At 43.1% G+C, this 144,179-nt stretch overlaps 3 protein-coding genes and 1 long non-coding RNA gene across 6 annotated transcripts in view; 3 read left to right on the plus strand and 1 right to left on the minus strand.

Annotated features, from left to right (window-relative positions):
* The first annotated feature begins 34,031 nt into the window (after nt 1-34,031).
* Nucleotides 34,032-57,739, plus strand: AP3M2 (adaptor related protein complex 3 subunit mu 2). Its single transcript, XM_049631496.1, has 9 exons — nt 34,032-34,135; nt 35,822-36,164; nt 39,722-39,893; nt 44,164-44,301; nt 51,430-51,515; nt 51,771-51,904; nt 53,697-53,904; nt 54,179-54,323; nt 55,466-57,739. The coding sequence occupies exons 2-9, from the start codon at nt 35,892-35,894 to the stop codon at nt 55,564-55,566; spliced, it is 1,257 nt and encodes a 418-aa protein (XP_049487453.1). The 5' UTR covers nt 34,032-34,135; nt 35,822-35,891; the 3' UTR covers nt 55,567-57,739.
* Nucleotides 57,740-61,994: 4,255 nt separating this feature from the next.
* On the minus strand, nt 61,995-85,870 carry PLAT (plasminogen activator, tissue type). Its single transcript, XM_049631495.1, has 14 exons — nt 85,733-85,870; nt 74,596-74,693; nt 73,700-73,742; nt 71,798-71,935; nt 71,108-71,218; nt 70,573-70,747; nt 69,819-69,910; nt 68,171-68,345; nt 67,548-67,633; nt 65,752-65,947; nt 65,504-65,640; nt 65,198-65,338; nt 63,939-64,105; nt 61,995-62,369 (listed from the first exon to the last, which is right to left on the minus strand). Exons 2-14 carry the CDS (start codon nt 74,665-74,667, stop codon nt 62,211-62,213), a joined length of 1,692 nt encoding a protein of 563 aa, XP_049487452.1. The 5' UTR covers nt 74,668-74,693; nt 85,733-85,870; the 3' UTR covers nt 61,995-62,210.
* On the plus strand, nt 67,052-69,190 carry LOC125923305 (uncharacterized). The gene is made up of 3 exons (XR_007457987.1): nt 67,052-67,505; nt 67,687-67,788; nt 68,713-69,190. It is a non-coding gene; the product is annotated as an uncharacterized LOC125923305 (long non-coding RNA).
* Nucleotides 85,871-132,767: 46,897 nt separating the features above from the next.
* Nucleotides 132,768-144,179, plus strand: part of IKBKB (inhibitor of nuclear factor kappa B kinase subunit beta) — an 81,355-nt gene continuing 69,943 nt past the window's right edge. For all 3 annotated transcript variants that reach the window (XM_049631497.1, XM_049631498.1, XM_049631499.1), the window contains exons 1-2: nt 132,768-132,946; nt 133,628-133,750. In XM_049631497.1, the coding sequence (XP_049487454.1) occupies nt 133,646-133,750 (105 nt within the window). In that variant the 5' untranslated portion in view covers nt 132,768-132,946; nt 133,628-133,645. The remainder of the gene's footprint in view (nt 132,947-133,627; nt 133,751-144,179) is intronic.

Below are 144,179 nucleotides of genomic sequence, written 5' to 3' on the forward strand. Positions count from 1 at the left end.
AAACAACATATGTTCGGAAACATGTATGGTTCTGAAAGGTTAAGTGAACTGGAATTATTGAATGATAAAAATATGTAAGGCAATAACTTTTCTCCCACCCAAACAACAAAGCAAATAAGAGAATACTGTAAGAAGAATGCACATCTCTTGACCAAAATCACAGACATTTGCGATTTTGACATAATACTTCTTTGACTCTAACTAGAAGTGTTTCCATGATATTGTTTGTGTAGTTAAAAGGTACCACAAGTCCAAAGGCCCCACCCTCAAAACAATGAAAATTACAATTAACTTTAACGTTCCATAAAAGGTGGAATTTGTTCCTCCTTCCAGAAGGGTGTGGTGGAGTTGTGCACAGTTTTACTTTTTTAAATTTACATCCAAGTTAGTTAGCATATAGTGCAACAATGATTTCAGGAGAAGATTCCTTAATGCCCCTTACCCATTTAGCCCATTCCCCCTCCCACAACCCCTCCAGCAACTCTCTGTTTGTTCTCCATATTTAGGAGTCTCTTATGTTTTGTCTCCCTCCCTGTTTTTATATTATTTTGCACACAGTTTCTTAATTAATGTGTCCTTGTGCTTGTGTTTTTAGGGCTATTTATGATGTCCTATCATTTGGGTCTGTAAACTCCATTTTGCAAAATTCCACACGGGGAAAGAAGCAGAGGTTGTAACTATTGTGGAGAGAAAAAGGTGAGTGTACAGATTTAAACAGGAAAAAAAAAGTAGTGGAAGGTTAGTGATTGGAATCAACAGATGAGAAAAGCAATGAAATCACCTTTCCTAGAAACTGTTGAAAAACAAAAAATGTTTATTTGTAAAAGCTAATGAGTTTATTAAAAATGAGTTAATGAATGCTAACCTAGGCACTAGGGATATGGTAATAAAACAAGTAGCTGCCCTCGGGGAGCTCTCAGCTCCCCAGTAAGTCAGACACACACACTAAGAACTCTAATACCATGGGTAGGGTCTCTAGCAGAGGCCTGGGGCATAGGACTGGGGAGGAAGGAACATCCAACTGCCTGGAGAAGTCAGTAAGTCCTAAGACCTCACCACACCTGGACAAGGACTGGGAAAATGAGGCAGGATCCACCAGCAATGTGGAAGGCAAAGTAGCTATATGCAAAGGCAGAAGGGCCTGTGAGAGCTTTGGGAGGGCTCCATGGTTCAGAGTGGCTGCCTCATGGGATGGGTGATGGAGAACGGGGATAAAAAGGCTGTGCAGGGAGTTGGAGTCATCTCAGCCTTCGGTGCAATGTTGAGAAATTTGTACTTATGGATGTGTATACATGCACTGCGAAAAAGCTAGAAGAATATATACCTGTAACATGGAACCCTAGTAAATGTCAAACCGGATTGCTGTTTTCAGAACTAGTAGGCGTGACCCCTAAGATCACAGACGCTCAAGACAACCTGCCTGGGCTCAAGTCCCAGCTTTGAGGCTTCCTAGCTGTGAGCCCTCAGGCAAGTTACTTAACCTTTCTATGCCTCAATTTTTTCATCTGTAAAATGAAAGTACCACACGTAATACTGATCTTAGAGAGTTGTGGAGTAAAGGAACTAGTATGGAGAAAGCTTAGAATAGTGCCTGGCACAGTGTAGGTGTTTGCTGTTACATACTGGGGACGTTTTGTGTTGTTTCTTCCCCTGAGAGAGGAAGAGGTTTTGTAGTTATTGGGGTTTCTCCTCCTGTTTGTTTTTATGGGAGGAGCTTAGAGAATGAAGGAAATGAGGGAATGGTGTGGTGTCTGTCTCTTCTTGCTAGACTTTGAGACTCTGAACACAAGCAATGCGCTTCAGAACCCAGTGAGCAGTCACCCCAGGGGATGGGGGAAGAGTATTCTTTCTGCTCTGGGTCAGCGCACAAGGGCAGTGCGGGACTGTCCAGTGGAAGGATTGGGGGAGAGTGTTCTCATGGTGGACACCTGAAGAAGAAGCCCCCTCCTTAAGGGCTGGAATGCTTCAGAATCTCCATGAGGAGGAAGATCACATGCTGACCTGTTTCTGAGCCCATCTGAGACACATCTCGGACTCCTCAGAAATAACTGAGGGAGACTTCAGGGAAGGGCTGAGATTGATACTCTACTGTCGTGAGATGGAATCTAAAAGTCATTGTAATTTTGACATTCATGTTAAAGTGGTCTAAAGGGTTTCCAGAGACATTCATATTATATGACAAAATATTTGCAGTTGCTATCTTTGGATGATGTTCCACCTTTTCTTTGTGCTTATCTATATTCCCTAGGTGTGTTTTTAAAATATTTTATTTTGAAGTAATCTCTACACCAAATATGGGGCTCGAACTCACAACCCCAAGATCAAGAGTTGCATGCTCTACTGTTATTCCCTAGGCTTTTTTCCCTTCTAGTTTTTATAACAACCATACAACCAGGAAAAATTTCTTGATTAAACATTTTTTTGGCTGAAAAGAAAAGTTTAGATTTCACTGTAGATACCCAGTGGGGTTTCATTGAAGGATTTCAGGAGAGTGAATTGATCAATGGTGAGAGGATTGTGGATAATGAATTAGAGAGGGGTGTGAATGGAGACCAAGAGATCCGTTAAGGCAATATTTGCAACAGCAGGAGATAAAGGACTGATGCTTGGTGGCAGGAGTAGAGAATAAAGACGGAGAAACATTTAGGAGTTAGTTAGCCTGCTAGGGTCATGTGATGTGGGGACAGTAGACCAAAGAAAAGGCAGGAACAAACCCTGCGTAACATTTTCTCTGGCCTTCTGGTAGCCCTCCCCTTCTACCCCTCTGTTGCCTTCTGGATTGCAAATATGATTGACTCTCACTGATAGACCTGCAAATTCCATCATTTGACACCAAATGTCCTACTGAACTGCACCCATTTGTGAGCAAGGTCACAGATGAGTTTGCTACGACTCTCCCCATTCTGCTGGCAGATAATTCCTCTGTGTGACAGAAAATTAGGCTCTGTAAGAACCCAACAAATGATCTCCCCCATTTTAATCTTGTTTCCATGCTGCCTACTTGGATTTCCATCATGATGGTTGGGGATCTCATGAAATTCATAATCTTCATATGAAACTCATATGAAACTTCATATGAAACTCATAATCTTCATAAAGGATGAATACCTTCAGATGTGAATCAGGTCATGTTCCTTAGCACCTGATGGTACACAAGGTAGGGAGATGGGTGGATCTGCAAGCACATGCAGGCCAGATATGCTGTGGGCTCAGTAGAAGATGTTGCATAGTGACACACAGCGAGGTTCAAGGGACTCTGCAAAACAACTCAACCTGCGCAACCATGTTCCAAGAGGTGTGGTTCCTCCTCCATAGAAAGCCAACATTCACAGATAGGGATGCATTTTGCAACTCCACTGAGTGGTGCATGGTGACTGTGGCCACATGCCTTTCTATCCACTAATTGCCACCTCCATGGTTTACCTTCAGCCTTGTCAAACTACCACCTGCAAGGCCATTTTGAAGACCCCGAACTGCCCCTCAGGTGCATTTATTTCAGCCCTTAAGTAGCACCTTACTCCATGTGATCTTTCACCAAATCCCACATGTAATTATGGAAACAAGTGGCCATAAATAGCTTTAATTAATGGAAAGTACTTTATGACACAAATACCTGATGTTAAGTGGCTAGATTTGAACATTAGCCCCAGGTTGAAAAAAGTTCATTGATTCTTTTTCTAAATGAGTATGTGAAACCTTGAGCTGCTTTCACTTCTTTGTTCAAACCTCCAGGTGTTTCCAGGATTCCAGTGTGTGTGTTACTTTTGGAAGCTGCTGGGAATTCTTTTTATTCTACCAAAAGTCTTCTCCCCTCCCATATTCTAGCAAGGTTTGACAGTGAACTTTTTGGCTCCTACCTTTAGGAATCTCCCCCAATCCAGACCTGCTTATAATAACTTTAATTTGCTCATTCTGAGCCCTGTTACCCCTTAATTCCTGGGGCACAGATCTCTTTATGAGAACCAAGGGCACAAACCTTACAAGTTCTTCTTGAAGAGAAACTCTACAACATGGGTCTGTCTGCTTATGTACCTTACCTGCCAGGGCTGCCATCTTACTGATAAATGTCCTGGGACATCTGTTTATGTTATTATAAAGCTATGTCAGGCTTTGCTTTCTGCTACTGGTGCTCCCCAATCTCTTAGACCTGCTTTAGGGAGCCTGGGCTTGTAGAGAGGCTGGCTGCTGAAGACTTTCAATCTGGTGAAGCTTCATTACATGATGAATGGAACACTGGATTACCAGACCATATTTAGGGAACAGTATCCAAATGCATGTCTATAACCAGTCCATTCAGACAGTTCCAGAGCCACCGATCCAGTCTCCCCTTTACCTGAAAAGCTTAAAATATCTGTGTTTCACCATCCTGGGTTCTGTGCTGGGATACGTGTGGATTGGACATGAAATCAAGGGTGCTAAGCAAGATCGGTAGGGGGACTCAAGATCGTCTCATGCTTCCCAGAGCTCACCAAATGTTAGGGGATTATGCGTGTGCCTGTAAACTGCTCCGCATGAAGCCTTTTACTTAAGCCCAAAGCAGGAATCTGTTTATTTTCTTTTTGTCACAGACCCTAAAACTCCGTCCTCTTCCTTTTTTTCAGAAGCTGCCACTTCTGCTGTATTTTAAGGGCATTTCCCCCCATCCTCTCCACCTCCTTAAGCCTGCTTACCAGTGGGCCACAATGTCACTTACTCTTACCTTCAAAGCTGCTCTCCACAAATGAGCACATAAGACTTTGGGGCTTAGTTTCTATTTACTGTAGAGGAAACATGGAGATGCCAAGAAAGTTGGAAATTTGCTTATTAGTGACTCCTCATCTAGCACACCTGAGAACTTTGGGGATGGCTAAGGGCTCACCTCACTGCTTTTCTCTCTAAGGTTGGGACCTGTTATCTTACTACTCTCTTCCATTTGACAGCCTCTTTTGGAAGCCTCCCATAGTGCATTTTAGAAACCCCTTTTCCAACCCCAAAATGTAAGCTGAACATATTGCTTTGCCCACATGGGGAATTTTCATCTCTAGTATTTTCTCATATCAAATATTATCAACATTTTGTGCAATGCCCTCCCTTCCTAAGGGCCCGCCTCCAGTTATCAGAAGAAAGGATGGCCACTTCTATCATTTTCACTATTCTCACTGGAAGTAGGCAGAATAATGGCCCCCCAAAGATGTTTATGTCTGTGATGGTTAGTTTTATGTATTGACTTAGCTAGCCTATAGTACCTAGTTGTTTAATCAAACACTGAACTAGGTTTTACTGTAAGGGTATTTGGCAGATGTGGTTATTATCTACAATCAATTGATTTGATGTAAAGGAGATTACCCTCCATAATGTGGGTGAGCTTCATCCAATCAACTGAAGGCCTTAAGAATAAAAACTGAGGTTTGCCAGGGAAGAAATTCTATAAAAACAGCTATTCAAATCACCAAGTTCAAGGAGTGGCAAGCTCAAATCTGATCCAGAAGACTCAAACCCTGATGCCTAAGGTTCTTGGACAGAAAGGCTATAGCTATCCTCAGCCTCAGAGTCACAGTTCATTCATTCATTTATAAAAGATGTAATAAATGCCTACAATGATGCAGGGCCAAGACAAAGCCCTGGGCAGTAGCTCCAATTGAGGACAGTCCATAATAATGCAGGAATCTACTAGAACTTGAGGGATAACAGTGTAGAGTCTTGGTAACTAGAGACTAGCAAGAGCAGTCAAATAGGCTGAAGTTCAAGGCTGGGTGGGCTTCACCCCCAGGAGGCTACCTGGACCAGAGGCTGGTGCTGCAGATGGGTTGCTTATAGAAAAGTTCTGAGAAACTTGCAATTTCCTCCCCTCCCCCATCCACAGCTCCCAGCCCACTGTACCACAGGTTTAGACACCCAACCACCATCCACTGATGCAAAGAACACTCTGAACATGATTGCTTTGGAAGGCTTGAGACCTATTCTAGAAATCTGTGGTTGAGTAACAAACCCCAAATTTATGGTGTGAAATAACAACCATTTTATCATGCTTGTAGATTGTGTAGGCCAGGTATTTGGACAAGATGTGTCTTGTCTCCACCATGGTGCTCCACCATGTCTGGGACCTCAGTGGGAGGATTTAAATGATTGGTAGCGACTTACACGGCTAAAGGCTAGAATCATTCACTTACATGTCTGGTGCCTGTGCTGGGAATACTCAAAGGCTGGGCTTAGCTGGTACTGTCAACTGGAGCCTCTCCATGTCACTTGGGCTTATCACAGCATGAGGGCTTAGTTCCAAAAGTGAGTATGCTGAGAGGTGCAAATCTGGAGAGCCAGGAGTCTAGAAAGCCAGAAGCTGCTTGGCCTTTGCTGACCTTGCTACCAAAGTCAAGTGGTTTCACTCTACCTCATTCTACTAGCCACAAGTGAGTCAAGGAAGTCAGCCCAGATTCACGGGTAGGGGAATTAGACTCTACTTCTCTCAATGGGATAGTGACACATTATTACATTGCAGAAAAGCATACAGGCCCTCAAGCAAATAAAGTACCTCTACAAAAAATCCACAACTAACTTTATACTTAAGGATGAAAGAATTAATATTTCCCCTACAGGAACAGGAATAAGACAACAATCTCCCCTCTCACCACTTCTATTCAGTATTGTACTGGAAGTTGACAATTAGGCAATAAAATGAAATAAAACATGTGCAGTTTGGAAAGAAAGAAGTAAAACTATCTCTACTTTCAGATGAAATGATCTTGAATATAAAAAATCCTAAAGAATCCCTTAAAAAATGATTAGAACTAATAAAGAGTTCAACAAGTTTGCTAGATACAAAATGAGTATATTCAAAAATCAATTGTACTTCTATACACTTGCAATGAACAATTTGAAAAAAAATACTTAGAAATATATTTAGCAAAAGAAGTGTGAAACTTAACATTCTGAAAACAATAAAACATTGTTGAAAGAAATCAAAGACCTAAATAAATGGAAAAAAATCCATGCTTATGGGTCATAAGACTGAATATTTTTTAAACAGCAATACTTCCCAAATTGATCTACAGATCCCATGTAATCTCTCTAAAAATTTCAGCTGACTTCTCTGCAGAAATTGACAAACTAACCCTAAAATTCATATGGAATTGCAAGGGACCCAGATAGCCAAGATAATCTTGAAAAGGAAGAACAAAGTTGGAAGACTCATGCTTCCTGAGACTCATGCTTAACTTAATATAAAGGTACAGTAATCAAGACAGTGTGGTACTGGCATAAGAATAAACTTTCAATGGAATAAAGTTGAGAGTCTAGAAATAAACCCATACATTTTTGGTCAATTGACTTTTGTCAAGGGTATCAAGACAATCCAATGTGGGAAAAATAGAAGTCTTTACAACAAATGATACTAGGAAAACAAAATATCTAAGTGTAAAAAAATAAAGTTGGACCCATACATCACACCATATATAAAAATTAATTCAAAATGGGTCAAAACCTAAATGTCAGAGTTAAAATTAAACACTCTTAGAAGCAAATATAGGCATAAATCTTCATGGCCTTGTATTAGGCAATGATTTCTTAAATACAACCTCAAAAGAAACACAGAACAACAGAACCTCAAAAGAAGCACAAACAACAAAAGAAAAAATAAATTAGACTTCATCAAAATGAAAAACTATTTTGCTGCAAAGGACACCATTAAGAAAGTGAAAAGACAAGTGACTGAATAGGACAAAATATTTGCAAATCACATATCTGAAATGGGATTTGTATCTAGAATATATAAAGAGCACTTACAACACAATAATAAACAAACAACCAATTAAAAATGGGCAAAGGATCTGAATAGACATTTCTCCATAGAAATACACAAATAATCAATATGGGGGTGCCTGGGTGGCTCAGTTGGTTGAGCATCCGACTCTTGGTTTCAGCTCAGGCCCTGATCCCAGGGTCATGGGATTGAGCCCTGGTCAGGCTCCATACCGAGTATGGGGCCTGCTTGGGATTCTCTCTGTCTCTCTCTCCCCCTCCCTCCCTCCTCTGCTCCTCTCCCCTGCTTGCTCATGCACTCTCTCTCTCTCTTAAATAAATTTAAAAAAAAATAACCAATATGAATGTTCAGAATCATTAGTTATCAGAGAAATACAAATCAAAACCTAATAAGATACCACTTTGCACCTAGTTGGATGACTATAATAGAAAACACAGGTAATAAAAAGTGTTGATGAGGATGTGAAGAAACTGGAACCCTTATACAGTGCTGGTGGGAATGTAAATGGTACATCTGCTTTGGAAAACAGTCTGGCATTTCCTCAAAAGGTTAAATATATAGTAACCATATGACTCAGCAATTCTACTCTTTGGTATATACCCAAGAAAATGAAAAGGTTGTTTACACAAAAACTTATACAAGAATGTTTACAGCAGCATTATTCATAATAGCAAAAACATGGAAACAACTAAAATGCCCATCAACTGATGAATGGATGAGTAAAATGTAGTACATTCATACAATGGAATATTATTTGGCCATAAAAAGAGATGAAGTTCTAATACTTGCCACAACATGGATGAACCTTGAAAATATCATGCAGAAAGTCTCCTGGGTGGTTCAGTTGGTTAAGCGTTGGACTTCACTTCAGGTCATGATCTCACAGTTCTTGAGTTCAAGCCCCACGTTGGGTGAGTTTGAGCCCCGCTTCAGGTGAGCACGAGTCCTGCATTGGGTGAGCCCTGCTTCTCTCTTTCTCCCTTTCTCCCTCTCTCTCTCTCTACCCCTAAAAGATTCTCTCTCTCTCCCTCTCTCTCTGCCCCTCACTCACTTTGCACCTTCTTTCTCTCAAAGAAAGAAAGAAAGAAAGAAAGAAAGAAAGAAAGAAAAAATATCATGCAGAGTGAAAGAAGCCAGTCATTAAAAAAAAAACACATATTGTGATTCCACTTATATGAAATGTCGAGTAGGCAAATATATAGAGACAGAAATTAGATTAGAGGTTGCTTAGGGGTGGGTGGTGGGGAGAGATGATTCCTGGATAAGAGGGGTTTTGGAGGGAGGGTGTAATAAATGTTCTAGAATTGATTGTGCTGATGGTTGCACAATTCTGAATATATTAAAACTACTGTACAGTTTAAATAGGTGGATTATATAATATTGAATTACATCTCAATAAATGGGCGTTATTATGATAGTCCTCTTTAGAAAAGAATCAACACAAGGCTTGAGCAAAGCTGAGCTGGTGAGTAGTGGGTGACCACATCTATGTGGCATATGGAAGTTTGGAGAAGGACTGACAGACTACCATTACCCTGGCCCTCCAAAAACTGGCCTTTTGAGTCATTCCAGAGTGTCTCCAGATGACCATGGCTGGCCCAGGAGTGGTTTGTGGCAATGGCCAACAAACCAAATGCATACCAGAGGAAGCCATTTCCATGGAAGACTGGGAATGATCCTTGTCTTAGCCACACGGATTCTCATTCCTGGTCTTAGAAATTGGTTTCGTTAGCTCCATTTGCTCTACCTGCTATTCCTGCTATTCCTTTTTTTTTTTTTTTTTTTTTTTTGGAGGGGAGGGAAGGAAAACTAAGTCCTGCAGAATTCAACTGATCTATATGCAGTATTTCTAATTGCTAAAGTCCTGTTTTAAGCTTAGTTCTCTCCCTAGAGGGCCCCCCTCACACCCCACCCCTTCTACCCCAACCCTCACATAATTTTATAGTCTTTGAGCATCTGAAAAATGTCTGCAGCTCCAAAACCATGCTTTTGGCCCTGGAAGCACCTAAAGGCCTCAAGCAGAAAAAGTGCTGAGGCTAGGACCAGCCATTTAAGTCTGTCATATCCTATCCTGGACTAGCGCCTTAGCTGGGAACTATGAATTCTGCCACCTATTGATAATTATTTCTACCTCTATCCTCCTAGCTTCGTGTGCTTCCAGGGACCTTTCAAACTTCAGGAATTCACCTTAACCAATTCACTGGTGTCCAAATTTACTTGTTACCTACCTGCCTCCTCCTAAACACTCACTTCCTGATTGTTTGTTGACTCTTCTGATGGAGGCCAACAGACTGTGTGCATCTGACCCTTCTGGGCTCTGCAGTTTGGCCCCAAAGGTAATTGACGTGGCCCTAGAACTTTTGGCTCCAGCCTAAGCTGGTCAGATACGGTTGTCACTTTTAGGCATCCACAGACAATCTTGTATATGGTGGAGCCTACTTCTTTAAGACCTACCCCCTACCTGATGGGGATATGACAGCTAAACATAAATAAGACTTTGGTTTCTTAAAAGCCTGGTGTCTATAGTATTTCTAATTGCCTGATCTTAGTCCATGTCTACACTTTATCATATCTTTGCCTTCTCTGTGACTGACACCAAATTTGCCCATTCATTTCTCTGTATCTGTGTCTCCAGTCTCTAGTCTCATAGCTAGTGCTTGGCTCACTGTTTATCACCTTCTGGCTCAACAGGTCTTACTGACCAAAGGGATGACTTTCTGCTTGCCCAGGGCCATTTTCCTGCCAATAGACCCTATGTGCAGACCAAGTGAGCCCAGGTCATGTCTTTTCCTGGCCTCTGGACACTAGATACTCTTGTTTCTGGAGGGTTAGATGGCCCATTAACTCTTGACCAACAGACCCTGGCACACTTTCACTTCATAGCTACCCTGTGAGAGGAAACTGAGAATTTGATGGAGAAAGTGAGAAACAATTGGGAAAACAATATCCTTCACAGGTCTGCAAGAATGAATATTTAGCAGGACAACTTGAGAATATATTGGCAGAGTGAACCACCTTAGAGCCATAAAAAGCCCTCTCTTTTTCAAAAGGTGGCTGTAATAACCAGAAATGCTGGTCCTGCCCTAATAGAGCCAGCCAAGAAGTGGACACCCCTCTCCATAGTGGGGCCAGCATGGCGGGGGTTAGAAGAGATGAGCTTGGTGTTTCTTAACTTAGGCTTGGAGTTTCTTAACTGAGCAGGGTTTCTTACTCAAACTGCTACAAAAAAAAAAAAAATTAAACCAATGAGTTCAGTCCAAGACAAATTCTTGACAGAGAGCCAGAAGTTGAGGCACACAGCTCTAAAAAGGCCTAATGCATGATGCATTAGGAAACTGCATGCATGATGAAAGTGCTTAGACCCCAAAGAGGGCACTCTGATGAAGGCTGGTAGTGAATGAGCACCCACACGCATCTGCCCACAAGCTCCTATGGTTCCCAGGCTGAGGCTTTGTCTTGGTTGGCTAAAGATGTACTTGGCTCTCCCCAGCCATGGCTCTCTGAATCCCATACTGTTCACAGCATTGCTTGTGAGCTATCCAAACAGACTCGGACGTTCCAAGTCATTTCCCACCCCAGGAGATATGGCCAAACCTCAAAGAATCCACATCTCTCTACTGCCACCCACACTCTGCCCCCCCCCCCAAATATGACTGCCTGTGAGGTCGACCATCAAGTTTGGAAAGAGTGCTGTGATGATGCTCTAGCACTACCCTCAGAGTAGATGGGCTCAGCAGTTTCTCACAGCAGATCATGAAAAGCTGCCACTCATACCTCCATGCTGAATTCCCTTGTGCTGAACTGTAGTAACTTTAACTTCTGCTTCCCAACCATCTCCCTTCCCCCACTGCTAGTTATAGAGCTCTTATTTCTTATGGGGATTTCATACTGTATGTTTCAAGTGGGGTTAGCCCTTCACCAACTCCCACCACAGAATTGGGAAGATGAACCAGGTCTGGACAATTCTATCACACTATCCCCTGGCCATTTTGATTGGCTCCAGAATAAGCATGTGACCAAAACTAGGCCAACCAGCAGAAGACTGGAGACTTTTGCTGGTGCTATCAGGGAAGAGATGCTTTCTTTTCCATGGAATCTCCAGCTAAAGGATTAAATAAGCATAATATTGCCTTTAGCCATCTTTGCCTCCACAAATGAGTGTGGTCATGATGGAAACCAACACTAAAGAAAGCAAAAGCAGCAGTTAAAGCAAGAGACAGAGTCTTGAGGACATGTTTAAGTCCTTACATGAGTCATGTCTCAAGAGAGATTGCCTCTGCGTTTTTTAATTATATAAGCCAATGGTATCCCTTTCCACCTTAGTTAGTTTTGCTGGTTTGACCACTGCCCCTAAAAGAGTCCTCACTACTGCATACTCTTCCTCTGACTGTAGATTCTGTCCCCAGTTTTCTTCATTCTACACTCCCAGCTGTTCCAGCAACAGATCAGGATTGAGAGGGTGGGTCAGCTAGGGATAAGAAATACTTAATCCTTAAATATTTAAAGGGTTTATTTACAAAGGAATTAATTTCCTAAATGTGGGTAGAGTATAGGGGACCCACATGAGAAACTAAACAGGAATCTGGAGCATGTAGCCTGAAGGGATGGGAGGATGAAGAGTTTGCCTGTAATCTGAAGAAAAGTCATGTAGATTTAGCTGCCTTGAGAGCACCAGTGACTTTCTGTTAAAGGACAGCCAGCCCAAGGCGCCATGACAGGGAATGAGGGAAACAAATACTCTAGCCTCATTCTCCTCCCTGCTTCTGTTTTTTTGATGATGTTCCCTACTGACTCTACCCAAACCAGAAGAAGGAGGGACAAGACTAAATTACACAGGTCAGCCTCCCAGAGGAGAAAGCAGGGATGGAGAGTGGATCTGTAGGGCCAAACAGAAGATACACAGTACAGAGGAGTTATTCCCCACATCAAAGGGCCCCCAGATGACCTAATGAGTAGTTCATGGCTATGAACAGGAAGCCAGATTCACATGAGAGGGGATCATTTCAATGGAGAACTGGGAATGACCTAATCTTGACCAGAACATGGATTCTTGAGCCCATTCTCAACATCTGAACCAATCAACTCAGTTTGGTCTACATCCCATTTATCTTCTCAATCTTCCTTTGGCTCTTCCCCTACATAGGCTGCCACAACCCCACCCTGCATACCACATATCCCTCTCCCTTCCCACAGACAAGAGATACTGAACCAGTATATACATTACAAGTTGCCAGGTCCCTAATATCAAGTAGACTGGAAGAGGCACAGTCTCAGAGCACACTTTGGGGCTCAGAGCCCCACTAAACATGCCCCCACCTGTATGACTGACTTTTACTGGGAGAACCAGGAGAATCCTACTCTACCTAGGCTGTAGAGTGGGTTGGGAGAAGTTGGTATCTAGAGGACAGCCCAGTAAAACAACTATGGAGGGCAATACTTCCTGCATAACACTCCACTGAGTTAGCCAAGGTTTTGTTGGGCTTCCTTCTCTGTTCACATTCTTCCTCTGCCTGATCCCACTTCCTCCACTTCTGTTCATAGGTGTTGATCCCTAATGAACATCTTTGTCTTAGTGTCTGTTTCTAGAGAATCCAACCTGGGACAACAGCAATTAGAGAAGTTTCCATAAGCTCTTAATATCAAACCTACATACTTATTTCCATCTGTGCACTGTACTTTTTCTCCTATTGCTATAAGTGAACTGCACACTTGATTACTATGGATAATCTTCATTTGTATACTAAGTTCTGACCCAGCTCACCTGCTACTCACCCAGCTTGCCCCATCCAGTGACTGTTCTTCTCTGTAAATTTTTCCTTTTCTATTGGATCCTTTCCATCAACATGTAAACCTACTGCTACTTCACTCATTTATAAAGACAAATCAATGCCTCCTTGATTCCACTACCTCCTCCAGCTATTGCCTCATTTCTCTTCCTCTCTTTACAATAAAAAAGTTAAATGTGTTGCCCTGATTTCTCACCTTCCATTCCTTCTTGAAACCCATCACTCCACTGAAACTTCTCTGAACTTGGTCTCCCGTAACCTCCACATTGTTAAATCTAATGAAAAATTCTCTGTCTCTGTCTTACTCAACTTATCAGCACTGTTAGATACAGTTTACTGCCTTCAGGATCACACTTGTCTGGCTTTCCTCTCTGGCCACTTCTCAGTCTGCTTTACTGGTTCTTCCTCATCTTCCTCACTTCTATGTTGGCATGGCTTCAGGTGTCTTTTCTATGTACTCTCACTCTTTAGATAACTTCTTCCAGTCTTGGGCCTTTAAACACTATCTATATGCTCAAAGCTCACAGTGTTTTCCCTCTAGCCCTGACTCTCTGAATCCTCAGAACTGAGTATCAAGCTACCAACTTCCTCTGTTTCCACCCTACCTGGTCTGACATCAATTGAGTGTATTGTAATACAATTCAATTCTGATGCTAACCACCAGTGTCTCCAGGTCACCACACTTCTGGCTATAATTGGGGGATTCGTATAATCCCCATAGGTTCAATAATTCACTAGAATGACTCACAGAATCCACTGAAAGTGCTATGCTTACAATTGTTTTATTCTAAAGGATACACATAGGGTATGATCTTGGGAAGAGTGCAGAGTTTCTATGTCCTCTCCTTACACAGTCAGGGCACATCACCCTCTGGGCACATCACTGTGTTCACCAACAAGGAAACTCCTCCAAGCCTTAGTGTCCAGAGTTTTCATTAGGGATTTATTATGAAAGCATGATTGATTAAATCACATTGGCCAGTAGACTAAAATCAATCTCCAGTCTACCTCTCCTTCCTTCAAGTCAGGCTGGCTCAAAGTTCCAACCCTCTAATTACAAGATTGTTTTTTCTGGTGATCAGTCCCTATCCTGAAGTTACCTAGGAGCACACCAGGAACCACCTCATTAGCATAACAAGACACTCCTATCACTTAGAAAATTCTCAGGATATTTGAAGCTGCATGTCAGGAACCTGGGACAAACACTAGATCTATTCTTTCTTTTCTTGAGAGAGAGAGAGAGAGAGGGCATAAGTGAGTGAGAGGCAGAGAGAAAGGGCAGAGAGAGAGGAAGCGGGGAGGGAGAGAGAAGCAGGGCTCACCCGATGCAGGGTTCATGCTCACCTCAAGCGGGACTCCAACTCACCAACCTCACCAACCTCACCAACAGTGAGATCATGACCTGAGCCGAAGTCAGATATTTAACCCACTGAGCCACCCAGGCACCCAAGACTAGAGATGTTCTTTATTATATCACACTACCCAACAGCTCTACTTGGAGACATCTTAGATTTAAACACCTCAAACTGTCTAAAGAGACCTCTTGGTATTTCAACCCAAACCTGCTTCTCTAGACTCTTCATGTTAGTAAAGAGTTGTAATCTCATTCTTTCCCGGTACTTGGGCCAATAACTTTAATGTCATTCTTGACTCCTCTTTCTCTCACACCTCATAACCAATCTGTTGGCAAATCTCGTTGCCCCACCTTCAATTTTATGAAGAATCTACTTCCACTATCTCTCCCGAGGCTACCCAGGTCATTTCTCACCTTACTTATTGCAGTGGATTTTTTTCCTGGTATTCTTGCTTTATCCCTTGCCTCTTTCCAGTCTCCTTGTCCTTCTGCCACTCCCAAGTGATAAGAGAGGAGGAAACAAGTGACCAGTTCTCACACATGGAGGTTGAAGGGAGAGAGTAGAAAGGCAAAAAGACACTCACCCTGTATTGGAGAAAATAATGTATACAGAAAGTAATCCAAGAACATGGAAGATGAAAAGAAATGCAAATATCATGATAACAATGAAAAGAGGGAGGATGGGGGGAGAGATAATAGCTCCTTTTTTTTTTTGAGATTTTTTTTTTATAGCTTTATTGAGATCTACTTCACATATAAAATTCACTCATATAAAGTATACAGTTCAATGGATATTAATATATTCACAAAGTTGTGCAAGCATCAGCACAATCTAATATTAAATCTTTTTCACCACCCCAAAAAGAAACTCTATACACATTAGCTGTCACTCCTCATTCCCACTCTCCTTTACCCCAAATCCCAGGCTAATCTACTTTCTGTCTGTATGATTTACCTTACCTATTCTGGATACTTCACATAAATTGAATTATATAATATGTGATTTTTGTCACTGGGTTCTTCTTTGACTTAACATATGCTTTCAGGGTTCATCCTGTTGTAGCATCTATCATTACTTATCTTTTTATGTCACTGTGTGTGTATACTACATTTTGTGTATCTGTTCATCAGTCGATGGGACATTTGAGTTATTCTCACTTTATGGCAATTATGAACAATGCTGCTATGAACATTCATTTACGACTTTTTGTGTGAACATAAGTTTCCAATTCTCTCAGGTATATAACTAGGAGTAAAATGGCTGGGTCACAGGATAATTCTATTTTTAACTTATTGAGGAAGCACCCAATTGTTTCCCACAGCAGTCGTATCATTTTACATTACCACCATCAATATATGAAACTTCTCATTTCTCCACATTTGTCGCAACTCTTGTTATTTTTTGGATATCTGTTTGCTTGTTCTTTATAGCCTCCCTAGTGAGTATGAAATGGTATCTCATTGTGGTTTTGATTGGCATTCCCCTGTTGACTAAAGATCTTGAACATCTTCTCAACTGTTTCTTGGCCATTTGTATATTTTCTTTGGAGAAATGTCTATTCAAATCCTTTGCATATTTTAAAATTGGTTATCTTTTTCTTACTGAATTGTGAGTGCTCTTTATATATTCTAGATACTAGACCCTCATCTGATATAAGATTTGAAATATTTTCTCTCATTTTGTCAGTTGTCTTTTCACTTTCTTGCTAGTGTCTGTTTAATTTGGATGAAGTCCAATTTATCTATTTTTTTTTCTTTGATTGTTTGTACTTTAGGTGTCATACCTAAGAAACTTTGTATAATCCAAGGTCATGCAGATTTACACCTGTTTCCTTCTAAGAGTTTGATGGTTTTAGCTCTTATATTAAGGTCTTTGATCTATTTTGAATTAATTAAACATTTTTTAATTGTAGTAAAATATACATAACATGAAATTTACCGTCTGAACCGTTCTTAAGTGTACAGTTCAATAGTGTTATGTATATTCACATTGTTGTGTTATCAGTCTCCAAAACTTTTTCCTCTTGCAAAACTGAAACTCTGTACCCATTAAGCAATAGCTCTTCATTTCCCCCCTAGCCCCTGGCAATTGCCATTCAACTTTCTGCCTCTATGAATGTGACTACTCTAGATACCTGCTTAAGTGGAATCATATCATACTTGTCTTTCTGTGACTGATTTATTTCTCTTAGCATAATGTCATCCAGGTTTACGCATGTTGTCACATATGTCAGAAAATCCTTCCTTTTTAAGGCTGAATAATAGTCCATTATATGTATATATTACATTTTGTTTATCCATTTATCTGTTTGTGGACACTTAGATTGCTTCCACCATTTTGCTGTTGTGTGAGTAGCACTGCTATGATCATGGGTGTGCAAATATCTCTTTAAGTTCCTGATTCCAATTATTTTTTTCTTTTTTAAGTTTATTTATTTATTTTGAGAGACAGAGAGAGAGACACAAGTGGGGATGGGGCAGAGAGTGAGGGAGAGTGAGAATCCCAAGTAGGCTCCACATTGTCAGGGCAGAGCCCAATGCAGGGCTCGAACCCACAAACCACAAGATCATGACCCGAGCTGAAAACAAGAGTCAGATGCTTAACTGATTGAGCCACCCAGGTGCCCCTCCAATTCTTTTTAATATATACCAAGAGGTGAAATTCCTGATCATATTTCTATATTTTTAATTTTTTAATGAATTACTATACTGATTTCCATAGAGGCCACACCATTTTACATTACCAACAATTGTCCAAAAGTGTTCAAATTTCCCTATATCCTTACCAACACTTGTTATTTTATGTTGTTGTTGTTGCTGTTTTTAAATGTTCATTTATTTTTGATACAGGGAAAATGTGAGTGGGGAATGGGCAGAGAGAGAGAGAGAGAGAGAGAGAGAGAGAGAATCTAAAGAAGACTCTGTGCTGATAGCAGCAAGCCCAATGTGGGGCTCAAACCTCGAGATCATGACCTGAGGTTAAGCTGGACACTCAACTGACTGAGCCACCCAGGCACCCCTGTTATTTTTTACACTAGCCAGCTTAAGGGATGTGAGGGGGTACCTCACTGTAGTTTCAATTTGCATTTCCCAAATGACTCGTAACATTTAGCATCTTTCATGTACTTGTTGGCCATCTGTATCTCATCTTTGGAGAAATGTCTATTCATGTCTTTTGCCCATTTTGAAATTAAGTCTTTTGTTGTTGTTGAATCACAGAAGTTTTTTTATTTTATTTTATTTTTTTTTAATTTTTTTTTTTTTTTTATTTTTAGGACAGAGAGAGACAGAGCATGAACGGGGGAGGGACAGAGAGAGAGGGAGACACAGAATCGGAAGCAGGCTCCAGGCTCCGAGCCATCAGCCCAGAGCCTGACGCGGGGCTCGAACTCACGGACCGCGAGATCGTGACCTGGCTGAAGTCGGACGCTTCACCGACTGCGCCACCCAGGCGCCCCCAGAAGTTTTTTATATATCTGGATATTAATGCTTTATCACTGATATGCTGAGTAATATATTGTGATGACATTTCTTTTCTCATACAGCATTCTGTTTTTCCTGAAGTTAATTACTTTTCATGTGTTTGTTTACTTGTACTCAAATTATTCTTCTTTCACTCTCCAATAGAACTATGTAGTGCTTCTCCTTTATTTCCCCCTGGTCAAATGCACCAGATAACCTATCACCTCTCTTCTTTCAACTCCACCTTCTTCTTTTTCTTTTCTTCTTCTTCTCCTTTTCCTCCATATTCTCTTTCTCCTTCTTCTTCTTTAAATCCATGTAGGTTTTAGGTATTTCTTCTTCCTACTGTGGGTAGTTTTCATTCTTTGACCTAGGTACTCACTGAGTCTTTTCAGTTTAGATACTCAGGCCCTTCAGTATGGGGAAGTTTACTAGATTAAAAAAAAAAAAAGTTTCCTTCTTTCCATTTCCTCTATGCTCTATAGCATTCCTTTTAGTAAGATATTAAACTTTTTGCATTAGTCTACTGTTTTTCTTATATCTTTCCTCTGTTTTCTCTACTGTCTTTTTTCTATACTTTCTGGGAGATTTCCAGACTTACTCTCCTGAATGTTTTTTTGAATTTTCAAGTTAAGATAGCCATATATCAAATTTCTAGGAGTTCTTTCTTGGTCTTTGTTCTCTATTGCTCCTTCCTCATATTGTTCTGTTCTCATTTCCATAGATCCCTCTTATCTCTCTGAAGATATTAATAATAGTTTTTGTTATCCTCTTATTCTCATGGAAAAATGTTTAATTATTTTTCCATTTTTTCTATGATAATGGGCCATTCAGATTTTCCACCTTTTCTTGGGTCACTTTTTGTCATTTACATTCTACCAGGAAATTTTACATTTCATCTAAAGCTTCAAATATGTTGTCACATAATTCATAATTTTATGAAGAACACTTGTTTTTGTTTTTGTTTTTTTTTAAGTAGAATCCACGCAGGGTGCCTGGGTGGCTCAGTCGGTTGAGCACCCGTCTTCAGCTCTGGTCATGATCTCACGGTTCCTGAGTTCAAGCCCCATGAAGGGCTCTGTGCTGACAGCTCAGAGCCTGGAGCCTGCTTAGGATTCTGTGCCTCCCTCTCTCTCTCTGCCCCTCCCCCACTTATGCTCTGTCTCTCTATCTCAATCTCTCTCTCTCAAAAATAAATAACCATTAAAAAAATTTTTTTTTAATAAATAAAGTAGGCCCCATGCTAAGGGCTTGAACTAATGACCCTGAAATCAAGACCTGAGCTGAGATCAAAAGTCAGATGCTTACCCAACTGAGCTGTCCAGGCACCCCTATGAAGAAAACTTTTTTAAAAAATATCTTCTAGGGGCACTTCGGTGGCTCAGTTGGTTGGGCTTCCGACTTTGGCTCCGGTCATGATCTCACAGTTCCTGGGTTTGAGCCTCGCATCAAGCCCCACATCCGGCTCCATGTTGACAGTGTGAAGGCTGCTTTCAATTAGATTCTCTCTTTCCCTCTCTCTCTGCCCCTCCCCTCCTTTCCCTTTCTTTCTCTCTCTCAAAAATAAACATAAAATAAAATAAAATAAAATAAAATAAAATAAAATAAAGTAAAATAAAATAAATCTTTTCTATATCCATGATTATCTCTTACTTCTTTTCCATTTTTACTTTCTCTTTTCTTGATCAGTTTTCAACTTCATTAATTTCTATAATTACTGTTCTTTTCATTTTCTCTTCATATTTTTTTTTCCTTTTTTCTAATTTGGTAAAATAAGTACTTAACCTCTTATGCACTTAATCAAGGGAGTGAGGGATTGGAGTTAGGGTGCTATATTTGTATTTTAATATACAAAAATATTAGATAGTAAGCTAAGAAAACTCATCAAGTTTAATTGACTATAAAATGTTCACTAGTTGTACACTTCATAGTTCAGATTCTTTTCTATTTATTCATAGTATGCTGAAAGGGCTAAGGACAGATTGAATATTAGTTGGTGGGTAGTTTGGCATCTGTGGGAACAGATGCCCATGGGTGCTTAAAAAGGAAGAAGAAAACTTTGAGACTTTGACATCTACACTGGGTTGAGGCCCTTTAGGAACTTCTGGAAGATGGAAGCCTACAAAGAGGGCAATCTGGGAGTGAGAAACAAGTAATAGCAATTTAAAATTGAATACAAAGGGGAAAAAAAGAACATTCCATTCACACACACAATTTGTGTTATCATCTTGGGGCACCTGGATGGCTCAGTTGGTTGAGCTTCCAACTTCGGCTCAGGTCATGATCTCGCAGTATGTGAGTTGGAGCCCTGTGTCGGGCTCTGTGCTGACAGCTCAGAGCCTGGAGACTGTTTCGGATTCTGTGTCTCCCTCTCTCTCTGACGCTCCCCCATTCATGCTCTGTCTCTCTCTGTCTCAAAAATAAATAAACGTTAAAAAAAATTTAAAAAAATGTGTGTTATCATCTCTAAAATGTAAGAATACTGGGAATTAGGGGCTCCTGAGCGGCTCAGTTGGCCACTCAGCGTCTGACTTCAGCGTCTGACTTCAGCTTAGGTCATGATCCCACAGTTCGTGGGTTCGAGCCCTGCATCGGGCTCTGTGATGACAGCTCAGAGCCTGGAGCCTGCTTCAGATTCTGTCTCCCTCTCTCTCTGCCCCTCCTCTGCCTCCACTCTGCCTCTCACTCTGTCTCAAATATAAACATTTAAAAAAAAATTTTTTTTAAAGAATACTGGGAATTATTTTATTAGGAAATTCCAAATATTTTCCCCAAAGTGTTTTCAAGCTTAAGAAAACCATTGAAATTATTTAGACTCTGAATCTCATTCTGTGTTATTATTCATGGTATCCTTATGATCTTAGGGTGTTTTTTGTTTTTGTTTTATGGAGTGGGAAATATGATTTTAAATGAAAAGTTCTAGTATTTTCCCAAATATTGGTCTTGCTTTGTTCTTCAGAAATGTTGAGAAAATGGAGCTTTCAGGTCAGAAAATTATCTGAAAATTTATTAGAAAATATTTCAAACATAACAGAAAATTTGAAGGAAATGTACAGTGAACACCCATATATCCAGAGCCTAGATTCTATAGTCAGAATTTAATTCTTATCAGCTGGAATTAGTGTTTGCCTGCCTCTAAGTGATATTGAGTAGAGTGAGCTCTACCATAATTACATAGGAAGTATTCTGTTCCTACTGGTAAGTCCAGTGCTTCATAAGAGTTCTGTACTATGGCCAATTTCATGAGTGCTTTAAACAAGCCAACACAAGTCAGCTGTTAGCTGGGTGGAGGAGCTTCTAGAGAGTTCTTCCCAGCTTAAAGAAACAAAATTTCAAACTCAAAAAGTTCTCTGGCTTGCTGCCTAAATACACCTACAGCTTTTGGCTCTTATAAGCAGGTGTTGTCCATAGGCATAAACCTAGGACTTTCTGGTTGTGCAACAAGGGAGAAACTGCCACTGCTCTGAGCTAGAAGGTGACAGGCACAGCGATGGAAAGGAAGGGGTAACTGGGATTCATAGCCCTGCAAATCAATTTTCTTCAAAGTTCTACTTTAAGATCAGTGGCAACTGTCCCCATGAATGGCAGAGTGCTCTTTTCCTTCCTATGTGCTTTCTCCTAGAAATTCACACAACCTCTCCCTGTTTTTCAGAGTCACTAAAGCTTTTATTTTTTAATTTTTTTTATTTTAAGAGAAAGAGAAAGAGAGCATGCATGAGCAGGGGAGGGACAGAGAAAGAGAGGGAGAGAGGGACTCTCAAGCAGCCTCTGCGCTGTCAGCGTAGAGCCTGATGAGGGGCTTGATGTCACAAATTGTGAGATTATGACCTGAGCTGAAATCAAGAGTTGGATGTTTAACCCACTGAGCCACCCGGGTGCCCCAACAATTTTTATTTTTATGTGTAGAAAATTCATCAATGTCTTCGGGGTTCAGTAGTCCAGTTCACTAATTATAAATCATTTTGTAGTTAGGAATATCACCCTAATGCAATGCCATTAATTTAATTTGGGAGCCCTGTGGTTAATTTGATATAATAATAGATGGATTATACAGTGGAATCCTCCAACATCAGATGGCCCTCAATGTATGTTTCCATATGCGACTGGCCACTGTGACTACCTTTACATATCTGTGAGTTAATGGCATTTGCTTGTACATATATACTTTTAAAATTAATATTTATTAAAGCATTTTTAAAAAGGCTTTAGATGCCCTATGGAGAGTTCCAAATCTCATTCGTGTTCAAGCAAATACAATTTTTGAACTCTTAAAAGTTTTTTAAAGAGGTAATAAATACGTGGTATATAGGATAAAATTCATAAAGTACAAAAGACAATATGGTTTTCTGAAGAGAGTTTTCTTCACCTCCCCATTACATACTCTAGTCCCACAGTCGGCCCACTAAGACGCAACCGCTCAGAGAGACGCAAACACACCAGTCTATGTGCCTATGCGCGTACACAGGCTGCTCACACTGTTCTGCACCTTGTTTGATTACTTAGACTATACCAGAAAATTCCCGTATCTCCACATACAGAGTTGCCTTGTATTTTTTTAAAAAAACTTTTTGATGTTTATTTAATTTGGAGAGAGACACAGCACGTGCAGAGGAGGGGCTGAGAGGGAGACTCAGAATCCGAAGCAGGTTCCAGGTTCGGGGCTGTCAACACAGCCTGACGCAGCGCTGGAACTCGCAGGGCTCCAACTCGTGAACTGCGAGATCAAGACCCCAGCCAAAGTCGGTGGCATAACCCACTGAGCCACCCAGGAGCCCCTTTGCCTTGTATTTTTTAATGACAGCTTAATATTTCATCAGAGGGACGTGCCCCACATTATTTAACCGGCCCCCAGCGACGCACTTTCAGGTTGTTTCAAACTGTTTGCTCGTATGGGGAAACTGCAATGCTGCCCTGTAACTTCATCTTGACACGGTGATCTGGTTTTTCTCCCAGCACGACGGGAAAGCTACTCCGTGGGGCTTTCCCGCGCCGCCCTGGCCCCACCCCCGGTCAGGCGTTCGCGGAGTCGCCCGTTCGTCCCCCGCGCCATCGGTCAGCCTCGCGCGCGGCGGGAGCCGGGGGCGTGACGAACCGAGCGCCAGAGCGGCGGCAAGCGCGCGAGTCCCACGCTGGTCCCTGGCGCATGCCTGCGTGGGAGGCGGCGAGCCCGGGCGCAAGCGGCGGCTTGCTCCCCTCGTCGAGCCGCGGTGGCGTCGCCATCTGTGGTATGCGGTCCTGGCGCGCAACTCCCGGGGACGCTCTCCGGCTCCCGTCCGCAGCCCTCCCCGGAACGCGGGGAGGTGTTCAAAGGTGTCTCTTAGAAACAGGCGCAACCCGGGCAGCCCCGCTCCAGAACAATGGGTCCTTTCAGCCACCCCCTTTAGATGGAGGGCTCGTCGCCATGACAACCACCCCATTATTGAAAGTCGGAGCCGGTCCCCGTCTCAGACGCTCCCCTCGCCGGCTCCCCTCCCCCTCCGGCCCCGCCGTATGGTGTGTGTGGCACTGGCAGCTGTTGTCAGAAGAAGGCACCTCTTTGTCTCCAGGGGATGAAAGACATTTGGTTTTCATCGCCCCCCTTTCTCTCCCCCCGACAACTTTTCTCCGCGCGCTGCACCCCGTCCCCAGAAGGCGCCCCTGGACGCTAGAGCCCAGCCCCGAGACGCCACCCTTAGCTCTGGGGTCTGTTTCCTCCCGGATTCCCTCCTGCCGGAGCATTTCTGCCTTTACCTCCAACTCTTTGAGTCCCTAGAAGTCTCACTCTCGAGTATTCCAAGCAGGGGGACTAGCTTTAGAAATCCCGGGTTTCTTTTTGCAACTCTGCTCTGGGAGTTCCCCGGCCAGCCCCTGCGCCCCTCAGACCCAATAGCACCCCCTTCTGTAACGAGGAGCTTATTACCGAGTCTGCCCCGTTGTTGGCGCAAACGCTCTGCCACGCTCGTTTAGAAATTCGGCCCGTTCGCTAGAATAAAGACTAGTTGGTTCATTAGACTGAGGCTTCGGTCTGAGGGATGTCGGACTCAGACAGCTAGGCACCTTCTGGCTGAGGACAAGGGGACACAAATATGTAAACAATAACCTGTATTTTTCTCAAGCATCTAATTGAAATGTATCATTAAAATGTATACTTTTTGAGTTTTGCATTGCTTTTAATGAATACCTGAATACGATTTACTTTATTTTGTCTGGGGAGGAGATTTGCAAAAATTAAACTAAAAAATGAGAAAAAGTCTGGCTGGCCATGTGTCTGGGATTTTGGGTTCAAGGAATAGTGCCCCTGAACGTATAATCTGCACCAGGGATCCTTGGAACAGATGGTGTTTTCCAGACCTATCTGGAAATTAAAGAGGTTACGTTTAGTGAGAGAAAAAGCAGGATCAAGAAGGAGGAAGGAAAGCAGTGGAGAGAAAAATGCAGAAGCTTATGGTGGGGAGAAAGAGAGGAAAACTGGGTATAATGGACTATTTTGGAGATAAAGGTAAGCTTAGGTTTCTGTATGGGTCAGAAAAATAAACAGTAGTCATAAAATCTTATCCTCAAGAGTGTAGATACTAGAGGAAGAAACTTGAAGATAACTATTTCAGAATCCATTGAGTCTTTCCAGTATTACTTTTTCGAATAAATTAAAGTTTTAAAAGGGTTTTTAAAAAACTTTGGGAATGTTAAAAGTGTAACAAGTGAAAGGGAAGGAAGTTCAGCAGGTGACTGACAAGAGGTACTTTTTTCTGGTCTTTGCTTTGAATTACCAACAATTACTTTTGGTAAACAGGAAGCAGCCAAGTCTGGCACACAGGAAACAAGTATGTGCAAAGTGAAGGTTTGTTTTTTTTTCCTCTGAGAATAATTTTTATCTAAATAACTACCTAGAAAATAATAAGTATGTTACTCTGAAAACTTTTCTTTATAATCCAAGCTTCTTTCTTTCCCAATGTTACTGAACACATTTTGGAGGAGATTGTCAATTTTCGTATGAGATTTGATTAATATTTCCCCAGTGATTTTCACCTGAGAGTCACAACAGAGTATCACAATTTGAAACGCTAATGATTTAACTTGACTTTTTTTTAAGTGTTTAAGATTGTTTTTAACAAATAAAACCAACTTTCCCTCTCTGAAAAGAATACCGCTGTATCTGTAGCCTGACTTATACCAGTAAAAACATCGTTTTATTTTATTACAGTTACACATGAAAATATAAAGAGGTACGCTCTATAGAGCTCAGGGGTCACCATGGGGGTAAAGACTGAAACCAAGTAGACAGAACTTCAGGATTCTGATCCCTATATCATTCTGCTTTATCTGTTTTCTATATAAGCTTTCATTTGTCTAAAATATTTCACTGCTAGAAAAGAAAGAAAGAAAGAAAGAAAGAGAAAGAAAGAAAGATCATTGTTAACAGAAATTTAGAGTTGGGAAAGATCTCAGAGATAGTTTGATCCAATCCTCTCATTTCACAGATAACATTTTGATCCAAAGAATTTAGCTAACCTGCCCCAGATCACATGGTCAGTTTGTGGCTATTTAGGACCCTGAGACCAGTTGCCATCCTACAGCCCTTTCAGACCAGAGCTGACCACATTACCCTTTTCCTGGCCATCACTTACCAGACATTCTTGTTCTATGGACATGTTTTTATTGTTTTTTCTTAATTTATCTTGTGGAAATTACATAAAAGTTATCTTGTGGAACTTCTCTGTTTTCCAGGCAGTCTTCCCCAAGTCTTTCAATTCTAGACTTTATTTAAAACATCCAAGCTAGGGGCACCTGGGTGTCTCACTCAGTTGGGCGTCTGACTCTGGATTTCGGCTCAGGTCACAATTTCACCGTTTGAGCCCTGCGTCAGGCTCTGCACTGTTGGTGCGGTGCCTACTTGGGATTTCTTTCTCTCTTCCTCTCTCTCTGCCCCTCCCCTGCTCTCTCTTTCTCAAAATAAATAAACTTGATAAAATAAAATATCCAATCTATTCATGGACTGCTCTATTCACTCCCACTGGCTGTGGACAGCCTGTTAGTTGTCTATCCAGTTTTCCATTCTCCTGTCTTCCTTATTAACAGAGTCCTGTTTGGGAGGTGGGGGTAGTATTGTGCCCAGCTAAAAATATTCCCAGGACCTCTTTTAGCTCAATATTCAACAACAGAGCAAAAGTGGGACCTCATGAAAAGCTCATCAAAGAGAACTGACTCCCCTTTGGCTCATGTTCATTTGCTTTTTGTCTTTCCTCCTTTTTTGTGTGTGTGGAATACAGCTTGAGGCCTGTAGCCACGACGGCAATGTTGTGAGCACGAAGGTGCAAGTTCCACCCTAGGAAAGGTGGAATGCCAACCTAAGAGAAGCCTGAATCCTTGAAGCGAAGCTGTGTTCCAGCCCTGGGTTTCTTGCCTCTCGACTTCTCATAATGTGACAAAAATAAACCCCTATCTTGTTGGAGCCAGTATTATTTAAGTTTAGGTTTTCTGTTACATGCCCCTGAATGTAATCCCTGATGGCTCCAATTTAGGATAAGAACAGAGTAGGCTAGTAATTCAGTTTTATTGAATGAGCTTTTTTTTTTTTTTTAACACTTACTAGTTGCTTACATAATAGTCTGTATATACACCATCACAGGACATATAACACAATGATAATTCATTCCCCTAGTCATATAATGAAACAATTTCTTCCTCCACTGCCTAAAGGTAAAGAAAAGGGGCTAGCTATATGAAGACCAGGGGGAAAACCTTTCAAGCAGAGAGAACAACATATTCCAGGGCCTAGAAATGGGGAGTGGGGAGGGTGGGTTGGAGGAGGGACAAGAGACTCCATTGGAGAGAGGGGAGGAGATAGATAGATGTGCCTTAGTCTGTTCAAGCTGCTGCAACACAAGTACATAGACTGGGTGGCTTAAACAACAAACTGTTATTTCTTTTTTTTTTTTTAATTTTTTTAATGTTTATTTTTGAGAGAGACAGAGACAGAGTGTGAGTGGGGGAGGGGCAGAGAGAAAGGGAGACAGAATCTGAAGCAGCCTCCAGGCTCTGAGCAAGCTGTCAGCATAGAACCTGACACAGGGCTTGAACTCACAAACTGCGAAATCATGAACTGACCTGAAGTCGGATGCTTAACCAACTGAGCCACTCAGGCGCCCCACAAACTGTTATTTCTCACAATTCTGGAGGTGGAGAAGTGCAGGGTCAAGGCACCAGCAGATTTGGTGTCTGGTGAGGACCTGCTTCATGTTTCATAGACAGCCATCTTTTCTCTGTGTCCCTACATGGTGGTAAGTGCAAGGTTCTTCCTTGAGGTCTCCTATAAGAGACGGATTCATGAGCACTAATGAGGACTTCACTCTCATGAACTAATCACACCCCACGGGCCCCACTTCCAAATACCATCCTATTGGACTTTAGGATTTAACATATGAATTTTGAGGGGACACAGTCTATAGCAAGGTGGTAAAGGCATTTAAATTTATGCTCTTTTAAACTCACTTTTGCTGCTGTACAGAAAATGAATTGAAAGGGGTTAGAGTGCAATGGGGAGACCAGTCTGTAGGTGTTTCAGGAGGCAAGAGGCGATGGTGGCCTGCATGGGGGTTGTGACAGTGGAGTTGAAGAGAGGATGGATTCCTGATATACTTTGGCGATGGAAACATCAGGGTTTGTTTCTAGATTAGATGTGGGCACAAGGGTAATGGAGGACCTCAGGATGATTCGTGGGTATTGGTCTGAGTAGTTGAATGGATGATGATGTTGTTTACCAAGATGGGGAAAACTGGAGGTGGCGCAGGGCTGGAAGAAGGAACAGATCTGGGAAGAAAATTCAAGAGTTCCTTTTTGCCCCGTTAAGATGTCTGTGAGGCACGTAAGTGGAGATGCCAAGTGGGTAATTGGATATGTAGATCTGGAGGTTTATGAAGAGGTTGAGGTTGGAGATATTAAATCAAAATTCAATAATGAAAAGAGTACTTACACTCATGAGGTAATCTATGCAAGGAGTGTAGAGAGAGAATGAAGGAACATCTAGCAAGAAGACACAGAATAGTGCTGTGCCCTAGGTGGACCTGTTATAAAGTCCAGGGATATCCACAGTTGGGTATTTCTGGGGATAGCGTCTAGGGAAGGAGCCATTTGATTCCATGACTACTTTCCTCAGGAGACTAGAACCAGGAGGCCAGCCTGAGGCTGCAGTGAGAGGGACGCTGCTGTCTTCTTGTCAGGCAGGGTTTGGATTTCAGGAACTTGAGCTGGCTTTGCTGGGGTTCCTGAGTAGGAGGGTTAGAGAGCACTTCTGCCACCTGGAAGCAGGTGTGCATCCCAGCATATCCTGATCACATCACCTCTTGTGATCTACATTGTCGGGTGTATGTTCCTCTTTCTGTTCATTTCCCCTTTATGATCCCCAAGTCTTTAGATAAGCTTTGTATAAGCATCCACCCTGGTCCTTGCTCTGCTGTGGGAAATTAAAAACTAGTGTGTCTGTATTGGTGTTGAAGAGTTAAAGGAATACTAATCTCCCAAGTCCAGCATGGTGGGGAGTAGCAGGAGGTCCCTAAGAGGAAGATGGGTCTCTTGTTGGAGGGTAGGGATGTTAGGTTTAGGCTCTCCTCTCTGGAAGGACAGGCTCCTTCCATGACCAGCCTTGAAGGAGCTGCTTTTGAGTTTTTAAAGACACCAGGTCCTTTCTTTAGAGTCTTTTTCTCCACATTAGATTGTAAACTTGAAGGAATGCTTTAATTGTCTTTGTACCCTCAGTGTCCAGGCGGCAGTAGGCACTCCATAAATATTAGTTTAATAGATGAATGAATGTATATTAGGCATTGAGATATGCACACTGTGGTTCTCAACTGATTTACAATCCAGTTGTGGTGATCAGATTGCATACCCAAAGGTGTGGCACAGTGTCAAAAGCACTGTAGGTTATATGAAGGAGCTGTGAAATGCTACTTAATCACAGAAGAGGGAGAAATTACTTCCAATGTGGGGGCATCCAGCTTAGGACAGATTTTGTGGAGGAGAAAACATATGGCTGGGCCTTGAGGGCTGGAAAGAATTTCCACAAATAGGGTGAGTAAGAGACAAATACATGCCAAGTAGAGGGATCAGTGAAAATACAGACATTGAGGGAAGGCATTCTGTTTCTTCAGTGCATGGCCAGGAATGAGGTCTGAGACAAGAGAGGCCTTGCTCAGCGAGATGACATTTTTAGGGCTCAGTAGTGGGGCCCCAAAACCCCTCTCTGGCTTTGATCTGAGACAAGAGAGGCTTTGCTCACTGAGATGTGTCAAAGCCAGAGAGGGGTTTTGGGGCCCCACTACTGAGCCCTTAAAAATGTCTTCTCAGTGAGCAAAGCCTCTCTTGTCTCAGACCAAAATATTAGTAATAATATTATTAGCTAAGAGCTGAGATTGCCTTCTCACAGTAGACAAACAACTCAGTAGTGAGAGCTGTTAAACACTGTGATAGTGCGTCAGTGGCAGGTTTAGAAAATCTTTTCCCAGAGATTTTTATGCATAAAATAGACTTGCTATTTGTCAATGGTTTCCTGTGGTCCCTCTTAATATCATGACATGGTACTATATGAGCTCCCCAATCTATGATGTTTGATTAAACTAAAAAAAATACTTGGGTGTTGACTTTGGACATGACCCTTGGCATGGCTATGGATGCATTCATGCCCCCTGTCCCTCCAGTCAATGTGGCTCTCTTCCAATGATCCCCATCTCAACAAATGACACTTGCATCCATACGGCTACCCAAATCAGAAATCTGTGAATGATCCTTGATGCCCCATTCCTCCTTACTACTCAATTTCTAATTAACCCCCCATCATTCTACCTCAAAAACACCTCTAGAATTTGTCCAGTGCCCTCCAGTCCCCCATGCTGGCTGAAGTCACTAGCATCTGTCACGTGGATTGCTGCAGTAGCCTAAATGATCTCCCTACCCTCAAGCTGGGCCTTCTCTAACCCATCCCACATCCCTTGTCTCTCTGAAATGTCCATGTGAAAGCACTTCCCTTTCCTGCTTAACATTTCTTCACTGCGGCCCCAGGCTTATGAGAGAGGCCAAAGGTGTGCAGTCTGGGCCAGACTGCTTAGATCTTCCTGTGTGCTTGAACTCCAGCTTGGCTACTTACCTATTTACTTGACCTCTGGCAGATTACTTATGCACCCACTGCAGTTTTCTCATCTATAAAAAGGGGATCATGACAATAATTCATTTTAGAGTAGTTGGGAAGACTAAATGAATCTGGATCTTCCTCTCCTATGTGAACCCTTAAATTCAGAGTGCCCCCGGACTCTGATCCTCTTCTCCATACTCATTTCCTTAGTCATCTCAACTGGACTCTTAGCTTTAATATCCATATCCTGATAACTCCCAATGGTACATCTCTAGCTCAGACCTCTCTCCTGAACCCTAGATTCATATATATCCAGCAGCTTCTCAACATCACCACTTGATGGCTAATAGATACATTAAACTTACTATGTCCAAGGCTGAACTCTGAATTTTTTTCATTCAAACCTTCTGTGCCCAAAGTCTGTTTAAAAATTTTTAATGTTTTGGGGCGCCTGGGTGGCCCAGTCAGTTGGGCGTCTGACTTCGGTTCAGGTCATGATCTCACGGTTTGTGGGTTCGAGCCCCGCATCGGGTTCTGTGCTGACAGCTCAGAGCCTGGAGCCTGCTTCGGATTCTGTGTCTCCTTCTCTCTCTGCCCCTCCCCAACTTGTGCTCTGTCTCTCAAAAAAATAAATAAATGGAAAAAAAATTTAAAAAAAAATTTTAATGTTTTATTTATCTATTTATTATTTTTAAACGTTTATTTATTCTTGAGAGAGACAGAGACAGAGCATGAGTGGGGCAGAGAGACAGGGAGACACAGAATCTGAAGCAGGCTCCAGGCTCTGAGCTGTCAGCATAGAGCCTGATGCAGGACTCTCGAACCAATGAACCGTGAGATCATGACCTGAGCCGAAGTCCGATGCTTAATCGATGCTTAATCGACTGAGCCACCCGGGAGCCCCTCCCCCTCCTTTTAATCTCAGTTGATGGAACCGTCCTTCCAGATACTCAGGCTCAGTAGCTCCTCACTTTTCTCTTGTTCTCACTTCTCACATCCCATCCATCTGGAAATCCAGCTGGCTCCTTCAAGCTGCAGGCAGAAACTGACTCCTTACAATGTCCGTGGCTGCACCCTGGCCCAAGCCCCCCACCGTCTCTTACCTGGATTACTACAGTGGCCTCCTGACTGGTCTCCTTCCACTCTGTCTGTCCACAGTCTCTTCTCCACCCAGCAGATTGGAAAATCAGACCCGGTCACTCCTTTCTCAAACCTTCCATTGGCTTCTCATTCCACAACTACTACACGCCAAAATCTTTATAAGATCCTATGTAGTGAAGTCTTCACCCTCCACTTTGTAACCTCATCTCCTACTTTACTCCTTGTTCATTCTACTCCAGCTACAGTGCCATCCTTACTTTTCCTGGGACTCCTCCAGGATGCTCTGGTCGTAAGGATTTGGCACTGCCTATTCTCTTTACTGGAGTGCTCTTCCCCCAGATATCCCTACGGCTAACTCATCTCCTCCTTTAAGTCTTTGCTCAAATGTCTCTTCTCAATGAGATGTACTCTCACTACCCTTTTAAAAACCTTAACTTTTCCTGAAGTCCTAAGGCACTCCTGATCTCCCTTCTATTTTTTTCCATTATACTTACCACCCTCTGACATACAATACACTTTACTTATTATGTTTATTGATTATTATTTGTCTTCTCCTACTAGAATGTAAGCTCCACTGGAGCAAGGATCTTTGTTTTATATTCACTGGTGTTATGTATCCAAACACTGGAACGGTGCTAGTACATAGTAGAGCCCACTAGATATCTATAGAATGAATGGGTAGTGCATGGCACACAGTTCTGGACATATATATATATATATATATATACGTATTTATAATTACATTAAATATTATTATATATTATTTTATAAACAAAACATGCAGACAATTATTAAGCTCACAACCACTTGGCTCTCTGTATCTTCCTAATCTCATCTCCCTTCACTCTTTGTCCAATTCTAGTTCAGCTGTACTTAGTTCTCTCATCTCTAGAGCTTTCCACATGTAATCTTCTCTCTGTCCATCCACCCTTTTATTTGAGGAATATATGTTCATCTTTCAGGTGTCAGTTTGGAAGGACTTCCCTGATTCTAGGTCAGCCCCCTCCGCCAACAATCCTCTTCCTGCCACCATGTGCTCCTTGCCCATCACTCTGCTTTGTAATTACTTGCTTCTCACTTGTCTTCTCAGCTAGTCTCTGTGACAACAGACACTATGCCTGTGATGGTAGTCATTGCAGCATCCCCAGCACCCAGCACAGGGTTTGATACGTGGGAGGCTCTCAGTAAACATTACTGCAATGAATGAGAAAGGCCCACAGCAGTGATTGCATTTCTGCATCTTTGACACACTTGCTTAGTAACCATATGCAATAGCTTCTTGTGCTGCTTCTTAGGTAATAACCATCGCTAACACTTTTCTAACTCAGTCCTCACAACTCTGCAAAGTAGGCACTACTAGTGCCCTTATTTGAGAAGGTAGGAACTTGAAATTTACAGAAGTAAAGGTACTTTCTCAACGTAACAGAGCTGGCAAGTATTGGATCAGGATTAAAACCCAGGCAGTCTGTCACCAGAACTCATGTGATGCCACATCATCCAGCCATTTTGATTTTGGATTTTCTCTTTTACTTAAAAAATTAGTCAACTATCTCTCCTTAGCAAGTATGTAAGAGAACAATCCCTACCACCTTCAATATACATTTATCATGGTCTTCTTTACGGAGGAGCTGCCACTCATGCTTCCTTTCACCAAAGTGAAAACTAAAGCCCAAGCAGGGTGGCAGCCTTGTGGTCTAGATCAACATTATTACCATTAACACCAGTTGCTGTTTTATTGAACACATACTATGTGCCAGGCACCTTGCCATATGTCATCTCATTTGATAACTAATTTTTAGTTTAACTGAAGGTGAAGCCTTGTTTTCTGACTTCTACTTCATGGCTCTCTGGATCACAATGATTTAAATCACTTAAAATGTATTATCAAAGTCATTGGAACTCCAATGCAATTTACAGAGAGACCTGCCCAACTCTCTCATTTTCAGATCTGGGAAATGAGATTCTGAAAGGTTAAGTGCCTTGTCCAATGTTAAGTTGTCTAGCTGGGGCTGGAAGAGGCCTCCTGTATCCAGGTCCAGAGCTCTTGATGCTATATACAGCCAATCATCTTTACCCAATGTACATAAATGAAAAGACATCGTGGCTCTTTTTAAATAGTTGTTACTACCCATGGCTTATTATTCATGATGCTATTTCACAACTCATGCCCTGGAAGTCACACTTTTTAGCATCCCCCTCGAGGTGCCTTCCACGTTTACGAAGGTGGCAGCAGCAGCTGCCCCTTTGTGACTGGTTGACTAAGGTCCAGGCGGCCCTCAGACCGATCTCGACAGCCAATCAGGGCTCGGAGCCACAGAGCTGCACCAACCGGAGGTTGCCGAAGCCTCAACACGGGCCAACTGGGAGCTCGAAGCCAAGAAGAATGTGACCCGCGGACAGCGATCAATCAGAGGGGAGGAGCGGTTCACTGACGTCCAATCAGCGGCTCTTAGGTCCCGGTCGTGGGCGCTGCTGCCGTGAGGACCGTCGGCCAGCCAATCAGCAGATGAGCGGCCGTCGGCGCGAGTGTGGGGGGCGGTCGGGGGTGGGGCTTGCCCGAGCGTCGGAACTGTGGGCGCTGCGAAGAGAGAGGCTGGGTGAGAAGGGCTGAAGACCCGGGTGGGGTTAGGGGCAGCGCGGGCACGCACCGGGCCGGGGCGGGGGCTGGAGGCTGGGGCACACGAGGGTGCGGGCGGGGGCACGCAGGGGTCCCAGCGGGGCGCGGGTGGCAGGGTCAGAGTTAGGAGATGCGGCGGGATTGACTCTCAGAGCTACGGGATATGGCGGGGAGAGAGGTGAGGGACCAACTACCGGGCTGGGGAGGTGGCCCGCTCCGACCAGGTGGCTGAAGGAGGAGGGGACACTGTTGCCATGGCAACGCACGTGTGCTGTCTGGCGACCTTTTTCACCGCCTGAATGTGCGCACACCTTAAATCCGCCTCCTGATCACCCCCACCCTAAAGGGCCTCCATCATCCTTTGCTCGCAGGCAGCTGGGCTGAGACCAAAAATAACCCTGTTTAGCAGCCGCCTCTCCTCCTCCCCAGCCTGGTTACTCCCCTCCTCCCCTCCCTCCTGCTGTCTCGTCCCCGGGCAGAGGGATTAAGCTCGCCCTGGGGCCCTTGGTACAACAGGCCATTGCGGTTTGACCACCTGGTCCAGTTCGCAGCCAGCTTGAGGAATGGCCACAGCTGGGGTACAGCCGGCTGTCTCTTCCTGGGGACTGCACCGTAGAGATGCTGCCGCCTGAGCGACCTGGGGTATCCCTCAGATTTCTTTAAGGCATCCAGTGCAGAGCCTTGTGCATAACAAGTACTCTAAGAATGCGGTCTGACTCCATGAATAAAGACCACAATGATAGCTTTCCACCTATGGACCAGCGCTGTCCAATAGATCTATAAAGCGAACCAGATACGTAATTTTACCTTTTCTGCTAACCACGTTTTTAAAAAAGATTAGGTTAATTTTAATATATTTTACTTAACCTGACATATCAGAATATCAATATTAACTGAATATTAATTCACGAATCAATATTGAATTATTGGTATCTAAAATTCCTTTTTAAATACAAGACCTTCAAAATCTGGTGGGAACTTATACTTACCTCACATCTCAGTTCAGACCAGGTACATTTCAAGTGCTCACTGGCTGCATTTAGCTGATGGCTGCCATATAAGACTGTGCAACCATAAGCATTTCTCATTTCATGTGGCTGAATACATAAAACTCAATATTCTTTGAAACTCTCTTCTGTGCAGGGAGCACTGCAATGAGGCAACAAAAAACATGAGGCATGGTCTTTTTTTTTAATGTTTATTTTTGAGACAGAGACCGACAGAGAATAAGCATGGGAAGGACAGAGAGAGAGGGAGGCACAGAATCCGAAGCAGGCTCCAGGCTCTGAGCTGTCAGCACAGAGCCTGATCCGGGGCTCCAACCGATAGACCAGGAGATCATGACCTGAACCAAAGTTGAATGCTCAACCGACTGAGCCTCTCAGGCGCCCCATGGCATGGTCTTCTTTGTCAAGGAGCTTCCAGACCAGTTGATATATCAGACATCCAAAAATTAAATTGAGTTTTAAGTGGTAGTAATTAAGGCAATAGTAAAGATAACCAGGCAGTATATAATTGGCAAACAAGATGGCTGATGAATTATCCTTAGGAATTGTAGGGAGCAATACTTTAGGCTCTTAAAGAAGAGGAAGACATGAGTCTACTCGTGAAAGATAGGTAGGTGTTTTGGTTGAGTGGAACTGACCATAGCTTCTTTTATTTTTAGGGTTGAAAATTGGCAGTCCTGAGGCTTTCAGACTGAAAAAGACTTCTCTCTCTCACTGACAGTCTCCATCATGATTCATAGCCTTTTCTTGATCAACTCCTCTGGAGATATTTTCCTGGAAAAACATTGGAAAAGTGTGGTCAGCCGTTCTGTCTGTGATTACTTTTTTGAGGCACAAGAGAGAGCTACCGAGGCAGAAAATGTACCTCCAGTTATTCCGACTCCTCACCACTATCTCTTAAGTGTTTACCGTCACAAGATCTTTTTTGTGGCTGTGATCCAGACAGAGGTCCCACCGCTGTTTGTCATTGAGTTCCTTCACCGAGTAGTGGACACGTTTCAGGTGCGTGAATGTGAGAAGGCTCATGCGTGTAAATTATAAAGTGTCTGTATAGTTCTGTTTCCATTGTATTCAGCTTCAATTAAGGAACTTTTTAAAAAATCAAAACTGACTTTGCTCACTTCCTCTCCCATCTGATAAGATCCTTGTTTCTGTTTATGGAACTGGCTGCACCTGAAATGGTACATTGAATACTTCTGAACCTGTTGCATGAGGAAGCCACTCTACTTGGTATGATTATATACAGTCATTTTAGTTCTGGAGATTGGAATCGCCCCACTTTTTATTCATAAATCAGAGGAATTTAGTTTGGGTTTTTTTTTTTCTTTTTTTTAGTGGACTTGATGCTAGCCATTGTTAAGTACATTGCTATGAGTTGCATCAAAAAGTAATGAGTGTGTAAAGACACGTATATTTTCAAGTGTTAGAAAAAACTAAGTAATGCTTGTTTCACTCTCTTTGGCAAGAGTAATTTGTGAAGCCAAACTTCATCTTGGGTTTGGAGTGCTTATCCAAAGCGTCTGAGTACTAGTGATGAGCTTTCATTGCAAACTAAGATTGGAAAATCTTCTGTTCCTGTAAGAATTTAAGTGACACATTTTACAAGACACAGTTTTCACTTTGAGTTTTTCTTTCAGGAGTAGATTTGAAGATCTTGGGGAGCAGGGTACAGGGGAAGTGAAAGTAAGTTATATCAAGATGTCAGCACTATTATTAGCTCAGGATTTTAGGCTTCCCAGACCCTGGATTCAAATATGGGATCCTCCCTCTAAAAGAATTGCTCAAATTCTACCTCTTATGGTCACTTGCCTTTTATTTTATTTTATTTTATTTTATTTTATTTTATTTTATTTTATTTTTGTAATGTTTATTTATTTTTAAGAGAGAGACAGAGCATGAGTGGGGGAGGGGCAGAGAGAGAGAGAGGGAGACGCAGAATCTGAAGCAGGCTCCAGGCTCTGAGCTGTCAGCACAGCCAACGTGGGGCTCACACTCACAAACCATGAGATCATGACCTGAGCTGAAGTCGGACACTTCACTGACTGAACTACTCAGGCTCCCCGGTCATTTGCCTCTTATTATTGTCGTCATACAATAAGTGAGAAGCAAGGGCCCTTTGGTTTAATTTCTGTGTCATGTGTGGTCTGGAATTGGTCATATGAATACAGAAATTGTGGAATAAGAGAAGAAGAAGAGAATGATGACTCAGATATTATGGTGAAATTAAAAAATAAGTCAAAGAGTCCTTTCATTTCCAGTCATATCTGTATCACATGTCTGGAAAATGAAAATATATTTTATAATTTTTTTCCCACAAATACTTTCTGGTAGTACTATTCTGGGTTTCCAGTTCTCATGTGGCATACCAGTTCTTTCCCACAGTGAAAACCTGAGAATTATAAACCCCAGTATGTGGAGTAACTAAAAGTAGAAGAACCCAGTAGTTATGACCTTAAACTACTCTAATTGAGCCTTATTATGATTTCCACATATGATATTTTACCCCATTCTAAGATTAACAGTCCCACTGGTGAAACCCAGCATTTGCTTCATCCCTCCATAGCAATATTTTGTAATCTGTTACGAGACAGGAAGTGAGAAAAGTTGTTTAATCTCGTTGAAAACACAGAGGACTTTGGGATAACAGTAAAGTTCCTAGTTTGGAAGTCTGGGACTTCAGAGCTTGTCATTTTTGAAGGATTTGTTAAAAGTAAATGGACATACCCTGATTTTAATGTCTTTTCTCTCTGGCTGCATTATTTGTTTAGTACTAGAATATGATGGAAGAGTTCCAGTGCTAGAATTGCACATAATTTTGCTATAGCAATTTGTCACACTTACAAGTCTTCTTTCCAACTGCTTAGTTCACGTTATGTCTGATTGATAAAATCTGGTGAGGTGTTTTATTTATTTTTCAAAATAAAAACACTCTTGGGAGGAAATGTGTTACCTCCCCCCCTTCTTTTTAAACATTTTTTTTTAACGTTTATTTTTGAGACAGAGAGACAGAGCATGAACAGGGGAGGGTCAGAGAGAGGGAGACACAGAATCTGAAACAGGCTCCAGGCTGTGAGCTGTCAGCACAGAGCCCGATGCAGGGCTTGAACTCACAGACCGCAAAATCATGACCTGAGCCGAAGTCAGCTGGTTAACCGACTGAGCCACCCAGGTGTCCCCTCCCCCCCTTCTTAAATCCTCATTTTTAAAGAAGTCTTGTTTTAGAAACACATTCCTGACTCTTAAGTGTTCTTAGATATTGCAATGTCTCTGACAATTGTTATTATCTGATGTAATTTTAATTTAGATCACGTGTACAGTCCAGTTTTGGATGTCATGATTTTAGGAGCATGTTGGAAAACTAGAGCATATCCAAAGAAATAGCAAGATGGTGAAATGATCTAGAAACCATACCATAGCGTGAATAGTGGAAGGATCAAACAGGGTTTGGCTGGAAAAAAAAAAAAAAAATGAAGTGAAAGTTAGCTGTCTTCAAATAGCTGTGGGGCTGTTATGTAAATTTGTTCTGTAAGGCAGATCTAGAAAGCAAATTTCTGTTTAGCAAAAGAAAGAACTTTTGAATAATCAGAGCTTTCCATGAATAGAATGGGCTTTCTCAAAAGGCAAATGGATGAATTCAAGAAGGATTGTATGACCATCTCAGAGGTCCTGTAAAAGATGCGACCGACGTTCCTAGAAGGGCCTCTAGAAGGGCCTCGCTAAATGACTACTAGCATTTCTTTTTCGTCATCATGCATCACGTTTTACAAAGTGTTTTATAATTTACAAAGCATTTCCACATGTATTATCATTTAATCAATCATGCTTAGTTCTTATAACCTCCTTGTGTGTCCAGTGGTATTATCCTGATTATACTAGTAAAGAAATCAAGACCTGTATCAGTTAGCATGACTTACTCTGGTAAGTGACAATAAGGTTACCACCCAGGTCTTCTGATTTGGAATCCAGTGCTTTTTCCACAACCCAGATAATTTAGTATCTAAGTTTAGCCTGTGTTAGTAAAAAGACAAAGCCTTCTTAGAATCATCCTAACATCTTAGAGACTTTCTGGTGTGCTAGTTCATCTCCCTCATTTCATTTTATTTCCTTCTCATTCTTATTTGCTGTATCAGTGTTAAGAGATAGCACAACAGAAAGCATTAAGAAGATTTTTAGGTCCAATCTGGGTCATATCAAGTATTATTATTTTGCATAGTTCTTTCAAATTCTTGTTCCTAAGCACATGTAATAGTTTAGGTTCAGTTTTGTATTCGTCATGTTTTGTCTAGTTGAAGAAACTAACCCCAAAAGGTTAAATGACTTTCTCTTAATTTATAAAAGAAGTTAGTGATGATACTAGTACTATAAGCCAGTCCACTGTTCTATCTACCAAACCGGGTTGCTTAAGAGAACTAAGGTTATGCTTCATTCCTTCATTGCAGAAGAATATTCCAGAAACACTGAGTAAACACATGGACAGGACTAGGTCCTTATTTTTTAGGAAGATTCTTTTTGTTACAATCTCTGAATGCTATATATTCTACATATTGTATTTTCATCAGGATTATTTTGGAGTCTGTTCAGAGCCAGTGATCAAAGACAATGTGGTTGTGGTTTATGAGGTACTGGAAGAGATGCTTGACAATGGGTTTCCATTGGCTACCGAGTCAAACATCCTCAAAGAACTGATAAAGCCTCCCACTATCCTTCGAACGGTTGTCAACACCATAACAGGTATGGAGAAAGAGGAAACCAAGCTGCTGCCATCCTGGGTGTGGCTTTCTCTGGTGTGGTGCACTGTTTTGAGTGCTTGTCTTTGGGCTCTCAGATGTCCAGGTGCTTTAATTTTGTTCGTTATAGTCTTTGATTATGACCTGAAATACGTTTTTGTTATGTAGAAAATGTCTTGATTTCAGTGACAATAAAGTATGCTTCTTTAAAAAGCATTTCTTTCTGATTACAGAAGAAGCACATGATTATTAAAGAAATGTCAGAGATACAGAAAAGCACAAAGACCTTGAAAATAACTTAATCACACCATAATTTTGACATATTTTCTGTTTCTTCTAGACAGATGAATAACGAATAGATGCATAGATTTTTTAAAAACAACTCTTGTCTATTTTTTAAAACTTTCATCAATATTTTGTGAACATTATCCCATTATGATACATTTTCTTTTACATAATTTTTAGTGACTTTATAATTTTCTACCATATGAAATAGACCCTAAGTGATTTGTTCAATCCATATTTATGATGGTTCTGATTTTTTGTTCTTTTAAATAACGGGAATTAACTCTCTTATACCTAAATCTTTGTGTACATCTTCTTTGATTTATTTTCAGTAATAGAAATGGAAGTGCTAAATCAAAGGGCATGCACATTTTAAGGACTTTAATGCATTGTGCCAAATTGTCTTCTAGAAAATTTATAGTTTCAGTAGCTGTTTCTGTGCATCCTAGCCAATCCTATTATTAATTTTTTCAAAACTTTGGCATTTAATAGTTTAGTCATGTCTTATTTACACACTCATTTTTTTTAAGTTTATTTATATATTTTGAGAGAGGGAGAGAAAGAGAATCCCAAGCAGTCTCCACACTGTCAACACAGAACCCTGTATGGGGCTTGAACTTGTAAACCATGAGATCATGACCTGAGCCGAAACCAAGAGTCAGACCCTTAACTGACTGAGCCACCCAGGCACCCTACACACTCATTTTTTATTACTAAGGAAGTTAAAACCCATTCGAGTATTTATTGACTGTTTTTCTTCTATAGTGAATTATCTACTTGTGTCCTTTGCCCAGCTTTTCTTTTATTGAAATGTTTTTTTATACTAACATAAATTTTTTTAATGTTTATTCATTTTTGAGAAAGAGACAGAGCATGAGTAGGGGAGGGGCAGAGAGAGAGAGGGAGACACAGAATCTGAAGCAGGCTCCAGACTCCAAACTGGCAGCACAGAGCCCAATGTAGGGCTCGAACTCATGAACTGCGAGAGGATGACCCTGAGCCGAAGTCAGACGCTCAACCAACTGAGCCACCCAGGCACCCCTCATACTAGTTTAAGAGAAGTCCTTTCATTTAAGCACATTAAACCATCATGTATATTTCCAGTATACATGATCATTTGTAGTTCTGTATATTTTTTGAATCCTATGTCACAGATATTTTGTCACAATCTGCCTTTTAACATTGTCTATGGTGTTTTTGTTTAGCTACATTTAAAATTTTCTGACTTAGTCATATTAGTCATTCTGCTTCATTCAGGTTTTACATTGTGGGTCTTGCTTCATATATAAACAAGGGTTTGCATGACATTTGACAAACTGATTGAAAAAAATATATATATATTTTATGTTTTTATTTTTTGAGAGAGAGAGCATGGGTGCATGTGCCTGCATGCAAGCTGGGGAGGGGCAGAGGGAGAGAATCTCAAGCAGGCTCCATGCTCAACGCTGAGCCAGGATGTAGACATGGAGCCCGATCTCACAACTGTGAGATTGTGACCTGATCTGAAATCAAGAGCTGGTTGCTTAACTGACTGAGCCACCCAGGCGCTCCCCACCCTGAAAAAAAATACTTTTTTTAAGTATAAATATGCAAGAATACCGGGACAATTTTGAAAAAGTACTGCAAAGGTGGATTTTCCTTGTCAACAAATATCAAGCTATATTAAGTTCATATAGGACAGGAGACAGAAACTCATACATAGATAGATCAGCTATTAAAGGGCAAGACAGTTTTGAAAATAAATATTTTTTAAAAAGAGTAAGAGAGGGGCACCTGGTTGGCTCAGTCAGTTAGCATCTGACTCTTAGTTTTGGCTCAGGTTATGATCTCCTGGTTCATGGGTTCAAGCCCAGTGTAGCGCTCCTGCTGATGGTGTGGGCCTACTTTGGATTTTCTCTCCCTTCTCTCTCTTGCCCCTTCCCAGCTTGTGCAGTCACTGCACTTACGCACTCACTCTCTCCCTCTGTCTCTCAAAAGAAAAGCAAGAGAGAAAATGTGTTCTATCAAATACAAGATATAAAGTTTTGATAATTTTAAAAACATAGGTATTGGCCCAGTAATAGACAGATAGGTGACTAAGATAAGGTAGAATGGTCAGAAACAGACCCTTTCTTTTGTAGGAATTTGGTATAGATAGATGTCATATATATCAAATCAATGAATCAGGGGCCAATTGTTAAATAAACTATATTAGGACAGTCGGCTTTGATATAGAACAAAATGAAGTCCTTCCCTACTCATTCTGTACAGTAAATTCCAGCAAAGAGTTAAACACAAACCTTATAATTGTTAGAAGAAAACATAGGGGAATGTCTTTTTGATCTCAGAGAAGGGAAGGTCTTTTTTAAAAAGTGTATTTTCTTCTGGTTCTTTTATGGTTTTACTTTTGGATTTAGTTCTTTAGTCTATTATCTTGGTATACAATATGAAGTAAGGCTCTGTTTATTTCTCCAAAATTTCTACCAGTTTTCCTAGCACCATAACTTATCCTTTTCCCCTGTTTTAAAATGATATTTTTATCTTGTACTAAGTCATTATGGATTCTTGGTCTGTTTTTAGGCTTTCCTGCCTTATCATACTGCTTTAATTATTATTAATTTTTTTTTTATGTTTATTTTGAAAGAGAGACAGAGCATGAGCAGGGGAGGGGCGGAAAGAGAGGGAGACACAGAATCCAAAGCAGCTCCAGGCTCTGAGCTGTCAGCACAGAGCCCGACACGGGACTCATCTCATGAACGGTGGACCTGAGCTGAAGTCAGCTGCTTAACTGACTGAGCCACCTAGGCGCCCTATACTGCTTTAATTATTATAGCCTAATGACATGTTTTAACATATGGTGCCTCTTTTTAAGAAAACACATTTGTTGGGTTTTTCAATATTCTGGATTCATTTAACTCTTAAACTCTTTGTTAGTGCCTGGATCATTTATAAATACTATGGAGTCATTTTTCTGAACTTCTCTTAAATCTAGAAAAAGATACCTGAGCTGAAAGTACCTTTTGAAAAGCTGAAATGTTGTGTAAATATGCTGAATATATGCGTGTGTTTAATGTTTCTTTCTTTAGATTAAAAGGTCCAGGTTACAAAAGAAGGAAATAGATTTTTAATTAGTTATAATATTTCAGAATTTCAGTATAGAACTTTTGAATTAAAAAAATATTTTTGAGGGGCGCCTGGGTGGCGCAGTCGGTTAAGCGTCCGACTTCAGCCAGGTCACGATCTCGCGGTCCGTGAGTTCGAGCCCCGCGTCAGGCTCTGGGCTGATGGCTCGGAGCCTGGAGCCTGTTTCCGATTCTGTGTCTCCCTCTCTCTCTGCCCCTCCCCTGTTCATGCTCTGTCTCTCTCTGTCCCAAAAAAAAAAAAAAACAAAAAAAAAAAAACAAACGTTGAAAAAAAAAATATTTTTGATGCTTGTGGGAGGAAAAAACAAGGAATTGATTTGCAACTCTTAGGGAAAGATCTAATTTGTATTATTTTCCTAACATTCAGTGTACATTAGTTGTAGTAAAATGTGTACATTTTAATACCTAGCATAAATGTACCTAAGAACACCTAGCATAAATGTACCTAAGAACGTACCTTAAACTAGACTACTGTTTTTACCCATGAAAATTTTATATTTATGTAGATTACCATCCCTACTGAAAGCCAATACATTATTTAAGCTACAAGCTATTGTGAAATTTGAGAGACCAACTTCAGGTTTCTTTCAAAACCAAAATATGATATCTGTTTCTCAAGTAACTTTTTTAACCTTTATTCTGGTCGAGGAAGCAGACCAGATGGCAACAACTTTTTAAAATAGACTAGGTTACCCATATATAAGTTGGGAAACTCTTATCTTTTTTTTTTTTTTTTTTTTAATTCTTCAATTGAGTGCATGAAGAGTGGGAGCATAGAAACTCCTAGGGAAGTGTTCTATGATTATTAGATAACTGGTTACATCTAACCACAATGGAATTAAATTACAGTAATATTCATTATCTTAGGAAGCACCAATGTGGGTGACCAGCTTCCTACTGGGCAGCTGTCAGTGGTGCCCTGGCGACGGACTGGGGTGAAATACACTAACAACGAGGCCTATTTTGATGTGATCGAAGAGATTGATGCCATCATTGATAAATCAGGTAGGTGTTTTTAATCTGTTTTCAGAACTGGAAAGTATAAAGATGGGGTGCCTGGGTAGCTCAGTCAGTTAAGTGTCTGACTTCAGCTCAGGTCATGATCTCATGGTTTGTGAGTTCGAGCCCTATGTCAGGCTCTGTGCCGACAGCTCAGAGCCTGGAGCCTGCTTGATTCTGTGTCTCCCTTTCTCTCTGCCCCTACCCCGCTTGCTCGCTCTTTCTCTCTCTCTGTCTCTCAAAAATAAACGTTAAAAAAATGTTTTGAAAGTGGAAATAGTCTCCTTCATATAATGCTTGCTAGTATCAGAATTATCCCCCATTCAAGATCATTCATTTTAACTTAGCACCTACTTTGTGTCAGGCACTGTGCTGGGTACTAGGAATAGACTTAAATATTATAATGCAGATGACACAATCATATATATAGAAACCCCTAAATACTCGACAAAAACTCTTAGAACTAGTAAACAAATTCTGTAAAGTTGCAGGGTACATAATCAACATATAAAACATTTCTAAATATAATGAACTATTCTAAAAAAAAATTAAGAAAACAGTCCCGTTTACAATAGCAACAAAAAGAACAAAATAGTTAGGAATAAACTTAACCAAACTTGTACTCTGAAAATTATAAAACATTGATGAAGAAAATTAAAGAAGACACAAATAAGTGGAAAGACATCCTGTGTTCATGGATTGGTAGAATTAATATTATTAAAATGTTCATACTACCCAAAGTGATCTACAGATTCAGTTAATCACTGTCAAAATCTCAATAGCATCCTTTACAGAAATAGAAAAACAGTCATAAAATTCATATGGAACCACAAAAGATTCCAAATAGCCAAAGCAATCTTGAGCAAGAAGAACAAAGCTGGAGACTTCATACTTCATGATTTCAAAATATATTACAAAACTGTGTAATTGAAATAGTGTTATACTGACATAAAAGTAGACACATAGACCAGTGAAACAGAATAGAGTGCTCAGAAATAAATGGGGCGTCTGGGTGGCTCAGTTGGTTAAGCGTCCACTCTTGATTTTGGCTCAGGTCATGATTTCATGGTTCATAAGATTGAGCCCGCATCAGGCTCCACACTGAGCATGGAGCCTGGGATGCTCGCTCTCCCTCTCTCTGTCTGCCCATCCCCCACTCGTGCTCTCTCTCAAAATAAATAAACATTCAAAAAATATCTTTTAGGGGCTCCTGTTGGCTCAGTTGGTTGAACGCCCAACTTCAGCTCAGGTCATGATCTCACAGTTCATGAGGTTGAGCCCTGCGTTGTGCTCTGTGCTGACAGCTCAGAGCCTGGAGCCTGCTTCGGATTCTGTGTGTGTCTCTCTCTCTGCCCCTCCCGCATTCATGCTCTATCTCTCTCAAAATATACATAAACATTAAAAAAATATTTTTTTAATTAAAAAAACAGAAAGAATTGGTTAGTCCTTGTGAGGGGCAGTCTTTAAAAAATATCTTCTAAAAAACTGATTTTTAAACATTTACAGTCAACTGATCTTCAACAGGAGAGCCAAGATTGTACCATGGGGAAAGGATAGTCTTTTCATTAAATGACGCAGGGAAAACTGAATATCCATATGTGGAAGAATAAAATTGGACCCTTACCTCACACCAAAAAAAAAAAAAAAAAAAAAAAAAAAAAAAAAAATCAACTCAAAATGGATTAAAGACTTAAATGTGAGATGTGAAATCATAAAACTACTAGAAGAAAACATAGGGAAAAAACTTCTTTTTTGGGGGGTGGGGTAGGGGAAAACTTCTTGACACTTGTATGGGCAATGATTTTTTTTGGATTTGACACCAAACGCAAAGGCAACAAAAAGCAAAAATAGACAAAAACTAAAAAGTTTCTGCACAACAAAAACAGTCAACAGAGTGAAAAAACAACCTGTTAGAGAAAATATTTGGAAACCATATATCAGATTAGGGGTTAGAACCAAAATATACAAAGAACACACAAAACTCAATAGCAAAAAAAAAACAGATAACTTGATTAAAAAGTGGGCAAAGGATCTGACTAGACATTTATCAAACAAAGACATACAGATGGCCAATAGATGTATAAAAAGGTGCTCAACGTCACTAATTATTAGGGAAATCAAAACTACAATGAGATATCACCTCACAGTAGTTATAATGGCTAGTATCAAAATGGCAGACAATAAGTGTTAGTAGTGTTGTGGGGAAAAGAAAACCCTAGTACACTGTTGGTGGGAATGTATATTGGTACATTCATGGAAAACCATCAAAAAAATAAAAAATAGAACTACTTCGTGATCCAGTTTTCCCACTTCTGGGTGTATCCAAAGGAAATGAAAGAATTAGCTCGAAGAGGTATCTGCACTCCCATGTTCATTGCAGCATTATTCACAATAGCCAACCTAAATGTCTTTTGATGGATGAATGGATAAGGAAAATGTGAGATAGACATGCACACAGGCATGTTATTCAGTCACAAGAAAAGAAGGAAATTCTGCCATTTGCAACATGGATAAACCTGGAGGACAGTATGCTAAATGAAATAAGCCAGAGAGAGAAAGACAAACACTGCATAGTCTCACTTATCTGTATAATCTAAAATAGTCAAATTCATGGAAGCAGAGGGTAGAATGGTGTTACTAAGGGCTAGTGGGTGGGGGAAGTGGGGAGATATTTGGTCAAAGGGTACAGAGTTTCAGTTATGCAAGATGAGTAAATTCTGGAAATGTACAGCACAGTGACTATAGTTAATACTGCATTTTATACTTTTTCTCAGCTTTATTGAGGTATTATGGACAAATAAAATTGTAAGGTATTTAAAATGTATATTGTAGTGATTTGCTGTATGTATTCATTTCAAAGGATTCCCCCATCTAGTTAAATTAACACATCCATCACCTCATCATAATATGTATTGTATACTTGAAATTTGCTAATTAATATGTTAATTAACTTGTTTGTGGTGATCATTTCGCAATGTATATATATCAAAATATCAAGTTGTATACCTTGATTATATACAGTTTTTGTTAATTATACCTCAATAAGGCTGAAAATGGCAATTCAAAATAATATGATGCAGACCAATGCTTGTTGGTGTTACAGATCTTATCCTTTTAAATAAAAAAATTGTTCTTTAATGGTGTTCTAGATCTTGTCCTCTTAAGTAAAAAAAGTAGCAAACGAATCTCTTTTAGATTTCCTTTTGAATGTATTTGACTCCCAAATCTGATGGCAGAACTGACATTGTAATCACTAAAATTCAGGGAGCCTTCTTTTCTATCTATTCTGAATTACAGCAATATGTCCTAGAGCTTAGAAATTTGTAGAAAGTTCTTTTCACATTAGTGAACTCATTCATTCAACAAATGCTTATCGAAAACCTGTTGTGTTGTAGCACAGTGCTGACTAATGGATATTTGATCATGAACAAGATACAGTGAAGGAATATTCCAGGTCACACAGTCCCCTTCTCATTGAGAATCTTTGCTGATAATAGTGTAATAATAATAATGACAGTGGTGTGTAATGGGAGGTATCGCTACTGTGAGGATGTCATACATGAGAATTATGTGGAGAAAGAAAAGGCTAAGGATTCCTGGAAATGAGCAAGGGAAGAAGAAATGAATTGCAAATGAAAAGACAACAAATACATATTTGAAGATGAGATATAGAAATTCTCAAAAAGGAAAGGAAACCCAGTAATTAAGTTATTGAATAGCGACCTATAATATCCCCTTCCCACACATATAGGAAAACAACAATTCTTTGTTAATAATGAATAAAGATATGTCATTTACAGGGACGATTGGTAGTCTGTCAAAATAGAGGGGGTCTACATCTTTCCCATGACAAGCCTTTGGAGATTCTTGTTATGTAAATGTGGGTGGTGGCCACTGGCTTTTGGTTCAATAATGATTTCAACATTTTTTGACTAATAATTTCTAAATTCTGCAGCAAAGTCTTTTCAAAACCTTAATCCTGAATTGTGTTCAATACACAAAGTTCTGGACCTCTTTATGACCTGACTTTATTGTAGCTATTGTTATTGACAGTGATTGTGATTGTGATGTTATTTTGTTGTTGACAATGGTGAGGTTCTACAAACAAAGGAGACAAAAGAGGCCAGAAAGAAAGAAAGTGAGAGTTTATGGCTGCAGAAGCTTATTTAGAGTCTAGTGAGGAAGAGGGAGGTAAAAAGGCAGAATATAAGCGATGTATCCCACCCATCCAGAGCAAAGTGTAAAGAGAGCTGATAGTGTTTATGCTTTATCAGTAGAATGAATGGAAGTTACTAAGACCTTCAGGGATTTGGGAACAAAGTAGGTGCAACACTTTAAGGTGAGTAAAATATTTTTGGGAAATAAAGTAGTTCAGCATGAATGCATTGAGAGGCATTAAAAAAAAAAAAGTAATGAGGCTTTAAAACTAAGTAGGCAGCAACTTTTCATATTAGCCCAGAACTGGAAATAACCCAAATGTCCACCAGTAACAGGACACAAATTTCAATATGGTCCCATAAGAGAGTACTGTGTAGTAATGAAAAAGAATGAATAATCCATATATCCAGCACATGAATGAATCTTACATTGTTGAGTAAAAAAGATAGATGCATAAGATTATATACAGTTATATACATTTATATGAAGTTTGAAAACAGGTACAACTTCATCAAAGGTAACAGAAGTCAGAACTAGCATGGGGATGCAAGAAGAGCATGCTGGGATGCTAAGAAGTTTCTGTGTCTAAAGTTATTTACTGTGGAGGAGGAAAAGGCAGTGTTACTGCACAGGGCCCTAGATCCCCAACCTCCCATCATCTCTTCCCCTGTATGCATCTGTCCATATGGCTAACTTTTGACATGTATATTTTTTTAGTTGTTTTTTTTTTTTAACGTTTATTTATTATTGAGAGACAGACACAGAGCATGAGCAGGGGAGGGGTCAAGAGATGGAGAGACACAGAATCTGAAGCAGGCTCCAGACTCTGAGCTGTCGGGGCTCGAACCACAAAGCGCAAGATCATGACCTGAGCCAAAGGCGGATGCTTAACCAACTGAGCCACTCAGGCGCCCCTTGACACGTATATTTTTACAACCTGTAAATTCTGAATCAGCCTGTCTTGTTTAGACTGTATACATTCTTATATCTGACATTCTTGTAACTACTGTGTGATCAGTAAGATTCCTAGAAGAAATTCTGCTTTAAAAAAAAAAAAGATTGCCAGGTGGAGAGGGGTGACATATATTCTACATTAATGGGTGGTCAGTCTGTAGGATCTTTAAAACAAGTATATTGTTAACAAATATATTATAACAAAGGTGAATAAAGGCATAACTAAAAACGGGAAAAAAAAGGTTCTGTATCTTGATGTGGGTGGTATTTGCATGGGGTGTATACATATTTAAAAATTACTGAGTCATACATTTAAGATTTTTGCATTTAAGTAGAAGTTTTCCCACAAAAAAAAAGTACACAACAACTAGGTAGATAGTTAGCATGCCTTGCATGCCATTTTAAGGAGAACCATTGGGAGTGATTGAAGAGGTTTTTTGTTTTGTTTTTTTTTAAGGTTTGTGTATTTATTTATTTTGAGAGAGAGAGAACGAGCAGGGGAGGGGCAGAGAGAGAGAGAAAGAGAGAATCCCAAGCAGGCTCCACACTGTCAGCACAGAGCCCAATGTGGGGCTCGAACCCACGAACTGTGAGATCATGACCTGAGCTGAAATCAAGAGTCATGATTTCGACTGAGTCACCCAGGTGCCCCGCAATTGAAGAGTTTTAAGTTGGGGAGTGACTTGATTCAGATTTGTAGTTGAAAACTATCAGTCTAGTTGCAGTGTGAAGAGTGGCTTCAACTGAAGACAGGGAAACCAGGAGGCTGCCAGCTGAAGTCCAGGCACAAAATATAGATTCCATAATGGTGGTCAGGAAGGAAAGGAATGAATAGATGTAAGAGACAGAAGTCAGAAAAGAGAGGAATTGATAATTGATTGGATATGAGCACTGAAGAAATATAATTAGTCAAGGATGCATGTATGTTTCTGACTTAAGCAGCAGGTTAGATGGTACCATCATAAAGAAAATAGGGGACACCTGGGTGGCTCAGTCTGTTGAGTGTCTGACTTCAGCTCAGGTCATGATTTCGCGGTTTGTAAGTTCAAGCCCCACATCAGGTTCTGTGGTGACAGCTCAGAGCCTGGAGCCTGCTTCAGAGTCTGTGTCTCCCTCTCTCTGCCCCTCCCCCACTTGTGCTCTGTCTCTCTCTCTCTCAAAGATAAATAAGCATTAAAAAAAATTTTTTTAAAAAGAAGGAAAATAGGAGAGCAGATGGAGGAATGGAGCTGATGTGCTCACCTTTTGATGTATAGAGTCTGAAGTGCCTCCATGACATGCAGGTAAAGCTGTCTAGTTTGGCAGGAGTGAGACTGTGAACCTGAAAAAAGAGTAGGCTATATTTGGCCATTAATGACAATCAAAGCCTTGGGAAGTAGGTGAAGTAACTCAAGGAGACCATGTTGAGTGAAAGAAAAGAGATGTTCAGAATTGTGAAAACACATCAGCATTCAAAAGATGTGCAAAGAAAGAGAAGCCTACAGAAAGCACAGAGGAAGAGGAGCTAGAAAAACAGAAAACTAGGCGAGGTTAGAAGAAAGGAGTGTTTTACAAAGGAAGAAGTGGTCAAAAATGGCATGTTGCAGACAGGTCCTGTGGGATAAAGACCAAAAGTGCCCACTTGATTGAGCAGCAGAGCTCATTGGGGACCTTAGGGAGAGCAGGTTCTGCTATGACGTTTTCTGAACCATTGGTTATGATGACACCCTTTTTGATTCTGGGGCTAGAATGAAAACTTCTTTAAGCTAATTGTCTCTTTAATCTTTTATCCCCATTGCTTCATCCTAGTGTCTCATACTTGATATGCAGCTGATAAATGTTTGGAAGGATGGATCAATGGATTAGGTAGATGAACTGGATAGATGGACAGAAGGAAAGAAGAAAGGGAGGGAGGGAGAAGAAAAAAGTTGGGAAGGAAAAGAGAAAGTTAAAGAAGGTGGTAGGGAGGAAGTAAGTTCGTTGGGAAGGACGGAGAAGCGTCGAATAGCTTCTTACTTTCTCTTTGTTTTGTTCCTATCTCAGGTTCCACAATTACTGCTGAGATCCAGGGGGTGATTGATGCCTGTGTCAAGCTGACTGGAATGCCAGACCTTACGCTTTCCTTCATGGTAAAATCCTGAACCACAGGTTCACATCTTGGGATGGCAAATTAACTGTTTCTGGAAAGACAGTGGTGAGAATGGAATGGAACAATAAGAAATAAGGACAACTACAAAGTTTATATCAGGCTTGAATTTTCTATAAGTAGCTACAGAATTTCTGTGTGCATGTGTTTAAATAAAAACAACATCTGAATGACTTTCCTGAAAGAAATGTGGGTGTTTAATTCCTACTTCTTGCTTTTCCTTGCCCGGTAACTACAGAATCCCAGGTTGTTGGATGATGTCAGCTTCCATCCTTGTGTCCGTTTCAAGCGCTGGGAATCTGAGCGTATCCTCTCCTTCATTCCTCCTGATGGAAACTTCCGCCTGCTCTCTTACCATGTCAGTGCACAGAAGTAAGCAGCCCTTATAATTAAGAACAGAATCTGTGTATATGTGTATATGTGGAAATAGTATCCGTAGTGATTAAGGACTCAGGTTATGGAGTTACCTGGGTTCAAATTCCAGCTTCTGTACTTAACTAATCGGGTAACCTCAGGTGAGTTGCTTAACCTTTCTGTGTCTGTTTTCTTATCCCCTAAGTGGAAAATGAAAAAAGTACCTTGTTTGAGGATTAAATAAAGCAATCTAAATAGTGCTTAAGAGGAAGTTAGTGCTCATAGTTTGCTGCTGCTATTTTTGTTGATGTTATTATATGCCTAAACAAGAACTTTTTTTCTCAAATTGGAATCTGAGTACACCTGTATTCAATCCCCCTAACCCAAAAGAGCGTTAAATTATACTATGAGAAACTATAAAAGGCAGTCATTTTTGGTCTTGAACATTCTCTTTAATATCTTGTCTAAGGACTTTTATTTTTATTTTTTTATTTTTTTAAATGTTTTATTATTTTTTTGAGAGAGAGCATACAAGCAGGGGAGGGGTGGGACAGAGGATCTGAAGCAGGCTCAGTGCTGACAAGCTGACAGCAGAGAGCCCGATGCGGGGCTTGAACTCAGAAACCATGAGATCATGACCTGTGCTAAAGTTGGATGCTCAACTGACTGAGCCACCCAGGTGCCCCTGTCTTGTCTAAGGACTTTTAGAAGGTGTGTAGTAGAAGATATACACACTGAAAAGAGCTATGACACCTCAGAGCCACCAATACTTTCCTATGTGATTTGGAATAAATAACTTAGGAAAATATCTGCGTGCTTGAGAGCAAAGACTCTGGACTCAGTCTGCCTGCACTTAAATCCCATCTTTAGTACTTATGATACATGACCTTGGGCAAATTACTTAATCTTAGTGAAGTATAAGGACATCATTATTTATCTAGAAAAACAGGACAATAGCAGTACCTACTTCATACTTATTAAACAAGGTAATGGAACTAAAACACTTAGCATAGTATTGGCACACAGGAGTGTTTAATAGATGTTAAAAACTGTTATTGCTTTGGTATTAATCTGTGATTTCTGTTTCCTGTTCTGTCCTATTGTGACAACCTACCATACCTCATAGGGTTTTTGTGAGGATCAGAGAAAGTCAGGTAAAGACACTCCTGAGATACTATCAAAGGTCCATGAGGTATGCATGTTACTCTCCCAAGTACAGATAATTATTGGTCACATGTTGTAAAGTAAAACACAGAAATATGGTGACTCCTAATTTTGATCTGTAATGCCTTTCTCATAGTAGGCTTAGTATACTCTTTGATTTTTGTTATCTTATTCAGTCATTGGAAGACTTAGTTTATTTACTGGACAGCGTCTTAGCTTTACAAAAAGAAAAAAAAATTAAAGATTACTGTTTTTTTTTTCCTGTGTTTATTTTTTAATATAAGGAGTAAAGAAGTAGGTAATAATACTTAAAAGTCCTTAGACAAGATATTAAAGAGAATGTTCAAGACCAAAAATGACTGCCTTTTATGGTTTCTCATAGGATAATTTAACACTCTTTTGGGTTAGGGGGATTGAATACAGGTGTACTCAGATTCCAATTTGAGAAAAAAAGTTCTTGTTTAGACATATAACAACAACAAAAATAGCAGCCGCAAACTTAATGAGCACTAACTTTCTCTTAAGCGCTAGATTGCTTTATTTAATCCTCAATGAGGCAAAAAAAGCACTTAGGATAAAATGAGAAAATGTTGCCATTGTTTCCAGTATAGTAATGAAATTGGTTTTTCATCTCTCCCTTTTCCAGTCTGGTGGCAATTCCAGTGTATGTCAAACATAACATCAGTTTCCGGGATAGTAGTTCACTTGGACGCTTTGAAATAACGGTGGGACCGAAGCAGACTATGGGGAAGACCATAGAGGGAGTGATTGTCACCAGCCAGATGCCCAAAGGGGTCCTGAATATGAGCCTCACTCCATCTCAGGGGACACATACATTTGACCCAGTTACCAAGGTAGGAGGAGAATAAGCAGGAAGTTTTGAATTGCTGATGTTAAATAGAAGTCATTATGCAGGAGCTCTCCAATAGACTTTCCAGCTTGTTGAAAGGGGAGCTTGATCAGAGGGACATCGTTTTTTCCTTGAGATAATTTATGGTGACAAATAGTTTTCTCTATTGAAAGCCAGTTTAGAGGCTGCTTGTAATACTGTGAACAGATACCCTGAGGTTAGAGATCAGCCACCTCAAATGACGGCTTCCACTGTAACTTCTTTCTTTTTCTTTGAAGATGCTGTCTTGGGATGTAGGAAAGATAAATCCCCAAAAGCTACCAAGTTTGAAGGGGACCATGAGTCTTCAGGCTGGAGCTTCCAAACCAGATGAGAACCCCACAATTAACCTGCAATTTAAGATCCAGCAGCTGGCCATTTCTGGTAAGTGATTCTTGGCTTCAGTGGCTTGATGAGAACAGAAGTGGCTTTCTCCACTAGGACGCAGACATCAGAAAGCCTTCTGCTGACTCCCTGTTTACAGAGTTTGGTTTCATTACCTGATAGGTAATCTGGAGTAAAATCTTCCTAGCATTTCTGGGGGAAATCTATAATCCTTACTTTCTGAAGTTGGATTAAGGGACCTGACCAAAAATGTCTAAGATGCAGTTGAGAAGGAAACAGTATAGGTGGACAGGGCGTTCCCCAGCAGGTTTTGAGTCATCCTAGGGTTGTCAGTTTGGGGTTCAAAGGGTTTTAGCATGGGAAGGCTTCTGCATTCTCAGCTGCTCACTGAAAAGAATAATTTCCCCTCCATCCCCCCAGTTTCAGAAGACTTTCGTATTTGCTTTTATGAACATGTGGAACCCAAGTCAGCCCACTGTAGTCTACACCTGTCTTAGGATGATGATGATAGTAATAGTTACCATGTACTGGGCATTTACTATGTGCCAGGCAGTGTTTTAAGCCTTTGTCATCTGTTTTATTATTTAATCCTTAGAACAGCCATGTAAGTAAGATAGATAGGAGATGACTTCAGCTTTATATGAAGTTCCTATTTTTCTTTACCAACAAAACTTATCTAATTTAAGTGATTAGCATTCACTTAAATTAGAAACTCATCATAAATGTTAGAGACCTATACAGTATAAAATATGTTCTGCTTAATGCAGTGAGAATACTTATAGGAAACACTCATTTATTAATGCATTTATTGAGTTATGCTTTATTTCATTATTAATTTCATTAATTCATGTATTCTGTCCAATAGCTGGACAAAAACATAGAGTGGTCTTATTTTTTCCTTATCCTCCTTTCATCTGCATATAACTTTCTGCCCTTCCCACTTTAGAAACAGGTCTTCTAATAGGATAGCTTCTTGTTGGAGCAATTTTTTATTATCAGTGTGTGGGCCAAGAGTGACAAATCTGTGAGCCTCAGAAAAGTGAAATAAATAAGGGAAAATTATTATTATTTTTCTGGTTCACTGTTATAGCTATCTCTATCCCACTGATCTCTGAATTGAAATGAATTTAGACAGATACGCTACATGCTTCTTTTGAATAGTGCTTATGTTTTCCTTCCAGGACTCAAGGTGAATCGTCTGGATATGTATGGGGAAAAGTACAAACCCTTTAAGGGCATAAAATACATGACCAAAGCTGGAAAATTCCAAGTTCGAACCTGAAGGGAGAGTTTTGCAAAAAGAACATTCACTAATGCTTTTTTGTTTCTTACTTGTCTAAAAGTAAAAAGTAATCAGCCTGTCTCCTAGGTCAGTATCCCCTTTTGGACCCACCCACTCCCTTTTTTCCTTAGCCTGCAGTGCCGTGGAGCTAATCAAGGGAGAGAAGGGTTGCCAGGGAGAACCGGACCGAAGTCAAACACAATCAGCATCAACTCAGTTCTGAGAGAAGAGCTGTGTGACAGAGGGTAGAGATACCTAATGCCATATTGAACTATTTTGAACATGGTTACCATAGAAAAGGACTAGCATTTGTTACTTGCTTGGCTTTACTTCTCTAAAGTCAATGAACGACTTCTGTTTGTTGTTTAAGGTGGAGAGAAAGATAAGAAAGAAGGAAAGAAAGCTTGGAATAAAATGAATGCTAGTCAAGGGAAGGCCAGCAAAGGGTCTGACCTTTGAGGGAGAAGAAAGGAAGTGGTAGTAAAGACGTGTGAGCACACGTGCTCAGACGAGAGCGGGGGGTGGGAGGTGGGGAAGAGCAGTCAAGCCCCACCGGCAGGACGGTTGGAAAGAATAGAGTTGAGTTGGTTTCTTTCTGATCCCTCTACTTTGATATAAATATAAAAAAATTACTAGTACTTCTAGAAGTGAACTGGAAACTTCTTAAATTCGGGTCCGCTAATGACATGGAAGACTCCATTAGAATCAGATTTTCCTTTGAAGACTGCCACTATCTGACCAGTTTTCAGATACTAACGACTGTTAGCCTTTAGCACCTGGCCTGTCGTCTGCAGTGAGAAAGTGACCTGCCCTCTTCCTGGTGGCGGTTGCCTGAAATGCCCCTTTCCCTAACCCAGAAGAATTATCATATCACAGAATTCACCAGCCTTTTTCCTGTTCCACAAGGACAGTTTCAGAAAAGCCAATCCCATAATCCCCAGGGCAGCCAGATTCTGTGTGTCACAGTATTGAAGTGTAGGTGGCCAACTCATTCCTCGTGAAGTACATCACAGCTGTAACCCAGTGGTGACTCCCTATTTACTCTTGTCAGTGCTAGACTGGTGCTGGAGTCTAAGCCTTGCTGTCTGAAACTTTTCCAGCAGTAACCCTAAGTAAAAAAAGAAAGCTTACCGTCAAGGGGTATGGTTCATCCTGGAAGCTGCTCAGTAAAGTTGATTTCCCTGGAGTCTTCTGCACTGGACTGTAATAGATTTATCAACAGTATATATACCTACCTAACCATCTTTGTTTCAAGGCAGAAAGAAATTCCCTAAACCTTTGAATAAAACTGATGTTGAAGGAAGATGGGCCATGCTGATCATGTGTAACCCAGTTTAAGGAACATGGCAACTGAGGGAGTACCTCAGACTTTCCCAGTGGGTAATTTTTACTCTAGTTCGATATATATATTAACCACTTAAATATTTATATAAAAGATAGGTTTTTAAATTCTTACTGCTATAGCTTAAGGAGTGATACTGTGCTCTGCTTCATGCGTGGGGAAAAATGAAGACCTATACTCTTCAAACCATATAATTTTTCTCTAAAGTCCTGTTTCTAAATATTTAAGTAATTTTGTTTTGCTAGTTTTATCTCCCTACTTCCTGGACTTGTTTTTGCTGCAGAGTAATGTTGCTTTGTGGTTTTCCTCTGGGATAAATCATGTTGTATGCAAACAGATGTGTTCATAGTCCATCACTCCAGAATTTTCCTGAACTACTATGTCCTATATACACCCCTGGCAAGGTAGGGGAAACATCTCTGCCTCTGTGATCCCAGAATACTTGGAATTACTTCTCCTGAGGACTCTGAAGGATTTTAAGGTTTCCTAGATCATAGGAAACAACCAGTCTTGGTTCCTGGATATTTTTAGCTTTATAAATCCAGCTGCTAAATTTCCTCGTGGACAGCTCACCCTAATTTCAAGGGAAGAACTTGAGGAGAAGTAGAGTATGTAGGGTATGGGACCTGCGGGCCTTGGCATATGAAGTAACATGTCACCTGTGTAGCAGACCTCTGGAGCCCAGTGGAGAACATTACTGCTACCATCCAGCAGTGTGTTAACATTAACTAGTGCAGGGTGTTGTGATCGAGCTGTTCAATTCCAAAATATGTGTCTTATGTGGAAGTATCTCCTATGCTTAAGTCTTAATAAAGTTCAGTTTTACCTGTCCTCTATGTCCTAAGTGTTTTGTTATCAGGACTAACAGTGGTGCTATGCCTGGTAGGCCTCAGTAGAAGCACTAAGAAATAAATCAATTTAGGGAGGATCTTACGATTTTTGTCTCTTCAACCAGCAGGCCTAAAGCCATATGTTATAGTGTGATTTTCTAGTTACCTCTGGAAATAGGAGATGTTGATATAATGTCATTTTTAAGGTTGTAAAAGCAAAGGTTGAGATCATGTTTTCCCCAGTGTGGAAAAGACAAAACCATTCAAGCTGCTGATGGCTATTCTAGTGCTTTCTCTGCTCTCTTGACCTTATGTTGGTCAGTTCAGGCATGAAACAGGGCTTCAAGGTCCTAAGCATCTTTTTTTTTTTTTTTTTACATTTTAGAGAGTGAGTTCGGGAGAGTGGTAGAGGGGGGAGAGAATCTTAAGCAGGCTCCACACTGAAAGCAGAGCCTGATGTAGGGCTCAGTCTCACCACAGTAGGGGAACTCATGACCTGAGCTGAAATCAAGAGTCAGATGCTCACCTGGCCAGCCATCTAGGCACCCCAGGTCCTAGACATCTTAATTGTGATAGGGATTTCTTGGAAGATAAGTCATTGGCAGTCTTTGTAAAGTATGGATACTGGTTGTTATCCCATATCTGTACTGATACCCTTTTGTAAATCCCTCCTGGCCATGAAGAGGACTTATTTCTGTTCGCAAACCACAGTGGTTGGTGTTTATTAATACTCCATCCCATCTGTCTTAGTCGTTGATATGTCTTTTGCCCTTGGTCTGGCAGTCCTGTTTGCACCATGGTGAATTTTGTAAAACTTGTACTTTCCTCTGTGGCCAGTAGGTGGCGACGCCATGCCAGGATGGGATTAATTTTTTTAATTGTTAGAATTTTAAAAGGGGAATTGAATTTGAAACTCTTAAACCTCCCCCCAAGATACCAAGTACTGGATTGTGTGAGTTTTTGGCTTTTGAAGTTAGACGTGGAACCAGAAGTTTACGACACTCTGCGATCACCAGACTTTAGATCTGGGCTCTAGAAGGGTGGCTATTTCTGTCATCTGAGTTTCTCTAAGTCGCTGCCCACTTAAATGTATTGCACAGCTATCTGATAATCTTTGTTCTTAATTTTGTTCTTCAGGTCTGTTAGCATCTATTTGCTTTATTAGCCAGCTGGGGATAAGGAACTATTTAATTTCCCCTTATATGTTGTTCCATGGCCTAAGAAGTTCCAGACATTTTACCCTGAATTTCCTAACCTACGCTGGGAAATGATGTGTTGTTGTTCTTTGAATGTATTTTAGTATAATTCAAAGGGGTCTCTTTGCAGGGCTGGTACTCTGCCCTGTAGCTCAGTCAGTGGCCCCTTGTGAGCAATTGTCTTCATCCAAGTTGGCCGTTGCTAGGACTTCATCCAAAGGAATGTTGGGGCCTTTAACTTGGCCCACCCCATCAAGGCCTTACTGCTTCAGTTCATATTTCATTCACCCTCTGCAAAAAAGCTTGTCATGCAAAGGGGAGGGCCTGAAACCACCTGGATTCCTGGCAGAGATGTGGGAGCTGGGAGTCTCCTATTGCTGTCCTCAAGCAGTGTTTCTCTAAAATGGCTGAGGTACACTTTGATCTAAAACAAAACCTGCCCCTTGTACAGGGAAGTAGCGGGCAGTCTAAAGTTGAGAAATCTGTGACTTCAGTCTCTGTGATCTGCATTTATTCAACTGCTCCAGGGACTTGAACATTTCAGGGAAGTGGTGGTTTTTTGTTTGTGTGTCTTTTTTTCTCCTTCTCTAAATTAAGTTCTGGGCTTTAAAGGGTTGCTTTTGTGAGCTGAAACTATGTGCTTCTAAGAACGTCTAAACTGAGCAGTTCTAACAGCCTTTCAAGAGACCTTTTTTTCTCCTCTCCAGGAAGCTGTCGGCACATACCCAAGGGCAGGCATCTCAGATTTATTCTGGGATCTGGGATGTCAGTGGTGATAAAATCTGGCAGGCTGCAGCCAGGAATAGGAGTCGCATCTCTAGTTAAAATAATCTAAGAGAAACAGAAAACAACATTACTTAAGTCACATGGACTGGTCTGGGAGTCCATTCTTTCTGATGACAGGGAAAGCTAAATGGGATGGGAAGAAAATGGTCCAAGTACTAGCCTCTCTCGTCTGCCCAACAGTGGGATGTCGCTATGCTAGGGAGGTCATGCTTTGGTTCCCCTCGCTTCTCCTTCCTACTGCTGTGCTTGCTGGCCACGGAGCCTCCCTGCCCAGTCTGCTATCATTCCATCCACCTCGTGGTTCATTTTCCCCGGCTCTGTTCAGTTCATCATTCCTGTTACACATAAACCCCGGTGGCTCTGTGCTGCCTACAGAATGAAGTCCAAAACTGCCTGGCATTCAAAGCACCGTCATCTAAATTCCTACCTGTGTTCTTCATGAACTTCACTTCTGACAACCTGTACAAAATCCTCTCCCTACTCCCACTGCTCTTTTTGCTCTCCAGATCTTTATCTTTTCATGCAGTGACATTCCTTGCTGCAAGAGTCCCTTGCCCACCCCTCTCCACGAGTCTAAACCTTACCCAATTTTTTAAAAAATATTTTGTTTATTTTTGAGAGCGACAGAGTGCGAGCAGGGGAGGTACAGAGAGAGAGAGGGAGACACAGAATCTGAAGCAGGCTCCAGACTCTGAGCTGTCAGCACAGAGCCCAATGCGGGGCTCCAACCCACTAGCAGCGAGATCATGACCTGAGCTGAAGTCGGAAACTTAACTGAGCCACCCAGGCGCCCCAAATCTTGGCCAACTTTTAAAAGCCCTACCTGTTTTTTCCTTAAGATTCCTTAATGCAACTGAATGCCAGTAAGTTTCTCTCTGCCGGTTTGTGACCCAACTCTGTTCTACCTTGGTATTTTTTATTTTTAGAGAGTGAGCAAGCATGTGTGAGCCAGGGAGAGGAGCAGAGGGAGAAAGAGGCTTGATCTCAACAACCCTGGGATCAAGACCTGAACAGAAATCAAGTGTCAGATGCCCAACCAACTGAGCCACCCAAGTGCCCCTATCCTTGGTATTTCTTTAAGTACCTTATTTCCCTGTCAAACCAAGAACTGCCTTCTTCCCCCTTTTTACTGTCCACAGCACCTAGTGATGTGGGAAACAAAGGCAGAAGGAAATGGTAGATAAATTAAATTTCCTTATAACCTGCAGCCCATTGACAAATACTTGAGGCAGGCAGACTAGAACATTTCTTCAGGAACCCCCTACTGTCTAAATGCTTTGCTAGAGGGAAAAACAATCTTAGCTTGACAATAGCTAGGCCTCCAGTAGCCTGGGAGTCTTCTTTAGCATATGAAAATCCCTTTGGAAACTTCCCCTTGACTTTACCTCCCCCAACTCCCAAGTAGGTAATCAGTCTCTCCTCAGGGTCCCAGAGCAGCTCTTCCTGCCCATGGGGTCCTGTGTCTGTGCTTTAAGAATCACCTTTTTGCATCCAAGATGTCTCAAGATTTCTTTCTTGGCCATCAGCTCCGGACCCCACCACCATTCCAAGAGCCCATCACTAGTACATTATAAAGTATTCTGTATATGTCAGATGAATGAAAGGAAATATTTGAAATGATTTTAAAGATGTGACCATGAATGACAAGAATAAATAAGCCGTGAGATACTGCCAACGTAACAATATTACTCCACTCTGATTTGGGAAAATATGTGAAAAATATATCTGAATTTATTATCTCAGCACAGTATAATACAGGGGTGTGGCAACAAAGTAAAAATGAAAATGGATTGATATAAATATACTAAAGCCTAGTTTGTCAGGTATTAAAATGATACAAGTCTCCTGTTTTATTATAAAGTTTATACAGAAAAAAGATTTACACTATCCACAAAAGGATTTCCTTCCAAGAGCTGTAGAGTGGAGAAAGGGAAAAGCCAAACACTGGATTTAAAAGATGTTGAGGACATGATCTGGCCAGCCAGCCCATCCCGTATTAGCAGGCCCATGTTGGGCTTCCTTGTGGGTATAAATAGACATTCCATTTCTAAAGCAATCCTTCCTTCCTGAAGGATCTAGATGATGGGTTGTTTTTTGTTTTTGTTTTTGTTTTTTTACTACTGAGACATGCTTTCATCTTTGTGGTCCCATTTCCAGCACTTCACATGTTGACAGATCAGGAGGTGGGGCTTTTGGTCTACCTCTCTTCTGCCCTAGATGGTCATATTCCAGGAGGGGTTGGCTTTTATCTGTCTTCTCAGCTGACAGAATCCAGTCTGAAATCCAATCTTAGCCCCTGGAAACTTCTAAAATGGGAAGTACCTGTGAAAACCTATCCTCTCCCCTCTCCTATCGGTTCCCCCCACCCGCCACCCACTTGTACTGTGTTATGGCTCATCTCTGTGAAGAAGCACCCCGCCTTGGTGTGTCTTCTGAAGTGGAGGAAGCTGGGGCTTCCTCCCATGATGTCAGGGAACTGGGAGTCCTTGGTCATGGTCGCATATTGTCTTGAATCCAGTCTAGGTAATTAGTAATCTTGGTATATACACCTGGAACATCTTTCTGCCCACAGCCAAGGCCCCAGCTGATGATGCCAACTAGAGTCATGTGGTTGTCCTTCATACACACCAAGGGGCCACCTGAGTCACCCTGCAAAAGAGAGAACAGGTCAGTTTGCACAACACACAGACTCTTTAGGGGGAAGTTAGGGTTAATATTGTAGTGCTAATATCATATTCTTCAAAGTACTTAGCTCAGAGAGGGAAATTGTTATCTCAAAGATCTTGATCCTGTAGGGGATTAGGTTCTACATTGCAAAGTAGAATTGAGATAATTGCTCAGACATTTCAGGCCACAACCCTGGTTTTAACTCTCCCACTTACTAGCTATGTGGGCTTAGACTCACTGTGCTTCAATATTCTTATTCTGTATTCAATATTCAATATTCTGTAAAATAGACTTCATGCTAGCTACCATATGAGGTTATTATAGGAATTAATTGGGAGAGAGCATGAAGAACTCTGAGAACGACATATGACATTTTGTAAGACTCTGGGTAATTGGCTGTTACCGTCTTATTGAACCAAAATAATTTCTTGTTTTTGTTTTTAAGTTGAAGCTTGCAGATCATATTTTCACTTTGCATACAACTTTTTATGACTGTTGAGCCAGGGGTACAGCTGAGGTTTCTGAAGAAATCATTCAGAAAGAGACAAAGGTTGTCAAGGAACTGAGGGCAGAGGCTGATATGATTACCTTATAAGAACAAAGCCCACAAAGTCTTTGATGCAAGAGCCCTGCTTCCTTCTTTTTGTTTCCCCTCCAACCCCCAGGCCCTCGATGGAGAGCCTGACACACTGTAGGTTTGAAAATGTCTCATCAATAACTGTGCCTTGGTTATATTTAGGTCCTAATGCCACAGGTTGGTCTGTGTCCCATACCCAGTCCCTCATTATCACAAAAGAGAAGTACTAACTCTGATAAGGATGCCAACACAGACAACCTGAAATAGTTTGCTTTCCCAGGCTAAAAACCTCATATTAGGGCTGAATAAGAGTTTTTAAAACTTATTTCTCACAAATCATCCATGTCCCCCTTCCTAGTAAGCTACAGCCCCTCCTCCCCCTTCTACGTGGCAGACCCCAGTTCTCCAGCACCCCCAGAAGTCAAGATTTGCTTTATTTGGGGCGCCTGGGTGGCTGAGTCAGTTAAGCATCCAACCCGACTTCGGCTCAGGTCACGATCTCGTGGTTCATGAGTTTGACCCCTGTGCCGGGTTCTGTGCTGACAACTCAGAGCCTGGAGCCTGCTTCAGATTCTGTGTCTCCCTCTTTCTCCATCCCTCCCCTGCTTGTGCTCTGTCTCTCTCAAAATTAAATAAACATTAAAAAAAAAAAGAACTGCTTAATTTGTGTTGCTTTATCCATCACTTCAATAGTCAATCAATTGCCTGGGCCTACAGGAAACCCTGAACCAGGTGGAGTTTCCGGTAGAGACATTGGGGAAATTTCCTGCAGTTTAGATTTCATAACTTTGGGTAACTTTGATCTTTCTCTGATTGTGTTATTCTTTGAGGCCCTCATCTCGAACTTCCACTGCCTCCTCAAGATGAGATCCCCCGGTTCTGGCTGTAACTTGTTTCTTGGTTCGGAGCCTGTTGGCCAAGGGACACTTTTACCCTTGGGTGGGTTCAGGCTCTGGCGAGACTCTCGTGTTTACCTGGCAGGCATCATGGATGTTTGCCTGGTTCCCACCACTTCGTGTGTCTCCAGCACACAGCATATTGTTCGTCACGGTTCTGTTAAACAAGTGTTGTGACGTGCAGCGGCCGGCTGGGTACAGCCTGACATGAGCCTCCTTCAACCGCTCAGAATAGAAAGGAGAAGCTGCAAGAGAGAAGGGAAAATGTCCGATGGTTTTAGGGAAAGTATTTGTAAACCTTTTGGAGGGAGGAAGCCAAATTTTCCAATAATGGCTAACTTGTCTCGAGCTTTCACACATATTAGGTGGACGCCTACAAAATCGTCAAGATTGTTTTGACTGACAAAGCCAGAAATCTTACAGAGTTTAGCCCATGGTTTCTCAGTAGTAGCACTGGTGACGTTGGGGCCAGATAATGTGAGGGGGGCTCTCCTGGGCACTGCAGATGTCTGCAGCATCCTGGGCTTCTGTTCCCTAAATGCTAGTATAAACCTCCATCCTGAGTTGTGACGATCAAAGATGCCTCCAGACATTGCCGGGGTCTGCTGGGGGGGAAAAATCACCCCAGTTGAAAACCACTGCCTTCACCTACTATCATTTCATTCTCACCGTCTAAGGAGGCAGCTAAGTCTACCCCCATGTTACTGGTGAGAACACAGGGGCTTGGGACGGTGTAAAACAAAAATCCCCGTCCTGGGCCACACTGCTACAAGATGCAGATCTCAGATTTGATCTCCGGACTACGCAACCAGAGAGTCCAAGAACCACACCCCCTAGGGGCGCCTGGGTGGCTCAGTCGGTTAGGCCTCCGACTTCGGCTCAGGTCACGATCTCGTGGTCCGTGAGTTCAAGCCCCGCGTCGGGCTCTGGGCTGATGGCTCAGAGCCTGGAGCCTGCTTCTGATTCTGTGTCTCCCTCTCTCTCTGCCCCTCCCCCATTCATGCTCTGTCTCTCTCTGTCCCAAAAATAAATAAACGTTAAAAAAAAAAAAAAAGAACCACACCCCCTAATCACTGTACTCCACTTCTTATCAGAACCTTCCTGAAGTCTGAAGCTCTTCAAAGCACTTGTATTACTCAGACCCTTCGTGGCCTGCACAGTGACCCTGCGAAGTAGGGAAGGCAGGTGAGGGGTTCTCGGTCCGCAGGGAACTTGCCTACATTTACATCAGTGCCTGAACCAGGGCTAGAATGTCACTGCTTTTTCTTCCACCAGAAAGTGCATGCCCTGCTGTCCTGCAGACAGACAGGATGGGGCCGAGACTTCCTTCCACTTACACGCCTCGTGCTTGCCGTAGCCAGACAGCTCACATTCTGTCCAGTCAGGCAGGCGCAGGTCAGCTTCAGGGAGACAGACGGTGCGGACAGTGTCACTCTCCTGGGCACACTGTAGCGAGTCTGACTGCAGTTTCAGCAGTGCTGGGAGAAGAGGAAGAAGGGAATAAGCCGCGTGGGAAGGGCTGCTTCTGACTTGAGGGGAGGAAGACGAAGGAGGAGGCGAGGGTGGGGGGGGGGAAGAGGTGTGAGTGCACATGTGTGGCTGTGTATGGTGCCGTCCGCAGCGGGGAGAATGTGACATCTTACCAATATCGTTGTCGTAAGTGTCGTCATCAAATTCCTTATGGATGATGTATTTTTCTACTTCAAATTTCTGCTCCTCCTCTCCAGGGACCACTCGGTACGTTCTGCCCAGGACCACCTTAAGGTGGTGGGGAGGATACCTAATGGAGAAACAGCCTTATGCTCTGCTCACTGTAAGGCTCCTTCTAACAGGCCTGGGTTCAAGGCCTTAGAGTCTAGGGAGACCTACTGGGTTTTTCTGAAGTGCCTACCTCTCCTGCAAGCAGTGCGCAGCAGACACGACCCAGCAGGAACTGATCAGTATTCCGCCACACAAAAACCTCTCCCCTGGTGACCTCCTGTTCTTGACAAAGATGGCAGCTTGCCACGGGTGAGAGGTGATGTCTGCGTAGAGTCCTCCTTTAATGCGGAACTGAGGCTGCTTGTACTGTCTCAGCCCACAGGTGGCTGGGAGAGGAAAGGAAAGAGAAGGGACGTCAGACCTGTGGTCCCTGGCGGGGGGTTCCTTGAGCACCTATCTTGGTTTCTTCTCTTGGAACCCCAAGTTTCTACAGGCTTACTGCACTTCTCCAGGTTAGCAGAGAGTGAGAGGACAGTCTGCATGGTAATAAAAACCACAGCTTTCATTTGTCGAGTACATGGTACATGCCAACCATCACAGGTACACTTCCTTTAACCCTCATGACATGGACCTTCAGAGAGTCTGGGAAATTTTTGCCCAAAATCACAGGGGCACCTGGATTAGAACCCAGACCTGCCAGACTCCAAACTGGGGGTCTTTCTGCCGTGCTTCATTACTCCTGGCTTTTTCCTGCACCTGCTGCCTGGCTGCAGAAATAACACGGCAGTGCAACTTCCTCCAATGGGCAATGTTCCCCATTTCTTTTTCATCTACTAACTTTGCCCACTTTTCAAGGCTTAGGTGAAATCCCAACTCCTCTTGAGGCTTTCTTAACACTCCCAGCCCACCAGGCTCTGAATGAGCTTGCTGATCCTGCCCACTGAGGACCTACCATGTAGGACTTTGGCTGTGAGTTCATTGGTGGTTTGTGTCTTACTTGCCCAGTTAAATAATACGTTCCTTGAGAAACATTCTGGCAGGTACGTGCATTCACAGGAACTGAGTAATAATAATCTATTCACAGAGGGGCACCTGGGTCGCTTAGTTGGTTAAGTGTCCAACTTCATCTCAGATCATGATACCACGGTTTGTGAGTTCGGAGCCCCGCATTGGGCTCTTCGCTAACGGCATGGAGTCTGCTTAGATGCTCTTCCAAACTCTCTCTCTCTCTCTGTCCCCATTCCTCTCACACTTATACTCTTTCTCTCTTTCAAAATAAATAAATAAACTTTTAAAAAGTTTATAATAATCTATTCTCAGTGTCTTTTTTTAGCAAAATGTGCCAACTTAAATTTTCTCTGTCTTCCACCCCCTCCACTAACCCAGTGTTAACCCCCTCCAGAGTCCCCCTGTGTTAAATGGGCTCTGTGGGAAAGGTGGAAAAGCTCACAGCAGAAGTACAAGCTGTGGGGTCCGAGGATGCGGTGTCAGACCCCAGCTGTGTGGCTCAGAGCCCAGTGAGCTTGGGCAGGCCACATGACTTCTGAGCTGCTTTCCTCATCAGTAAGCTGGACGTAGGAGGACTGCCTGTCACCACGTTGTCGGGAGCACACAGTGAGAGCACTTTGCTCTCTAGGGGAGCACACATATGAGAGCTATCCTCCTCTATGCTCACTATGACCTCATGGTCAATCATTAATAAAGGCAACTGGAGAGAGAAGTTTAGAGCCTAATAAATGCTAAGAGCAACTGGCAAGTTCTTCTCTTTCTTTCTGCCCCTCCCATCCTGGTCGTGCGTGGGAAGTGAGCACCTGACCAGAGTGTTGTCATCCTACCGTGGCTCCAGTCATGGGAGGCCCTTCCCCACCAAGGCCCTCCTAAAAATCTGGGTCTGAAGCAGACAGCTGTGAAGACACGGGGAATGGTAGAGGAAATGGCCAGGAGGTGAGACTGGGCAGAGGGATGTGGCCAAGGGCCAGCCCTTACAGCACTGGGGCACATCACAGTATTCCCACGTCAACTTGTGGTCCTTCAACACGTGGCACCAGGGCTTGGCATCTCCATCTGGGTTCCTAGATGGTGAGAGAGGTCAAGGTTCTCAATCACATTTTCAATCCCATCGCAGGCCACGTGAGCGAGGAAGGAGGCTCAGTAAACCGATGGCAAAAACACTGAGCTGGGCAGGAGGGTCCTGAGTTCTGAACTTGGCTCCATCAGAGATCTCACGGTAGGAAAACAATCTTAACTTTGTTTTTCTATCAGCAATATAACATCGTCATCTCGCAGGTGTGTTGGAAGGTACCGTGAGCAATGCTATGAGAACACTCTTATGACTCACTGGGAGAAAGGTGCCACAGAGGAACAGAACAATGAGGACAGAGTGGCTGTGGGATTGCACCTCTAGCCTGGGATGTGGGCTGAAACACTGGTGAACTTCACTCTTCATAACAGGTGTTATTCCAGCAAATGAATACGTGCGGCCAGATAATGTCCATGGTTCCTTCCCACCCACTGAGTCTTTCATACAACTTTAGGCATGAAATCTCTCATCCCACCGCCCACTCCTGCCCCCTGCCCAGATAGGAACCCATGGCCCCTGTGCTACGTACCGGCAGTAGTTGTGTTTGCCCAGGCCCAGTGCCTGGGCGTTGTTCTTCCACGCTGTGTAGACCTTGCCTATCAGGGCCCTGGAACTCCACTGGAGGCAGGAGGCACCAGACGTGGTGAGGCTGTAGGTGCCACGGTATGCTAACCCTTTTCCAAAGTAGCAGTCCCCGTTTTTTTCTGGAACAAAAGAAAGTCTCACATTGACACATAGCCAATTAAATGCTACAGCAGGCATATCAGGGTTTGCAGCCGGAGCCGCTGGCCCGAGAGGCTGTAGGCAGCCAGGCTCGCCATAAGAAGGACGTGATAGCATCCCAACTCCCCTCTTTCCTCATTCTTCCAACCCTTTTACGGAGGGATGCGAAGTGGCTTCTGTCTGCTGGGCCAACTTTCATGATTGGATGTGGCTTCCTAGATTGCTGTGTCGAGTGATGCTGAGGGTGGATTCGCATTCAGCAGACAGGGATGCTGTGTTCAATTATAGGTGATTATTGCTGGAGCTGCTTTGAAAGTAACAGGGGGTTTCCTGGTTTGTACTTGACAGGTTGTGGCGAACCAAGGATCTTCAATGGACGGACATGTCCGCAGCCCCTAACTTCCCAGATTTTGTCTGCCAGTGATCTGAAGGATTTGTTGGGCTCGAGCAGGAGAGAGGACATGGACCCAGGAATGCTGCCTATTTTCACCTATTTGCCCCCATTTTACCCTCCTTTCTCCCAATTTGAAACTGGCAAAGTGTACCACTATAAACAGTATAATTAAAGGGCCACCTAGACCAGTGAGTCCCAATTTTACCAATCCTGGGAGTGGGGAGGATGCTTTAGAATTAGTGTAAAGAGGAGGTGCCTGGGTGGCTCAGTCGGTTGAGTGTCCGACTTCGGCTCAGGTCATGATCTCACAGTTCATGAGTTCGAGCCCCATGTCAGGCTCTGTGCTGACAGCTCAGGGCCTGGAGCCTGCTTCAGATTCTGTGTGTGTGTGTCTCTCTCTCTGCTCCTTCCCTGCTCACACGCTGTATCTCTCTGTCTCAAAAATAAATAAAGATTTTAAAAAATTAAAAAAAAAAAGGAATTAGTGTAAAGAGCCCTCAAATTCACAGACAGGTATGTCAGACCTACCTGTAGACAGAATGTACATTATTATCGTATATGAGTGGTTAGAACTTTAAAACTTCTTTTTCATACTATTGTGACATCATTGTTTGTGAAAGCACCACAGAACTCAGGGTGCTTTTTTGTAACTTAGGGTTTTTAAATTTGGGAAATTTTCTCTTATTAAACATTTTTAAAGAGAGAGACAGAGATTGAGAATTAAGCCCATCAATCACAAAAGGGAGAATCTCTGTTCATCCTCAAGAGGACTGGAAACCACCCATGCGGCCCACCTTCTCCTCTGTAAACGAGGAACCTGAGGGTCGGGGGTGGGGGGGTGGCGGGGGTGGGTAAAGAGACCAGCTCAAGGTCAAACAGCTAGTTAGAAGCCAGGCCTGAGTGAAGATCTGAGTCTCCTGACTTTCTTCCCTCTGCGAACAAAATGGTCAACCACTAGCCCACTCCTCCGTCTCCTCAGTTGTAGAAACACTATCAGATCTGTCTTTTGAGACTCTTCTTCCCCAGACACCACCAGGGAAGGCGGGGAGGCTGCGCTTACCCTTGGGGCAGGCTGGCGTGCTGCAGAACTCAGTGCTGTACTGCCCTGCCTTGAAGACGTAGCACCAGGGCCTTGAGTCTCTGTCTGGGTTCCTGAAAAAGCAGCCAGGGAAGGCCAGAGGAGGTGAAAAGGGAAGTCTCCCTCTCAGACCCAAGGCCTTTGCATCCTCTTCTGGGGAAAAGGTTAGTGCATTTCTGGTCGTACACAGGGCAGTTGTATCGTGTTAGGTGGAAGTATGACCTGGTCATTGTCTTCATGTGGAGAGTAAGTATGGTTGAAGGAGGCCCAGGAGCCATGTTGACAAGGGGTGGCCTGTGACGGTTAGTTTTATGTGTTACCTTGGCTATAATGCCCAGTTATTTAATCAAACATGAACCTAGGTGCTGTGGTGAAGAGATCGCTACGGTTAACAGCTGCAGTCGACTCTGAGTAGAGATCATCCTCCATCTGTGGGCAGCCTCATCCAATCTGCGGGAGGCCTTATGAGCAAAAGCTGAGAAGAAATTCTGCCTCAAGACTGTGCTGTCAAAGCCTGTCTGAGCGCCCAGCTCGCTGGCCTGCCTACAGATGTGAGACTTGCCACCCCCCACAATTGGGTGAGCCAATTCCTTATAATAAATTCCTGTATGTGTATCTAATGTATTGGTTCTCTGTCTCTGGGGAACCATGGCTGATCTGAACTAGGCCTTTTCCCCGACTCTAGTAGCTCCTCACCAGAGGAAAGCCCACCCGGTAGGGAGGACGGCCCTCTCACCTGCAGTAATTGTGGTTCCCAAGGCCTAGCATGATGGCGTTTGGCCTGCGTCCGTTGTAGGGCTTCAGGGCCAGTACGCTGCTGTTCCAGTTGATACACTCGGCCCCGCTTTCCGCTGTGCTCCACGTGCCCCTGTAGGTGATACCCTGGTCCTTGTAGCATGTGGCACTGGCATCTGATCAAAACAGGACAGGTGACATCTCACATGTGAGTCCCCCTCTTTCCTTTAGATTTCCAAAGGGGTTTCACACCTGCTCTGGCATCACCCCCAAGCCAGTGTGGCGGGCTGGCTGCGGAAGCTACCGGAGCAAAGGAGGTAAACGGGGCGGCCAGTTCACCCAGCTGACTGGCGGCAGAGCCAGACTCCAGCCCAGCACCCAAGACGGCACCCACTGGGCCCAGCGCTTTGATTGCCTAACCGACCCTTGGACGACCTTCCCTGTCCCCACCCCGCCCCCGTCACCACACTCTTCCTCCCCTTCCTGGGAAGATTTGGGATTCTGTCCCTCTCTCGCACCACCTACCCACCACTCACCTATTTCACAGCGTTTCCCTGAAAACCCTTCAGGACACTCGCAGACAAAATCTGAGAAATATAGAGCCTGCCGGCACGTCCCCCCATTGAAGCACCTCGGTTCGCTGCAACCTGCCAAGTACAAACAAGGAATTACTTCAAAGCAGTTCCAAGGATAAAGGAGTTAAAATTTTAAGAGTGCGCTCTACCTGCCAGACACTGTTCTAGGCAGTTTACAAAAATAACTCATTTAATCCTCACTGCGCCCCATGAAGTAGGTACTACTTTCTCCCCATTTGACAGACAAGGAAGCTGAGGCCGGGTGAGTGAAGGCAGAGCCCCAGGCCCCAGGCTTGCTTGTTTGCTCAGCACATTCACATTTGCCCAAGGCAAAAGGAGGTCTGGACAAGCCAGGGACATGAAATACAGGGTTTGGGCCCAGGAAACTGGACCCAAAGCTCGAAGCTTCCACTGGCAGTCCATACGTACATTTAAAAAAAATATACTTTTAAAGTTTATTTATTTATTTTGAGAGAGGGAAAGAGTGTGTGTGTGGGAGTGGAAGAGCAGCAGAGGAGAGAGGGAGAGTGAGGATCCCAAGCAGGCTCTGCACTGTCAGCCCTCGAACCCAGAAACTGTAAGATCATGACGGAGTCAGGATCGAGAGTCAGAGGCTAGCTGACTGAGCCACCCAGGGGCCCCTATACGTACTTCTGACGGGCACCGAGTGGCACAGCGAGCGACCACTGTTGCACCAGCAGTATTCCAGCCGGTTGCTTCTGAGTACGGGACGCAGCCACGACTCATTCTGCAGGTACAGCATCTGTGTTTTTTCATCCCTGCAGGTCACTGTAACGAAAGACAGGCTGGCCTCTTGAGGGCACAACTCACCAAACACTGACATCCCGCCCCTGGTTCCACTGAGAAAATCCCTCAGTTTTTTTGTTTTGTTTTGTTTTGTTTTAAATTTAAATTCAAGCTGGTTAACGTACAGTGTAGTATTGGTTTCAGGAGTAGAACCCGGTGATTCATCTCTTACATAACACACTCAGTGATCAACCCAACAGGTGCCCTCCTTAATCCCCATCACCCATTTAGCCCATCCCCCACTCCCCTCCCCTCCAGCAGCCCTCAGTTTGTCCTCTGTCTTTTAAGAGCCTCTTCTGGTTTGCCTCCCTCTCTCTTTTTATCTTATTTTTCCTTCCCTTCCTCTGTGTTCATCTGTTTTGTTTCTTAAATTCCACATATGAACCTCACTCACTTTTAATACAACCCATCCTTCATGCCTTTTTTGCCCTCGGCCGGAAGATAGCAGATACCTAAGAATTTGTCACCAAAGACCACTTTAATTACTTTTCTTCTGATGGGCCTTCATCTTGGAAGAATTTATCGATCAAAATACATTTACAAAGTAAGACTCTAATTTTTCATATTAATTCATCTAAAATATGCACATGTATACGTATAAATTGCCTGCCAGAGTTTTTGATCCACATGAGTATTACCACACTGAAATGATGCATTGCTAGCCCAAGAGAAAGAAAATCCACATTTTAGTCTGTGTGGGAAATGTGCTACTCCTGCCAGTATTTTTTGTATAAATGAATATAGTCTAAGTGCTCGCATTGATATTCTCACCCTTTGTCTCTGTTCGCAAACCAGAAAGCCAACTTCACAAATCTTTAACTTTTCATTAATTAAAGACATGACAAGCACTCATTGTACATAATTTTTCTGTTGTTTCTTTGGAGGGTCCCCTGGGGTCAGGACACCCTTGTCAGAAATGCTTATCCAACAGCAAAGGCATTAAGAGTTACTACCATGACTCACTGTGAGGAAACTTCCACTTCAAAAGAGGTGTTGCAAAGCCTCCCAGACCCGAAGGAAGTAGGTCATGAAGGACAGAGATGAAGGCCCCAAGTTGGTGGCTTCAGACTTGAAGCTGGGCCCAGAGTTCTTCCAACAAGAGTCAAGACAATCCGGCTGCTGGCATATTTTATTTTTGGAATCCTACCTAATGCTCATGGGGATGTTCCTCAGGTTTCTAGAGTCGACTCTAGACTCGGTCTTATAGAGAGAGTCTTTCCACAGCTGTGGACCTCCTGTGAGACCACCCAGCTTAGTTACCCCATTTTTACCAGACAGAAGAAATGGAAGCACAGAGATGGCAGTTGACAAAGATGCCACATGGACTCAGGAGGGAAGGGGATTGCAGCCCAGGAAAAAGACCCTGGAGGACCAGCACAGCTGCAGCTGGCCATGGGGTGACCTTAGGCAGGTCACCGCTCCATCTCCAGCTCGGGTTTCTCACCTGTGTCACAGGGTTTCGGGCCACTGAGCTGGCAGGTTCCCACCAGCTCTGTGACTCCCTGAGGGCCACCTGCTCTGGCCTCTCAAACCTGGCCTCGGCTAACTGGGTGGATGGCTGAGTGATGGGCAGGGGGGACACAGGTGCCTTTGCAGAATCACCCTGCGAAATCTCACCTTCACACAGCTCAAGTAAGCTGGGTGTGGTGGCAGATAAATTCCCTGACAGAGCGCCTGGAGCTCCTAAGTCCTGACTCTGCCTCCCGCCTCCACTGACCCCCTCCACTGACCTCAGCGTCATCTTACCTCTGTAAGATCTGGCTCCTCTTCTGAATCGTGGGTGGATTTCCTGCAAAGCCACCAGAGGTGGAGGAAGGATCAGCACATATTGGGTATCTTAAGAACAATGGTGGTTGATCCAGAGACCACTGGCGCACCTGCCAATCAGATGCTACCTGCCCCAGGAGCCCCCCCTCAGGTAACTGGCCCCAGGTGCAATGTCCACTTCTCGCCTTCTTTTCTAATTCTTCCTCCCCTTCTAGACCAGTGCCGCCAGAATAACTTTCTGAATGATGAAAATCTTTAATATCTGTGCTGTCCAATACCATAGCCTGAACTGGATTTTTAAATTTTATTTAATTCTGAATTTAAATAGCCACAAGGGGCGAGTGGAATTGTAGTCACACACACACCCACATACACACACATACACACGCTGATTCCCTCCATGTAGCCATCCCCAACTCTCTCTCCTCTAAAATCTCGCTGGGCCTTCCATGATGGTGCTCTTGTTTGCTGGGCATTTTTAGAGAGCATGTCTACAGGACAGCTCCCATCCCAGTTAGATGGCTAGTGGCACTGGTGGCTTCCCAGCTTCCACGGCTCACTGTGTAGGCACTATCTTTCCCAAATACTTTATGGATTAATTCAAGCACATTCTTTAAAAACAGCTCCAAAGAAGGCAGTCAGAGACAGTGGGGTAGAATTAAGAACTGTTTACTGAGGTCAGCAGAACTGCCTAGAGTTCTGCCCCCCGGAACCCTGAATCCCAAGCATCCCGCACAGAGAGGAGTATGTGCACTATACTCTGCGAATGCTGACCTCTGCCTCTCCACTCTGACGTTAGCCCACCCTGGGCTCCCGAGGGCCTTGAGAGTCCATAGGCCCGTGGAGGAGGGCACAGACCTGACCCGCACACCCACCTGGCTGGGCAAGGTGAGGGCTGCCCCACAAAACAGCAGGGTGAACACCAGCTCTTTCCTCAGGTTATTCATCGTTCCTTTGGAGCGTCCCTTAAATTCTGGAAGAAGAAGGGAAAAAAGCTCAATCGTGTGATTGAGAGATGAAGGAATATGATAAAACTCAAGAACCCATGACTTTATCATGGCGTCTCCCCTCCAGCATCCGCTCCCACAGAGGGAAATGCCACAAATATCTGGAAGATTCCTTTAATTGTGCATATTTACCATCTTAACCATTGATATATGTGTATAGTTCAGTGGCATTAAGCACATTCATCACCACCACCCATCTGCAGAACTTTATCATCTTCCCAAACTGAATCTCTACACCCACGACCCACTAACTCCCCACTCCCCTGGCAACCACCATTGTACTCTCTGTCTTTATGAATATGACAACTCTCAAGTTTCCTCACATAAGTAGAATCCTACAACACACGTCCGTTTGTGACTGGCTTATTTCATTAGCATAATGTTCTCAAGGTTCATCCATGTGGTGGCCATGTGTCAGATTCTCCTCCCTTTTTAAAGCTGAAGAAAATTCCATTGTGTGTATAGACCACATCTTGTTTATCCATTAGTCCATCAATGGACATGGGTTGCTAGAAGATCATGTTGCCCAGGGATGTCTGTGGGCTGAATAGCGTAGGCCATCCCTGGCACTTCTTGGCAGCCTGGGTACCCCATGCCCTGGCTTGATTTTCCTAGAAGTGAATTCCTGCCCTGGGAGATGGAACCACAGAAATGTCCCCTCTCTGACTTTCTTGGAGGACACCGTAGGGATTCTATTGCGGGCACGTTACAGAGCCAGACTACCTCAGATTACCTGGGTTCTTAACTGGCATGCCTCCTGGTCCAGCACAGGAAATGCTCCCCTGCACCAGCTCGCACCCTCCCCACAGCTCCCTCGGATTTTACAGACGGGCCGGCAAAGTGTAGGTTGGCAGAAAGGAACAGAAGCATCTGCTTTTTGGTTATTAGACTCAGATCTTCCTGGACCCAAAATTCCCAGTTTCCATGTGCTGTTCCCCAGTGATCTTGCCCTCAGCAGCTTAAAGTAGGTTAGTTGGTCGGGGTGTTATTTTGTGGTCTGGCAGACCCACTCGCTCCTTTGTCCACAAGAATTAAATCAGGGCATTTCTTCCCTTGACTCATTTCCCTTCAGTCACAACAACTTTTGGTCCCACCCCTCCTCCCCATCCCCAGGGTCCTCAGGGCCCTGTCAGATCAGGGGCTTCCAGAAATTTCATCCTGGGCTGGCTCTGGCTCCTTCTTTGTTTCTTTGCAAAAAGCTTCCCTGTTGGAAGTGCTCTTCCCCTCACTGGCCACAGGCCCCCTTCAGAGCAAGGATGACAAAGAAAGAGAGTGGGGTGGTGGGAGGACTCTTTCTGCCTCACTGCTTCTTCTGGGGTTGCCGGGGACAGGCAGAGGCGGGAGAGGGAGTGAGAGGGCAGTGGGGGCTGGTCAACGAGATTCCCACACCCAGGCTCAGAGGGCGTCTGCCAACCAGCACGGCCCTTCCCCAGCCCCTCCCCCACTGGGAAGGAAGCCAAAAGAAGGCAGGATCTGGGCCTTTGTTCTAATCTGGTGTGTCAAGCAAGGCCCCCCTCCTGGGCAGGGTAGGGCAGGGTAGGGCAGGGTAGGGCAGGGTAGGGCAGGGTAGGGTGTGCTCTTGGAGGAGGGGGACGGCTTTCTCACTCTGAGGAGGAAGCTCTCTACTGCTCACAGGTTTCCCAAAGTTTCTGAAGAGAGCAGTTAGGGAGTTGAGGCCATCAGAAACAAGAACACTCAGTATAATCTTCTGACCGCAGGAATCTGCTCCGGACTTTCCTTCTCAGGTTTCCTTACCTTTCCCCTTTCTTAAAATGGCCCAAAACCCCTCTTAAATTTCCCTTCTTCATTTCATCCCATTTCTTTATAACCTTTTACAATGGATCTTCTTGGGGCGCCTGGGTGGCTCAGTCTGTTAAGCATCCGACTTCGACTCAGGTCATGATCTCGCGGTCCGTGAGCTCGAGCCCCGCGTCAGGCTCTCTGCTGACAGCTCAGAGCCTGGAGCCTGCTTCAGATTCTGTGTCTCCCTCTCTCTCTGACCCTCCCCCCATTCATGCTGTCTCTCCCTGTCTCAAAAATAAATAAACATTAAAAAAAAAGTTAAAATGGATCTTCTTACATGGATCCCCCCTCTTTCTTCCTGATGTTAGTCCTGATTCTTGTAGTGTATAGATTGTCCCATCCTTTATTATCTGGGCCAGGCCTTGAGGTTAGGGGGACCTCTAAGCTCTTGGGACTTTATGAAGAAATGCTGAATGAAACAATGAATGAATTAGTAAACGAGTCACCAATCAACAAAGAACTTAACCCTTCTTAGCGTTGCATGTCAAACCAACCAGCCCTTTGAATAAACTCATTAGCCTAAGCCCAGGGGGTTGGATGCCCACTGGGATACAGGGATACCATTTTACTTCAAGAACGCAGGGCAGGGGCCTAACAACAACAACAACCGCAAACTCTGGGTACTCCTAAATGGAACACCATTCTAGATGTCAGAAAGTTGCGAAGTGAGAAATGGAATATTAACACATTTGCATTCCCTGGACAAATGGGAGAGGGCGACCAGATCAGGGAGGCACAGCATGACTTAGGGCTGGAGTGGCGGCTCCCACAGCTGCATCATGTTAAAACCCTTTGGCGACTAAGGGGCATAAGGGGCAAAGGGGTCTACTTTTGTCTTCCGTTCCTGGGAGAGTTCGAGACCATCTCTGTTCTATCTGTCCTCCACTTTTTTGGGCCTTGCCGGGCCTTGAGCTGACCCAGTGACAGTCTCCAACAAGGCAACAGCTCCATCTCGCTGCACAGAGGCAATGAGAGCAGCTGGACAGGCTGAACGGGGTAAGAGGATGACAAAGAAGTGAGTCATCCTGCAAGCAGACCAGCAGTGTAGTCCAAAGACAAGGGAGAAAGAGGAGAGGAGGAAAAAATGTGTCCTTGTTTTGCCTTCATTAAAGAGGTGGCTGTAGCGATCTGGGGGCAGTGCCTGGACAAAGAACCAAGTGAATACCAGAAACAGGGGCTCAGACTCTGGGTGTATGGGGCCTCTGCCAGGGCAGACTTCAGCAACATGAACCACAGGCTGCCACCAAAGGCAGAAGCACCATGTGGGAGTCAGATGCGAGGTGTAAGGGTAAGAAGTCCTTTGGGGTTCATTTTATAAATACAAAGACTTGTCATTTTTTTTTCTGTGTTCTCTTCCTTTTGCTATATTTAAGTTTCCCAGAGTCAGAAAACTAAAAAAGCAAGGAAGGAAGGGGAAAGAAGGAAGGAAGGAAGGAAGGAGGGAGGGAGGGTAGAGGGAGAAAGGGATGGAAGAAAGGAAGGAAGGAGAAGGAAAAAGAAAAAAGACAAACCACTAGGATGTCTCACTTTGGTTGGACTGGAATCCCTGAATCCCTGAAAGCATCACTGTATGAGAGTAATGGTAGAATGGCCATAAGTCCTGTGGTCCCCGGGGTCCTAAGGACCCAGCCCCAGCAGGTCCACCCTAGCATACAAAGTTGATTTTGGCAGATTTGCAAAAGGCACCCTCTCTGGTGGATGGACTTCAATAGACATGGAGCTTGGCAAGTTGACAAAGAATCTGTGCAAATTAAAAAACAAGCACACAAAAAAACAGGACCCATGGCCTGGCAAATAAAGCATGGACTGCATTTCAAGGATGTATGGATGGGCACCCTTGTGTGGGACTCAGCCTGCACATCTGTGTGCGGCAGCCTCATCTGCTCCTAGAGCATCTCTGACCTCCCTGCCTCAAAGCTGTGTTGGTCCTGCCGGCTACAGCAACAGAGTTAACTCTGTTCACTGGCCCTTCTGAACAACAGTGAATGATGACTGTTCCAGGGGAAAAATGGGAACAGTGGACTGGTAACCAGGGAGGGGGTTACTCTCCTAGAGCCAAGGAAGTGTGCCATTGTAGCTGAGAAATCAATGATCCTGCCAGCCAGAAACTCAAGTGTTCATTTCTGCAGTGGTAACATGGCAGAGTGCTGACTGATAGGCACCCAGCCAGAGGAAGGGCCTGGGGGTCATTCCTGAGGGTGACCTGTTGTCCTCAGTGCCTTTGCATTTCCCTTTGCACTCTCCTCCACTGTCCTACCTTCTCCATGCTCCCTCTGAAAAATCTGTCCTCCAGAAAGGAACCGCTATCCTCATTCACAGAAGGTTAGAGTGACTGAATAAAAATTGATACGCTGCCCTTCGCAAAAGCATCTATATTTTGAGACATAAAATCTGCTCCCTGGGATGCAAATCCAAGTGGTCTGGACTCTGGAGCTTTCCTCCAGGGCTAACACTCTGTGGTCTTCACTGTTGTGAGAACAAATGACGTAATGGGTGTAAACTAACACACTTATAAATGAGTATAAGTATTTTATTTAAACACAACCACATGCTTGGAGGTGACCGGCAATAAAAGAGCTGCATAAATACAGTCAATCAAGTTCTGGGGTTCTAGGAGCAAACAATGCAATTGCTCCAGCAGGTATAGAACTGGGGGACTTGTAGTTGCTACTCTTGCAAGAAAAAGGCAGAAATATGAGCAAGCTAGACAGAAGATGGAAATTGCAAGGGAAAGACAAAAGTAAGTTGATACTATGATCAAATTTTACACTGTGTGCAAGGTTTGCTACCTTAATCTTTGGTAGAGGAGATTCCTGGGTTATTATTGCTTTGCAAAGCTTCTCTCTGGAAACCTTAGTAAGTGAGAGTCAGTCTCCAAGAATACCAATACTCTAAAATGACTCATGGCTTTAAAACAAATAACACCCTCTCTCCACCCCCCAACCATCATGGCCCAGAATGGATGCCAAAAAATTAGAAAAAAAAGTAGTCCAAGGAAGAACTCCTTGGAACAGCAAAGGCACGTCTGTAGGGTCAGGGCAAGAGAGGGGGTGCGATGGCGGGAGGACCCGGACACAGGAAAGGTGGTGGGGCCCCCACAAAAGCTCACCTTTGCAAGTTCCAGAGGGAGCACAGAACTGGGGGCCAGTAGCCTGGTAACCCTGGTCCCGCGTATACAGGTCCTGCTTTTCACAAAGGCCCTGCTCTCAGAATAAAAGCCATTTTCAAAAACTGACAACATGTAAACAATTCTTAACTTTTCAATTCTTCATTTTCTGTGTGTCCAAGTTTTTCCCTCTTCTTGAATAGAGCTCTTTTACAACTGGGGGACAAGAGAGGAAGGGTTTGTTTCTTATCACCTTGATCCATTCCAATGAGGTGATAGAATAGAATCCTCTCCTATCTCTCACCCATCTCACTAGTCACTCAAGAGCAGCATTCTTTCCAAGGCATCTTCAAAATATAGGCATATGACCTGGGTCTAAGTTAACCTGGCAACTCAGAAAAATCTACACTGAGCACTGTCATCTGCTCCGTGTCCCATGCTTTGCCAGGCAATTCTAGATATTTGGAAGGAATGAGGACGTGTTGGATGTGGGTCTTGGAAAACAGAAGTCCATCCTGCCTCCTTTTACCATAAAAATACAAGAAACCCTTCCCTAATAAACTTATAATCTTGTGAAGAAAAAACAAGGTTCTGCTGGCAAAAGCTGACTCCATTAGTCAGTGCAATAAAATGTTAACCTCGAAGACTGAATCTAAACAATCTGATGTTAATCTAAAACAGTGTCTCATTTTAAGCACGAAGGTAATTCCTCGTATCCCTTCCACTCCCTAAAGCCATCATCACTGCAAGGCAATTAAATATACAATACCTTGATAATTCTTCAGTTTACCTCCAGAATTCAACACACATGAATGAGAAAAATGATCGGAAGCTTTCACTGTATCATTACTGAGTTTGTCCACATTTCACTGGGCTCACCTGAAAGGGATGTTCTAGTATATTTTTGAGAACTGCATGTGGATTCATGCCACTTGCTCCACAGGCACTCGAGTATCTCCCACTTGCCAGGCATAGGGTTTACAAACTTTACAACCCTTTTATAACCATTGAATCATTTAAGGCAATATTATTGTCTTGTTTTTACAGGCGAGAGAATTTAACTTCAAAAAGGTACAAGGGCTGGGGCACCGGGGTGGCTCAGTTAGTTGAGCATACAACTTCGGCTCAGGTCATGATCTCTCGGTTTGTGGGTTAGAGCCCCGCGTCGGGCTCACCGCTGTCAGTGCAGAGCCTGCCTGGGATCCTCTGTCCCCATCTCTCTCGGCCCCTCCCCTGCTTGCACTGTCTCTCTCTCTCAAAAATAAATAATAATGTTTAAAAATTAATAAAAAAGGTACAAAAGCCTTGGCCCTAAGGTGAGACACTTTGTGACAAGTGGTGTCAGGACTCAAACTCGACATGCTTTCCACCACTCCTTACTGTGTCCTGATGCTGGACTGTAATGTTTTTTAAACCTTAAAAAAAAAAAGTTTATTTATTTTTGAGAGGAAGAGAGAGAGACTGTGTGTAAGAGTGAGCGGGGAAGGGGTAGAGAGAAGGGGGTACAGAGGATCCAAAACGGGTTCTGCACTGACAGCGGTGAGCCCGATGCGGGGTTTGAACTCACAAACTGTGAGATCATGGCCTGAGCCAAACTCGGACGCTCAATGGACCGAGCCACCCAGGAGCCCCTGGACTGTAATGTTTTTAATGTGCTCAGAGTTGATATATGAGAAGGGTAGCATGTAAATGCAAGGAGCATAGCATTTACTGGAGCAAGACTGGAGTCTTTTTTTTTTTTTTTTAACGTTTATTTATTTTTGAGACAGAGAGAGACAGAGCATGAACGGGGAAGGGTCAGAGAGAGGGAGACACAGAATCTGAAACAGGCTCCAGGCTCTGAGCTGTCAGCACAGAGCCCTACACGGGGCTCGAACTCACGGACCGTGAGATCATGACCTGAGCCAAAGTTGGACACTGAACCGACTGAGCCACCCAGGCGCCCTGCAAGACTGGAGTCTTGACTTCAAATTCCTACTACCACTTACAGGTTGTGTGTGGTTTCCTGGATTTTCTAATGGGCGAATCGTTCCCGCCTTGCTGAATTGTTACAGCAATTAGAGAAGAAGCAGACAGAGGCCCTCTAAATGGCCAGTGGGCAGTAAAGTCAGCTATGCTTACTGTCACAAGTGTCCTTCAACAATGGGAGCACCAAAGTCTACAACTTCTTCCTGGAAAAACAACTGAAAACTACCAAGGCAGAAAAGATGCCACCCTCTGTGGGGTTCCCAGTGTGGTCAAGCATTAATACCGAAATCCTGTTCCCTGGATCATGTGGGCATCTTGTGATAAGCTGCAACTAGATTCATTACGACTGAAAGAAAAGTTCACACCTTTCATGTACGTGTGCACAGAACAGTATTAACGGGAGCCCTTATTTCCTGGATATGAGGTGGTATCTCTTATGCTATTTTTAATCTGTTTTTTAATTTGCCTTTCCCAGACCTATTTACACCACACAAGCCAGGGCTGCTGTGGACTCTCAGAGGAAGCAGGAACTGGTGCCCAAGACAGCTGGAAGATCTGGGCTGTTGCTCCTGATAAGGGCTGTCTGATGCCGACCACATGAAATGTTCAAAAACCAGAGACATTATGTGATAAAAATAAGGAAACTGGAGCTTCCCAGAAAAAGGAAAACAAAACAAAACAAAACCTTCCCTTTTTCTCTGCATCCCAGGTGGCAGACACCAGCTCTTGCTACAAGAAGGCAAAATAAAACCAGTTTCTCTTTTCTATGAATGTGACAAAAGATCTAGTTGACCAGTAGTCTTTCTCTTTTAGATTATTCATGGTAGGCTACTAGGTTTAGTTTCCCTACGTCCTGTCCCCAACCTGCAAAACATTCAGCTGACATCAAACTGTTCATGCAAAGATCTCTAACAAAGGGACTTGAGAACCTCTTTGAGTGTCATCCTCAAATGCCATCTGTCAGATCCCCCACCCACCCATCTCTCCCTCAAGCCCCAGCTCAGTCTCATTTCCTCCTTGAATTCACAGGTGGAGATTTACCAACTGTATGTATTTACCATCATACATTTCTTGAGCACCAACCATGTACCAGACACAGGCTCCATGGTATAAAGACATATATACTGTATCTTCAGAAGCTCATAGTTTAGGAACGGGACAGACAAGTAATTAGGTAATCACAGTACAGTGTGATCAGCACTGTGATAAGCAGGGATGTAGGGATAGAAGGTGGAAATGCAGAGGAAGAAAGGGTCTTGTTGGAATGTGGAGGAAGGAGATCTAGTTCACTCTCATTGAGGTAGGGGGCTGGTCAAGGTAGGCTCCTGGAATTGATACTATAGAAGCTGTTTGTTGAACAAAATCAAGGGGCGTTCCTGACACAGCATATCCCCAAGATGACAACACTGTGCGGGGTCCAGGATAACAGCAGCAAACAGCCAGAGTTGCTTACTCTTCAGCACAAATACCTTCCATTGGGTAAAGGAAGTTGATTCACAAACCCCAGCCTCTGCCTTCAAGGGCATCCCTAGGGGGAAGTGTGGTTTGGAAAGCCCAAGAGTTCCAAGGACATAAGAGCCTTTGGGGCATGTTCAGTTTCAATTCCCTAATGTCTAGTTGTAAATTAATGGAATATTTGGGACCATATAATAAACAGAAAAGGCTTTGAATACAAAGGTATCCCAGTATCTGGGTTCAGCCTGACCTTGAAGTGGTTACTTCAGAGGCTCAAGTTGGAATCAGATCTTATAGATCAATCCCCAACCGACCTCTCCAAGGCACTGATGCATGCGTCTGGAGCACCAAATAGCCAAACCGTCCTTTGCAACTCAGCTGGGTGTGCTAGCCAAGAGTCGCCCTCTGGGTCATGGTTGTTTGCACAGATAGTGCTAGGCAGCTGCTAAGGACACTCCGTTGCATTAGCTTTAGAGAAAGACCATCTAGTTAGCATCTTCTGGGTAATCATGATAAGTACCAGAACCTGCCCAAGGTTCATAGCCTGAAACTACAGACAGAATTGTTCTCCATGCAAAGCTAATGACCCAAGGAAGGAATGAATGGAATATTCTGGTCACCCGTTGTCCATCCTAACCATCTTACCAGAGCAGTGCTGCAATTCACTCACAGAGAATAAAAATATTACTCTGAGGCTGCAGGTGCACAATGCCAGATAATCAAGTGAAATTGAACATTTCAACCCAAAACCCCAATTTTTCCTCACCACCAGATACTCAGTATCTCTGAGAAGTGTATGGACTTTGTATTTTGACTAGAGGGAAATTCACTACCATTGCTATGAACCATGTTGCCCCCTCATCTGTATGATAGAAAATAACCTGCATACATACTAGAAGCTTTGGAAGTCCTGAAGCTAGATCTTAGCCAGAGGGCCCCTTCAGTTGCTATAAAACCCCATAACCAGAAAAGCTGTTGCTTGCAGATTTAGTAATAGGCCTCCCTTGGAAAGTAAGTTTCCCCAAATGTTCTGTGGTCCCAGCCACTCATTTACAAAAGACTTAGATCGGTATGGTCACTAGGTGTGGCTGGGATGTTGGCTGCAATAGTTGGAAAGGTACTGAGCATAGTCTGCTCAACATGTTAGGACCCAAGGAAATAAAAGCCAAGTCCCAGAGCCCATCCTCAATGAGGACAAAAAACAGCAACACTGCTGTCCCTCAGCTACTCCCTGGCTGCAGGAGCTGTTCCGGTGAAGCCACTGAGGAGTAGCACAGATACCAGGAGTATCTGATAAGAGGCATCACAAAATACACTGAGTTGGTCTTAGGGAGTCTGGACAGAGACTGAGCTATTGGGCAGTGGGGAGCTACTTTTGCTCTTGATGAGATCCAGAGCTTTGAGTCTGGTGTCTCTGAGAATATTCTAGGTAGAATAAATTGATGGGTGCAATGGAGCTATTTCTGTTTCAATATTTACAAATCCCTGCTGGTGCCTCGAGTCTGGCTCTGTGCTTACAGGAAGCACTCACGCTGACTGTCATATATTGATTCCGGACAAGTCAGTGTTGAGATCCCAGGATGAGTCCTCCTGCCCCCACAGGCAAGAATTGCTAGGAAGTTACTTTTGAGGGGACTCCCCATAATAGTTGTATTTGCAGAATATCTTCATGGAATTGCAAACACACACACACAGAGACACACACACAATTATTTTCTGTCGTCAACCCACTGCAGGAGACCACCATTATTATTCCAGCTTGGTCACTGCCTCAGCTCAATCATTGGTACCACAGTTCTTTGCATTTGAGTTTGTCACTAGTTACCTGGGAGCTCAGCATATTATTCTGCTTTCCTGGCTCCCTCCTGTCCTCCCTCCCAGTGAGGTTAAGAAAATAAAGATAATAACAATGAAAATCTAGAAAGCTTTGATATGCTTCCTGCAGAATGCTCTTGAAAGAAAAGCCATTGATGTTACCCCCCCCCCCCCCCGTAATTGAGAATCCTTAAAGAGGACCTCACACTTGCACACTGGGCAAAACGCCAGAGGACAAACTGACCAGTGGAGATGGGGAGGGGTCGTGGGGGGAGATCAGAGGCCTTTCTCTGATGCGTCCTTCTCTTTCCCAGCACTTCCCAACTAATTAATCATGCTCGGAGGCAAGTTGACCATCCTGCATCCCTAGCCCCTGTTCCTTAAAGTTCTTGATGGGCTCTGTTGGGTGCAGGGGCGGGGAGGAGGGAGGGCAGCCCGACATGGCCAGGGACCCTCCAGGCTCAGATAGCCCCAAATCCCAGAGGCAGCTCAGTTCATTCACATTTCTTGCCCGTTAGTCATGAGGTGCTCCCATTGTCTATTCAGAACATTTCTCTACAATTCTTTTCACTTTCCCCTTTACTCTGCAAACAGAGATTTCTTCTCCAAGACATAATCCCTCCTATTCTCTCTTTCCTGACCACCTCGCCCTTCAAAACAGCTTCAGCCTATCCCAATGAAATGCAGATACAGAACGAAGGCTCTGTTTGGGCACTGATTCTAACTAATCCTCTTTTTGCCTGCATTACAAAGTCAGTCCCTCATTAAGGTATTCCTCTAGTGGCTCGGCTTGCCAGAAAGACTTTTAAGAGAGAGAAGAGGAGATGGGCAGACAGAGAGTCACAGAATTCGACCTACCGTCACTGCTTGTCTTCCTTCCCTCCCTGGGAGAGGCTTTCTCTTCAGCCCTGGGCTCCTGCAGGACCTCAGCTCCAATCTCCCTGCACAGCTCCGGCCTCCTTTAAATTTCAAGGCAGGGGGTGGGGTCGGTGGCCCTGGGTGGGCGGGTTTCTCTGCAGCAGCAGGATGCCCAGTGGACAGGGCCACGAGGGAGCCAAACGGGGCGGGCCTGTTTTTATAAAGAGGGGGAGGAAGTTTATGATGGAAACAGCACAGCCCAGCCTGGCTTCGGGCCAGCCTGATTATTCACAATCCTGATGTCACCGAATCACAGGAATTTGGGAGTTGAACAGAACCTTGACGATCATCTTCCTTTAAAGCCCTAGTCTATGACCTAAAAGAGACCCTCGGGGTCGGCTGGCTGCAAACCTATCATGGAAAGAGGAGTTTGCTATTCTTAGAAAATATACACTGCCGAGGCTGACTGGTTCTTCAGGAATGTCCAGCAATGACTCTGCCCCTCTGGACACAAGACATTGGAAGGACTGGACAGGTGGACCAGTTGCCTCCAGGCACAGAAGTGCCAAAATTGGAGCACTTGGGGAAAGCAGGGCAGTAAACAAAGGCGGGCAGGGCTCCTCTACAGTGGAAAGTAATTCCCAGCCTGGAATATGCGTCAGGTACCTGTCCTGCCACTCATTTCTCTTCTCTGCAAAGATATGGCTGAGGTCTTTTCAGCTCCAGCATTCCCTGAGTGGGGCTGTGGAATAAAGGCAGGGGGTGGGGGGTGGGGTGGGCCTGAGCCAATGCTCTGTCTAAACGCTTTTTCTGCACAGCCTTGCCTTGAAATTCTATCACTAGCCATCCATCTCTTAAACGAAGGGAAGCTTTCCCATGTTCTGGAGTTTGCTCTTAAATGTGAATGCTCCTGGAAACAGACAGCCTGTTTGACTTGTTAACACCTGCAGATGACTGATAAAGAAAAGCAGCAGGTGTAAGGGAAACGCTTAGGCTTGAATCAGTTGTACCAGTAATGAGGGATGTGACCTCAGTCAGGGTTTGCAATTACGCTGAGCTATCCCATCAGAGGTCACGTGCGCAGATTAGAGAGCGACAGTGTATATAAGATCCCTGGCACGGCACAGGGCTCGATGCGTAGTATCTGTATTATTGGCTGGTATCTGGCTAGACAAGGCAGTGTGAAAGAAAGAGAAGGAAGAGGGATGCCAGGAGAGGGACCAGAAGGCTGAGGTTGGCAGAGGAAATTGAAGGATGACCAGTTCTTCTGGGAGAGGCCAGATTGCATATATTCCGATCCTAAATGTGCTCACATTTGTCAAGCGATGAGAGCTGATTTTGAGGTTGGAAAATAAGGCAGTTGTGCTCAAAGTCAAGCTGTTTTTCCATATTTCTGTCAGGCCGTAGCTCTGCCAATGACCATTATAGGAAAGGGGAAATACGAGGGCCAGGTTAGCTGCAAAGGAATGGAGCTAGGACATCAGCTAAGCTGTAGCAAAGCGTGGCCCTGTCCCATGGAGACGTGTCTACTTCCCTGTAACATGGGAAGCCATGATAAGGATCGGAGGCTTTTTCTGGCATTTTGGTTCAGCAGGGATGGAGGGGTGGTATAAAGAATCTTTAATCTGAACTCCTGTAGAGGATGATTTGCTCCCAAATGATTACATTTAAATCCTTAGCTCACATACAGTTTGCGGTCTGGGTATTGGGTCCTTAAGCCTGAGCGGTGGGGCAGGATATATGTGCCAGGATCTACATACCAGGATCTATATACCAGGGTGTGATCTGGCAGTGGGGAGGGAGAGTCCTTTCCCACCACACATCAGGACACCTACAATTCCACCTTTAGAAATGCATTCTCTTAGATTTTTAGCCCCCAGTTAAAATGCAAATTTAATTACAATCTTCAAGGTAGTCTCTGGTGGGAGGAGTTGTCTCTTGGCCCCTAGGGTGCTGCAGACCTGGGGTCTTGAGGGAGGGAGGGGTAGACCAAGAGCAGGAAATTGAGAGGAGAGGGTTTCTGGTCACCAACAGGTGCCCCTGAGCTTTGCTGAAATATACCCAAATGACTTAGACCTGATAATACCCTGCTAATAACCTAGGAACAGGGGCCTTTGTGTTCCTATTAAATATGAGATTGTTTTCCTTTTCACAGACTCTCGGGAAGCCTAAGGAGGAGGTGGGTGTAGGGAAGCTGATACAGCAACAAGGAGGGCTTTGATTTTAATGAAAGGACTGCTGCAGACTTGTAGGGAGCAGGGCGGCGGGCAGTAAAGAAAACTCTTGGTGAAATCACTTCCTGGGAAGTGATTGTATCAAAACCCTCTGCTTCCAAGGAAGAGAATAAAATGCAGTCCCAGATAACACGGAGACACAGTGGGCACAGAGAAGCTGGAAGGAAGTATTCATAGAGCGCTTTCCCAGCCTGGCGCTATTTCTGCAGTGTGGCACCCTCCCCTGCAGAATGGGTGAGTCACCAGCAGGGACCCCTTATCGCTGGAGTGGGCACAGGGATGGCCTAGGAGAACAAGGACCCCACCGGGACCCCAATCGGCTGACTAAGAAATGACGTGGTATCTGTGGAAACTCCAAGAAGAGAGGGATGGACAAGAGCCAGAGGACGAGATGGTCTGGGGCCAGAAGACAGAGATGTTGTGCAGTCGAAGGAGGTTTGGTTCTGTTAGGTGTCGGACTTTGTAGGGAGTGGGCTAAATACCATAATGGATGTTAGGTGGCACTCATGGTTGAGGCCTTCATCTCAACTAGAGACTCTCATATCGCTCAGCTGTATCAGGAGCCTGAATTCCACACAGACACCGCAAAACATCACATGGTCAGGCTGAATACCTGGGAAGTCCCCTTAAATGTGGCTGCTTTTGTTAAGAATCGTTCACCAGGCGGTACAGGAGTTCTTTGTACTGTGTTGGCAACTCTTCTGTAAGTTTGAAATTACTTCAAAATAAAAAGGTAAAAACTAGGTTATTCTGTTCGAGAAGTAATTTTACTTCTGAATAGGGGTGCCAATCCCCACGCTGTTGAAAATCTGTGTATACTTTTTGACTCTCCCCCCTCCCCCCACCAAACTTAACTACTAATAGCCTACGGCTGACTGAAAGCCTTATGGATAACATAGACAGTTGATTAACACATATGGTGCGTGTTATATGTATTATATACTGTATTTGTACAATAAAGTAAGCTAAAGAAATGTTATTAAGAAAATCATAAGGAAGAGAAAAAACATTTACAGTACTGTATTTATAAAAAAAAATCCACATATAAGTGGACTCATGCAGTTCAGAAATGTGTTGTTCAAGGGGCGCCTGGGTGGCTCAGTCAGTTAAGCACCCAACTTCGGCTCAGTTCATGGTCTCAAGGTTCATGGGTCTGAGCCCTGTGTCCAACTCTGTGCTGATAGGTCAGAACCTGGAGCTGCTTCAGATTCTGTGTTCCCATCTCTCTCTGCCCGTGCCCCCACCCCCCCCACCGCCCCAATCGCACTCTGTCTCCATCTCTCTCTCTCAAAAAATGAATAAACATTAAAAAAAAAAAACCTTTTTAATGTGTTGTTCAAGAGTCAGCTGTATTTAGAGCAATGAAATGAATTTTTTTAATTGCCATACAAGAAAACACAGGTGTAAAACATTATTTTGGCTGTCTAAAACCTGAAAATAACATATGTCCAAAAATAGGGGGATAGTATTATAAAGCATGTTAGTATAATGCAATATTACATAGTCATTATGATGATTGATAATATAATTATATAAAATATCAAAACTGATCATAAATTACCTTACCCAAAAGACATAGAAAACAAATATGTATATGTGTAAGCACCACATGTGTGTTACACAAGATTGGAAGAGGAAATCAGGTGTTGGAGTGCTGTACTTTTTGGTGAAATTTTTTTCAATTGCTTTTGCAATACTTTTAAATTGTTTTCATAAAAAGAGACTTACTGACTCCACTGCAGATCCAGGCTTGTGTGAGTATGTCCAGCAGTTTCTCTCTGACACAGGCACCAGAAGGGCAGGCTTGTCTATGACAATGTGTTGGAAGATTAGAAATTTTCCTTAACCTGTTATAAAAGTATCCATGCATTTATTCAAACTCTTCTTGAATACATCTCACTTTCAATCAACTCCTTCTTGGAGGGAATCGAGTTTCTCCCTCCCGATTCTCTAAAACAACTTCCTGTCCTTGGTTCTAAGCTACCCCTTTGACCTCTGAGTCCTGACCTATGGTTTCAATCTTTTAGAATGGGTAAACACAACCTTGTCCACCTGTGCTCGCTCCCTGGCGAGCCTAGAGGCTGCTGGAGAGAGCCTGCGGCTCTAAATCAGGAAGTTTGTCTTTTTTCCCCGAAATTCGAAATTCGTTGGAGGACTCTGGGCCAGTTTGCTTTGTGCTGTTAGCTTTCTTGTGCTTCAGATGAGAGCAATAAACCCACAGGATTATTATTTGGCCCAAATAGGATAACACAGGAAAGAAAACACTTTCAGGCAGATGACATACCACTGGCGAGTTAATAAACCGTCTTGTAAACGTATTTTGCAGCTCTGTGCCGTTCCCATGTCTCTGGTCAACTGGAAAGCCCTTTGTGGGAGAAAACTTCTCACTCTGTTTGGAGATGCCAAAAGGGACCTTAAAGAGCATCCACCTCAAATTTTCTCAAACTGTCTTCTAAGCAATAGTGTCACACTCGTGAAAAAAAAGTCAATGCTAATAATCTTTTTTCTGTGAAAAACAATTTTACCGCACTAAACACAAATTCATGATGGGGGAAACTGGGGGGTGAGGAAGAGAGGGGTATATGGGGAAATTCCATACTTCCCGCTCAATTTTTCTGTAAACCTAAAACTTCTCTAAAAAATAATGTTTATTAATTTAAAAAAGATTTACTTGAACATGCAAAATACAGGCATTTCCGATATTATAAAGTTGTATTAATATTACATTTATGTATACATAAGAATCTAGTTTTCATGGGGCTTATTTTGCAGAGATCAGTTGGTCTGTGACACCATCCCCTGCCATTTGTTTATATGTAGGCATATCTTACTTAATCAATATCTATTAAGTAGTCTATCAACATCCTATGATTTCAAAGGTGTCTGTGCTCAGTTACATTTAGGTGAATCGGGCTGTTCTAATCCCTTTGTACTTGAGGACACTGAGAAGTGACTGCCCCGGGTCACAGTGTGGGTGCGGCCAGGTCAGTGACGGAACGCTGGTTTCCTCCACGTCCTATGTCCTTGTCCTACTGTATCTGATGCCACCAAACCTGGTAGCCTCCTTCAAGTATTTGATTTGTCTCCTTTCAGCCTTTCTGGTCATTTCTTTTTGTTTTAAAACAGCGACAGCAGCAATAACCAAAACCAAATGCGCACAGAACACTCAATCAGTTCTGACCTCGTGCTGACCCCAAAGTGTTAGTTAGGTCCTTGCCGGGTCCTTGGACAGGCTCCTTGGAGACAGCCACCAAGACCTCTTCACTTCTGCATCATCGCTGATCGGGGAGGTGTGCTGACTTGCGCAAGGTAGGTTCTGCATCAGTTCTGGTCACCAGCTGGGGATTGGCACGTGTTCGGGGCGACAGGAACATACTGTTTACACTGGATCCACCTTCCCACTGCGGCATCACTGGACTGTGCTCTGGTGGCCCTTCTTCCTGAGTCAAGCATTTTTGCCCAGTGAATACAGTTCTGATGTAGCTTTTCACAGTTCCCTGCTCCTCCAAACTCCACCCCGGGGAAATGATGCATATTTTACGAGATGCCCTTTTAACTCTTCCTGACTGAAATGTACTTTTTTTTTTTTTTTTTTTTCCCCGTGAGGGGTTTGCACCAGTCTGAGCCACTCTGAGATCAAAAATTTTTCCCTATCCTTCCTTTATCTATGGGGCACAGGGTTTCCTGTTTGATTTCAGATTGATAGCTGTAATCACATTCCAAATGTCACTCGTCCTATCTCACTGTGTTGGTTCAGGGGTGGGGTGGCTCTGTCCACAGCTTTTATTAGAAATTAAGGGAGGGGCACCTGGCTGGCTCAGTCTGCTGAGCATCTGGCTCTTAATTTTAGCTCAGGTCATGATCCCAGGCTGACCCTGATGTTGGGCTCTGAGCTTAACACAGAGACTGCTTGGGATTCTCTGTCTCTGTCCCTCTGCCCCTCTCCCCCACTTGCATGCCCTCTCTCTCTCTCTCTCTCTCTCTCTCTCAAATAAAACATTTAAAAAAAAAAGAAATTGAGAGAAGTTGCCAGAACTCAGAGCACAAGCTCTTCTTGGTTTGAAGATCTCCAATTTTAAAAAAAGTTTTTGTGAACCCTACTTATTTACCTGACGTGATCATCACAATTGTAACAGGTCAAGGCCACAGACCCACTCGTCTCAAGTCAAGTTGCTATTTTGGGGCTAATAGAGAAATTACCTTAGAATGTGAAGAGCTACATCAGGTTACAAAACACTGTGATGCTGACTTATAACAAAACACGCTCCCCAAAGCGTTAACAGCATAGGAGAGGTTGTAGCTAAAGATTTGAGAAGCAATTGCTCTGAAATCATATTTGAAACCAAAGAAGTAGGTGAGCCTCTCAGGAGAGACAGCCAACGTCCGAACCTTGGATTCAGAATAAAATTTTCTAGCATGAGAATTTCTAGCACATAATGGTCCCTATGTCCAGGCTGGTGACGGCAAGGAGGGTCAGGGACAGGGAGTAGGGTGCTGGTGCTGAAGAGCAGTGGGGATCCGAGGACCAGGAGGTGGGCAACCGCAAGGCTATGGGGGCAGGTAACACGAAACTGAGAAGGAAGGCAGTCATTGGGGAAGTGAAAGGCAATCTGAGTCATAAAGGAAAGTAGAAATTATTTCTGAAGAGTGATGTCGATCACGCGGCCCTCCTTGTCACCATGGCACAGCTATGGTACCCATGGATGGTGTCTATCTGGAGAGAAGATAGAGAGAGGACGGATACTTCAAACAAGGAGAAGCCAGAATCTTCCAAGTGAGCCTGCCTTGACCAGCCATGTGGCTGTGGCTAATAACTGATTTTTCATAGTGCTTGGTCCTTTACGAAGCTCTTTCATATATCCCTCACATCTTTTCTTCACAAATGCGATATCCTATGAGAGGGACAGAGAAGGTGTTCTACCCAATTCACAGGGCAAGAAACTGAGCCCAGAGAGGACTTCCCTCTGGCCACAGAACTGCTCACTCATAATGAAGGAGCCCAACAAGTTCAACCAACATAAAACCAGAACTCCAGCCCTGACCCCATGCAGCAGAGCTGCTGTCATCCTTTCAGTCACCTGTCTGTCAGTGGCCAAATAGGGAACCCAACATCAGCCTCCCATAGGAGGCAACTCAAGTGACCACTGAGTTTGTTGATGTTTTTGTCTGTCCTGCAACCAGGAGAACCCACGCCACATCAGAAACAGGCTCTCATGGCATGTTGGCCAGAGGGATCCTGTTGTGGTAGGTTTGCATGCCAAGTGGCTTCCTGTAGCACACACACCACCCCTAAGCTCTTCATGTCCTCGAGGCAGAGCCTTCTAGCAGGCTCTTGTCTCCACAGAATGTCCCTGAGACTGCCTGTTCCATTTCCTCCTGCTTGTCTCCCTCACTAATGGGTATGACTGCTCCACATCTCCCCTGGGTATCTCAGATCCCAACCCCTACTCGGGTACCCCCGGGAAACCACTGATCTGAACCCGCCACAGCCTCCTGGTCAGGGGGAGGGCATCAACACCCAGAAGCACCGCAGGGGCGCTTTGCCCTTCCCACCTGCCTCCGCCCTGTCGAGCCTGGGACAGATCACTCTTTTTCCATCCCTAGAGAAGCCAAAGCCATGCCCTTGCCAGAGTCATTAAAGTTGTCCCTGAAGATGTGACCTCCCATTGAGCACAAGCCTCACCGTGGTGGTGAGGCTCCTCCTGGCCTGTACTCAGCGAGCAGCCAGAATGTGGGAGCCAGAGGATGCTGTGTTCTGTCTGCCTGCTGCCTTGGGGCCAGGCCGGGGAAGCTGCTCTCTAGCTGAGCGAGGCAACAGGAAATGAGTGGGATGAACGGGCTCACATCTGGAACATATCCGCCCAACGGCTCGGACAGCCTGTAATAGCACCAACACGGTGCAGAGGACAAGCACCTAAGTTCTCAGAGCCAGTTTCCTCATCTGTAAAATGGGAATGAAATCCAACACTGCCTACTTTTTAGAGAATTTTTGGAAGATCAAATGATAATTGGTGAGACATTGCTATGTAAACACAAGTCAATTTTTTTTTCTTAAGTAAGCTCTATGGTCAACATGTGACTTGAACTCATGACCCCGAGATCAAGAGCTGCATGCTCCACCAATTCAATCAGCCAGGTGCCCCAATAAGTCAAATTATTATTCCCTACGAAGTACTTTCATAAAGGGTACAGACCAAAAAGGATGATAGGGGGCAGGGAAGGTGGGGAAGGAAGTTCAGCTACCTTTGCACACTCCACCTGCCAACCCAGCTGCATGGGACCCGCTTCAGGCAACCCTGTCACCCTGGTAGCTATGTAGGTGGGGTTGTCTGTCCTGGGGGGCAACAGTACAGGGAGCAGAGGATTAGAAAGGCCACCTGGCACCATTTCCTTTAAGCACTCTGCTTGTCCTAAACAGGAAATGATGCCTGAATGCTGAGTTCATATAAATAATTCAAGGTGAAACTATAAGCAAAAATACATCTGAAGTGGTTCTATCCGGCTGGGAGCTGGACAAAAAGTTAAACACAATTGTTTACTAACGTACTCACGCCCTCCATGCTGAAGGGAGACCATGTATCAGTCGATGGTCTAACTTTTCTCAGCTGTGGCAGAGGCAGCAAGGGCTCATGACCCCCAACAGCACACATCAGCACACCTCGCTGGAGAGGACGCTTCAGAAACCCAGGAACCTGCATTTTTATGTTCCAGTGGTTTTAGACCATGGCGCGACTCTGCCATTCTGCACATTCTGCATAGCTCTGTGATTCTGTATGACCTGTTGTGTCCCCGCTTGATGATGTGATGAGGAAAGGCTGCCTCTGGGGTCCTGCTGCTTGCTAGACCCCACAGAGTGACTACTGACGTTCCTGTTTTCAAAGTTTCAAACATTTTGCCACCTCTGGCTCCCTTGATCTGACCATAACTTTAAAAACTATTTTTACAGGTTTATTAAAAGGAGGATCGGGGGCTGCCTGGGTGGCTCAGTCAGTTAAAGCGTCGACTTCAGCTCAGGTCATGATTTTGTGGTTTGTGAGTTCAAGCCCCGTGTCGGGCTCTCTGCTATCTCTGCCTGCTTTGGAGTCTCTGTCTTTCTGTGTGTCTGTCTCCCTCTCTCAAAAGTAAATAAACATTAAAAAATATTTTTTGCAAAAGGAGGATCGGGTTACTATGGAGAATATTAATCACTACCTCTTATATAACACTTTCCATCTCCAGGCACTTCACAGGTATTTAATTCTGTGAGATTGGTGCTGAATTGCCCCCATTTTGCAGACAAGAAAACCGAAGCACTGAGAGCTGCAGTCTCTTGTCCAATGTTATACAACTAGTAAGCGACAGAACCAGGATTTAATCCAGCCTGACTCCAGAATCTGCCTGTGCAACCACAGTGCAACACAGCCCAGTGAAGGCAGGAGCTCCCAGTTGAGACCCTCCCAGAGAGAAGGGAAAGGCCACTGAAAAGGCAGCAAGCACCAAGCACTTTGCGCCTACGGTAGACAGATGCCTGGCAGGCTGTGGGAAGGCCAGGACTCTGCCATGTGCTGGTGAGGTCTGGTTCCCCTGAGCTATCTTGAGCAGCACAGGGAATTTACCAGCAGGGGCAACCAGTAAGCGGGCTTGATGGGCAACACACCCTGGGTTTTTGCTCACCATCTCTCCTCTCTCTGCATGACAGCTCCTCTTGGGCCAGCTCCAGGGGACACAGATGTGACAGCTAACTCAAATTCTTACAATCCATTACCTAAGAAAGATTCTGGGGACTGGCTCAGCCTGGGTCCTATGTCTGTGTCTGCTCAGGGAGTGGGGTCTGTAACCAGAAGAAGCAGAATGGGGTGGGAGAAGACTAAAACAGTAGGCACAACATACTACCACTTGAGACCGTCGGTGCTCAACCAGTTGGAGGTAGAACAGGGATGCCAGTTGCCTCGACCCAGCCCCTCTCTCCAGAACACCATGAACTAAACCTCACTGCCCCAAAGAAATGAAATTAGATGAAGTTAAATATGGCCACAGGCTAAGAGCTGCTGTCTATCTGAGCAAAGGCTCAGTTATGAGCCTCCACAAAAATAGGTAGAAAAAGCCCCAATTTAATACATGAAGCCACTATCACTTCATGACCAACTGATTTAATCATTTGCTTTCTCTCTTTATAAAATCTGATGATATAACTCTTCCTCAAACAGAAGAGACAGGAGAAGGTGCCCACAAGTGCTGGTCACCCTCTTGTCCTTCTGTCTGTAGAGTCTGTTTTACACTTCTGGGGTATCCTAGGAGCTATCTTCAGGAGCACTTTGCAGAGAGTGAATCTCTTTTATGTGCTTGAGCTTTCCGTGATCCAGATAAACAAAGCTATTTTATTTCATCATTTCATTCTGATATACATACTGAATCCAGGAAACCTCAGGTCAATCAAACAAGCCCTGTGCCTCTAAATTCAAGCCATGCAGTGGGTCCTCACTAAACCTAGGGATCAGGAAGACAGAAGAAGGCCTGTGCATTCTTCTTTTTTTTTTTTTTTTTAACATTTATTTATTTTTGAGAGACAGATAGAGACAAAGCATGAGCAGGGAAGGAACGGAGAGAGAGGGAAACACAGAATCCAAAGCAGGCTCCAGATTCTGAGCTGTCAGCACAGAGCCCGATGCGGGGCCCGAACCCATGAATCGCGAGATCATGACCTGAGCCGAAATCGAGTTGGACGCTTAACCGACTGAGCCACCCAGGCGTCCCTGTGCATTCATTATTTTAAGTGTTCAGTCTTTCACCTCTCGAACATTTACTGGATTCTTTGCTCTGTGCCAGGCGGTGTGCTGCATGCTGGGGTTATAGAGGCGAGTGACACTCACTCTGCCGTCAGGGAGCTACCATCTAGGGACAGGAGACGAGTTTGTATGGTTGACTCTTGCACAACACTGGTTTGAACTGTGTGGGTCTACTTAGACTCGGGATTTTTGTTTTTTTGTTTTGATAAATAACAGTACAGGACTGTAAACGTATTTTCTCCTTCTTACAATTTACTTATTTATGTATTGAACAATGTTTTAAATGTTTTTTTAATTAAAAACATTTTTAAATGTTTATTGTTGAGAGACAGCAAGAGAGAGAGACAGAGCACTAGTCAGGGAGGGGTACAGAGAAAGGGAGACACAGAATCTGAAGCAGGCTCCAGGCTTTGAGCTGTCAACACAGAGCCTGACATGCGACTCAAGCCCACAAACCTTGAGATCATGACCCGAGCTGAAGTTGGGCCCTCAACCGACTGAGCCACCCAGGCTCCCCAATTTTTAAGTAATCTCCACACCCAACATGGGGCTCAAACTCACAACCCTGAGATCAAGAGTCGCATGCTCCACCGACAGACCAGCCAGACGCCCAATCTTCTGACTTTCTTTACAACATTTTTTTTCTAGCTTACTCTATTGTAAGAACACAGCATGTGATAATATAGCATGCAAGATATGTGTTAATCAACCGTCATGTTATGGGTAAGGCTTCTAGTCAGCAGTAGGCTATTGGGTGTTACATTTTTGGGAAGTCAAAAGTTATGCTCAGATTTTCAGTTGCACGGGAGGTCAGCGCCCCTAACTATACTATGCCATTATCATTTTATGGTATGCTAGAGAAGTTGGCAGAATTTTTCTGTAAAGGGCCAGGTGGTAAATACTGTAGGCATTACAAGCCAAACAATCTCTGTCATAATACACAATGTTGTCACTACAGCATGAGAGCAGCCAGAGACAATAGGTAAGCACAGAGTTAGCTGCGTTCTGGTAAGACTTTATTTACAAAATCAGGCGGTGGGCTGGATTTGGCCTGAGGGCTGTGGTCTGCCGATGGCTGGACAAAAACAACGTTGTACAGGATAGAAGGAAGCCCCTGGCACAGCGTGGCTCACAGGAGGGAGTTGTCACTTTCACTGAGGAGACATCAGCGTTGAACAAGACCTCGTGAAAGAGGCGTTGCACAGGAGGAGTATGGGTTTGCCATATGGGCTGGGGCGAGGGGCAGCGTTGGTGGAAAGGGAAGCACACAGTAAAGCAAAGAGTTTAGGCAGCCACAACCAATTAGTGTGACTGGGGGGAAATGGGGAGCCAGAGATGAGGCTAAAGAAGGAGTTGGGGCCAGCTCGGAGAGGCTCCGGAGCCACACTGGGGACTTTGGTCTCTGTCTTCAGGGCAGAGGTAGAAGAGGAGCAAACGTGTGGGAAGCTTCTTTCAACTGCCCTTCTAGATAGTTTACATAAATGATTTCGTTTCATCCTCACAAAATACAGTGAGGTCTGTATTATATTATCAGCCCGGTATTATTAATTATTAATAATCCAGTATTACTTATTAATTTGTGATAGGAACATTTGTCCCAAGTTCACTGCTCCCCTGAAGCAGCAGAGTCAGGATTCAAACCCAGATCGATTTGGTGCCACACTCTTGGCTGTCTCCACACGCTGCCCCTTGGGGGGACCCAAGCACGCAGGAGCCTTTCCTCCCTTGCTTCCCAGCCGGGGGCCTCCCCCTGCCTGAAGGAGGGGTTTAGAGAATGCCACTTGATGTCTCAGAGTGGGACAGGACTTTATGGGAAAAAAAGTTAAACCCTAGGTGGTGGAGGAAATCTCTTGGGTGTGGAAAATAAAATGGATCTCGAGAAGGGGAGTCGTTGGCCAGTCATCCCGACAGGCAGGGACTGCAGCAGGTTCCTCCTGGCACTGAAGGCTGGCTGGGAGCCAAGGAAAGCCTGGGTCCCTGGGGGGAGAAGGGAGTGCCTTCATGCAGAGTGTCTGAGCCCTGGTAGGGACGCAGCTCCAAAGGCTCTTCAGCTCCTGAGGTCATGAAGTGAGAGGGATTCCAGAGATTCCTGCTGAGGCATCATCTCTGGCTAGTCTCCTGCTCCTGCCGTTTACTTGGTTGCTTAGTTGCTGAACATTTTGGTTCTTTGATTCCACCCTCTGAAAGTTAGGGTAATTCAGCAGAACAGATCCCTTTTTCCCTACGATACATGCCAAGCAACAAAATAAATATTTGTATTTCATTTCTACAAATGTCTTTTATTTAATTTTTCACGCTTGCTCCACACCAAGACCTTCTGAAGCCATTTTGCAGAGGGTTGTCCTTTATGGAAGTCTGGCTTCTTGCTACCCCAAGAAGCATGGACACCAGCTGGGAGGGTCCCAGGCCCCTCCCCAGACCTACTAAATCAGAATCTTTAGTCTAATGAGATCCCCAGGTTGTTCATATGTGTAGTTGAGTTTAAGAAACAACAGTACTTGATTTTGCCACTGTACCTAAAAATGGTCTCTCACCCATACTTTGACCTCAAAAGCAATATTCTTTGTATATTCGGAATCCAGCTATAGTCTGAGTCCTCTGAGTCCAGAAGACATATTAACCCCCACAAATTTGTCCCCCTTCATGATTTTTTCCCTTGTATGTATCTGCCCCCTCCCTGCTTCTGGTGGTAGTGATAAGTGGCTAGGTAAGAAGGAAGTGAGAGTAGAAAAATTTTTAAGTGACACATTTGAGGGGCAGAGCCAAATACCACACCTCTGAAATTCCCATCTTACATAGCTACGGATATCCTGTGTTCTGTTTCTTCATTCCTTTGCCAAGCCTTTAAAGGTTTAGAGTGAAAAGTGAGGTGACTTTTCCAATGTCACACAGCTAATAAAGTGACAAAGGCTGGACAGGAGGAAGAGAATCCTCTAGTCACAGCACTGTCCCTGGAAAGACAGCAGAAATCCTATGGCCCTTGGGCCTCTACTCAGCTGGCGGGCTTCTATGCACAAAATGTGGGGTCTCTTCATGGCCATTGCCTGGGGTAGAGGAAAGAATATCAATCTCAAAGTCAACACGCTTGTTTCAAACTTAGTTTCACAATTTGCCAGTAGTGCAGCCTTTGGTGAGATACATGCTCTCTGAGCTTGTTCCTCATTTGTAAAACAGGGACGTTGTTTACTTTACAGAATAGCTGTGAGGCTCAGAGAAAGAACATGCACCCGGCCTGCAGAGAGCCTGGCACATGTAGGATGCCCCAAATTAGTTGTTATCATTTCCTCAGACAGTAGTTCCCACTCATCTCCCAATGATGCCTTCTTCAGATTGTCACCATGCTCCAGAACATTCACTGTCTCCCTGCTACCTATGGAATAATGTGCAAACTCTTTACAACTCAAGCCCCCCACTCCCCCTGCCTGCTCCCCACCTCACCTTTCCAGGCTTCTATTCTTCTACTTCTCCTTTAAAGTTTTGTGGGTTTTTCAAATGTTTATTTATTTACTTTGAGAATGAGAGAGCATGATCAGGGGAGGGGCAGAGAGAGAGGGAGAGAGAGAATCCCAAGCAGGCTCTGTGTCCCCATGTGGGGCTCAAACCCACAAATTTGAAGATAATCACCTGAGCTGAAATCAAGAGTCAGACACTCAACCAACTGAGCCCCCCACACGTCTCTATCCCACTCCTTTAAATGAAGGTTGCTTAAAAATCCGATTTTCTTATTTCTAACTTATATAAGTATTATTTCTTCTTTAAAAAATTTTTTTAAGTTTATTTCTTTATTTTGAGAGAGACAGAGAGAACACAAGCAGGGGAGGGGCAGAGAGAAGGGGGGGGCAGAGAGAGGATCCCAAGAAAGCTCTGTGCTGACAGCAGAGAGCTGGATGCAGGGCTCAAACCCATGAACCATGAGTTCACGGCCTGAGCTGAAGTCAAATGCTTAACTGCCTGAGCCACCCAGGCACCCCTAGTATTATTTCTTCTACAAATGTGTCCAGTAGTTTGTTAAAGAGGGCTGGTTGATTATCAGAATTAAGCCACTTCATCGATGCCTGCTATTAGCTCTACCAGGAGTTTGGGGCAGTTTTATTTATTTAAAAATAATATTTCCTATTTCAAAAGACCTATACCTTCTTTTTCTATCAATTTAGACTTGAGGTTATTATTGCTGAAAGTGCATTTAAAGTTTAACCTGAATACCATTTTGGACAGTTGACTATCTCCAGGCAGAGTTGGCCTCTCCCCCTTACTAATAACCCCTCTCACTATATTGCGACATAGATGACTTCACTGTATTAATTGTTAATGAGTTGTTCATTTAGTTACGGGATTTCAAACCGGTGAGATTTGGGGTGTATGGTTCTGGTTAATGTTTTATGCCGAAGATGTAAGTTTTAGCTTTTGCTAACTTTCACAATCCTTTTGCTTATCATTTTCTTACAGCTCTTTCTTAAAATCCTTGATTTTTTTCATTTGTATAAGCAAACATGAATGTTCAAGGAAGTGTTAAGCACACTTTAATTCGACTTAGGAGAGGACTAGGGTGAGTTCAGAGTAATTAGGGGTCCCCTAGATAAATAAGGTTTTTGGATTGAGCTCACAATTGGATTCATTTAAAGGTACTTTTCAGTCTGCTTACCATGCTCTGACTCAACTCCTCTCCAAGTCCCAATCAAATACATGATATTATAAATTATACATTTTTCATTGAGGACAGAGTGAAGTGGTGTGTGAGTGCTTTATACAGTTTTTATTAATTATTATATCCTCCTTTGGGCTGTTTAACCATGGAGACTTTCATAAGTACTGTGCTCTAGAGAATGTAGTTTATTTATTCTTTTTTTAGTTTTTAATATTGGAGAGAGAGAGAGAGAGAGAGCACCAGTGGAGGAGAGGGGCAGAGGGAAAGAGAGAGAATCTTAAGCAGGCTCCACATTCAGTGCACAGCCTGATGTGGGGCTCGATCCCATGACCCCGGAGTTAATGACCTGAGCTGAAATCCAGAGTCGATGCTTACCCAACTGATCCACTCAGGTGCCGCAGTAGCATTTGATTTTTAAAGAACACATTAATTTTATAGTTGACCTCCTTCCCAAAAAACCGAGGGGACTTAACCCAAATGCTGCACCTTTTCCTGCTGGTTTTATGACTCTGCGTAAGTACAGCCTGCTTACTCTTCTACTGAACAAAGGCTTTGCTGATATAGGGGTAAGAAAAGCTGAGGTGAAGGACACTATGAATTACAGAACAGACTCTCAGAGACCTATAAGAAGCACACATTATTTGAGTTTTAAGCCATTACTAGCAGTTCTTTAGCAAAAAATGCTTTGTGTTAGTTTAGGATAAAGCATGGTAAAGTATCTAATTCTAATCAGGGCCTTGGCTTATGTATTCTCTAATACTAAAGTCATTTTCTTAAATCACCAATTTATACCCCCAAATGTAATAATTTATTCAGTCAATGATCATCAATAGACTCTGAAACCATTAGGTGGAAGATTATTAATGAACAGAATACTTTCATCATCCCAAAATCCCATCCCCAGAATAGTTATGAATTGCAAAGAGAAAATTTAGCTTTATTATGGAGAGATCTGGTGGTCACCACTTTGTTTTTCTTAAAAGATTTTATTTTCTTTAAGTAATCTCTACACCCAATGTGGGGTGTGAACTTACAACCCCAAGATCAAGAACCACGTGCTCTACAGACTGAGTCAGCCAGGCGCCCCTGGTGATTACCATTTTATTCTTTTTTTTTTCTCTTATTATTTTTTTAATGTTTATTTATTTTTGAGAAAGAGAGAGACAGAGTGAGAGTGGGGGAGGGGCGGAGAGAGAGGGAGACACGGAATCTGAAGCAGGCTCCAGGCCTGATGTGGGGCTTGAACTCAAGAACCACAAGATCATGACCTGAGCCAAAGTTGGAAACTTAACTGATCCAGGCATCCCTGGTGACCACCACTTTAATCAAGTGATCAAAATCAGCCTCACAAATTGTGTGACAATCTGGGTATGTGTCTCCTAACATAATGCAAAAAGCACACAAAATCAACACAAAGTATTGCCTAGAATATTCATGCTGAGTCTAATCAAGGCTGTGAGCCTAACTTCCAGTTCACAGGAAGTACAGGGGAGGGGGAAAGGTTAAAAAACATCCAGAAGTCAATTAGACAAATCCAGGCAAATCCTGACTATGGAACATTCCACAAGACAATTGTCCTGGACTCATCAAAAGGTCAAGGCCGCTGAGGCAAAAAAAAAAAGGGGTGGGAGAGCTGCTGGGTTGAAAGAGATCAAAGAACACGTGACAAGTAAGTACAAGGCAACAAAAGCTATAAAAATATTCTTGGGACAATTTGGAAATTTGAATATGGATTGTATAGAGATGCCATTATGGAATGATTTCTAGTTTTTCAGGTGTGATAAAAGTACTTGTAGTTATTTAGGAGATTGTCTTTATTCTTAGAAGACTCATCTTGGAATATTTAGGGTTGACCTGTCATCCTGCCATAATGTCTACGACTTTCTTTCAAATGACATAGCAAAATATAAACATACGTTATGTAACTGTACATCTATCTATCGATGTACTGATCAATCTATCTATCTGTCTTTGGATCTATCAGTTGATCTACCCCTCTATCTAGAGAGGCAGAGGCAGAGATTGAGAGAGAAACAGAGGTCACACAAATGTGGCAGGCAAAATGCTAGCAGTTGTTTGATCTGGGTGGAAGGGATGAGGATTTTCACTGCACCGCGCTTTCAACTTCTCTGAGTGTTTGAAATCCACCCCCTTCTCCCCTAAAAAAAGGGAGAAAATGAAGTATCTTCTTTTATATTTTAGCTGGAACTATCCACAGTAGTTCAATTTTAACTTCACTTTTAAATCTTAGACACGCTTTACACAAGGAAGTATCGGTTTAGTTTAATTACAGGAACCCAATTGCTAGCATAAAATCGATCATTTTTTTTTAATGTTTATTTATTCTTGAGAGAGAGAGAGACAGAGCGTGAGCAGGGGAGGGGCAGAGAGAGAGAGGGAGACAGAATCTGAAGCAGGCTCCAGGCTCTGCGCTGTCTGCACAAAGCCGGATGTAGGGCTTGAACTCACAGACTGTGAGATCATGACCTGAGCTCAAGTTGGATGCTTAACCGACCGAGCGCCCCATAAAATTGGTCATTTTAATGACAGCTTAGTCAAACTCTCATTTACTGTTTGTTTTCTTTTTAAAACTCACTGCTGGTTCCCTGGGGACATGGTCAAGCACGGTGTGGTGAGCTGCCTTATGGTGTTCTGGGTGCTACGGCCTCTCAGTGACCAGTGAACTAGATGCGCTTCGCATTGGCGTGCTGGTGTTTGCAGGCGCAGTCCTAATGGTGAACAACTGACAATGAAGCCAGGCCTGCCCTCTATGTTTATGAGCCTATGAAAGCCCATCTGTGCATTTCCCTTGCCCAGCTTTAATATAAGCTAAATTAACTCAGGGGGCTTTTGCCTTCCATGTCCACAGTGAAGCATAAAATCAGGTGATTTACATAAATGTCAAAACAATGTTTTAATTTTCTACTTACTTCTGTTTTTTTGAGAGAGAGAGAGAGAGAGAGAGAGCATGAGAGTAGGAGAAAGGGGCAGAGGGAGAGAGAGAAACTTAAGAGGCTCCACTCTCAGCATGGAGCCCTATGCAGGGGCCAAATCCCATGACCCTGGGGACATGACCTGAGCTGAAATCAAGAGTCAGACACTCAACTGACTGAGTCATGCAGGTGCCCCATTTTTTTTAAATGCAGAATCTGAGGTTTCACCCCAATATTGAGATTCTGCATTTTTTAAATATTTATTTATTTTTGAGAGGGGCAGAGAGAAAGGGGGACAGAGGATCCCAAGCAGGCTCTGCACTGACAGCAGAGAGCCCAATGTGGGGCTTGAACTCACAAACCGTGAGCTCATGACCTGAGCTGAAGTCGGATGCTTAACTGACTGAGCCACTCAGGTGCCCCAATTTTATACTTGGGTATACCTGGGTGCCTCAATTTTATACTTACTTCTAAGTATAAACTATTTCTAGTTTATATTTAACTAACTCATATGCATTTATGCCCATGGGCATATCTTCATTACACATTAATTTTCACAAAATAAGGATTTATTTTATTTTACTTCTCACAAGCATTCAGTAAATAGCATTTATAGATTACATGTTGTAAGTTCTTAGATTCTATTTAGGTTTTTATGAACATAGCTGGATTATAACATCTCCCTCATTTAATAAGATCCCACGTGATCTGAGTGATGTCAAGCTGTCCTCTTATAATTTATGTGCTTTTCTATATGTGTATTAAGGTTAGCTTAAAACAAAATAAAACAAAAGATGCAAACACTGTTATGTGTGACTATGAACCAATTAGTCATGAATTCATTGTCATGATGTTTTATTTAAGAGGAATTAAAGGCAGTTTTAAGTTGTATGATCTTGAAAAAAAAGCTATGCATAGCTCAGCTTAGAAACTGCTTTGAAGGGCTCCCTGCTGGTTCAGTCAGTAGGTAGAGCATGTGACTCTTGATTATGGGGTTGTGAGTTCAAGCCCCATGTTGGGTAGAGAGCTAACTTTAAAAAAGGAAATTAATTGGATTTGATATAATTAAAGAAAAAAGTCTATGGTGTTGAAAGGTGCCTGGCTAGCTCAGTCGCTGGAGCATGCAACTCTTGATCTTGGGGTTACGAGTTGGAGCCCCACGTTGGGTGTAGAGATTACTAGAAGAAGAGGAAGAAGAAGAAGAAGAAGAAGAAGAAGAAGAAGAAGAAGAAGAAGAAGGAGGAGGAGAAAGGGGGGAAGGGGGAGGAGGGAGAAGGAAGAAACTGCTCTGAACAATGGGCCAGGACCAAGAAGAAAGATCTTCTCCAACAGGGTTGCTGGGTTTTTTTGTTTTTTTGTTTTTGTTTTTGTTTTTTATGAGTTTACTGATTACAGAAAGAATGTAGAGATGATATGCATGGTGATAGTATGCGATAGGACCCATCAAAAGAGTAATCATACTTTGCCTTTAAAAAAAAGCTAATGCAGGGGTGCCTGGGTGGCTCAGTAGGTTAAGCATCCAACTTTGGCTCAGGTCATGATCTCACAGTTCTTGAGCTATGATCTCACGGTTCGTGAGTTTGACCCCCTACATCGGGCTCTCTGCTATCAGCACAGAGCCCACTTCAGATTCTCTGTCCCCTCTCTCTCTGCCTCTACCTCTCCACCAAAATAAATAAGCATTAAAAAATATATAATTAAAAAATAATTAAAAATGCTAATGCAACAAATATGGCAAAATGTTAACATTTGTGTTTAAATTAGTAGTGGATATACAGCTGTCATATTATTTTCTCTACTTTCTGAAGGTTAATATATTTTACAATTTATCGTTTAAAAATTATACTAGAAAAAGCATTCCACTAAAGTGAGGTACTAAAGATGTGCAATAAAGAGGAAGGATGAGATTAGGCTTCCTGTCTTACAAACGTCTTGTTAATCATTAAAAGCTGTGATTAATAAAGCTCAGGTACATGAATAAAATTGCTTTAACATAAGCATTGTTTAGATGTAAAAGATTTTTAAGTACTTTGCTTAATTCCAGTTGGTATTATTATTACTTCTAGCAGGTAGAAAGTTGAAATAGGAACAATTTAAGAAAAATGTTTTAAAAATAGACTTTACTTTTAGGTTCATAGCAAAATTTAAAGGAAGATATAGAAAGGTCCCATACCCCCCCTGCTCCCCCAGCTAGTACAGTCTCCCTCTACCATCAACATCCCCTACCAGAGTGGTACTTTTGTTACAATTGACAAAAGCACATTGACATGCCATTATTGCCCAAAGTCTATTGTTTTCATTAGGGTTCACTCTTGACGTTATACATTCTATGGATTTGGACAAATGTATCCAACATTATTCACATACAAAATAGTTTCACTTCTCTAAAAATCCTATGTGCTCCACCTTTTCATCCCTCCCTGCCCCCTAACTCCTGGCAACCACTGATCTTTTTATTGTCTCCATAGTTTTGCCTTTTCCAGAATTTCATGTAGTTGGAATCATATAGTCTATAGCATTTTCAGGTTGCCTTCTTTCATTTAGTAATATGCATTTTAATTTTCTCCATGTCTTATCATGGCTTGATAGCTCATATCTTTTTAGTGCTGATGTTAGGGAAGGTCATCAAAAAGGCATGACTGCCAGTTGACCTATGAGCTGCAGGTGGTTATCAGAGTTTCCTTACCCCCTTCCCTGTCCTAGAAATGTGAGTTCCTCTCGCCTTTATTGATCTCAGAGCCTGCTCCAAGGACAGAGCGTTGAGATAGTGATGTGGTGTTGAAAATACCTGCACAGTGTACATGGCTGAACCCAGTTATAAAAAGATATGAACTTTTAAGATTCAGCGGGGGGGGGGGGGGAGGGGGGAGTGGTACAGGGATCCTTCTGTCTTGCTGCCACCCAAGCCTTGTATGTAAGTTCCCTCTCTTATTAAAACTCCCACCTCCCAACCTGGAGAGGCCTGCCTCTTTCCTCATTCTCTCCCCGCCCTCTGGCTAGAGGGGCCAGTCTCAGGTTGTACCCAGAAAGCTCCCAGGAGGGCTGCAAACCAACAGCTGAATACACTTCCATTGTTTGGATGTACCACAGGTTATTTGTCCCTTCATCTACTGAAGGACATCTTGGTTGCTTCCAAGTTCTGGCAATTATAAATAAAGCTGCTATAAACATCCAGGTGTGGATTTTTGCGTAGACATATGTTTTCAGCTCATCTGGGTAAATACCAAGGAGCAGGATTGTGGGATCATATGTAGAGTATGTTTCATTTTGTAATAGATGAAATAAATAAACTGTCTTCTAAAATGGCTGTGCCTTTGCATTCCCACTAGCAGTGAATGAGAGATTTCTTGTTGCCCCACATCTTTGCCAACATTTGATATGGTCGGTATTTTGGATTTTGGCCATTCTAATAGGTGTGTAGTGGTACCACGTTGTTTTGATTTGTAATTCCTTAATGACATATGATGAAGAGCACCTTTTCATATGCTTATTTACCATCTGTATATCTTCTTTCTAAGTAGGTTTGATTAATTCCAGTTGGCATCATTGTTACTCCTAATAGGTCAAAAGTTGAAAAAGGAACTATTTTTAAAATACAGTTTTTTAATAGATTGCTGTAAGTAGTATTGTCTGGGCTCATAAACAGAGGATTATGGTTTAAGTGTTTTGTTTTGATTTGTTTCCTTTTGTTTTACTTTCCCTAGGGGATATTAGATTCAGATAGTGTAAATAAACCCTGTTCCTACTTTTTTCCGGGAATGAGGTAAGGTTAAGAGTGGAGAATTCTACAGTAGAAGGCAGTCATGACCAGAGGCCATTCTGGGGTGATTTCTTAGGTGCTTCAAGTAATCCTGAAATGGGTCCCCAAATAGTGTTGATTCTAAAAATTAGCTAGGGGTGTCTGGGTGGCTCATTCGGTCAAGGGTCCGATTTTGGCTCAGGTCATGGTCTCGAGGTCTGTGAGTGTCAGGCTGTGTGCTGGCAGTTTGGAGCTTGGAGCTCAGAGCCTAAAGCCTGCTTTGGATTCTGTCTTCTGCTCTCTCTGCCCCTCCCCCACTCATGATGTGTCTGTCTCTCTCTCAAAAAATAAACTTTAAAAAAAAATTAGCTAAAAGCTTATGAAGTAGAGTTAGTTATAAATTTTTCAAAACATTCAAAGCTGACTTCTTCAACATAGTTACAGAGAACTTCTTGGAGGAAATGCTGTGTTTGCATCTGTTTGACCATAATCATTAACCAATTAATAACATGACATAATTTCTATGCCTTCTTAGACCATAAAAAGTCTGATAATATTGTTAAGAACAATTATATATAGTGATTGTAAATAAGGGTAAATGTTTAAAGTAATTGATTAATACTTAAATAAGTATGTACTAATTTTTGAAAATTTCAGAATTGACCATGTTATTAAAGGGGAAGGAGTAAAGGTTACTGAAATAGAATTAAACTTAACACTTATGATTAGCTTAAATACTTGGATTATTGATTGATACAGGTTTGAAATAGAAGTCATCTGTTCTGCATTACTAAATGTAAGACCAGGGACAAGACTGGTTATAAAGGCATGGGGGAATATATATTTAAAGGTAATGTGAATATTAAATAACTTATTCAAATGTGTGGATAATGTAGAAAAAGCAGTCATCAGGTTATTGCAATTAAAATGGTAAATATAATAATACTTTTTAATTTGGAGTAACACCTAAAATAAAAAAATAACTACCATTATCTAAAATCTGAAGGACCCCCCCCCCCAACCCCGCCACGGTTATACAAGTAAAAGGAATTGGAAATTCTTAAAAATCTTTCTTAGAAGTAATAAACTTCTCTTAGTGAATCATAATCCAAGGTTTAATTTATTTTAAAAAAAATTTTTTTAATGTTTATTTATTTTTGAGACAGAGAGAGACAGAGCATGAACGGGGGAGGGTCAGAGAGAGGGAGACACAGAACCTGAAATAGGCTCCAGGCTCTGAGCTGTCAGCACAGAGCCCGACACGGGGCTTGAACTCATGGACTGCGAGATCACGACCTGAGCCGAAGTCGGATGCTCAACCGACTGAGCCACCCAGGTGCCCCTCCAAGGTTTAATTTAAATTGTATTTGTAGTACTTGAACCCGAGAATAGTTTTAGGATTAAGTTACAGGAGTACAAGAGAGATTACATGTAAATTTATGTATGTTTATATATAAAAGATGGGTTAGTACAATTAAAATGGTATATAGATGTGCTACATTCTATTTTAATGACGATGTACAATTGTAAAGAGTTCTAATAACTAAATTTGGACCTATCAGTAAAGCAGTAATGTTCAGTTTAAAAAAAAAAAAAGAAGAAGAAGCATTAGTTACAAATTTGCTCCAGTTAGATTAACAGGAGGAAAAAAGCTAGCTTGTTAATTCAGCTGATTGTAATGTTCATAGTCCTCAAATAAATACGTAGTACTCCAATGAGTTTTCTCATGATTTCAATTACCAAATAAGTAATATAGAAGTTCAACCATGAGAGAGTATAAGAGTTTTTGAGCCTATAAACTTTCATATGCTTGAATTAGTGCTGCAGCTAGTATTACTGATGAAAAAGCCATTTGTGATTTTAAATCTTGTTATAAATACATCCCTTACAGGAAATAGTAAAAATGGGTAAGTTCTTCTGCTTTGGGGAAGATGGTGTAGATATGCTCTTCTCTATTCCTCCTAAGTATTACTAGAAACCGTGGACATTACATATAAAATAAACTTAAGATGGTGCCTGGGTGGCTAACTTGGTTAAGTGGTCAACTCGGGTCGTGATCTCATGGTTCGTGAGATTGAGCCCTGTGTTGGTCTCTGTGCTGGCAGCATGAAGCCTGCTTGGGATTCTCTGTCTCCTAGCTCTCTGTTTCCCCCCCACTCACGAAGTCTCGGTCTCTCTCAAAATAAATAAACTGAAAAAAAACTTAAGACTCTGAAAGGTGGAGAGAAGACAGATTGTTAGGGGCAGTAAGACCCAAGAAACAACATGATGGTATTTTTCCTGGGCTTTCTTTGTGCCTCACATATCCCACACGTGGAGCTGAAGAAGTGAGCCACTTAGAAATGCCAGTGGGGTGCAGACACACACACAAAGTCCTTAAGGAAAGCCTGCTTTCTGTAGCCAAAGGATCAAGGAAGGGGCAGCCTAGCAGAACAGAAAACTTGTAGACGATAGCTCTACCCTCTCCAAACATTGCAGAAAAACTGGACCACACTCACCCACACCAGAGAGACTGAGCAGGGAGCCTGGACCATCACTCTCTCCCAGCTGGAATGAAGTGTTCCTGCCATCCGTCCTCCTTGGAGCCTAGTGAAGAACAAGGACTTTCTCCACCACTAGCAGTAACAAGGTTCCCCCACACACACTGGGTGTCAGTGGAGACAAGATGGGGGGCTGGAACTCCTACAGGGCTCTGCAGTAAAGAGGAGCCCCCACCCCATATCAACATTGGCTCAGTGGGAAAAAATTATAACTATGTGTGAGGATGAATGTTAACTAGATTTGACCCTTGAACAACACTAGGTTAGGGACACTGACCCCCACACAGCCAAAAATCCATGTATAACTTTTGACCCCCCCCCCAAATTTAACTACTAATAGCCTACTGTTGGACAGAAGACTTACCAATAACATAGTCACTTAACACATATTTTGTATGTCATACATACTGCATACTGTATTCTTAAGGTAAAGCTAGAAAAGCTAGTAAGCTACAAAGTAAGCTAGAAAAAAGAAAATGTGATTTAGAAAATCATAAGAAGACAACACATTTACAGTACTGGAGTGAATTTATTTTTAAAAATCCACATGTAGCCAGCATTACCTTGATTCCAAAACCAGAAAAAGACCCCACTAAAAAGGAGAACTACAGACCAATTTCCCTGATGAACATGGATGCAAAAATTCTCAACAAGATATAGCCAACCAGATCCAACAGTACATTAAAAGAATTATTTGCCATGATAAGTGGGATTTATACCTGGAATGCACAGCTGGTTCAATATCTGCAATCAATCAATGTGATACATTGTATTAACAAAAGAAAGAATAAGAACCACTTGATCCTCTCAATAGATGCAGAGAAAGAATTTGACAAAATAAAGCATCCTTTCTTCATAAAAACCCTCAATAGGGGGACACCTGAGTGACTTAGTTGGTTGAATGTCCAACTTTGGCTCAGGTCATGATCTCGTGGTTCATGAGTTCTAGCCCCACATCAGGCTCTGCGCTGACATCGCAGAGCCTGGAGCCTGTTTCAGATTCTGTGTCTCCCTCTCTCTCTCTGTGCCCCTCCCTTGCTTGCTCTCTGTCTCTCTCTCTCTCTCAAAAATAAATAAACATTTTTTAAAAACCCTCAATAAAGTAGGGATGGAAGGATCATACCTCAAGATCATAAAAGCCATATACTAAAGACCCACTGCAAATATCATCCTCAATGGGGAAAAATTAAGAGCTTTCCCCCTAAGGTCAGGAACACAACAAGGAACACGCTTACCACTGTTATTCAACATAGTGTTAGAAGTCTTAGATTCAGCAACCAGACAACACAAAGAAATAAAAGGCATCCAAAGTAGCAAGGAGAAATTCAAACTTTCACTCTTCGCAGATGACATTATACTCTATGTGGAAAACCCAAAGATTCCACCAAAAAACTGCCAGAACTGAGCCATGAATTCAACAAAGTCACAGGATATAAAATCAATGCACAGAAATCGGTTACATTCCTATACACCAACAGTGAAGCACCAGAAAGAGAAATCAAGAAATCAATCCCTTGGGGCGCCTGGGTGGCTCAGTCGGTTAAGCATCCGACTTCCGCTCAGGTCATGATCTCACGGTTCGTGAGTTTGAGCCCCGCGTCGGGCTCTGTGCTGACAGCTCAGAGCCTGGAGCCTGCTTCGGATCTGTGTTTCCCTCTCTCTCTGCCCTTCCCCTGTTCATGCTCTATCTCTCTCTGTCTCAAAAATAAATAAAAACGTTAAAAAAAATAGAAAAGAAAAAGAAATCAATCCCATTTACAATTGCACCAAAAACCATAAAATATCTAGGAATGAACCTAACCAAAGAGGTGAAAAATCTATATACTGCAAAGTATAGAGAGCTTATGAAAGAAAGTGAAGAAGACACACACACACAAAAAGGAAAAATATTCCACACTCATGGATTGGAAGAACAAATATTGTTAAAATGTCGATACTACCCAAAGCAATCTATATATTCAATGCAATCCCTTTCAAAATAACACCAGCATTCTTTACAGAGCTAGAACAAACAATCCTAAAATTTGTATGGAACAACAAAAGAAGTCAAATAGCCAAAGCAATCCTGAAAAAGAAAACCAAAGCTATAGGCATCACAATTCCAGACTTCATGTATTATAAAGCTGTAATCATCAAGACAGTATGGTATTGGCACAAAAACAGACACTCAGATCAATGGAACAGAATAGAGAACCCAGAAATGGGTCCACAAATGTATGGCCAACTAATCTTTGACAAAGCAGGAAAGAATATCCAATGGAATAGACAGTAAGACAGTCTTTTTGGGGGGGGGGTGCAAAAAAGGTGGTTTTAATTAATTAATTAATTAATTTATAAATTTACATCCAAGTTAGTTAGTATATAGTGCAACAATGATTTCAGGAGTAAATTCCTTAATGCCCCTTACCCATTTAGCCCATCCCCCACCCACAACCCCACTAGCAACCCTCTGTTTGTTCTCCATATTTAAGTCTTTTATGTTTTGTCCCCCTTTCTGTTTTTATATTATTTTTGCTTCCATTCCCTTATGTTCATCTGTTTTGTATCTTAAATTCCACATATGAGTGAAGTCACATGATATTTGTCTTTCTCCGACTAACTAATTTCACTCACCATAATACACTCTAGTTCCATCCACATAGTTGGAAATGGCAAGATTTCATTCTTTTTTGTATATATATATATGTATATATATACCATGTCTTCTTTATCCATTCATTCATTGATGGACATTTGGGTTCTTTCCATACTCTGGCTATTGTCGATAGCACTGCTATAAACATTGGGGCACATGTGCCCCTTCGAAACAGCATACCTGTATCCCTTGGATAAATACCTAGTAGTGAAATTGCTGGGTCATAGGGTAGTTCTATTTTTAATTTTTTGAAGAACCTCCATACTGTTTTCCAGAGTGGCTGCACCAGTTTGCATTCCCACCAGCAATGCAAAATCCTCTTTTCCACATCCTTGCCAACATCTGTTGTTGCCTGAGTTGTTAATTTTAGCCATTCTGACAGGCGTGAGGTGGTGTCTCATCGTGGTTTTGATTTGTATTTCCCTAATGATGAGTGATGATGAGCATATTTTCATGTGTCTGTTGGCCATCTGGATGTCTTCTTTAGAGAAGTGTCTATTCATGTCTTTTGCCCATGTCTTCACCGGATTATTTGTTTTTTGGGTGTTGAGTTTGATAAGTTCTTTATAGAGTTTGGATACTAACCCTTTATCTGATATGTCATTTGCAAATATCTTCTCCCTTTCTGTCGGTTGCCTTTTAGTTTTGCTGATTGTTTCCTTTGCCGTGCAGAAGTTTTTATATTGATGAGGTCCCAATAGTTCATTTTTGCTTTTGTTCTGCTTGCCTCCAGAGATGTGTTGAGTAAGAAGTTGCTGTGGCCGAAGTCAAAGAGGTTTTTGCCTGCTTTCTCCTTGAGAATTTTGATGGTTTCCTGTCTTACATTTAGAGTTTTGAGTTTATTTTTGTGTACGGTGCAAGAAAGTGGTCCAGGTTCATTCTTCTGCATGTTGTTGTCCAGTTTTCCCAGCACCACTTGCTGAAGAGACTGTCTTTATTCCATTGGATATTCTTTCCTGCTTTGTCAAAGATTAGTTGACCATTAGTTTGTGAGTCCATTTCTGGGTTCTCTATTCTGTTCTATTGATCTGAGTGTCTGTTTTTGTGCCAAAAACAGTCTTTTCAGCAAATGGTGCTGGGAAAACTGGACAGTGACATGCAAAAAAATGAACCTGAACCACTTTCTTACACCACACACAAAAATAAACTCAAAATGCATGAAAGACCTAAATGTCTTTCATGAGAGAGCTGGGGAGGGGCAGAGACAGAATTCTAAGTAGGCTCCATGCTGCCAGTGTAGAGCCCAACATGGGACTTGAACTCCCAAACTGTGAGATCATGACCTGAGCCGAAGTCGGACGTTTAACTGACTGAGCCACCCAGGCATCCCAGTTTTTCATTTTTTAAAAAGGTATATTTATTTTTGACAGAGTGCAGGCATGGGAGGGGCAGAGAGAAGGCGGGGACAGAGGATCTGAAGCAGGCTCTGTGCTGACAGCAGCAAACCTGATGTGGAGCTCAAACTCATGAACCACAAAATCATGTCCTGAGCCCAAGTTGGACACTCAACAGACTGAGCCATCCAGGTGACCCTCTTTTATTTTATTTTTATTTTTATTTTTATTTTTTAAGATTTTATTTTTAAGGAGTGCCTGGGTGGCTCAGTAGGTTGAGCATCCGACTTCAGCTCAGGTCATATGCCACATTTTGGGAATTCAAGCCCTCTGCTGTCAGAGTCTCCTTCGGATTTTCTGTTCCCCCCTCTCTCTCTGACCTTCCCCTGCTCATGTTCTCTCTCTCCTTTCAAACTGAAAAAAAAAAAAAAGATTTTATTTTATAATTTTAAAAGTTTTTATTTATTTGAGAGAGACAGTGTGAGTGGGGGAGGGGCAGAGAGAGAGGGAAAGAGAGAAGCCCAAGCAGGCTCCTTGCTAGCAGCAGAGCCCCATGTGGGGCTCAAACTCATGAAACCAAGAGGTCATGACCTGAGCTAAAACCAAGAGTCAGACACTTAACCGACTGATCCACCCGGGTGCCCCCCTTTTGCTTCTTTTAATCCTCTTTACTGTACTACTGTGTTGGAATAACAATTATTCAAAAAGGAATTTATAATTAAGTATATGTATTAAATTGTCACCTATGAATGGATTATCCAGCCACACAGTGCTGCTCTCTGTAACTGGGTCAGGGACTGGAAGGCAGTATCCAGACTGAGGAAGTGCAGTGAGGATTATTTCCTAAACTGTACCAGGCTGGACTGCGCACCAGGTCTATCCCTGTATTCTATTTTATACCCTGTTGAGGAAGGTCTTTTGTTGCATGATCTGACATGCAACAGAGACTGATCCGAGCATGTGTTGTTGCCAAAATGATTTATTTTCAGCGTTCCTCAATAATAATAATTTATATTTATTAACTGATTTAAAGCCGAGTTTGTGTGTGTTCTTCATTTTATCCTCATGCCAACCTAGTGGGACAGTTACTATCACCCCACCTTAGCAGGTTAAAGAGGTTGACCACAGGTCAGAACCAGGCTGGCCCCAGGTCAGCCATGCACAGGGCTCCGCTGGAAGGCAGCATCCTCAACCTCCAGGTGAAGGTGGTGAAGACAGGGAGCCCGCTGCTGACTGACCAGGCCCATGCTGCAAACACAAGATGACTTTGTGGTTCGTTTTGCTTTTATTCTTTTTAAAGATTTTTTATTTTTAAGTAATCTCTACGCCCAACACGGGGCTCAAACTCACCACCCCAAGGTCGAGAGTCGCGTGCTCCACTGACTGAGCCAGCCAGGCGTCCCTTGTGGTTCACTTTGATTTTCAAAGTCCCAGCTGTTACTCGGTCCCGTGCAGAGAAGTGTGTATAAGAAAGCTGTCTGTATAGGGGCACCTGGGTGGCTCAGTCGGTGAAGCGTCCAACTTCAGCTCAGGCCATGATCTCACCATTTGTGAGCTCAAGGCCTGTGTCCCACTCTGTACTGACAGCTCAGAGCCTGGAGCCTGCTTCAGATTCTCTGTCTCCTCTCTCTGCCCCTTCCTTGCTTGTGTTATCTTTCTCTCTCTCTCTCTCAAAAATAAATAAACATTTTTTTAAAAAAATTAAGGGGCGCCTGGGTGGCTCAGTCGGTTAAGCGGCCGACTTCGGCTCAGGTCATGATCTCGCGGTCCGTGAGTTCGAGCCCCACATCAGACTCTGTGCTGACAGCTCAGAGCCTGGAGCCTGCTTCAGATTCTGTGTCTCCCTCTCTCTGACTCTCCCCCGTTCATGCTCTGTCTCTGTCTCAAAAATAAATAAACGTTAAAAAAAAAAAATTAAAAAAAAAAGCAAGAAAAAAGAAAGCTGTCTGTATTCCCCAAGCTGGTCACTTGGTTGTAAGACAGTGGTTCTCCTAACAGTGGGCTAAGGAATCTTCTGAATTTGCCTCATGGCAGATTCCTGGGCCCCTCTTCCTGGAGTCCGATTCCATAGGCTAGGGGTGAGGCCTAGGAACCTGAACTCTTAAGAAACGAATGGTCTGCTGGGCACACTTTTGAGAAACAACATAGGCTCTACATTGGAGGAGAACTAGTATGGACTTTGAAAAAAATGTTTAATTGTGGTAAAATACACATAACATTAAATTTGCCATCTCAGCCGTTTTTGAAGTGTACGTTCAGTGGGATTAAATATATTCACAATGCTGGGCAACTGTCACCAACACACATCTCCAGGACTCTTTTCAACATGCAAAACAAAAACCCTGCATTCATTAAACAATAACTCCCCACTTCCCCTTTCCTTAGCCCCTTGGCAACCACCATTCTACTCTGTTTGTATGACTTTAGCTACTCTAGGTACCTCATATAAGTGGAATCATGCAGTCTTTGTCTTTTTGTGACTGGCTTATCTCACTTAGCATAATGTTCTCAAGGTTTGTCCATGTTGTAGCACGTGTCAGACTTTCCCTCCTTTTTAAGGGTGAGTAATATTCCATTGTGTTCATGTAGCACTTTTACTCATCCGTTCATTTGTCAATGGACACTTGGGTTGCTTCGATCTTTTGCATTATTGCAAATAATGCTGCTATGAACATAGATGTACAAATACTCTTCAAGTCTCTGCTTTCAGTTACTGGGGTATGTATCCAGAAGCTGGATTGCTGGATCATATGATAATTCTATTTTTAATTTTTTGAGGAACTGCCATACTGTTTTCCACATATACTTCACTGTTTTACATTCTCACCAATGGTGTACAAAGGTTCTGATTTCTCCACATCCTCACCAACACTTGTTATTTCCTGGTGTTTTTCTGTAGGTTTTTTTTTTTTATATATATAGTAACCATCCTAATAAATGTAAGGTGGGATCTCATTGTGGTTTTGATTTGCATTTCCCTAATGATTAGTGATGCTGAGCACCTTTTCATGTACCTATTGATCATTTGAGTGTTTTCTTTGGAAAAATCTCAGCTCAGGTCCTTTGCCCATTTTAAAATTTGATTATTTGGGATTTTTTTGCTATTGAGTTGTATATGATCCACCTTCAGTTAATTTTTATATGTGGTACAAGGTAAGGGCCCAATTTCATTCTTTTATGTGTGGGTATCCAATTTTTCCAAGACCATTTGTTGAAAAGACTTCCCATTCCCTAGTATAGGCTTTTGAATCAGTAAGACCTGGGTTCAGATACTGATTGCTCAGATACTGTCCACTCCAACAATACATAGGAAGTCCTCCAGAAAATCTCCTACAAACGAACTTACCCTCTAAATGGAAGTCAGTCGGATACACAGGCAGGTGTCTGTTTTCCTAAACCAGCCCTACTAAGGTCTGTGAGCCTTTTCCCGGAGGGCACATCTGCAATTTAGGGGATGATTAAAGGACATCAGGAAAGCCCTGGCCTAAAGGGTCTCTTAAGCGTTTGTTTAGAAATCACACTTTTTACAATTCTCTGCACATGAGAAATAGCTCTCCATTTTCCTCTCCTCCCCCCAAAGAAGTGAGAGCATTGTGATTGGATGTCACCAGAGGTCTGCAGCTTCTGATCTGAGGAGAGCAGTAAAACAGGTCAAGAAACCTCATCCCCTCAGAACCTCCAACTGACTGGGTGCACAAAGGCTCAGCAGCAGGTCGGGTCGTTGGCCACCTGTCAGCAGTGCCCAGGGGCCACCTGGCTCTGGGGCGGAGAAGCTGTTGGGTGGTTGACAATCACACAGGCAGGCAGAGAGCAGTGTGGGCTTTATCTGCACACCACTTGCTAAGAGTCTGACAGAAAATAAAGAGTGATACACTGTCTCCAGGATCCTGTAGTTTCATCTTACTGTGATCACAAGAGAATCAAAGACTCAGGCTGAAAGGGGAAAGACATCCCTTAGTTTACCAGACACAAGAGCCCTCCCACAGAAAATGCCTGAAAGCGTAAACATTTTAGAAAGCAATTTGGCAATAACTATTACAACATTTGTGTCTGCATACTTCTTGAACTCACAATTCCACTTCTAGGGATTTTATGAAACTCTTGACATGTGTGCAAAGATACACACACAGAGATGTTTACTGCAGTGTGTATAATGGCAGATATTTAGAACAGCCATTAGTGGGGAAATGGTTAAGAAGTGATACGTCCATCCTATAGGATATTAAGCTGCTATTAAAAAGGACAAGAATGGACAGAGATATATTTTCAAGACATGGTATTATGTAGAAAAAGATTGCAAGGGAGTATCTCTGTGCGTGGTCCTGTGGGCGTTTTCACTTTCTGTACTATACATTGCTGTATTGTTCTGATTTCCCCCCCTGAAATATATTGTAATACATTTAAAAATGCATTTAAATGGGAAAAATGTATGTAATGAAAAGTATGTATAAGGATCCAATTTATAAAAGTATAGATGTATATAAAGCCCCTAGCACAGATCAGCCATGGAGTGATGCTCACTAAATCCAAGCTCTGCAATATTAGTAAACATCTCTGTGCAATAGACACTTTTTTGATCTTGTTGCAGAAAACCACAGCATCTCAGTGAGGAGAGCCAGTGGAAAACAGTTTCTCCAGAAGTTTTTCTGCCCTTTGGCTGTCCCTATAACAGCAATTGCAAGTTTCCTAAGGAAGATAAACTGGTTCTTTAGACCACTGATACCATCATTTGTCCCACTGGCCATTTTTGCCAGACAAGTGTTCAGTGACTAACAGGTGCTGGTGAAATAGAGAGGATGCTCCCCAGAAACTCTGATCTATACCTTATTGCTTCTTTCACAGATGTCTTTGGTCTTACTGCACACTGGCCATAATGTGATTGGACTCTAATGGGGCAGGTATGCCTCTTTTTAAGAGACCCAGATATCCTATCCAAATATGAATCACAAAACAGATAAGTGTAGAGGCCACTTTTAGGCAACCAACTTGAACAACGGAAATCTGAGTTAAGATAGAAGGGCCCACAGTGACCTCATACCCCCTGGCTGAGTACAGTCAGGCCCATGAGGTGACCCACTTCAAAATATCCATAAGCCCTAGCTGACCCATGGGTTACTTACACCCAGACACAGGTACCAAGAAAGGAAAATGCCTTATGTTCCCATACCTCCTCACCATCCCCCTCCAACTATAGACCCCCATCACTGCCTCATGACAGACAGTCTCTCCCACACTGTCCTGCCCGCCACTTCTTGCAATGTATTCAGTAAACTTCTATCTCCTTTGTTCTGCTTTGGGTCAATCCTTTCACTGTCCATGCCACCAGCCTCCACCCAATCGGGTTACCCCACATTTGGTAACCCCTATCCGATCGGAAGACCCCTGCCCCAGCCCATGAAGGAGCAAATTTTAGAATTGCAAAAAGACTCTGCCCTAAGAGAAGATCTTTAAAGAGTTCTCTTCAACAGAGACTCTTTCTGGTTCCTATGAAAAAGGATTCACTTTATAAAAATTGGTTAACACAACCTTTCATAAACATCTGTTACATAGAGTGAGGAATATCTCCATTAACTGGGACTAAGATTAACTGCAAGACTTTTACTGTTGGGGGGGACAGTCAGGGTGCAGGGAGCAGCTCTGACAACTCCTCTGAAATCCTAGTGAGACATCAGAACCTACTAGGCCCTGCTGTTAGGCAGTGCATTCCAAACAAGTCCTGAAGAGGAAAGGAGAGGCTGGTGTGGGGAGAATGCAGGCATTCTCCTACTTCTCTGTAGTCTGGGGTGAGCTGCTTCATCCCTGTTCCATTTCCTCATTAGCAATGACGGGAGAAATATTTTCATGTATTATCTTCCACGTATTATCTTTTCCACTTATTATCTTTCATATATTATCTTTCCATGTATTAAAACATATTATGAAGCTACAATAATTGCAATAGTTTTTTTCCCCCTAGAGAATAAGAGAGAACTGAACTAAACAAAATAGTGTTCAGAAATAGACTCAAAACAAATGAAAATAATAAAGGTAGCATTTCAGGGCAGTGAGAAATAAGATGGATTTTTAAATAAATGGCTGGAACAATAAGCTAGCTCCTTGGGGGAGAAAAATAGTGCGGAAACCCTATCTTATTCTTCATACCAAAAGAACTTCTAAATGGATTCTTAACCCCAAGGGCCCCTGGGTGGCTCAGTAAGTTGAGCGTCTGACTCAGGTCATGATCTCACAGCTTGTGAGTTTGAGCCCTGCGTCGGGCTCCACGCTTGACAGTGAAGGGCCTGCCTGGAAGTCTTGCTCTCTTCTTTTCTCCCCGCTCCTCCCCTTGTCTCTCTTTCAAAATAAATAAATAAACTTTAAAAAATGGATTGTTAACCCTAAAAAAGAAAGAAAGAAAGAAACTACAAAATACAAACAAAAAATTTGATTTATTTATAATTTTGTAGTAGGAAGGTGTTGTCTAATCAGAACATAAAGCCCAGAAACCACAGAACATCAGGAAATTGGCTATAGCAAATGTTTAAAAGTTTTTCACAACAAAAAACCATACTAAGTAGTTTCAGAAAAGAAGTTGAGAAAAATTTTGTCAAAAGGCTAATTTTCTCAGTTTGTAGGGAAGACATATATATCAATAAGAATAAAGAAAATATATACTTATGAGAAAAAATGTGACCAGGCGGTATGAAATACATATAACCTATAAACCAATGGAAGACATTCAACATCACTTGAAACATAAGAAACCAAAGTCAAATTGACAAAATTTAAAAATTTTGATAGTATTCACAGTTAGTAAGATTTGGATTAATGGACATTCCCATACCCCCTTGTTGGGAATATATGTGAAACAGTATAACTTTATAATATTTTTAAGTAAAAATTGGAAACATATCATATTTTTGAGTGTATAAACTTGATCCAGCACTTCACTGCTAGAAATTTGCTCTACAGGGTTGCCTGGGTGGCTCAGTCAGTTAAGCCTCTGACTTCGGGTCAGGTCATGATCTCACGGTTCATGGGTTTGAGCCCCTTGTTGGGGTCTGTGCTGACAGCTCAGAGCCTGGAACCTGCTCCAGATTCTGTGTCTCCCTCTCTTGCTGTCCCTCCCCCATTCACACTCTGTCTCTCTCTCTCTCTCTCTCTCTCTCTCTCAAAAATAAATAAACATTGGGGCGCCTGGGTGGCTCAGTAGGTTAAACATCCAACTTCAGCCCAGGTCATGATCTCACAGTTCGTGAGTTCAAGCCGCGTGTCGGACTCTGTGCTGAAAGCTCAGAGCCTGGAGCCTGCTTTGGATTCTGTAGCTCTCTCTCTCTCTCTGCCCCTCCCCTACTGGCACTCTATCTCTCTCTCAAAAATAAATAAACACTAAACAAATGAATAAACATTAAAAAAAAAAAGAAATTTGCTCTACAGACATATTCCCAAATGTAAGCCAAGATATATGTGCAAGAATATTCACAGCAGCAAACAACTGGTAGCACTCCAAACGTCCATTGAAGGTGACTAGTTATATAAATCATGTTACATACATACCATAGAATAATACCCAGCTGATAAATCAATTAGGTGAAAATGTATGAGCTGCTAGCTGCCTGCTTTTGGTTTCCAAACATCATTCTCCACTAAAAGGAGCCAGGACTCCTGGGAGAAAAGGCTGATTCCAGGGCTGTCGCATAGAAAGTGTAAGATGACCCTAAAACATCCTGTTGCACCAGAATGTAAGGAAGAGCTCAAAGAATGATGGGGACGTACCAAAAGGACCTTTAAATTTCAAGTGGCTTTCACTGTGTCTCCCTCTCTTGCTGTCCCTCCCCCATTCACACTCTGTCTCTCTCTCTCTCTCTCTCTCTCTCTCTCTCTCAAAAATAAATAAACATTGACCAGCTGGGACAATGTGATTCTCAAAATAAGTAAAAATAATGGCATTGGATTATAACTCATTGAATCACATAAGAATTTATGAGTTTACACTAATATAAACAAACACATAAATAAATAAATGGCAGAGAAAGGAAACCTCTTTTTTTTTTATAGTACAATGCCAGCTAAAAAAATCAGCTTCTTTACTGCAGAATTCCAACTATAAGAATGATGGTAGAAAACCATCCATGGATGCTGAATTGAATGGACGAAAGTTTGATGAAGAATTGGACATTTCCACAAATCACCTTAATTACAAAGGGAAAATAGTAACTTTACAAGGGTAAAAATCTGGCAGACCTCGCCTTAACCAAACGATCAAAGTCAAGGGCACCAGAAATGGGTGCGATGCAATGACATCGTGTGCCCCCTGAGATGCTACTCTGAGAAAGACCCAGCATCATGTCAGAGGAACCCATATTCTACAAAATAACTGTCATGTGCTCCTTAAAAAATGCTAAAATGAAGGAATACAAAGAAAGGCTGGGGAAACTTTCCAGAATAAAGGACAGTAAAGGATAGGAAATCAAATGCAGTATTTGATCCTGGACTGGATCCTGGACTGAGGGAAAACAGCTAAAAGGAATATTACTGGAACAACTGACAGAATTTAAGTACGCACTACGAATCAGTTTTGTATCAGTGTTAAGTCTCCTAATTGTAATAATTGAACTGTGGTTATGTAAAAGAAAAATCCTGTTCTTAGCAAATACACACTGAGGAAATTATGGGGTAGGGGTACAATGTCTCCAACATACTTGAAAATGGTTCAGGAAAAATAATATGTAGATAGATAGATAGATAGATACAGAGAAAAAGATTCAGTAAAAGGAGTGAAGTATAAATAATTGGTGAATCTGTGTCAAGAATTCTTTCTATTATTCTTGCAGGTTTTCTTTAAGTTTAAAATTATATCAAAGTTAATATATATGCTGGCATGGAAAACACTCCAAGATGAATTATATGGCGATAAAAGGAAGGTGCAAAGCCAAGTCTATATTATGTTGCTTTTTTAAAAAAAATTTTTTTTTAACACTTATTTATTTTTGAGACAGAGAGAGACAGAGCATGAACAGGGGAGGGTCAGAGAGAGGTAGACACAGAATCTGAAACAGGCTCCAGGCTCTGAGCTATCAGCACAGAGCCCGACGCGGGGCTTGTACTCACGGACCGTGAGATCATGGCCTGAGCCGAAGTCGGCCGCTCAACCGACTGAGCCACCCAGGCGCCCCTATGTTATGTTGCTTTTAAACAATCTCCCCCCTTCCCCCCCTGCAAAGGACAGACAATAAATGTTTGACAACGTCAGCTCTTGGGGAACAGTCTAGGAATCAAGACCTGGAGAGAGAAGTTTTTACTTTTCATTTTGCATCTTTCTTATTGTTTGAATTTTTCCTGCCTCTGGTAAAAGATGTTCAATACATATGAATTTACTTCCTTCTTTTTCTTCTTCCAACTAAAAATCAAATGCTCCAACAAAGGGCCCCACTCATAGAAAAGGGCCTGAACTTGGAGACAGGCCCAGAGGAGAAAGGAGCTGGATGCACTGAGATAGAACCCCCAACACCAGAGCTGGGAAGGGGTGGTGACCAGTGGCCCGAGACACAGTTTACCTATTTGGGGATTTGGCAGCCCTGAGTGGCCCGCAGCCTCCCTCAGAAAGGAGAAGTTGGGACTGGCAGGTAGGTGGGACAGAGCCCTGACAAGGGGAAGTGCTGAGGGCAGCCTGAGCTCTGGATGGATTTGGGTCTGACTGTTGAATTGCAACACAGCCCTTGGCCTGTAATTAAAGTTCCCATCTCGGCTGGCTGTGTGGCCTTCTTCCCCACCCAGACTGTGCACTGTCTTTTCCCTTTCCTCTCTGTTCCTCATTCTTGGCATAAACATGGCAGCCTCGGTGATTAGCAGTCCTTCCCGCCTAGGCTAGCTCAGCCTTGCGTTATTCTGAAACCCTTCCCTGCTGGGTCAGTTGTTTGGTCATCTTTGGCCTTTGACTCTTCGGCATGAGAAATCTAGCCCAACCCAGTAGTGTGGCCACAGCTTAGCAGTTCCCTAGAAATGGTTACTAAAAAGTTAAATTAAAATGGAACAAACTGTAAAACTACAGTGACTGTATCAGTGGTTGCCAGGGGCTGGGGGAGGGGGTTTATGGTGAGGGAGTATGGAGTGATAGATATGTTCCATAGGGTGTTTCTTATGATAGTTACTAGGCTACATACAATTGTAAAGTAACCCATTAAGTTGTACACTTAAAATTGGTAAATTTCATTATATGTAAATTACATCTTTATAAACCTGATTTTTTTAAAAGGACCAAAATGAAGTAAAGAAATTGTCCATGTATTTAAATTATATGACATCCTCTGATAATAAAATGAGTAGGAGTCTATAGTTCTTTCTCCCCAAGGAATCGTCCTTGGGAGTCATGCCATTTTTGCCCACTTTGCAACCTGCCCAGTGGACCAGTGTGAATTGATTCAGTTTGGCGTTTCTGTCTTCTAAGGGCAGGCATGATTCCTAGGAAGTCACTACAGATCCCATTTTTCTTTTTTTTTTTTTAATTGTTTTTTTAAATGTTTATTTATTTTTCAGACAGAGAGAAACAGAGCATGAATGGGGGGAGGGTCAGAGAGAGGGAGACACAGAATCCAAAACAGGCTCCAGGTGGTCAGCACAGAGCCTGACGTGGGGCTCGAACTCGCGACCACAAGATCATGACCTGAGCCGAAGTCGGACACCTAACCAACTGAGCCACCAAGGTGCCCAGATCCCTTTTTTCTTACAGAAAGTAGTGCTGGGCAGGGACACAGAAAGAAATTAGACATAGCGTAGATGACCTGTTGAGCTCAGAACTTGCTCATGCCAAGGGGAGGCTTTCAAGGGGTGGCAGAGGATCTAGAATGAGTCATGTCAGCCTGAGAAGCTGCAGCTTGTGAGCTGGTGGATGTGGCATCAGCAGGAACTCCGGGCAGGCTTTGGGCTGCAGCCCGAGGCAGCGGGAACCATAATGGAAGGCAGAGGCTGTGCTGGGCATCTCACAGCCCCTGGTTGCAAGCTTCTATTCAGGACCTCGCTGAGGTTGGGGGTTGTGGCTGAGGAGAACTGCTTGCTCTTCGTGAAAAACCAGGAGGGATCTGTTCTTTGTTCAAGAGCAGAAGGTCCGGGAAGCTGGGGGTGGGGAGAATTGGCAGGGGCTAAAATCCAGGTGGTGGAAATGGGAACTTCTAAAGAGAAATTGTCTGATGTTTAATTTCAAATTATTGTGGCACTGTGATGTACATCTTTCCATCTTGCCAGACCTTTGGTGAAATCTGTGAAATACCAAGTCCTTCTGTGAATGATCATTGAGACGAATTTGAAGAAAAGGGTTGACTTCCATGCCTGGGCAAATAACAGGATCCACAAGCCCAGGATGGCAAAATAATCCAGAAACTGATGACATTCTTTTTATTTTTTATTTTTTTAACGTTTATTTATTTTTGAGACAGAGAGAGACAGAGCATGAACGGGGGAGGGGCAGAGAGAGAGGGAGACACAGAATCGGAAGCAGGCTCTGGGCTCCGAGCTGTCAGCACAGAGGCTGACATGGGGCTCGAACTCACGGACCACGAGATCATGACCTGAGCAGAAGTTGAATGCTTAACCGACTGAGCCACCCAGGCACCCCTGATGACATTCTTCCAATACAGAAAGAATTATAGAGCACCCACCACACAGTCATAAATGTTTGCTATTAAGATGATGATGATGTTGTTGTTGTTATTGTAGCCCCTAGTAGGTGATGTGGGGGACAGAATAGGCAGGCAGGAAGCTGCCACCAGGAGGTGGGCAGTAAACAGTAAACTAATATTGTGTTAAGTATTTCTGTAGTTGTGCTAACGTGCTCAGTCCTTCCAAGGAAGGCTGAGTTGGAGTAGGCCCTTACTTCACATGGCAACTAACTAGCACCATGGCAGGCACACACTAGCCTGGCACTCACTGGCACCATGGCCTCAATCAGAGTTCGCCTCTGTCTACTCAGCCCTTGAAGGGGATCGGAATATGTAACCCCAAAGTATGCCACTTTGGCTTGTGGATTATTTGCAGCTGAAGGCCATCAAGACCCAGCAGACTCAAGAAAAACTTTTACCTCCTTCTTAACCACCTAAAAGAATTCAGATGGGAAGTATGGCTCAGAGAGAGTGCTAGTACCAGAGACAATTTTATCTGAATGACCTATCTGGATGGCAGGGTAAACCTCTTATTACCAAATACTTGCTCTTCTTATTGTCCTGTGACTCATCCTGGCCAATGTCAATATTGGGAACTTGAGCTGCAATGTAGGAGCCGGTGCCCTGTCCCAGCAGGAGGTCCAACCACCTCCAAGGCTGCTGCCTCAGCACAGAAGAGACTGGATGCAAAGAAAGAAGCAAGGAAGGGTCCAATGATGACTTTGGTCTTTACAATTAGATCTCTTTTGTAACATGTTCCATCTAAAGCTGAACTCTCTAGGGGCTCCTGGGTGGCTCAGTCGGTTAAAAGTACGACTTTGGTTCAGGTCATGATCTCACAGTTAGTGGGTTCGAGTCCCGCATCGGGCTGTGTGCTGACTGACGGCTCAGAGCCTGGAGCCTGCTTCAGATTCTGTGTCTCCCTCTCTCTCTGACCCTCTCCTGCTCATGCTCTGTCTGTTTCTCTCTCTCAAAAATAAACATTAAAAAAAAGCTTAACTCTCTAAAAAAGATTGGTAGTGCTCTGAAGGACTAGACTAGAGGTGTAGGGATGAAATAGGGAGTTACGGTAGAGAGAAGGACTTATTTTATTTTTATTTATTTATTTATTTATTAAAAAAATTTTTTTTAATGTTTATTTATTTTTGAGAGAGAGACACACAGTGCAAATGGGAGAGGGGCAGAGAGAGAAGGAGACAGAATCTGAAGCAGGCTCCAGCCTCTGAGCTATCCGCACAAAGCCCAACACTCGGCTGGAAACCAGGAACCACAAGATCATGACCTGAACCAAAGTCGGATGCTTAACTGACTGAGCCACCCAGGTTAAAATTTATTTATTTTGAGAGCTGGGGAAGGAGTGGAGAGAGAATCCAAAGCAAGCTCCACACTGTCCTTGCAGAGCCTAATGCGGGGCTTGAATTCACTAACCATGAGATCATGACCTGAGCCAAAGTCAGACACTTAACTGACTGAGCCACCCAGGCGTCCTGACGACCTATTTTAAAAGGGTGATTAAGAATTTTGCAAAAGTAGGAGCTCAGAATCTGAGGTTAACTAAGAAACATGCCACCCACCTCACCCACCATCACACACCACCACCTCTTATACCAAATTTATGGAGAGATGCGAAAGGTGCAAGGACTGGAAAGCTTTCACTGTAAGGGGCAGAGGGGGGTTTGAAACCCTTTCATTTTGAACCACAGAACACAGGGACCTCAGCTGACTTTGGGATTATTGCATTTAAAAATAATAGCATTAATAACTACTACTCAGAGGGCTTAATAAGCACCAAGCTCTATATTAGACACTTTGTATAATCTCATTTATACCTTAGAACCATGGGGAGTAAATTTTATCAGCCCCCATTTTACAGATGAGAAAACGGAGGTGCAGTGAGGTTTAATAAACTGCCTGAGTCTTCAAAGCCAAGAAAATGCAGAGCTACCATTAGAACCTATGTCTCTCAGGGGCACCTAGGTGGCTCAGTCAGTTAAGTGTCTTGACTTCGGCTCAGGTCACGATCTCACAGTTCATGAGTTAGAGCCTCATATCGGGCTCTCCGCTGTCATTGTGGAGCCCGCTTTGGATCCTCTGTCTTCTTCTTTCTGCCCCTCCTCCATCTCACACGTGCTCTCTCTCTCTCAAAAATAAACATTAAAAGCAAAAAAAAGAACCTGTGTCTCTCAGACTCCAGATGCCATGTATAACCAAGTACTAAAGTATACAGTATCTTTACATTGGCTGATTCTTTCAGTCAGCCAGCCAGTAAATTTACATTAAATCACATCTCTACCATGTACAGGAGTTGGGAATGTAGCAGTGAACAAAATCTCTGCTTCCATGGAGTAAAAGCTCAGAACAAAAGTGAAAGAAGAAACATATCTTCCAGGAAACACATATACCCAGACCATATTCACGGTCTCCCTGCCATCATTGCCAAGGGGGTGGGCAGCTGTCCTTTAGTTACTCCTTCCTCTTTAGTTTGATTTACTGGAATAAAAATATGTGTGTAAAAATGAGGGGAACATGCAAAGTGTTTTCCTCCCTCAAGCTATCTTTCTCCAGAAAGGGTGACTCAGTGCCCTAAATCCTCAGCTTTCAGTGCTTCATGCAAGATTTGAGGCACAGTGGCCCCGCAGGGTCTGCTTCTCTAAAGTTTCACTATTGGCCCAGATCTCATTCACAGAGATGGAAGTTAGCCACGTTTTCTTTTTTCTTCTTCTGCAGCTAGCTCAGCGCTGATCCCTGAGGGGTCCTGGCTGATGCTCCTGTTCACCCTCAGTCTCCATCAGCCCATCCCCATCTCCCAACTCCCTTGGAAGAAAAGCCGTTCCTTCATGTCTTCCAACTAACGAGTTTTCCAACTTTTCTGGCAGAATTTTTGTTTGTTGAAGGAGCAAGTCCTGACTTGCAGAGTCTTCTCTCTGCAGGGCTGGGGTAAAACAAACTTGGAAAGATAATGAGAGTTGCTGAAATCACTGAACCACAGCTGACTCTCTGGGGTGCGAGGGAAATCCTTCTTATTCCGAGTGGTCTGTTTTGTTACCTTCCTATCTGTTAAGCTGGCTTCTCTTATTATGACTCAGCTTCCAGATTGTTCAGAGAACAATTCTTTCCTCATTCAAAAGAGCTCAGTACTGCTTTGCCTGGCTGCTATCAGGTGAGAGAGCAGAGTTTTCTCATCTGATGACACAAAAAGACTGCGTAAGAAGATAGTTATCTCTGACTTACCCTCGGAAGAAGAATTTATTTTAAAATAAACCCCTTAGAAAATTTATCCTTATCACTAGTACTGTGTACTGCCTCCACAGCAGAACAAATTAGCACAGATTTTTTTTATTGCCTGGTCCTAATTACTCATCACTTGATGGGTCTCCGTGGGTCTTATGTCCTTAATAAGATTCTGGGTGCCTCTGATGAGAGTTACGTTGCTTATATCACCTGTGTTGGTGGTGCCCGGGGACTGTGTGAAGCACTCAGGCTGCTCAGTGTTTCCTGATTACCTTATAGTCACTGCTAAAAGAGCATTAAGCCCCAAAGCAGGAAGAAAAAGGAGTATTTTTTTTGCTGCATCTGAAAATATTTTTTTAAACAGTTTGCTCACGTCTCTCTAGAGCAGAATAGAGAACAGACATAGGCAGTGGACATGTCTTATCTGGAGGGAAAATGGGGCTTAAGATGATAAATATCGTGGGATATAAAATCTGGAGGCCCCTTTCTGGGCCATCAACAAATTTTTAAAAATCTAAATATATGTGATCTTACCAGAGAGATATATGTTCAGTTGAAAACCAAGTTATTTTGAGCTAGGAACTGAGAACTCTTTTTTTTTTTTTTTTAAGGATTTTTTATTATGTAATCTCTATACCCAATGTGGGGCCCAAACTCACAGCCCTGAGATCAAGAGTCACATGTTCCACTGACTGAGCCAGCCAGGGACCCCTAGAACTCTTAAATTATAATGATGCAGAATAAATTTTTGCAGATCTGTGGATCTGCAAAGTTTCTCATAGACAGTGATTTGCAGAAGTGACAGGACAGAAGAGAAATTATTTTATGATGTCATATAGGAAATAGACTTTACATAGAGCCAGCATATATAGGTGTTCAATAAATGTTTTATGTATTAAATAAAAACTTATATTGCACTTAGAATGCTTTACAGCTATTTACTTATGTCTATTTCTCTTCTTGCTTTGAAACTGAATGTGCCAATTAGCAGTGAGGATAGGGTAAATTGAGAAATACCAGGTGGCCCTGGGTACCAATGACCCATCTCATCTGTTTGGGTTGATGTATGTGCAGACACGAGTGTCCTCTGTGTCAGGCATAAATATGGCCATGAACTCCTCTGTCTACAATAACCCTGCTGATTCCTTTCTCTGACTTGTGTGCCCTCCTGTCCTCCAGTGACTCTTAGGCTGAACTGGATGAAACCACTTATGTTTGTTGCTGTTTCAACTGTTTTTGTTTTTTGTTTGGTTGTTTGTTTGAATTGTTTATGTTTATTTTTGAGAGAGAAAGACAGAACATGAGTGGGGGAGGGGCAGAGAGAGGGAGCGAGACAGAGAATCCAAAGTAGGGTCCAGGCTCGGAGCTGTCAGCACAGAGCCCAATGCAGTGCTCGAACTCACAGACTGGACTGTGAGATCACTACCTGAGCCGAAGTCAGACACTAAACCGACTGAGCCACCCAGGCTCCCCTGCTTGTTTGTTTGTTTTAAAGTTTATTTATTTTGCGGCGCCTGGGTGGCTCAGTCGGTTAAGCGTCCGACTTCAGCTCAGGTCATGATCTCGCGGCTTGTGAGTTCCGGCCCTAGGTCGGCTCTGTGCTGACAGCTCAGAGCCTAGAGCCTGCTTTGGAGTCTGTGTCTTCCTCTCTCTCTGTCCCCCCTCCCCGCCCCCACTTGTGCTCTGTCTCTCTCTCAAAAATAAATTTTAAAAAATGTATAGTTTATTTTGAGGGGGGCATGGGTGGCTCAGTCAGTTGAGTGTCCGACTTCCCCTCAGGTCATAATCTCATGGTGAGTTTGAGCCCTGCATGCTCTGTGCTGACAGCTTGGAGCTTGGAGCCTGGAGCCTGCTTCGGATTCTGTGTCTCCCTCTCTCTGTGTCCCTCCCTTGTTTGCACTCTGTCTCTCTCTCTCTCAAAAATAAATAAACATTAAAAAATTAAAAAATATAAAGTTATTTTGAGAGAGACAAAGAGTTGGGGAGGGGCAGAGAGAAAGGGAGAGAGAGAATCCCAAGCAGCCATGGAGCCCGACACCACGCTCAAACTCACAAACCCCAAGATCAGGGCCTGAGCTGAAACCAGTCAGGCGCTTAACCAACTGAGCAATCCAGGCGCCCCACAACTGTTTTTGTTTCATTAAAGAAAACGACAATTTCATGTGATTCAACCTAATGTTGTCCACGTTTTAAAGAAGAGTGGTTACCACCCCATGTTTGGCCCTAAAACCTCAAAATAATTGGCCCTAAAACCTCAAAGTAGTCAATAACAGCGTATTAGGATTCAAAATCCAGTTTACCTCCTTTTGAATTTCTTAGTATGCCCCTTTTAACCAAATAGTAAAAGCTTGGGCCCAAGAACTAGCTGCTTGGGTTGGAATATCAGTTCATCCACTTACTGGCCTGTGACTTTGACATATTTTCCTCTCCCTGCATCAGTTTTCTCTTCCATGTAATGGGGTTAACAATAATGCAGTTACTGTCCAATTTGTAGGATTGCCTTGAGGACTGAACGACGAATTCTAGCTACAGTTTAGACAGTGCCTGGCCCTTGGTAAGCACTCTATAAATGTGAGCTATTATCTTCATGTTTCCTTTAATAATTTTTTTCCTGCTTGAGTAAACCAACACACACACACCTTTGTGTGATAATATAATTCCACAGAACCAAGAAACTCAATAGCAAAGACCTTATTTTATGTCAAGTAGGTAGGAGTTGAACCATAAACCTCAGCGCTGCGAGTTTCTCTCACAATTTCCCTACATCACTGCGGCTGAAACTGCAGTTTCGTGTGAACACTACTAGATTTTTTCCCCTTTTTCTTTATTTTTTTCTTAAGCGGGTGGGGGTGGGGGGGCTGTCATTTCCAGGGAGTACAGCTGCGATTTATCATTCTTGATACTGAGCCAAAAATCCTCCAGATAAGGGGGATGCAGCCTGAGGAGAGGAGGCCCGCGGCAATTCTTGTAAACACTCTCTAAATCAATCCTGGCGGGGGCGCGGGAAATTCCACCTAGTTAGAAGTCTAGGAAGCGTGTCAAGTTCACCCCAGGAGGGCTCCAGGGAGGAAATCCCCATCTCCCCAGTTCCAGAAACCGCTTCAGGTTAAAGTCACTGTCTAAAGAGGGCGCGGGCGTATTCGGGTTCATCTCAGGGCCGCTCTTTTATCTCAAGGAGCAATGCCTGTCTAAGTCCGACCGGGGCCGTCTAGAAGCCATATGCTGCCCCCCTTGAATCACCTGGGTCAGGGCCCCGTGGTCCTGCCGGGTGGCGTGGCCTAGGACCGCGGGCAAGGGGCGTGGCCTAGGCTGGCGCCCCCCGCGGCGCCTTTAAGGGCGGGCCGCGGCCCACGTGCTCTGTGACGTCAGAGCAGGAAGTGTTTGAGGACGTCGCGCTGGGCTGGGAGGTTTAAGATTCCCGCATTTTAATGTCTTTGGGGAGGTGCCATAAGCCCCCGGTTTTTTCACCTCAGCCCCGCCTCCCCCGCCCCGGGGAGCGGCTCCCCTGCCCTGCGTCCCTGACGACAGGTGAGTCCCTTGGGCGGCCGCGGGGACCCCCTGGTGCCACCTGCAGACCCTGCGTCTCCTCTGCAACGGCGAGCTGGCACCTCCCTCTTCACTTGAGGCTGCTGAAGAAACTTCTGTCGAGTTTAAAAGTCGGGGTTTTCCGGTCGTAGAAGCCTTTCTCTTGTGCGGGTTGGACTTGGGAGGTCCAGAGCAGCCCTGGGCGGGGTGGGTACAGGTGGCCGCTTCGAGGTGGGTGGCTTTGGGAGAGAGCCGTGATTCATTTGGACTGAGTGAAGACAACACGTGACCATGACCATGGGGAAACTCAGCAACAGATTCTGTCCCAGCCACCCTAAACAGAATGCGCGCGGGGCAGGGCGCCCCTTGCTGGAGTCCAGGCTGGGATGCCCTTTCGAGGTGGGGGTGGGGGTGGGGGGGCGGAGTATTCTCTTTCCAGTGACTTTCCTGCCTGCCTCCTTCTACAACAGCCCAGGTGGGGGGAGGGGGAAAGGTGAGAAAAACAAGTTTGCCACCAAAACCCCGAAATAAGCTAGACAACATGGTTTATTTATAAATGAAAACCAGCTCGTTTTTTTCTTCTCTCTTATTGAAGGGCAAGGGTATCTCTTACCTTCTCCCTCTCTTTGAGTTCCATTTTTTCTTAACCTTAATCTTTTATCCCCCACACCAAATTGCTTACAGAGTTAGCACGTCCTCAGTATGAGCTGGTCACCTTCGCTGCCAACCCAGACATGTGGGGCCTGGGAGATGAAAGAACGACTTGGGACAGGGGGATTTGGAAACGTCATTCGATGGCACAATCAGGTAGGGGCTCTGGAGCTGGGAAGAACCAAGGGCGACCAGGGGTAGGAGCTGGGGAAGACAGGCTCCCCTCAAATTGCCTTTCCCCAACACTGTGCTGGGTGGGAGAATGGGGCTCACCTTTGGTTATAGACTTGTTGAGTGAGAAAGGGGAACTGGGAAGGGGCTTCAGGGCTGCTGAGCTGACTCTAAGTGGTCTCCAAGCTTTACTGGTTATGCCCCCCAAATAAATAGTAAACATTTTAAGTTTTCACCTCCAATTATATATATTTTATTTTATTATTGTTTTTTTTAATATTTGTTTTTGAGAGAGAGAGAGAGAGAGAGAGAGAGAGAGAGACAGCACCAGTGGGGGAGGGGCAGAGAGAGAGACACAGAATTCCGAGCAGGCTCTGGGCTCTGAGCTGTCAGCACAGAGCTGGAGGTGAGGCTGGAACCCCTGAAGTGGGATGCTTAACCAACTGAGCCACCCAGGCGCCCCTCAATTATATATATTTTAAATTAGGATCTGTGTTGCCATTATACTGTCATGTGCTGATATGTTGTATACTAATATATTACATGTTCTAAAACATACAAAAATAGAAAAAAATAGAAAAATTTAAAGGATGAGCATAGTGAAATATACTTAAGTGTTTAAAAAATTAATTAAAAAAATTTTTTTAATGTTTTTATTTTATTTTTGAGACAGAGGGAGACAGAGCATGAGTGGGGGAGGGGCAGAGAGAGAGGAAGACACAGAATCTGAAACAGGCTCCGGGCTCTGAGCTGTCAGCACAGAGCCCTACGCGGGGCTCGAACCCACAAACCGTGAGATCATGACCTGAGCCGAAGTCTGACGCTTAACTGACTGAGCCACCCAGGCGCCCCTAAAAAATTAATTTAAAAACATTTTAAATACGTATCAATTATGACATCTTCCCAGTATTTGCAGTACTGCACAGCACACAGTATACAGATCCATATGAAAGAATTACCATTAGAGATAGTGGAGGAAAATCCATAATTCAAACAATTTTTATAATTTTGAATTATTTGGACTAATTTCTTAAAAAAATTTTTTTTAAATGTTTTATTTATTTTTGAGACAGAGAGAGACAGAGCATGAGCAGGGGAGGGGCAGAGAGGGAGACACAGAATCCAAAGCAGGCTCCAGGCTCTGAGCTGTCAGCACAGAGCCTGACGCGGGGCTCAAACTCATGAACTGTGAGATCATGACCTGAGCCGAAGTCGGACACCTAACCAACTGAGCCACCCAGGCGCCCCTGGACTAATTTCTTTTTAGATCTGATTCGATCGTTATTGTTTTTACTCCTTATGTGTCTGAAATTAGTTTCTCATAGAAGTGTTAGTTCTTCCATATTCCTGTTTGTTTATGCTGATGTTACATGTACTAAATAAAGTTCACTACAGGAATTTCTTTAGCCATTTGTCCATTTTATGAGAGTCATTTTATTGAAATTGGATATTATAATCCATAATCGACCTAAGCGGGGCACTTGGAACCTGCAGCATGCCTCCATAGGCCCCTGTCTGTACCATGCGTGATATGTGCGTGACCTGAAAAATTATCTGAGAGTGCTATAAAGTTAATATCAGAAAAGCTTAACAAAAGCTTAACCAAGTAGCTAAAATTAGCTTCCTGACCCCAAAATCAGACCCCTGAAGTCCTTGAAGGAGGGCACCTGCTTTTTGATCAGGGGCTGCGGAGCACTTTTTTGGACCAAAGGAATGGCAAATTGTGCACCACTTCCCAGGAGCCTGCTGTGGCAGCCAGTGCCGGGGGGTGGGGGTGGGGGTCCTCAAGGCTACTGGCCAGCCATGTCAGAGCATCATTCCAGACAGCCACCCTCCTTTATCAGTAGTTGGAAGACATTCTAAACCCTGCCTGAGTCCTATCAGCTCTGAGTGGATGAAATGACCCGTGGAGGAATGTGGGGGGTTGGAGCTGGAGGGCAGAGTACAGTTCTGTAGGTGGTAATTTCCACATTCAACTAGGAAACCAGAATTCCAGCAAACCCTCTGGCTGAGGGGGCCTTAGAAACACAACTGGCTTGGGGCGCCTGCATGGCTCAGTCTGGTTAAGCATCCAGCTTCAGCTCAGGTCATGATCTCATGGTTCACAAGTTTGAGCCCTGCGTTGAGCTCTGTGCTGACAGCTCAGAGCCTGGGGCCTGCTTTGGATTCTGTGTCTCCCTCTCCCTCTCTGCCCCTCCCCCGCTTGTACTCTGTCTTTCTCTCTCAAAAATAAATTTAAAAAAAGAATAAAAAAAAAAAGAATCACAACTGGCTCAAATATATTCTGGTCTGAGTATAGCTACGGACTTAACATTACAACAGAAGACTCAGACTGTTCTGTGGCCCATAGATACCTGGGCTGGGCTGCTCTAGACAGGCCAAGGCTTTTGGATTCTTGACTACAGCAAGTATCTTGCAGCAGCTGAACTAGAGATGTTTGGTTTCCCTCGAAAGGAGTTGTGTCCAGATGTGCCATGTGTCTGTCATCTCTAGCTCAAAATGGCCTCCATCTGCTCCATGAGTTTGGAAAGCTATTGTCAGTTGGAATTTGTTCCTGGCTTTATAGATATGGGCCTGAAAATGTGTAAATGTGTGTGTATGTGTATGGATTAGTCTTCTAAAATTACTACTTTCAAGTTCCTTCCCCTGTTCAAAAAATTAATTTGTTTTTCATTTTTACTTAATGTTTAATTGAAGTATAGTTGGCATACATTGTTATAATAGTTTTAGGTGTACAACATAGTGATTTAGTGATTCTGTACATTATACAGTGCTCACCATGATAGATATAGTTACCATCTGTCACCAAACAATGTTATCACAGTATTATTGACTATGTGTATATATATATACAATGCTGTACTTTTCATCCCCAAGATTTATTGTACAACTGAAAGTTTGTATCTCTTACTCCCCTTCACCTATTTCACCCATCCCCCAACTCCTTCCCCTCTGGCAACCACCAGTTTTCTGTGTTTATGAGTCTGTTTCTCCTTTTTTTGCTTATTCGTTTTGTTTAGATTCCACATGAAGTGAAATCGTATGACCTTTCTTTCTTCTAACTTATTTCACTTAGCGTAATACCCTTTACATCCATCCACGTTGTCATGAATGGCAAGATTTCATTCTTTTTATGGCTGAGTAATATTCTTTATCCATTCCTCTATTGATGGAAACTTGGGTTGCTTCACTGTGTTGGCTGTTGTAAATAATTCTGCAGTAAACACAGGGGTGCATTTTTAGTGTTTTCAAATTAGTGTTTTGTTTCCTTTGATTAAACACATAGCAGTAAAATTACCGGATCATAATAGTATTCTATTTTTAAGTTTTTGAGGAACCTTCCTACTGTTTTCCACTGTGGCTGTACCAATTTACATTCCTACCAACAGTGCATGAGGGTTCCCTTTTTCCACATCTTTGTCAGCACCTGTTATTTATTGTCTTTTTGATGGTAGCCATTCTGACAGGTGTAAGATGCTATCTCATTGTGGTTTTGATTTGCATTTCCCTGATGATGAGTGATGTTGAACATCTTCTCATGCTTCTGCGGGTCATCTGTATGTCTTCTTCGGAAAAATGTTTTCACCTGTCTTCTGCCCATTTTTTAACGGGATTATTACGCTTTTTGATGTTGAGTTGTGTAAGTTCTTTTTACATTTTGGATATTCGCCCCTTATTGAATATATCATTGGCAAATATCTTCTCCCTAGGTTGCCTTTTCATTTTGTTTATGGTTGTTCTTTTTTAATTTATTTTTATTGTTCTCTGTTTTATAAAAGCCAAAGCCAAACTCCCCAGTCTGCTGTTTGAGGCCTCTTCACAGTCTGGCCTTACCCTGTCTTTGTAGCATCACCTCCTCTTATTGGCTCCCAACAAGATGGTTGGCTGAGCCCTCTCTGGAATAGGCCTCTGTCTCCTGGACAGCTGTACATAATTCTGGCCATTCCTCCAGGATCAGCTCCAGACCACCTCCTCCATAAACTTGCCGCATATTTATTCGTGCAGTGGAAATTAGTTCTTCCATTGAATGCCTTCAGCTCCACTTGGCATGCTTCATACACTGCCTCTTCATCTGTGTGTAGGAATGTGTCTTGTCAAGGCTCTAAGTTCCTGGTCAGCCAGGGCCCTGTCTGGCTGTGGCTTTCTTTCAGTTCCCCCATAGCAATTTCTTTACATTATACATGTTTGGGGTGCATAAAATAATTCACTTTCTGTAAAGATCTTTTTGGAAAAGGGAAAGAGCCATTAATCAATAATTATAAATGTAAACTCCCGACTCTCATAGGTGTGACACGGGAGAGGGGCCCAGAGCAGTGATACCTTATACCAGAGGGTGGAATCCGTCAGGAGGTTGGGGTAGGCTTCTTCAAGGAAGTGGCGTTTAAGCAGAGACCTGAGTTATTGGTAGAAGTTAGCTGGGCTGAGAAAGTGGGAGGAGGGACCCAGGCAGAGGGAGCAGCCTATTCAGAACCCCTGTGAAGGGGGCAGATCTAGGCTAGCTGGTGGGACTGAAAGACCAGCATGACCAGAAGGGAGGACAAGGGGAGCCAGGTGCAAGGGAGGCTGGGGTGTAGATGGTGACAGTGAGATGTGCTTTTGTTTTTATCTGAAGGGCACCAGGAAGCTGTTGGAGGGGGCTCCACTCTGACTGGAAGGGGCCCAGGCAGTGGTGTGCTGGGACATCGGCTCTCTGAGAACAACGTCCCAATTCGTAGTGTTTACCAGTTTCCACAGGGTAACTACTCCCGCTGTGACTTGTTTCAAGCCACTGACAACTTAATAAGCAGGTCTCACTGAATTCCTTAATATTTAACAATCCGCCCTCAGAAGAGCTGGTCCTAGGACACTACCGGCACTACCCTGTCACGTGGGGACACCAGTTAGGGGGCTTTTGGAGGAGTCCAGGTGAGAGATTGGACTGGGCTGATGATGGTGGAGATGGAGAGAAGTGGGCAGATCTGAGAGCTGTGTGATGGGTAAAGTCGGCAGGACTTATCGGTGGAATAGCAAGCGAGGGCCGAGAGGGTAGGAGGAGTCCACTCTCACAAATACGTAGTGAGCCTGGCTCCATCCTGGAAGCTCTCCATCATCCTCCTGCGTGGATCCTCGGGTGGCGAAATCCTTAAGGCTGCTGTGGGCGCTCAGGAGACTCTTTAGTTGATGACCATGAATAGTGTGTTCTCTGGTGGCTGCCCCTGTGTTCAGAGCCTCTCGAAGAAAGCCTCTGGGTAGGGTGGTTTTGATATTTAACTCCAGTCTGGTATCGTGATTACACTTTGCAGCCATGTACGTTTCCGCATACTCTGTATACTTTATCTTGTGTATAAAAGAGAGACTTTTTAGTTTATCACAAGAGAAATTGCATAAAAGAGTCTGTTGGTGTCCCTAGTCACATATGTGATGCCTAATACTCAGACCCATCATTTATCGAGAACTTACCCTGTGGCAGCATTGGGCTAGGTATTTTACATGCTTTATCTCCTGTCCACACAATAGCCCTAAAGGTAGAACTGTTGCTTTTTTTTCCTAAAGTTTATTTATTTAAGTAATCTCTACACACAACATGGGGCTTGAATTCATGACCCCGAGATCATGTTCGTGGGGCTCCTGTGACTGAGCCAGCACGTGCCCCAAGAACTGTTGTCTTTATTCCTGTTTATTACTGAGAAAATTGAAGCACAAAGAGGTTAGGTCATTCACCTAAAGAGCCTAAGCTAGTAAGTGAAGGAGCTGAATCTGAACCTACATCTATTCAGTTCCCAGCCTCCTGCCTTCTCCGCTGTGGCTTGTGGCTTTGCCATGGTGGGTGATCCAAGCCTAGGGACATGTCAGTTCTCTACAATCAGTCTAAACCATTTTGAAATACTACAGGAAAAAACCCTCCTTTGGAGGACAACATGAATAAAACTTTCTTGTTTAACAGAGAACTCTAAGATGAATTATTTCTTAGTGAGGCAGGGCAGTATATCAAATATTCCTACCCTTGTTTCCCTGAGTTTTTGGATTTTGTCACCAAGCATGGGCGTTGGCAGTCCTTGCTGTGTCTATACTCCTTGAGCCTCAGTTTGAGGGTCAGCACAAACCATTTATCAGTAGTCTAGAGAGGCTGATATTTTCAATAAGACCTTTGTTAAATACAGAGGAAGAAGAAAAAGAGATGACTGGAATGACCTGAGCCTGTAGCACTTCTGGGACTAAAGGGGAAAAGCCATATGACTCCCAGTCACACATACCTGGGTTCCAGTCCTGGCTCTGTTACTTGCTGGCTTCATGACTTTGGGCCACAACTTCCTCCCATGGATTTTTGAGGATGCTAAGATATTGAGCTCCTTGGCTCTCAGTGTGTCTGGGCATGAAATAGGGCAGCTGCTCTCTGGAAGCATCTGGGAATGTCCCAGGGTGCCTTGTAAATATATTATCTGTGCACATTGCTGGGAAAGAGACTGGGAAGTGCTACCTGGGGTCCCAAAGGATGCCTGTGAAGATGACATGAGGTAATGTATGCACTGGCTGTTATAAAGATATAAAAGGTAAGGTGTTATTACCACGTTTATGAAGTAGTACTGCCTTTTACTTGTCTCCTCACTGGACAAGATTAAACTCACTTCAGCTTATGTGTGTGTTTTTGTTTTTTTTAAGTTTATTTTTGAGAGAGAGACAGAGCGTGGTGGAGGGGCACAGAGAGAGGGGGACAGAGGATTGGAAGTGGGCTCCGCACTGACAGTAGGCAGCCCAACTCAGGGCTCAAACCCACAAACAGCGAGATCATGACCCGAGCCGAAGTTGGATGCTCAACCACCTGAGCCACCCAGGTGCCCCTATGTGTGTGTATTGAAGTCTTAAAGACTTCAGTGAGTTCACTAAGAATTTATGTAGCAGTGACCTAAGCTCCATCAGGGGAAAAAAGAAATGACCTTGTCTTCAGTGTGCTTATGCTCTTATGGAAGAGGTAAAGTGAATACTTAGCTATATACTAAGAGAGTCTAAATATAAGCACCAAGTTGTGTAGAAAAAGTGGCTGCTATTTATTGAGAGTGTCCTGTGCCAGCTGTGCTAGATGCTTTATCCATATTATCTCTTGAATGCTCAGGGAAAAGGGAAGGCTTCTTGAGGAAATGGAACTTGAGCAGAATCTTGAAGGAGATAGACTGGAATAGTCTGAAAAGAAGACAAATCAAATAGGTAGAGTAACATCTACATGGGACCAGAGAAAGGAAATCATGCTACTTAATTGACTTAAGGCTCAGTCTGTATCAGACACTCCATCTTGTTTTGACTGAGGGATAGAGTCCTCTTCTTATGGATAAAGACCTAGAAACTTAACTAATGGACTCAGTGTCACACATTTACCAGGTGAAGGATGAGGGAATTACACCTTGACTTGTCTCACCCCTCAAGCCCCTGTGGGTGAGTTTGGAGGCCACTATGTCCGTTGGGTGTTTACACCAAAGGGAATGGGTTGAACTCAGAACCTTCTCAGCATAGATGGGTCAGCATGGTTGAGTCAGGGCTGAAGCTGCAGCCAGACCTTTTAACTCTCAGGCCTGGGTTCTGTCCCTAGGATCTCTCTAGGCCTAGCTTTGTACTTTCTTTCTGAAGCATTCATCTTGGAGGGCAGGGCCTGAGAAGGAATGAGTTGGTTATTACTGATTACCCCCTTTTACCACAAAGGCCTGTTGGATGGTTGCCATGGTAACAAGAGGCACCTTTCTGAGCTAAGGGTTAGAATGTACGCTTTGGCTTCCTGTGAGTTCCCCTAGTCATGAGAAGAAGGCTAACTTTGGGAAGCTGGGCCAGCTCCTGTATAGACTGGCCTTCAGCTCACTTGTACTGTCACACCTTTTGGTAGCTCTCAGCCATCTGAGGAAGTGCTTTCCTCCCCTTCACTTCATCCTACACCCCATTCTGCCACGTTTTATGTTTCCATGTGCACAAGATTCACAGACTTGAGGGACCTTCATAATAAACTGCATTCAACATGGGTAACACTGTTGACACCTTTCTCCATTTTCTCAAAATACGAATCAATTTTAAATTTTGCCCTGAGGAATCCATTTACCAGAAGGTGGATGCTGACATGGTTTGGGCCAAGTCTAGTTTTCCACAGGACTGAGCTAAGACTCTAGAAAGCTCCAACCCAAATAAAGATAGTCATCCACTGCTCTTTGAGTTCCATTGCTAGTGAAGAACAAGCTTCCCAGGGTTTCAAAAATAGTATTTTTAGTCTGTTTCTAAACTGTTGAGTTGAATTTTGCTTTCTAGAACAGGTATGTTCTTAGCAACAGAAAGTCAGTCTGTTTTTTTGTCTCAAATGAAGTATAACACATAGAAAACTGGAATGTTTTAGAATACTGCTTAGAGAGCCACTGTGTAAGAAAGTTTAAGTGTGTCTGTGTCTGTATGGGACATTCCCAAGCCTAGGAATTTAGGATTTCCCCTGCCACCATAGGACTAAACTGAGCTGTCCACAAATAGAAACTGCATTCTGCTCTCTATGCCCAATTATTCCACAATGTGTTCAGTATTCATATTGCTAAGTTCACTGTCTAGTTTGAATCAGGATGTTGAGGCCAATGTCAAATCAAATCTTCAATCTTTAATATCAGTCTTCAATATCAAAATCTATTTCTGGACTCTGGGTCGGGCCAGGTGACAGTTGTGTGTTAGTTCCAATGTTTGTGTTGAACAGAAGACTGCAGTTATGTACAATTATCCAATGTATAGATAGGTTACCTGAAATGTTTTCTAAATCACTTAATAAATCTGCCTTTGGGGTTTGATGTATTTATCAGTTTTATGAAGGAAGCATACTGTTTGTGGTAGGCAGAATAACTCCTCCTGAAGATGTCTGTATCCTAATCCCCTGGACCTGTGAATATGGTAAGTTACCATGGCAAAGGGGAATTAAGGTTGTTGATGGGCTGACGTGATATGGGAAAATTATCCTGGATTATCTAGGTCATCCCAGTGTAATCACAGGGGGCTTAAAAGTGGAGGAGAGAGGCAGGAGAGTCGGTGGCAAAGTGATGCAATGTGACAGAGTCAACTGGTCCTTGCTGGCTTTGAGGATGGAGGGAGGGGCCAGGAGCCAAGGAATGCAGGCAACTTCTAGAAGCTAGAAAGGTCAAGGAAATTTATTCTCCCCTAAAGCTTCCAGAAAAGAGCACAACCCTGATGACACCTTGATTTCAGCCCAGTGAGATGTGTGCCAGACTTGTGACCTCCAGAAGTGTAAGGAAATAAATCTATGTTGTTTTAAGCTGCTAAGTCCATGGCATTTTGTTGATAGTAGCAGTAAAAAAACTAAGTTCGTGGCAATTTGTTAATAGTAGCGCCTGGGTGGCTCAGTCAGTTAAGTGTCCAACTTCGGCTCAGGTCATGATCTCACAGTTTGTGAGTTTGAGCCCTGCATCGGGCTCTGTGTGTCGGATTCTGTGTCTCCCTCTCTCTCTGCCTCTCCCCCACTCACACTATGTCTCTTGTCTCTCAAAAATAAATAAACGTTAAAATTTTTTTTTTTAAACTAACATGTTGCTCTGTATGTTGAAGTTAATATAGGTGCAGATCTTTAAATATCTTGAATTATTTATTTATTTTTAATATAATTTATTATCAAATTGGCTAATATACAGTATGTAAAGTGTGTTCTTAGTTTTTGGGGTAGATTGCCATGGTTCATTGCTTACATATAACACCCAGTGCTCATCCCAACAAGTGCCCTCCTCAATGCCCATCACTCATTTTCCTTCCCCACCCCCGCCATCCATTCTCAGTTTGTTCTCTGTATTTAAGAGTCTCTTATGGTTTGCCTTCCCTCTGTTTGTAACTATTTTTTCCCCTTCCCTTCCCCCATGGTCTTCTGTTAGTATCTCAAGATCCACATATGAGTGAAAACATGTGATATCTGCCCTTCTCTAACTGACTTATTTCACTCAGCATAATATCTTCCATTTCCATCCATGTTGCTGCAATTGGCATGATTTCATTCTTTCTCATTGCCACGTAGTATTCCACTGTATACATAAACCACATCTTCTTTATCCATTCATCAGTTGATGGACACTTAGGCTCTTTCCATAATTTAGCTATTGTTGAAAGCGCTGCTGTAAACATTGGGGTACATGTATCCTTATGAATCAGCACTCCTGTTTGGGTGAATTGCTAGCAGTGTTATTGCTGGGTCATAGGGTAGATATATTTTTAATTTTTTGAGGAACCTCCACACTGTCTTCCAGAGCGGTTGCACAAGTTTGCATTCCCACCAACAGTGCAAGAGGGTTCCCATTTTTCCACACCCTCACCAGCATCTGTTGTTTCCTGAGTTGTTCATTTTAGCCACTCTGACTGGTGTGAGGTGGTATCTCAGCGTGGTTTTGATTTGTATTTTCCTGATGATGAGTGACATTGAGCATCT

Source organism: Panthera uncia, chromosome B1 (genome assembly GCF_023721935.1).
Source record: "Panthera uncia isolate 11264 chromosome B1, Puncia_PCG_1.0, whole genome shotgun sequence".
Classification (NCBI taxonomy): Eukaryota; Metazoa; Chordata; class Mammalia; order Carnivora; family Felidae; genus Panthera; species Panthera uncia.

Excerpts from the sequence above, each read along its gene's own strand:
- AP3M2 (XM_049631496.1), top strand. The coding sequence starts at position 35,892 with ATGATTCATAGCCTTTTCTTGATCAACTCCTCTGGAGATATTTTCCTG. Across the intron at positions 36,165-39,721 it reads GAGTAGTGGACACGTTTCAG|GATTATTTTGGAGTCTGTTC; the intron begins GTGCGTGAATGT and ends TATTTTCATCAG. Across the intron at positions 44,302-51,429 it reads TGCCATCATTGATAAATCAG|GTTCCACAATTACTGCTGAG; the intron begins GTAGGTGTTTTT and ends TTCCTATCTCAG.
- PLAT (XM_049631495.1), bottom strand. The coding sequence starts at position 74,667 with ATGAATAACCTGAGGAAAGAGCTGGTGTTCACCCTGCTGTTTTGTGGG. Across the intron at positions 71,219-71,797 it reads CCACTCGGTGCCCGTCAGAA|GTTGCAGCGAACCGAGGTGC; the intron begins GTACGTATAGGG and ends TGTACTTGGCAG. Across the intron at positions 67,634-68,170 it reads GGCAAACACAACTACTGCCG|GAACCCAGATGGAGATGCCA; the intron begins GTACGTAGCACA and ends CTCACCATCTAG.